The following is a 112,465-nucleotide window of genomic DNA, read 5'->3' as shown; positions in this document are numbered from 1 at the left end:
GTGGACAAGCTGGGCGGCAGGACACACCCCACTTTGCAGGGCTTCCTGACCCTCCTGCTGTCAAAGCTCTCGCTGTGGCTGGTTTCTAGTTACCAAGGGAAGCCAGGAACTTGGAGCCAGGAAGGGATGCGCATAACGGGCTCTTTGGAGCTGTTCCCATCGATGCCAGCTCTCCACTCGGGGAGACGTGGTCCCACCAGGGACCCAAGAGTATAGAGGTAAAGGGCGTGGACTCTAAAGCCGGGCAGACTGGGTTCAAACCACAGCTCTGGTGTATATTCGCTGTGGAATCTTAGACAAGTAACCTATCCTCTCTGTGGTTCAGCCGATCCCTTGTAAAATGGGGATAATAATTGTAGCTACCTGGGGAGTGTTGCAAGGAGTAAGTGAATTTATAAAACACCTAGCATGTAGTAAATATTTAAATGTTTCACAAATAAAATATAGAAGAAAGAGGGCAGAGTTCATGTTTTGAATGTTTCTGCGTTCAAGGACCAGTTCACAAACAGGCACTTATGTGCCTGCAAAGAATGTTAGACAACAGGTGTGGAAGGAGACCATTTGTTGTTTGCTTTTAAAAATATATCATTAGTATTCCACAGAGTTTAGTGTCTTAACGTAGACCTCTTGCAGCCTGCAAAGAGTCAGGCACATCTCCACCCGAGGGCCTTCCCATGTGCTATTCCCTGGCTCCTCCCCGAGACACCTGTGGCTCCTCCCCCAGACCCCCATGGCTCCTCCCCCAGACACCCCATGGCTCCTCCCCGAGACACCTGTGGCTCCTCCCCCAGACCCCCATGGCTCCTCCCCCAGACCCCCCATGGCTCCTCCCCCAGACCCCCCATGGCTCCTCCCCCAGATACCCCAGAGTTCTTTCACTGTCTTTTGTCACTTTCCCAGGGAGGCTGCCTCTGACCTGCAATTTTCCATTGCCTGGTTCCCCAGACTCCACATTCCCTCCCCTTTTTTCCCCATGGATGTTGTTACCTTTTAAACCACTACTTGTTCATTTTATTTTCCATGATTCTCTGCTAGAGTGGAAGTGCCAGGACAGCAGAGGGGGTTCACTGTTCCATTCACTGATGGAACCCTAGTGCCCAGAAAGTGCCAGATGCACAGCGGGTGCTTAGGAAGCATTTGTGAATAGAGGAACACATGTGTCTCTTTGGACTCAGCTAAATTCTCGGAGTTATTAACTTCATAATAATCGTGCCGAATTGCTCTGAAGCTTCAGCTGTAAGTTCAGTAGTCTGGATGGTTTTTAAAAATTTTTATTTATGTCTGATTTCACTGGGTTTTTGTAGCTGCACTTGGACTTTTTCCATTTGCAGCAAGCGGGGGCTACTCTCTAGTTGCCTCTTGTTGTGGAGAACAGGTTTTAGGGTGCTCGGGCTTCAGTGGTTCTGGCTCTGGGGTTTGGGCTCAGGAGTTGTGGTGAACGGGCTCAGTTGCTCTGGGGCATGTGGGAGCCTCCTGGACCAGGGTTGAACTTGTGTCCCCTGCACTGGCAGGCGGATTCCCATCCACTGTACCACCAGGGAAGTCCAGTAGTCTGGGTTGTAACTCAAATATCAAGGTGGTTCAATCAGTTCAGTTCATTTCAGTCTCTCAGTCGTGTCCAGCTGTTTACGACCCCATGGACTGCAGGCTTCCCTGTCCATCAGCAACTTCCAGAACTTGCTCAAACTCATGTCCATTGAGTTGATGATCCCATCCAATCATCTCATCCTCTGTTGTCCCCCTTCTCCTCCCGCCTTCAATCTTTCCCAGCATCAGGGTCTTTTCAAATGAGTCAGCTCTTCGCATCAGGTGGCCAAAGTATTCAAGTTTCAGCTGTCAGCATCAGTCCTTCCAATGAATATTCAGGACTGATTTCCTCTAGGATGGACTGGTTTGATCTCCTTGCAGTCCAAGGGACTCACAAGAGTCTTTTCCAACACCACAGTTCAAAAGCATCAATTCTTCGGCACTCAGCTTTGTTTATGGTCCAACTCTCACATCCATACATGACTACTGGAAAAACCATAGCTTTGACTATACAGACCTTTGATTGTCTCCGTTTTTTTAATATGCTGTCTAGGTTGGTCATAACTTTCCTCCCAAGGAGCAAGTGTCTTTTAATTTCATGGCTGCACTCACCATCTGCAGTGATTTTGGAGCCCAAAAAATTAACGTCTGTCACTGTTTCCACTGTTTCCCCATCTATTTGCCATGAAATGATGGAGCCAGATGTCACGATCTTCGTTTTCTGAATGTTGAGTTTTAAGCCTTTTTCACTCTCCTCTTTCACTTTCATTAAGAGGTTTTTTAGTTCCTCTTCACTTTCTGCCATAAGGGTGGTGTCATCTGCATATCTGAGGTTATTGATATTTCTCCCAGCAATCTTGATTCCAGCTTGTGTTTCTTCCAGCCCAGCGTTTCTCATGATGTACTCTGCATATAAGTTAAATAAGCAGGGTGACAGTATACAGCCTTGATGTACTCTTTTCCCTATTTGGAACTAGTCTGTCGTTCCATGTCCAATTCTAACTGTTGCTTCTTGACCTGCATACAGACTTCTCAGGAGGCAGGTCAGGTGGTCTGGTATTCCCATCTCTTTAAGAATTTTCCAGTTTTTTGTGATCCACACAGTCAAAGGCTTTGGCATAGTCAATAAATCCTTTGTTAGTGACAGTAGTAATCAAGTGCTATCTGAGGATGGGATAAACCTGTGTGTATGTGTGAAAAGCCACTTTCACTTACAGCTAGCAGTGATTGTAATGTCGGGAGAAGGAAAACCTGAAAGGGGGAAGGAAAGGGTTAGAAGGAGGGGAGCCCAGAAGGTGGGCTTTTCCCCCAGCCCCTCTAGGGCCTGACTCATCCCAGGGCACTGGGGGTGCGTGGATCTGTACTAAATGAGTTTTGTGAAATTGCAGGGGAACAGCTCTTTCTGTGGGCATCAGTTTGTGCTGATCCGAGGTGATGGTTCTTGGTTTGGGGGCTTGGGGTGGGGAATGCTGTGGAAATGTGCAGTTGTTGTCTTTGAGGGAAACTGCAGTGGGGTTTCAGTTGGCTGGTAGCCCCTGACGCTGTTACTGAACCTCACGTGGGTCCCCTCCTCTGGTCCCAGTAAAGCCTACCTGTGACTCCTGGTTGTGGTGAAGGACAGGGCAGCCTTTACTGCAAGGCCAAGCAAGGAAAGGTTTTTGAAGACAGGGTTGGGGTGTGAGGGAGAGGGTTGGGGCGTAACGAACCAGTGGTAAAGCTCCTGCACATTCTTCTGATTGGTTGGTGGTGAGGTAATCAGGAGTTAACATCATCAACCTGGTTCCAACGTGTTTGGGTCAACTTGCTTGTGCTCAGTCAGCAGTTAACTTCTTACATCTGATGGGGGTTTCGGTATCTGCAAAACAGCTCAAGGATGGCTCAGACTGTTATCTACAGCCCCTAAGGAGGAACTAAAGTCTGACTTTGTTTAATGGCTAAACAGTTACTGTTTTGAATTGCTTAACTATTTGCCTTTGTTTCTGCATTTTCTTACTTCTCTGATTCGATTTGCTCTTTGGAACTTGGTGAAGGCCTATGAGGCTAAAGTTTTTCTACAAACAAGAGGCAGTTGGAGGACACAGGGGAGAGGGGTCTGACAAAGGAAGGGCCACAGGGTCCTCCCCCATTACAGTTCCCCCGCTTCTTTGATACTCCTCATTCTTGAAGGCGAACAGGTGCAGAACAAGAAAGGGAATAAAGTTTAGGGTACAGAGGTTAATCATAAACTTGGCAGAGGACTCAGTTCCAACTAAGCCTGGAGGCCCACCGCTGTGTAATGGGAACATGCTTCCCCTGCGTTCTCCAATCCATGACTGAGCATGGACCATTTCTTCTTTTTCACATTTCTTTTTTCATTTCGAACACTTTGAGGTGAAATTCACATATACACACACTCCTTTTGTGTGTATAATTCAATGCTTTTTAGGGTATTCACAGATTCACGCAAATATCACCACTAATTCTAGAACATTCTTATCTTCCCCAAAAGAAACCTCATACCTTCCAGCACTCACTCCCCGTTTCCTCCACACCCAGCCCTGAGTGAGTGAGCGAAGTCGCTCAGTCATGCCCGACTCTTTGCGACCCCATGGACTGTAGCCTACCTACCAGGCTCCTCCCTCCATGGGATTTTCCAGGCAAGAATACTGGAGTGGGTTGCCATTTCCTTCCCCAGGGGATCTTCCCTACCCAGGGATCGAACCCGGGTCTCCCGCATTCCAGGCAGACGCTTTAACCTTTGAGCCTCCAGGGAAGCCCTCTAGTCTCTGTATCTATAGAATTGACTATTCTGGACATTTAACAGGATTGGAATCACAGTTTGTGGCCTTTCACTTAGTATTATGTTTTTGAGGCTCATCTATGTTGCAGTATTTTGTTTTTACTGCAGAAAAATATTCCACTGTATTGATATACTGCTTATCAGTTGATGAACTGTGGGTTGGTTATACTTTTGGCTGTTATGCATACATTTTCTATGAACATTCATGTGAAAATTTTGGGGTGGACATATTTCACATATGTATATGTAAATGGGTTATATTCATAAAAGTGTCAAATATATTCGATATGCTCAATATATTCATATTTCATTTTCTTGGGTATATACCTAGGGTGATTTCTGAATCATATAATAACTCCATGATTAACTTTTTGAGTAACTACCAAGCTGTTTTCCAAAGCAGCGTTACTGTTTTCCATTCATGATACAGGTTTCCAGTCTCTCATGAACGCTTGTTAGTGCCTGCTTTATTCTAGCCATCCTGGTGGACATGAAAGTGTCACGTTATTTTAGTTTTGATTTGCATTTCCCTGGTGGTTAATGATTTTGAGTGTTTTTCAGTGCTTATTTGTATACCTGTTTGTATGGCTATTTGTATATATTCTTTGGGGAGATGTCTATTCAGATCCCTTGCCATTTTTAATTGGGTTGTCTTTTTATTACTGATTCATAGGAGTTCTTACTATATCTGCCTATAAGTCCCTTATTAGAGATAGGATTTGCAACTATTTTCTCCCACTCTGTGGACTGTCTTTTCATTTTCTTGTTGGTTTAATTTACAGCCAAATTGAACAGTTTAAAATATTGGTGCAGTCTAATTCATTTTTCCTTTTGTCTCTTGTGCTTTTGGTGTCATGTCTAAGAAACCACTGTGTAACCCAAAGTCATAAAAATTTAGAGTTGTTTCTAGTTTTAGCTCTTATATATAGGACCATCTCCATTTTGAGTACATGTTTGTATATGATGTGAAGTAAATGTACAATTTCACTCTTTTGTGTGTGGATATCCAGCCGCTCTGATTTTTTGAAAAGGGTGTTCTTTTCTCTGTTGGATTGTTTTAGCACCCTGTCAAAAGTCAGTTGGCCATAAATGCAAAGCATTATTTCTGGACTCTTAGTTTGTTCTGTCATTCTGTGTGTCTGTCCCTGTTGGCTCAATGGTTAAAAACCTGCCTCTCCATGCAGGAGACGTAGGTTCGATCCCTGAGTTGGGAAGATCTCCTGGAGAAGGAAATAGCAACCCGCTCCAGTATTCTTGCCTGGAGAATCCCATGGACAGAGGAGCCTGGTGGGCTACACAGTCCACGGGGTCGCAGAGTCAGACACGACCACTACACCAATTTCAGTACTATATTGTCTCGATTACCGTAACTTTGCGCTAAGTTTTGACATGGGAAGCGCGAGTTCTCCACCTTGGTCTTTCTCAAGCTGGTTTTGGTTGGTTGGAGTCCATTTCCCTGTGGAGGCTGGGTAATTTCCGAGGGATGCAGACCCCTCTGCTGGGAGTTCTGACGTGGGGATTCCACATTGGCCTGGGCTGCGTTGAGACGCCTCCTGCCTGAGAGTCTTCCTCCATGCCCTCCTTTCACAGGTGTCACACCCGCACCGGTGTCTACCTGCCGCCTCTGCTACCTCCCGTGTCTCCTTCAGGCGTTTCCCCCAGTGATCGCCTGGCTCAGCATCTTCTCCTTAGAGAGGCTGAACTGACTCGGTTTCCTAACTTGGAGTTTCTGACTCTCTTTCCAGGCCCTTTTGATATATGATACTTGGGAATGTGTCAGTCAACTGCAAAAGAGAAATGTCGACTTCTAGAAAACAGCCCTTCTTTTAAGAGCTGGGGCCGCGGGCCCTTTCCTAAGGAGAGTGAGCGGGTGAGGCTCTGAATGCCCTGCCAGTGGCTCTTCCACAGTGAGCGCTGAAGTGGCCAATTTCTCAGCACGTGAAGCTTTTCAGGGCTCTTTTCCCTGGGTCACCCATAACCATGTGGCATGACAGTGCTCTCCCTTGTGGTTGATTGTAGAACTATCTTACTTGAAGCCAAAGCATCCTAACTCCTGCTGACTGTCCTTGGGTGGCTGTGAGACATTCTAACAGTATTTTTGTAAGAAATTGTCCACTTTATTCAGGCTACTCTGCATCCTGTCATTTGCAATCGGGAGCATCAACAAAGTGTTCATGTTTCTAAAAATCTTGTAGGAAGAAGATAAATTGAGTTTGCATAGCAAGAGAAAACCCATCTTCATTCTAACTTTATGTGACATTTCATCTATTTCTGAAGGTGTTAAAACTAAATAAAAAGTGCTTATGTGCCTTGAAAGGGAGAGAGAAGTAAGAATTATGAGCATTAATGTGTACTAGGTACTTTTGGGAAGTTACAGTTTTGTAACAAAATGGAACTGTTTCATCATATGCAGAAACAGCCACACTTCCAATCAAACATTATGTTTTAGAGCTGGAAAAGGAGTACCTCAAGGCTGTATATTGTCACCGTGCTTATTGAACTTATATGCAGAGTACATCATGAGAAACGCTGGGCTGGAAGAAGCACAAGCTGGAATCAAGATTGCCAGGAGAAATCTCAATAACCTCAGATATGCAGATGACACCACCCTTATGGCAGAAAGTGAAGAGGAACTAAAAAGCCTCTTGATGAAAGTTAAAGTGGAGAGTGAAAAAATTGGCTTAAAGCTCAACATTCGGAAAACAAAGATCATGGCATCTGGTCCCATCATTTCATGGGAAATAGATGGGGAAACAGTGGAAACAGTGTCTGACTTTATTTTGGGGGGCTCCAAAATCACTGCAGATGGTGACTGCAGCCATGAAATTAAAAAACGCTTATTCCTTGGAAGAAAAGTTATGAGCAGCCTAGATAGCATATTCAAAAGCAGAGACATTACTTTGCCAACAACAGTCCGTCTAGTCAAGGCTATGGTTTTTCCAGTGGTCATGTATGGATGTGAGAGTTGGACTGTGAAGAAAGCTGAGCACCGAAGAATTGATGCTTTTGAACTGTGGTGTTGGAGAAGACTCTTGAGAGTCCCTTGGACTACAAAGAGATCCAACCAGTCCATTCTGAAGGAGATCAGCCCTGGGATTTCTTTGGAAGGAATGATGCTAAAGCTGAAACTCCAGTACTTTAGCCACCTCATGCAAAGAGTTGACTCATTGGAAAAGACTCTGATGCTGGGAGGGATTGGGGACAGGAGGAGAAGGGGACGACCGAGGATGAGATGGCTGGATGGCATCACTGCCTCTATGGACGTGAGTCTGAGTGAACTCTGAGAGTTGGTGATGGACAGGGAGGCCTGGCGTGCTGCGATTCATGGGGTCACAGAGTCGGACACGACTGAGCAACTGAACTGAACTGAACTGAACCGACAGAGTGAGGAAAGGAAGTAAAAATATCTACCAATTTCAGGAAGAAAACTGTTCTGTTAGGAGAATCTGTTAAGGCAGAAGACCATTTAGCAAGAATCCACTGATCGCCACTGGAACCTTGGTGACGATGCAGCCAGATGGGCCTCCATACGACGTTCTGTTATTCCCTGAATGAACATGAAAGGGTACGCATCTGGCCTCAGTCCATTCACAGCGTAGTGAGGAGATAAATACTGATAAAGTATAACTATAGATTCTCTTCTAAACAGTTTTATGTATTATTTTTGGCTGTGCTGGGTCTCCATTTCTGCACAGGCTTCCTCTAATTGTGGTGCGTGGGCTTCTCACTGTGCGGCATCTTTTGGTGTGGAGCACGGGCTTAGTTGCTGCACAGCACACGGAGCCATGGAGATCTCGAGACCAGGGGTCAAACCCCTGTCCCCTGAGTTGGCAGGTGCTTTCTTTACTAGTCACCAGGGGAGTCCTTGAGGTTTATTTCTTAAACAGCTTTATTAAGATATAATTCATATACGGTAACATTTACTCATTTAAAGTATATACTTCAGGGGTTTTTGGTATATTGCATAACTAACATTGTGATTAAGTGTTCACAACACATTTTCCATCTTAGACACTATTAAGTGTACATTCATTACATTTTTATTGTTGGGCAGCCATCACCATTCTCTGTGTGACTCCAAGCATAATTCCCCCATTACCCCACCCCAGCCTACGGAAACCTCTGTTTTAATTTTTGTCTCTATGAATTTGCCTATTTTAAGTAAAATCATCCAGTATTTGTCCTCTTGTGTCTGGCTTCTTCTACTGAGCATGACTGTTTGAGTTTCATCTGTGTTGTGGCAGGGATCAGCACTTCACTCCTCCTTACGGTGAAACACTGTTCCGTTACACGGACATATCATGTATTGTGAACCTGTTCACCTGGTGTAGGCAGTCAGGTCATTCCCACGTTTCGGCTGTTGTGAGTAACGCTGCTGTGAGTGTTGCTGCTTTCAGTAACTTCGGGTATGAAATTAGGAGTGGAGTGGCTAGGTCACGTGGTGATTGTGTGTTTAGGTCTCTGAGGGGCAGGATTCCAGGTTGCTGTCACGGTGGACCAGGCACATGGGCTAACCATATAACAGGAACCTGGTTAAGACCAGGGGGAGAGTAGGAGTGCTTCGGCACTCAGGGTGTCTTTGCTCTGGAAATGTTTGTGTGGAAAAGGCAGTGTTGAGACTGCACCACACTTCTGACAGTCCCACAGGGCCATTCCAGGAAGTGACATTTGGGTAGCTCCCCTGCTTTAGGACCGGGTGCTGACAGGAGTAAGGAGAACCAGGAAGTAGCTCTTGTAGGATTTCAGCCCACTTTTTGAGTGTTCTGAGTTGCCCAAAAAATCACTAGTGCTTTACACGAAACATAAATGAACCAAGTGATCCAGTTAGAAGACACAGAATATCAGAATGAGAAGCAATAGAGGATCATGTGTAGACATGCTCTATAATTGTAAAGACATGATCTAAACTGTAAATGCTCTACAGCATGTAAAGACACGCCAAACATGCAATGATGTAGTGAAGGAACAAAAAACACATCACGCAAATTTAAACAAAAGAAAATACGTGTAGTTATAATGAATTAGGCAAAATAAGTTTTCAGCTAAAAAGTATAACTAGAGATAAAGAGAATCTTATCATAATGATTTAAAAATTCACCAGGAAGATAAAACATTTCTAAATTTGTTTGTAATTAGCAGTGAGGCCTCAAATCTAAAAGCAAAAATAGACCAAATTACGGTGCTGTTTCTGCTGCTGCTAAATCGCTTCAGTCGTGTCCGACTCTGTGCGACCCTATAGATGGCAGCCCACCAGGCTCCCCCGTCCCTGGGATTCTCCAGGCAGGAACACTGGAGTGGGTTGCCATTTCCTTCTCCAATGCATGAAAGTGAAAAGGGAAAGTGACGTCGCTCAGTCCTGTCTGACTCTTCGCGACCCCATGGCTGCAGCCTACCAGTCTCCTCCATCCATGGGATTTTCTAGGCAAGAGTACTGGAGTGGGGTGCCATTGCCTTCTCCAAAATTATGGCAATAAATAGATAAATCCACAGTTACGGCAAGAGGGTTTTAGTACCTCTTTCCGTTGGATTACAGCAGGTTAAGCAGAAAATAGATAAAGACCTTGCACCTAACAACTATAAAAAATTTTTTTTTACTTTATTTTACTTTACAATACTGTACTGGTTTTGCCATACATCAGCATGAATCCGCCACGGAGTTATTCCCAACTGCATCTGACATGTTTACAGCAGTGCCCGTACACAGGGCTATATGGTGGGTGTCAGTAAACTGCAGAAGACAAATAGTACAGAATACGGATTCTGATCACACTGCAATGAAAATGAGAGAGTCAATTCCTAGGCAGGTTGATAAGAAGTCCAGGGTCCCTGAGGAGGAGAAAGTTTAGACTTAAACGCCCATCTTAGAAAAGAAGATAGGCTGAAAATTAATAGGCTAAGCATTCACCCAAGGCATAATGAAAGTTGGAGGAAATAACAGGTAAGCTGCCTCTGGAGGGCAGTCACCCTGGCTGCAGGGTGTCTGGAGGGCAGAAGGGCACCCAGCACCTGCTGGTCTGTATAGGTGCAGCGCAGGGACAGGCCTGGAGGGCAGCTCATCTCTGCTGCTGGTCTTACTTGAAAGGTGTGTGTTAAGCTGTTTATGAACCCAACGGACAGTCCCAGTGGCCCCCACAGGCTTGTTCCGGCGCTGCTTCCCACACGGTTTTCTAAAGTCAAGTCACAATTGAGATGAGCTCATAGGTGCCACCCACCCCGACTTGTGGACAGCAAGTTCTGTGGGTGAATTTTGCAGGTGGCCTCCTCTCTCCATCCCCAACCTCGTCCCTCCCGGTCTGATGCTGTAACGTGTCACATCTGTGGTCTGTCCATGGGCATGGGCTTCTTCAGGCAGGAAGACCACAAGCGCCCTCAGGCCGTGTGGCCCGGTGGGTCGTGTGAGCACCCAGCACTCTGTCTGAACATGCACCTGGGTGCCTGCAGGAGACTGCATCCTCTCTGAAGACCCAGGTGCAGTGACGGGCGCAGGCCAGGAGTCCCGCATCAGCGTGACCAGCCCAGAGGCCGACACGTGGCTGGCCTGCCCTACCCACAGTCACAACAGTGTCCCGATACCACCTGCCCTGTGACCTCCTGGGCAGTGGGCCACAGGCAGGAGGACCATGTGATAAAGTTCTTCATGAACTGAAAACGAATGTCATGCACTGCTATTCATACTTATCTCAACCAGTGAGAGGAAATCAGCCTGAAGCCTGGGTATCCGTGCAATTTCTGCCCATACAGATTGTGCCTGAATGTCTCAGAGACATTTTCTGAACTTGCTTACATCATCCAGGTATTAATATTTCTTTAGAACTGGAAACGTGCTTTTACATTCGGCTGTGTCATGAGTAAACTTTTTGTAAATTTTAAATTACTTTTAAATTAACACATTGCCTTATTTTTTTTTTAATTTGGAAATAGAAGGAAAATAAAAGGCCAAAATCTCAAGATTAAAGACAATCACAGTAACATTTTATCCATTATTCTTCAGTTCTTTCTCTGTATTATTATTTTTTTTTTCCTGTTTACATTTTCACAAGTAGTTTAAATTGAATTTTTGGAAGCTGGTGGTAAGCCCTAAGTACAGGAGAGAATTTTTCCCACAGAAACTGCTGTGTTATGGGTTTACTCCCATCACAAGGAAAAGCATTCATAATAAAATAATTTGCTATTATGCTCTATCCAGCTGTAGTAGAGAAGAGAGGCAGTGACCCCTAACATTCTCAGGAGCTCCTTGGGGTTTCCTCTGCTTTGACTCTTGATCTAAATTACTTATTCTTGCTCATCAATGAATATAGTAAAGTTGCAGGATATAAAATCAACACACAGAAATCCCTTGCATTCCTATACACCAATAATGAGAAAGTAGAAAAAGCAATTAAGGAAACAATTCCATTCACCATTGCAACGAAAAGAATAAAATACTTAGGAATATATCTACCCAAAGAAACTAAAGACCTATATACAGAAAACTATAAAACACTGATGAAAGCAATCAAAGAGGACACTAATAGATGGAGAAATATACCATGTTCATGGATCGGAAGAATCAATATAGTGAAAATGAGTATACTACCCAAAGCAATTTACAAATTCAATGCAATCCCTATCAAGCTACCAGCCATATTTTTCACAGAACTAGAACAAATAATTTCAAGATTTGTATGGAAATACAAAAAACCTCGAATTGCCAAAGCAATCTTGAGAAAGAATGGAACTGGAGGAATCAACTTGCCTGACTTCAGGCTCTACTACAAAGCCACAGTCATCAAAACAGTATGGTACTGGCACAAAGACAGACATATAGATCAATGGAACAAAATAGAAAGCCCAGAGATAAATCCACACACATATGGACACCTTATCTTTGACAAAGGAGGCAAGAATATACAATGGAGTAAAGACAATCTCTTTAACAAGTGGTGCTGGGAAAACTGGTCAACCACTTGTAAAAGAATGAAACTAGATCACTTTCTAACACCACACACAAAAATAAACTCAAAATGGATTAAAGATCTAAATGTAAGACCAGAAACTATAAAACTCCTAGAGGAGAACATAGGCAAAACACTCTCAGACATAAATCACAGCAGGATCCTCTATGATCCACCCCCCAGAACTCTGGAAATAAAAGCAAAAATAAACAAATGGGATCTAATTAAAATTAAAAGCTTCTGCACAACAAAGGAAAATATCAGCAAGGTGAAAAGACAGCCTTCTGAATGGGAGAAAATAATAGCAAATGAAGCAACTGACAAACAACTAATCTCAAAAATATACAAGCAACTTATGCAGCTCAATTCCAGAAAAATAAATGACCCAATCAAAAAATGGGCCAAAGAACTAAATAGACACATCTCCAAAGAAGACATACGGATGGCTAACAAACACATGAAAAGATGCTCAACATCACTCATTATTAGAGAAATGCAAATCAAAACCACAATGAGGTACCACTTCACACCAGTCAGAATGGCTGCGATCCAAAAATCTGCAAGCAATAAATGCTGGAGAGGGTGTGGAGAAAAGGGAACCCTCCTACACTGTTGGTGGGAATGCAAACTAGTACAGCCACTATGGAGAACAGTGTGGAGATTCCTTAAAAAATTGCAAATAGAACTCCCTTATGACCCAGCAATCCCACTGCTGGGCATACACACCGAGGAAACCAGAATTGAAAGAGACACATGTACCCCAATGTTCATCGCAGCACTGTTTATAATAGCCAGGACATGGAAACAACCTAGATGTCCATCAGCAGATGAATGGATAAGAAAGCTGTGGTACATATACACAATGGAGTATTACTCAGCCGTTAAAAAGAATTCATTTGAATCAGTTCTGATGAGATGGACGAAACTGGAGCCGATTATACAGAGTGAAGTAAGCCAGAAAGAAAAACACCAATACAGCATACTAACACATATATACGGAATTTAGAAAGATGGCAATGACGACCCTGTATGCAAGACAGGAAAAAGACGCAGCTGTCTATAACGGACTTTTGGACTCAGAGGGAGAGGGAGAGGGTGGGATGATATGGGAGAGTGGCATTCTATCATGTATACTATCATGTAAGAATTGAATCGCTAGTCTATGTCTGATGCAGGATACAGCATGCTTGGGGCTGGTGCATGGGGATGACCCACAGAGATGTTATGGGGAGGGAGGTGGGAGGGGGGTTCATGTTTGGGAACACATGTAAGAATTAAAGATTTTAAAATTAAAAAAAAATAAAAATTAAAAAAAAAAAAAAAAAAAAAAAAAAAAAAATAAATTACTTATTCTTCTAGTGATTTTTAAAGAAAAAGTACAAAGCTGGAAAATTTCCAGAGCCTGTGTGTATCTGAGAATGCCATTCTGCATCTTAGCCTTTGCCTCTCGAAACTTTTCACTGTCCTTTTCACGGTGATGAACCATTGACTTCTGGGAACACCATGAGTTTTCCTTTACATGTAAGCCCACTGTTTCTCGCTGGATGGTTTTTAGCACCTAGTCCCTAGTGTTCGGAAGAATAACACTGGTAGGTCCTCCAACAAAGGTGGGTGCTGTCATCACACACATTCAGGAAGCATGTTGTGGATGGGGGCCTGCCGCTGAGACGGTGAAACTCACAGCTCGCTTGTATTTCCCAAATGTATGAACAGAGGACCCTTCCAAGTTTGTGGAACACTAACAACTCCTGGGAAATGTCCCACTGGAGGTCAGTTGGCTTATAATCGCAATTATATTTAAGTTCTCAAAAGAAAAGGCAGATTTTGTCTCGTTGGGGTCTCTCTCCACTGTTTTCTTTGTTTTGATCTGGAATGCAGGATTCGCTTCTCTCTGCTTGCATGTATTTAGCTTTCAATAATTGTGACAGAACATACACAACAGAAATCTTACTGTTTAAGCCATTTCTGATCGCACAGTCCAGTGGCATTTAGCCCATTATATTGTTGGGTGGCCAGAAAGGATTCCCTCTTAAATTACATATTCTTTTTTTTTTTAAATAAGAGCTTCCTTAAATTCACGGAAGGGCACGCCTTTGGCAGAGCTCCCGCGATGTGCTGGTCACTGTCCTGAGCTCTGGGGACACAGGACACGAGAACTAGGGCTTGGTGACTGCTTCTGTCCCAGCCGTCCGGGCTCCACCTGGAACCCTGGCTGCTCCCTGGCTCCCGGCTCCCACAGCGTGTCTGCACTTAACCCACACTCAGGGCTCGTCATCTCTCCTTGGCAGTTCTGCTCCTGTCTGCTCTGATAATGTTTTACATCACTGCACCGTAATCAGTTTCTCCGCTTTTCTTTTTTCTTACTTCTCTTTTCAGCTTCTCTTATTTTTAAATTTCTGCTTGTTCTTTCTTGATGGCTTTCAGCTTCATAAAGACCATGTTTTCTCGTCTAAGAATAGCAGAGATGTTTTCTGCAATGCGCCTTAGTTCCTTTAAAAACAATGTCCAGCACTGCTATATTTAAAATGAGTAACCAACAAGGACCTACCCTAGAGCGACAGGGACCTCTGCTCAACGTCATATGGCAGCCTGGACGGCAGGGGAGTCTGGCGGGGAGCAGATACATGTATATGTATGGCTGGGTCCCTTCGCTGATCACCTGAAACTACCACAACACTGTTGGTTGGCTAAACCTCAACACAAAATATTTAAAAACAAAGTAATGTTCCAAATTGGGATCTTCCACCATCTTTCAGGTGACTTTCCCCTCCTTTCCTTGAGGCTCCCTGTGACTTCCTGTGCCGCTCGCTCACCCTCAACTGAAAAGGGAGGAGAAAGGCCCAGGGCCTCGGTGCCAGGTACACCTGGAGTTGCCGAAGCTCCTGTTCAAACTTACCTGTAACTGACAGCAGGTTGGTGTCAGTGTCTCCAGGTCCGTTTCCCAGATGAGAGTCTGCGTTTGTGTCCAGCAAGTATAGCCCTTCCCCAGCTCAGAGGCCATGGGCAGGGAGGGGGCATACCCACCTCTGCCCATGGCCTGCATCACCCCTCAGCTCCCATTGGATGAGGGGCAGGGGCATGGCTGCAGGCCTGCCCTCTTTCCTGCCCAAGGATCCTCTGGGCGTTGGGGTTTCCATGTGTTCACAGACTGAGAAATTCAACAGGGGAGGAGCCAGGAGAGGATGAAGGCAGAAGGGCCACAGGTGGTTTGCCGGGTGCTGCTCCTGGGCTGGAGTGCAGTGTGTTAGCCGTGTGAGACCTCAGGAGCCCCCTGCCCCAGCATCCAGGTGGACTCGCACGGTGGGGGGGGATCACTGACGTTTCTCCATGCGGCTCATCTATTTCTAGCCTGGAGAAGGTTGGACATGTGTCCTAGTTTTGGGGATTTTTAACCTTGCCTTTTTGCTTCGTCACTGGTCTTTCAGTGAGAAGCTGGAAGAGGCTGCTAGCAGGTGTCATTTTAAACTAAAGTCTGTAATTAAATCCTTGACTTTGAAGGCAGGAAAAAAATTAAATACTGTCAAGACTATGGTTTTACCAGTGGTCATGTAGGGATGTGAGAGTTGGATGGTGAAGAAAGCTGAGCGCCAAAGAATTGATGCTTTTGAACTGTGGTGTTGAGAAGACTCTTGAGAGTCCCTTGGACTGCAAGGAGATTCCAACAGTCCATCCTAAAGGAGACCAGCCCTGGGTGTTCATTGGAAGGACTGATGCTAAAGCTGAAACTCCAGTACTTTGGCCACCTCATGCAAAGAGTTGACTCATTGGAAAAGACCCTGATGCTGGGAGGGATTGGGGACAGGAGGAGAGGGGGACGACAGAGGATGAGATGGCTGGATGGCATTACCGACTCGATGGACATGAGTTTGGGTGAACTCCGGGCGTTGGTGATGGACAGGGAGGCCTGGCATGCTGTGATTCATGGGGTCGCAAAGAGTCAGACACGACTGAGAGACTGAGCTGAACTGTCCTATAGCCCCTTCAGCCGGAACCCCGGCTCCAAATCCTTGGGTCTCTGCTTCTAGACTGGGTCGGGCTGTCAGACCTGTTTCTTGGCTTAGGTCTCCAGAAGCCGTCAGCACACATACCTCCGTGTGCTGTAGCTGCCGTGTTCCTCCCTTTGCTTGGGACTTTGTGGAACGTGCCTCACTGACTGTAACTGTTACCACAGCCAGTGTATTTTGACAGATGCCTATCCTTTAAAAAATCCTCGTGGTTTCCTTCAATCGGTTCAGTTTCTTACTGCTGGCCGCCTCTGAAATCCCCAGCGTCCACGGGGCAGCTGGATCTCTCTCATTATGTTCATTACCCTTGTAGCAGGCACCTCCGCTCGCTTACTCTCCTAGCTCTCGTCTTGGACTTTATTATAGTTTCTTTGCTTTAAAACAAGTGTGACACAACAGCGAGTCGATGTTCCTCTCACCGTGTGCTCTGTAAGAGGTGTGGGTATGTGTGTGGTGGGCGTGCGAGCCAGTGCTGAAGTGGCACAGTCAGCACCCACGGAAAGCTTCTAGGAAGCTCAAGAGACAGTGCCGTCCTGCCTCAGATGGTGGTGTGGTACAGCCAAGCTGCCTTTTCAGAGGGCCTATCTTTTCAGTGTGAAGTGATTTTTTGAAATAATAACCTGTTTTTTGTGTGTGTGACTAGCTTAAATTAGGTGGACTTGAAAATGGTTCTGCATGCAATTAGATTATGCTGTTTGGACAATACACTCACCTTGACCTAAAAAAACCAGTCCTTCCCGTAATTAACACATGGCGATACGGTATGCAGTAATGCTTAGGACAGAGACAGTGTCTGCATCTCGGTTCCAGATTTGCCAGAGGCTGAACTTGACACACGACTCCCTTGTTGCGCTGCAGCTCCGTGTATTCGTCGTCAGGTCAGAGGTGCGCCTGTGCGGTCCATCCAGGACCTCACGGGAGGAGCCAGGGCACTGTCGAGGCCACCTCTACAGTCGTCTTAAGAAATCATGCAGACTCTGCCAAACAGGCTAAAAGCCAGCATAATTTAAAAAAAAAATTATTTATTCCAAGATCCACGGGTTTGAGGCTTTCCACAAGTTATCACAGAAGTGAATACGGAACTCAGAAACAAGTGTTTGTAGTTGCAGCACTTAACAACAGAATCAGCGTCACCATGACCCTGACCTAAAGGACTCAGGTGCCTCCCTTACGTAGAATCCATGAGGAAGGTCTCGAAGTCTAGGTCCAGGTCAGAAACCAGGGTGTTTACGAAGTCGTCGATAGAAGGACACTTCTGAAGCATACCTGCCAACAGAGAGACAGACGGTCAGCCGCTCGCTCAGGAACAGCACAGAGTGACAGATGGACAGCACGTCCACACGGTCAGGGACGCTCGGCTTCGGCAGCTGTGAGCTAGGAACTAGGCTGTGCCAGAGTGTCCAGGCAGTGCCTGGGCTCTGAGCAGTTTCTTGTTTTAGTGCCTTTTTTATACTATCTCACCAACACTTAGCTTAGAGATTTAGACCCAAATGTATTCTGGAGATATTACTACACCCTTAGAGCCCACTTGACCAGGAGTGCAAGGAACCACGCTCCAAGTTTGGGGGCCAGGGGTGCTCCCATCCAGGCCACCATCTGCAGTGGAATGTAGAGAGCTTCAGGCAGGCCTAGGGCTGGACACACAGACACGGTCACCCCCACTGGGGAACATGGCCACAGGGACTGGCCAAGGCCTGGCTTGTACAGTGGACACAAAGCAGCAGTGCCAACACGGCCTTGGCAGCCCCTCACTGGACCCAGTGTGCTCGGGAACAATACGGATGCCGTCATATTCTCACCAGAGCCCAAAATACTTTCATCTGCATTCAAACCCAGGTCCTCACATGTCCGTCACAGGGGCCATCTGAGGAATAAGGACTGGCTATTGGAAGAGAATTCCGTTGCTGTGTCTTTAATTGCAAAACTAAAGTTCAAAGCAATTTTCTCTTTACAGTAAAATAGTTCCTAGGGATGAGAAAGGGCCCCTAGTCCTCCTGTGTCTCTGGCAGTGGGATGTGATGGCTCTGACGATGGCCAGGCAGCGCCTTCCACTCTGCGTCTTGGAGACGCAGGCTTTCACGTACCCAGAGCAGTAAACCCTGTCTGCGCACTTCCTACGGGCCAGGGTTCTTAATGCAGAGAACAGCTGTGGGGCAAACACCATAACATGACTTTCGGTCAGATGTGTTAGCCTGTTTCACCATTCCCTTCCTTGTAACATTTGAAACATCCTGTAATTACAAACTGCTTCTAATTAAATGGTTAGAACTGTCAGAAGGTGGGGCTGACCTGTGCAGTGAAGTGCGGCTGCCTGTCCCATTAAGTGTTCCTGTCACCTCCACCAGCTGTCCACAAACATGGGACCCACCACCTCAGGGCCACACCCTCTCCAGGGCCACCTGCAGCCACTTCTGCATCTCAGAGGACGGCCGCCGTGGGGCAAGCAGAGAAACGCACACATGCTCGGGGGAGTTTTAAATAAAACCTGGCCCAAGAAGAGTGGCTGGACCGTGGTATGTGTGCTGCGACCGGTGAAGATGAAGGTTCAGAGAGGACGCACTAATTTCCCAGGGCGGGAATTCTCCTGCCACACGGCTGCAGTGTCCTCGCTTTAGTTAGATCTAAGTGTTTGCAAGTGTCAACATGAACTAACAACTTCTACACAGGGAATTAAAAACAAAATGTTTTCAGGCAGTTCCACAAATAAGAAAAGCTGAATTTAGCGTTTACATATGTAGATGGTAAAGATTTCAGCAACACCTGGATTTTTTTCATAAAGCTGGTGAAGATGTTCTCTGTGTCAAGTTTTAAGTCTTAAAAGGGTGGTGATGAGATGAGCAGTTTCATAGGCGCCCCCAGAACCTGCTGGAGGGCCAAGTCCAGAGCAGGTAGAGTTGACACAGATTATCTGGAGGGCAGGGGTTGGGGCCGCGGGGAGCTGAGACTGTAAAACAAAACCGAGGGTAACTTTCCCCTCAGAGGGGCATGTAGGCGGCAGTGTAAGACAGGCCGGCTGCAGGGAGCCCTCAGGGAAGCAGAGTCCCGCCTGCCCGCCCTCCGCAGGCCCACCGGGAACAGCCCGTCAAGCAGTTACGATGACGATTCCATTTATTTTCCTCCTCCTTTTCCCCGAGAGGCAAATGGGCTGATAAAACCTGGGGCAAGCCCGAACATTCCTGTCTCGTCTGCTCTGCTAAAAACCACTGTGTTCACGACCTTGGAGGACCAGGAGGCTGTTCCAGGCCTGATGGCAGTGAACTAGGGTCTCCAGGGGTTCTGGGGCAGGCTCTGGGGGCCCCGCCCGAGCTGGGTGCTGGCCTGTGTGCAGCACCGTAGCCTGCCGCTCAGGGCCTGCCAGCTGCAGGTTATGTGTGTGCCCGCAGGGGACGCCATCCTGGCCACCACACTAGGGCGTCTGGGGGGCAGCTGGGCCCGAGGTATGGGCCCCCCTGCCTTCCTAACCCAGCTTGGTGCCAGCCCTGTGCCCTCCAGGGACCCACTCCCAGTCACAATGACGGGAGGCCTGTGGACACCAGGGCAGTGAGTTGGTACGGGCAACCGAGCGGCTCGTCTACCCCAACACGGAGCCCAGAAGCTGCTTTCTCAGCTGGCTTTTGCTTCGCCCCTTGACTCTGCGGCCGCCTCTGTACCGTTCCCCCAAATTCTTTTCTGCTTTGGTCAGCCTGAGTTGGTGGTTTCTTACAAGAAGATTCCCACCTGATAAAGAGATTAGTTCACAAGTTATTAAAGAGAACTTAATGATACCCAGGGGACACTGATATTTTTGTTTGAGGACCAACTTTCTAGACCCAGGGTTTGGAGTAAAAGCAAGCGCTTTCTGCTTTTTCTTTTCTCATTTAAATAACCACATCTTTCCACAGATATTGGAAACAGGTGACATACAGGCAGGCAGTGAGAGCTGTCTTGGCCTGAGACAGGGGAAAGTCTGTCTCTACCCCCAGCCCCACCTCCTGTGGTGGGGGTGTGCTGGGGGTAGGGTAAGAAGACGGAGATGCTCTCTCCAGAGCGCGTGGTTCCTGCTGAAATTGCTTCTTTCCTGGTGCAACTGGAAGGACCTGCCCTTCTGTCTATGGGCCTCATGGTGTGGCAGGCGCTCAAGGGCTGCATGTGCGTCCCAGAGCCCAGGAGAGGGGCGGGTGTGGCCCCCACACCCGCGAGGCCAGGCCCTCAACACCTGAGGTGCCCGGGGTGGGTCACCCCCCAGTTCTTTCTAAATCAGAGATAAAAGCCCAGCATACTCCTACATTTCAGGCACAGTGCCGGTACTTGGCTCAAATGAAGGTACGTCAGCCAGGTTTCTATGAGAGTTAAGGCCAACAGGCATCATCTGTTTAGGGATCACAGCCCAGCTCTGAACACCCCAGGGGAGCTGCCGTGGGGGCCAGTGCCGGGCACGTTGGGCTTTCAGGCTGAAGGGAACATTCCCTGGCTCAGCCCAGCATCTTGCAACCTCAAATTTCTGGCTGTTCTCTCTGCTGACTGTCCCAAAGTCTCCCTCTGAAGGGTTAGCGATGTGGAATACAGCAGAAAGAGAAATTCCTCCTTTTCTGAACAAGACTGAAGGTGCCCCTAAAGAGGGCACTGGGGGTTAGAGCCAGAGCTTGGGGAGTCACCCTGGTCAGCTACCTGGTTCGGGGCCTTCGGCCCGGACTGGACTTCCAAGACTCACTCCTGCAGGCAGCAGCCTGAGCGGAGGCTGACTGGTGAGCGAAGTGCGTGTCTAAGGACCAGAACACCAGCAGGGCACAGTCTACACAGCTTGGCTGCTGTAAGAATTGAGCGTCGTGCACTGAACACGTGGGAAAGGCCCTGTAACTGGTAACAAGAACCATCAGAGTGAAAGTTCAAGGGCTGAACGATGAGGTTGCTCATTTTCTGCACAAGCTGAATTTCAAAATGCTGTCTGTGATCAAGCATTTAGGGTTTTATCATCGGACACAATCCCAAGCTGATTATCTAGCTAATGAACCACGGCTTGCTTTGTATTCTCTGGCTTTTCCATCTGCTTTTGATGACATAACTTTATTTACGGAAAAAAGGAAACAGACATGGTAATTAAAATCAACCCCTTTTCTACCTGTTAGCAGCTGTGATACAAGGTTTACCAAAGAGAACACGGGGATGGTGGACGAGTCCCGGGGATGAACAGCAGCGATGGCCACACGGGGCTGAGGGGCACTGAACTGCACACTCACAGTGGTGAGAAAGGGACATTTTGTGTCATACACACTTTCCCACAGCTTAAACAAGAAGGGACCAGAAGCACTGAGACAGCCTGTGACCGGCCCACATACTCAGCTGCCATGGCTCCGGCAACATGGGACGGCCTGGACCGCGGGTCATCCATGTGAGCCGCCCTTGGGCCTGAGCACCCATCCCAACAGTTCACAGGATGCGTCAGACCACAAGTCATCCACACAGACCGTGGACCACCCTTGGGCCTAAACACTCATCGCAACGGTTCACGGGGTGTGCCGGACCACAGGTCATCCACGCAGACCATGGACTGCCCTCGGGTTTGAACACCCATCCCAACAGTTCACAGGATGCGCTGGACCACGGGTCATCCACGCAGACCGCGGACTGCCCTCAGGTCTAAACACCCGTCCCAACAGTTTACGGGACGTGCCAAACTGAAGGTCATCCACGCAGACCGCGGACTGCCCTTGGGTCTGAACACCCGTCCCAACAGTTCACGGCCACTTTTCATGCTGAGATAACTTTACGTGCCAAACTCGGCCAGATCGATGGGAACTGCAGCCCAAGCTGGCCTGGCCGTGTGAAGTGAGCTTTCTGAGGTCAGAGCTCACCCCAGGACCAGCTCTCCTGGGCCTCAACGTCTGGCTCCTCTCTCTCTCTTGTTCCGAAGTTTCCTGGGTTCCACACTGGGCTGCCCACGCTCTTCTCTAAAGGTGGTTCCACTATCTACTGTCGGTCCTGGGAAAATGAGGCCATCAGACAGAACGAAAACTCCGTTCCTCCTTTGAATTGAAAACCTTCCCAGCCCCTCGGCCGGGCAGTACTTGTGCTGTTCGGAACTGGGCTCTGCCCCACGCCCTGCCTGTGGGCGGCCGGGCCCAGCATGTCCGGCCAGGTGAGAGCAGGATGTGGGAAGTGGAGCTGCAGACGTGCCCTGTTCCTCATTAGTTTATCCCAGTTTCATCGTTGGATTTAACAATTCCGTTTACTGAGTACCTTTCTGGGTTAAAAAACATTTTGCCTTTTGAAGCTCTACATCTTCCTTAAACAAACACACCCACACATCAAACATGTCCACGCCCTCTGAAAAACCAGTGCTGTTAGGAACGGGAGGCCGCAGCCTGGAGCACCCAGGTGCGCCTTCTGGGGAACTGGGGCTCTGTTCCCATGGCCGTGACTCTGGCTGCCGCTCACCTTTTCCTGACACTGTGGTTGCCCCGAGCCGCTGCACCCTGTGCCGGCCTCCCCAACACGCTTCCCTCCCTCACTCCCGCTCTCCGCGGGAGAAGAGGAGGTTCTGCCGGCCAGTGTGTGGTCAGGACCGCGGCTTGCCTGTGAGTGCGCACGCGTGCGTCCTCACTGAGTGAGGTCTCACTCTGCCGTGAAACCACTGCCGTGTGGAAGACAGAGACACCATCATCTGCTGTGGTGACAGAGAGGCCGGCAGGTGCAGCGCCGACACGCACAGAGCCGTGCCCAACGTGAGCGCGCCCTGGTCTACCCGAGAAGAAGTCAGAGACACCAGCAGTCCACACACCACGGGGGTGGGGAGCACCTGAGCTTCAGCTCTTCCAGTCCTGTCTCCACGGGGTGACCTCGGGCAGGTGACCCGAGCACCCTGGGACCACAGACACGAGGGGACAGACGCAGCGTGCTCGGCACGGGCAGCCCCCGGCCCCAGGGTCAGTGTGGCTCTCACTGTGCTTCTCCTGCCGGCACCCTGCCGCCTCCTGTCCGTTCAACTCTAGATACAAAAGCAGCAGCAGTCAGTCTTAAAGGCTAATATCCAATGTCAAGCATCTCAGGAAAACTGGGGCACAGGGCTACTGCAAAATTTTAATAAAATGCTCATCCTCAAGGGAAAAGAAAGTGCAGGAAGAAGAGAAAAATGTAGGACTGAAATTATAGAGTTAATTTGAGGGTGTGATTTAAGCTTTCAAGAATTTTTAAAATTAAAGCTCCATTTTGTTTAAACTGATTGAAGGGACGATGTGAGTGGAGTTCAGCTGCTGTCCCGAGCCTGCTGCTGAACACACTCAGTGCCGAGAGGAGAGGGGCTTACTTGACATACCCCAACTTATGTGATGGGGTCAAGTATTTGAGGCATGCAGACTTGGACGTTAAGGGAGGGTTGTCCTGTCTGACAGACTTTAATGTAAAGAAGAACTATTAAATGGGAAAATCAGGTTTAGGTACAGTCATTCTTAATCTAGTTTCGTTATTAGTGACGTTATGTACAGAGTCGCGAGGAGAGGGTTTCTTTAGAGACGGCCAGAAAGACTCAGTCACTAGGAGATATCTTGCAAATGACTTTTCAGGAGCTAACCTGGTTAAACCAAGAGAAACGTCCCTTCTCTGTGCTCTTTGGACATCTCAAGAGCTGGGTAGCAAACGTGTTTCCATCCCTCCACTGAAGCTGCTCACGGGCTCTGCAGTGAGAGCAGAGCAGGGCTCCGCCCTGGGATGCCTGAGGTTGAGGCTCACGGCCCTCGGCCCTGCAGGTCGTTGAGGGCTCTGTGTCCTGGGGGGCGAGGGGAAGGGCCTTGGCCTTGCTTCTATGAAGGGGGTCATACCTCCCAGAGCAAAAGCTGGCCTGTTAAGGGGCCACTGTTGCCCTGTCACCGTCCCCAGACTGGTCCTGAAAGCGACTCTTTGTGCTGTGCTGACATGCTGCGACCGTGACCAAGCAGGTCACCCGGAGCTGTGGGGGCAGGAGCCTGGGCGGCCCGGGGGAGAGGAGGGGCTGGACCTGTAGCCGCAGGGAGCGTGCAGTGGACACAGCCACCCGCCAGGGCCCGAACACATGCGGTGTGCGATGCAAAGTACGGTGAACACAGCACAAATTAAATTCTGCTTACAAGTTACCTTCCCCAGAGGCTTTTCCTCGTTGCTAGCAAAACATATGTTGGTTGAATTTATTCACTGGAACACCGACAATATCAACAGCAGGAAAATGCAAGGACCATGAAGGCTCCAGGGCCACATTTACAGACAGAAAAACCTGTCCTTTCCTGGCAGAGCGACTCCTCCTACCCGGGCGAAGCTGTCACCCACACCCCAGGTCTAGGAAACACCCATCCGTTTCTGGCCTGTGTCTGCGGTTATCTGACTGCTCTGTCAACAATTCCTGGGATCCCACAACCCGTTTGTTTAGAAAAATGAAAAGCTGCACTGTTTCCGGGAGGACACCTTCTCTTCTTGGTTTATCCTGTGTTGGAAACACTGACCTTGTCTTCACTTTTAGCTCTTTGCATCTCTGTTCACTGAAGGTTTGACCCAAGCTGTTTATAAGCAGAGAATGTAATGAGCTCTTGGAAGGGGGGCTGTAGAGGCTGCTGCCTGCCTCCAAGACAGATGATGGACTGGACACACTGGGGGACGGGGGCGTGGGGGACGCGGCTGCAGACTTGGGTCTGATACCCGCTAACGGGAGGGGCACGTCCAGAGCCTCCTCACCCCTTGCCAGGAGGCCCGTCCCGCGGGCTCAGGTCTCTCTAACTCTGCGTAACCTGTGTCTGTTGTGCTGGCGCGGGATGCCCGCCGTCTTCTCCCCCAGACCCCTCTGTGCTCCTCCGTATCACTCCGTCTGCTTCTCGCTCCTTCCAGTGTCTTTTAATTTCAGCTACTCAATTTCTTCATTTCTGATCGGGTCTTTTTCATGTTTTCTAGTTCCTTATTAAAATTCTCACTGTGCTCATGTCTTCTTTTCTCTATTTCAGTTAACATTTTTATTACCAACGCTTTCAACTCTTTATCTGACACATTTTTAATTTGTTGTTTATTTTTCAGGGTTTTTTCTTGCTTTTTAACTGAGAGCACGTCCTCTGCCTCTGTGAATTCAGGTGAAACAGGACCTGTTGAAGCGCTGTTGTCACGAGGGTGTGTTCCTGTACAGACTGTGTGAGTCTGATGCCTTTGTGGGGAGAGCTGGCTCTGACCTGGACACACGTTGTGTGTTTGCTCAGGGTGAGCTGGAAGCTGTTGTGGTGGGGCTGGAGGCAGGCGTGAAGTAAGGCTTCCTTTCTGCTCGGTGGCCATCACTGCCCTACTGGGGGGTGGGGTCTGACCCCAGGATGCTGGAGGAGGAGCCCCAAGATCAGGCCTGGGCCCTCTCTGCTCTGGGGTGCTTCCCCTTCTCCTTGCACGGGACCCGTCGCAGAGGCCGGGGCTGGAGCCAGGGTGCCCGCAGGCGCTGCCCTCGGCTGACATGGCCTCGGGTGCAGGCCCCTCTGTCCCTCACAGCCTGTCCCTGCGCTGTCGTGGGGCTGTGCCGTGTGGCCTCCTTGCGCATGGATGACGGGGCCCACTCCCCAAGGCATGGTCTCTGCCTCCCCGAGTCCCCTCCCAGGGCGCAGGCCTGAGCTCCGTGCCCACTCCCTCAGCTGCCCGCGCACAAGTCCTGCCGCCAGTCTCTGGGTTCCGGTGGGAATCGCTGCACGCGTGCGTGGATTTCTGATGCATTCTTGGGGAAGGTGAGCCGCACGCCCTCCTCTACTTCACCATCTTGTTGGACCTCCCATAATCAAGTTTTTAATGGCCCGAGAAACATCTGGCCTTCTAGGTAAACACGTAAGTGCATTCGCGTAACAGAGCCTGCAGGCGGGCCCTCTGCGGGGTCGGCACGGTGGGGCCCAGCCGCCACCTCCTCTGAGAGTCGAGACTCCGCTCGGGGCCCTGACTGTGACCACCTGGGAACGAGGACCCGGGAGCAGCGTCCATTACGTCACGTCGCCCCAGGGGTCGGGATCAACGTGACTCGCTGGTGCTGACCGTGAACACCAGGCAGGCAGTGCTTCTCCCTTCCTTCCAGAGCACAGGATGGAAAGGGCTGTCGCCGTGTGGCCCACACTCGGGGGACACGGTGCCCAGTGCCTCAAGGGGGGCACACCTGCCGCACGCACCTGCGTTTCCCGCACGAGAGGCCCGTCCCGTTTGTTGCTCGGTCGCTCCTGCCAGGATGCGCTCGAGCCGCCTACCCTGTGTGTGTCATGCCCCAGTGCTGCCTTTTTTACTTTCTTGCTCCAACTGTTGACGCTCCGGCCACTGTGCGTTCATCTGTCGTGAGCCGGGCTCCCCTGACACACACACACACAAGACCACGCGTGTTCCTGAGCACATGGTCCTCTCCCAGGCGGGGACCCCGGGCCAGCCCTGCCCCGGGGAGCCCCTGGCCCTCCAGCAGGGAGGGCGTCAGACCTTCTCCCCTAGAGGAAGGTGTCGGAACAAGCTCGAGTGCTCCCGGACCAAGGAGGCTTCTATGGGAAAGCGAAGTTTTCTTTACACACAGGGACAAGGGTCGCCCTGTGGAATATACAAACCACAAATTCTGACTTGTTTCTTGAGTAAAAATAATATGCAACAAGTTAGAAGAGATGATATAGGATAATTAGGGCAAAAACGAATGTGTTTGGAAAACCACAGAGCTGGGCAGAAACGTAAGGCATTATGATTTTAATCAGCTTACGGAGAGGCCCTGTGGGCTTCTAGACTTGGGTTCCGTGAGTCAGTCTGGCAACACAGAAAAACTGAAGGGAGTTTCACTGAGGACTGACTCATTTATCTACATTTCTTTTCATCTTATCTGATGTTTGGTGCTTTTTGAAACTCTGTCAAGTTAGAACATTCTCTGTCTATAGGCACACTGCTTTTGGCCAGAAGTCATAAAGCTACGAGTTTCTTTTCTGGAAAGGGGAACAGGAATAAAGCTGTTTAACTTTTAAAAATAACCACTTGAAAGACTAAACTCTTGGGCTTTGCCCTTTCCTGTCCCCACAGAACTCTCTGTGAAAAGGCTGCAGGGGGCACGGGGACCCACAACCAGCGGTGGAAATGTGAGACCCAGCGGGCAGGGTGCATACGTGGCTGTGGTCAGCCTCGTCCAGGGCCCAGCATGCCAGAGCGTGCCCGCACATGAGGGGGATGGATCCGTCAAGGAGCTCATGGGGACACACAGGACAGAGAAGTCCACTGCTGGTCAATGGGTGTCAGGCAGGGCTTGCCAACGGGAATAGTTAGGATGTGGCATTAAACACACACAGACTTTGGGGAATCACTGAGGCCTCCAGGCACAGGCCACTGACATCCTCACAAGTCTAAGACCCACCCAGACTCAAGTCAGACATTACAGATGAGCTGAGGAAGACGTGTGAGCCTCGGGGTCCGTGGGGACGGGGGGCAGGACCGAGGTCACAGGGTTCAGAGAGCAGCAGGGCAGGAGGCATGGGAAGGGAAGGTTTTTCACCATGTTGGGTTTTTCTAGTCTTTTAAAGACAAAATCTGAACTTAGGAACAAAACAAGGGCCACTTACTCAAGACCTTTGGGTAACATGGAAGAAAGATAGAGCGGTCTGCGAGGGAGGACAGACCCTCCTGGGAGGAATTCACCTCTCTTCTGAGTGTGAGGCAGCGCCGCTCCGACCCCACCAGCCTCCTCGGGGGCACCAGGTACCACCTCACTTGCACGCTTATCTTCCTCCAAGAGAGCCGTTCAGTTTCTGAAGAGCTTGTGAGAGACACTGTTCACCACGGCACACCTGAAGCTTTCCAGTATGTTTTTGAAAATGACAAAATGAATATAGCATATATCATCATGGTTTTATTTTAAGCAAAAAGCAAGTTCTCTTATTACCAAGAAATGTGATGCTTAAACCAGAGAACACTGCGGGGTATGGAATATGCAAAGATTGCAACTTTCCCCAGAATTCTTGGATTTGGTCAGGTGTTGGCATCTTGTGTTTAGTGGAGGATTAAGTAACTAAATATTCTGCTTAAAACATCCTCCTTATATGTGCTATGGATGTGTTTAAAACAAGATAAGGACATGACTTGAAGATTAGAAAGAAATGTTTTTTTTTTTCCCTGCATATAGTAGCATCATTTTATTACAGCTGTACCAATGTTTTATACTGTAATTTAAAGTGAGAATCTGAGTATAAGTAAAAGGTGTAATTCATGTCATGGCAATAATATTTAGAGAGAGTTTCTTGGGACTCTAAAAGTGCTAATATGTGTCTTGCTGCTGCTGCTGCTGCTGCTAAGTTGCTTCAGTCGTGTCCGACTCTGTGCGACCCCATAGACGGCAGCCCACCAGGCTCCCCCATCCCTGGGATTCTCCAGGCAAGAACACTGGAGTGGGTTGCCATTTCCTTCTCCAATGCATGAAAGTGAAAAGTGAAAGTGAAGTCGCTCAGTCGTGTCCAACTCCTAGCAACCCCATGGACTATGGCCTACCAGGCTCCTCCGTCCATGGGATTTTCCAGGCAAGAGTATTGGAGCTGGTTGCCATTGCCTTCTCTGTCAGACAAATATCTGATAGCATCAACAAAGCATCTGATAACTATGATACTTGTCATGGGCTTCATAGACAACCAACCCTTTTTCTTTTTAATTGAAGGATAATTGCTTTACAATGTTGTGTTAGTTTCTGCTGTACAAGAATGTCAATCAGCTGTAAGTATACATATATCCCCTCCCTCTTAAGGCTCCCTCCGACCCTCCCATCCCACCCCTCTGGGTCATCACACAGCACCGAGCCGAGCTCCCCACCAGCCAGCTGTCTCATACGGGGCGTGTATGTGTGTCAATGTTACCCTCTCAATTTGTCCCCCTCGCCCTCCCCTCCTGTGTTCACAAGCCCATTCTCTGAGTGTGTGTTCGTTTCCTGCCCTGCAAATAAGCCACACTCTGCTTCCTTTAGGGAAGCTGACCATCTCGAGTAACTCAGTAAAGCACCAGAGCTGCTGCCTGCAGATCCACTTCTGTTTTACTATGTAAGGACTTTCCCCCCTTCGAGGAAGGAAATGGCTTTTTAACTACGATTTTGTTTTCTTCAAGTGGCATTTAGAGTTTTGAGAGGGATTCTGTGGATTTACCCCGGGGCTCCTGGGCAGAGTTAGGAGAGAAGCCTGTGTGTGGAGATCCGTGCAGACCCTGCCCACCGAGCGAGTAACCTTAAAGCTCACCTGTGCCGTGTTCGTCACTCAGATCCCAAGCATGACCCAGGGAGTCCTGACTGACAAGCGGCTTGAGGCTCCTCTCAATGCTCACTCTTAGGTGAGTCAGGAGGTTAATCAGTTGTTATTTGGTCACAGAGGTACACAACTTGAGAGTAAGGGCTCTGTTTCTTTACCTCCCACTAGGTAAGAGAACCCTTTACGTGTCCCTAGTAAGTAGTTAGAATAGACGAAGCACCTACGTTTTCACAGAAGAGTAAGACCAGCTAGACTGAGCTGTCCCTCCCAACTCTGACGTGTCCATCACTGCCCAAGGCTGTGAGCCACAGTACAGGACGGTCCTGAGTTGGGGCTCAGGCTGGCCACGCACACACAGAAGAGGGGGTGCCCCTGATGGTCTTGTCCTACAAATCCCACCCTGTGGGGTGACAGCAAGCGTCACACCCTCTGTTCATCTGCCAGGTAACTAAGTGTGTGGAGGAGTGGGTCTTGGGGGATGGTATCAGGAAGATGTTAGTGCCCGTGAGCAGAGCTAGCTGCAATCTGGATGCTCTATCTTCTCTAGTCTGAACCACAGGCCTGCTTTTCTCTTGTGAGTATGAGTTTCAGCGTGGAAAAATACTAAGGTTCCTGACACAAAAATGTTTCATATGAAGAACAGACTTGCTGGAGAGATGACACAGCAAGCTTAGAAGCAGAGGAGAAAAATACACCGAAAGAGGAAACTCTGAAAAGGATTTGGTATTCTCCTCTGGCTGGGGCCGTACGTGGGCTCATGTTTACATGTGCGGGCGTGCAGATGTGGGGTTGGGAGGGGCACCTGAGTGCCGCCGCTGGGAGCTCTCGCCCAGGACCCCTGTCACAGCGGGCTGCCCGTCTCCACGGCCCGCCAGCCAAGTGCGCACACGTTTACCTGAGTCCACACGAAATGTGCAGCCGGCTGTCCTGGGCTCTGAAAGCACAGGTTTGAGCCTGGCTCTGCTGTGCCCTGCCATGTGCAGGCTGGCCCTGAGCTGACCCCATCAGCGGGAGGGCAGAAGGAGCAGCCTCCTCAGGGGGCTGCTTAGGAGAGTCAGCCGTCAGCGCCTCATCACGAGGGTGCCCCGAGGTGATCCTGAGGGGAGGCCAGGGCTCACCCCGAAGCAGGGCAGGGCTGGGCTGGCTGACCCACGTTACGTGCTTGCCGCGGCGTCGGGCAGACCGAGCCTGGATGTTCGCACCTTCCCAGGAGGGCTGTGCACTCAGGGTTGCCTCCAGCCCCAGGCACGGCAGCAGCTCTCGGCTGCGGGGCCGGAATGGACACAGCCCTTCCTGTGAGGACAGCCGTGGAGACCCAGGCAGCAGCTCTCAGCCGTGGGGCTGGGATGGACACGGCCCTTCCCACGAGGACAGCAGTACAGACCCGGGCAGCAGACATCACCTCACCCCTCACTAGCAGGACTGCGGGGTTCAGCCTGAAGGCAGCACCGCCCCACTCAGGGCCTCCTCCTGCTGCGCCATCAGAGGACCCGCCGCGGTGATGCCCACACCCCAAGACACCACCACCCACCTCTCCTTGAAATACCATGACAGTCTCTCCCATTCACAATTAGATTTTCATCCAAAACACACAGGAAAACAAGCACTGTGCTATGTCACAGAACAGACTTAAGTAGGTTCTAATTTTGAAACAAGTAAAAAAAACCCACCATGATGCCATGGAATTTCCAACAATGGATATAGCCGGGCTTTCATGAGAGAGAAGAAATGAGTTCTTTAGGCTACCCACTGTAACCCATCAAAAGCTAAGACAAGTTTTCTGAGAATTTGCAACAAGTTTCCGATTAACATGTTAGTAACATTTTGAGAGCTAAAGCCTGAAATTTTTTCCTCATCTAAGTCAGTCAGTCACTGCCTTGTCATCTGGGGACACAGTGAGACACCCTCGCAGCCACGTGCAAGGCTGAAGCATCCTCTCTTTAAAAGAAAAACCAAAATATGAACAGCTTTCATCACAGATGATGCAAAACACACACACAGCTCAAAAACCTTAGAGCGCGTCTCACTTTGGCTTACCTTGCACCATAAGCATGGGCTCCCTGCCCCCACCGTGGGCCAGCATCTCCCGGCGATAGCGCTCCCCCGCTGCCCTGCAGAGATGGGGTTGTTAGCACACCTTCAGACACCCCACACACCCCCGAACCCCCAGATGAAGCCACCCTCCATCATCTTCTGGTTTCTAAACATCCGATTCCTATCTTCACCTTACTCTACAGAGACCAGCAGTGATACGTTCACTCTAAGAGGACAACTCTAGTTTTCACTTTGTTTGTAGCAAGCATGCGCTCTGTAGAAAGGATTGTGTGTTACATATCTCCTCCTCCATCATCTTTAGGATTACTTCAGTGAAGAGGAGAGATTTGAAACCATTTATGCCATTCTCTCAGCAAAGAACTGGAGATGGCACCCAGCAAACAGAAAAACAACAGTGACGCAAGAGTGAAGGCATAAAAACGTTCAGGAGAGGCCTTGGCGATGGTCAGAGACTGTGGGGACAGCAAAATAGGCAGACTGGAGGCGTTTTCACAGACAGAAATTCTCCAAGTTAGTGACACCTGAAAACAAGTTATTTAGTGCTGAAAGCGAAAGTGAAGTTGCAGTTGTGTTCGATTCTTTGCGACCCCATGGACTATAGCCTATCAGGCTCCTCCGTCCATGGAATTTTCCAGGCAAGAGTACTGGAGTGGGTTGCCATATCCTTCTCCAGGGGATCTTCCCGACCCAGGGATCGGACCCGGGTCTCCTGCATTGCAGGCAGATGCTTTTACCATCTGAACACCAGGGAAGCCTACCTTTTAAAAAAGAAAATGCAACTCCTTTAATGCAAAATAACTAAAGTTAAGTAAATAATGCTTTCTTTCCACTATTTCTGGAGGCTCTTTATGTGGGCGATTTTGTGACTGTGGTTTCTAACCTGGAATGTTGCTAGCATTTCAGCATCAAAAACACACTGACATCAGATGCTAATCCTGGCTCCATCCTGAAGGGAGCGCTGGGGTGGCGTGTGCCCCAGACAGAACCATGGGCGGAGGCCAGGGACAGGCAGCTAGAGGCCCGCCTGCCCGCGGCTGCCCCGGCCAGCCTCGGCTCTGCTGCCTGGCTTCCAGCCTGGAGACTTTTCAGAATAGGGACCAAAAAGGATCTTTTGATAGAGCTTAGACATTTTCTAGTCCAATGAGTATTTTTACTAGCTTACTTTTACATGTCCATAAAATTATAGCAACTGCATGTCTAGGCGAGAATGCGTACATAAACAAGGTACAAATGCTGGGGAACACATGTTCTTAAGGATATGTGGTTTTCTAGTAAAGTGTGATTCCTTTAAACAAGAGAGTATTTTGCCTATTTTATATAAATCTTCAGTAAAGAACTATAATCCCCAGAGTTGATTCATGGTATTCAATTTAGGCTTTAGAGCCTTTGAAAGTAATAAAATCCAAACAGCAGCCCAGGTGTCCACGGAGGTACAGAGGGTGGGAGATGAAATAGCATGTGGGCACCGGGCTGTAAAACACTTAAGAGACTCTATTACATCAGCTTCAACTGAGAATGACTATTAACTGAGAAAACTCAAGCTTTTGCCAAATGACATGAAGAGCTGAGGGGGGTGGGGTTGTGGGGAGTGAAGGACTAGGGATCAGCAGACCTCATCTTGGTCTGGTTTGTTCACTGTGATGCCTTGAACAAATCGCAGGGCCCTTCTGAGCCTCTGTCTCCCCTCTGAGAACACTCTGTGCCACGGATGTGGGACTGATGTGTACCTGCTGGGGGCATCTGAGGCCCCCGCCTTAGCCCCACCATCTGTGTGGCAAGGGAAAAGGATGCCCTGAGAGACTGCAAGCCCAGATGGGAATTTGTGCTCTGCTTTCAAAGGACGCACCTTCTCGGGACTCGTGAACTGGAACTGGCCTCTCCGGCCCCCCCCGGGAGGATGCCCAGCTCACAGTGGCCCAGTTTCCTGCAGGGTCCAGATGAGTTCTGGGCACCTGGCCTCGGATGTAGGGGTGCGGGCCGTGAAACCCCCAGGTCTGTTACCTGTTGAAAGGGTCTTGCCGGAAGCACTCTCTCCAGACCATGGACGCCACGGCCCTGGACATCAGGTAGGAGTAGTACTTGGCGCCATAACCCACCAGGTGGCTGAAGCGCAGCTGCCAGGCCTGCCGGACAGAAGAGACACAGGAAGGGTGAGCCTGCACACATGTCCCTCCGTCGCCCCCGACAGGGCGGCCCTCACGCCAGCACCCTCCACGTCGTCACACTCGAAGCCAGGGAGCAAGTCCCCACCAGCCCGCAGGCTGGGGCTCGGCCCCCAGGACCCCGGAGTGAGACCAACCGTGGAGATGGGCCTCTGAAATGAGGCTGCTGGGGCGGCCCAAGGCCAACAGGGCTGGGTTACGTGGGTCACACCAGACGGGGAGACCAGGGAGGACAGGGCAGGAAGGCTATTGCCACGAGCCCAGCACAGGCCTCGGGAGGGCCGCCCTGCCCCCGACTGCTCTATACAAGCTCACTGCCGCTGGACTCGGGTCGGACAGAAACAGAGAGAGCAGGCCCAGCCTCGTGGCAGGAGCGTTAGTCCCGAGCAGGACACGTCCACGATCCCCTCTGGGAGGCCCGCAGTGACGACAGTGACGCTGTCACCATCAGAAGAGCCTCCCCTGGTGAACTCCTGGCACGTGCTGTCTCTGGATGGGAGCTGAAAACAAGCTGCCACAGCTGCCTGGCAGGAAGCGGGCTCGCCCCGAGGGGTAGCCCCCCGGCAGAGCCGCTGCTACCAGAGCCTGTCCTCAGAAGGCGCTTCTCTGAAACAAACCTGACCTGCAGGTGTAATCCTACTGTCTCTTCATGGATGCTTCAGCTGACAGGAGAGAAAAGAAAACTGAAGCCTACGTTTCTAAACTCAGGTCATCATTGTCTAATACATCCTTTCACACCGTGGAAAATAAAGTATGAAGTTTCACCATCACAATACAAGTTTAACTAGATAAACAACTTCTCCCTAATCGACTACGCTGCAAACAACAAACAGACAGCCCCTGGGGTCAGTGGCATGGCCGACCTGAGGACACTCCAGCCCTCCCCGTGGCACGGGGCCCTGAGCGTGGCCCGCGAGTGCCATCACAGCTGGCCTGGTTTGGGTCACACGCAGAGCTGAAATTTCCCCAAGAACAAGGTCCGGGGGCACAGCAAAGAACAAGGTCCAGGGGCACAGCAGGCACTCACCGCTGTCTGTGAATGGTGGGGTGGACAGGACGCACACCTCACAGCTGCGTCACAGCGGTTCCTCACAGGCTGGACTCTGGACCGAGACCAGGAGGCCAGCGCCCAGGAACAATGCCCGCCCCACAAGCAAGAGGGCGTCGCGGCACCAAGAACACATCGGGGCCTCAGGCTGACTCTGAGGCACAGCTGGTGTTTTTCTTCCTAAAGAACTTGCCTGCACTATATGACAGTGGTTGTAAGACTGGCGGCGGGCTCTGGCACCAGAGGCCAGGTCTGGACTGTGTACAGCATCTGCATGGTGTCTCCTCGTGTGCGATTCACTCTCCGTCAAGCCTCACAGACTCAACAAGCCAGGGGCCAGCAGGACCGCGCAGGCTGGCGTGCCCCGTGCCCCCGCCGCGAGCAGGGCTGAAGGACAGCAAGACCGCGAGCGCTCGTGCGCCAGCCCCGTGCGCAGCCCTCCCCCTGGGCTGTCCGCCCCCTGCACAAGCAGCACTTTGCCCGGGTTGTGTCCCGAGAGGCCCAGCCCTGGGTGTCCAGAGCATCCACCCAACCATGTGGGGACCAGGGGACCCCCGCCACACCTGCCTTCTCAGGTGAATATTCTCTATCAATGTGTGTACCTGTTTCCATGAAGTCATACAGACAAGTATTTCTAATAAAAAGTCCCCACTGACATTTTACCAAAACCTGTGAAACAGCAGTGCCAAACACACAAGGATTCTGTCTGGAATAAGGCGATTTTAGGAGAAACCCAGCCGCCATGGTGGATGTCCCCTGCAGGCCCCGTCCTCCATGGATGTTTGCGTGGGCCTCTACCCCGTGAGTGCGGGTAGGTCTGACCATCGGGATTCGGCAGAGGAAAGGGATGTCTGGGTGGGGGATTCGGGGGCCTGAGGGCCACGGGGTCCAACAGCTGACAGCAAGCAGGAAGTCAGCCTGCAAACATGAGAATTCTGCCAAGAACCCGGGTGGAGCAGGCAAGCCCCAGGTGAGACCTCCGCCCGGCCAACACCCCGACTGCCACCCCACCCACAGGAGCCATGAGCTGGCTTAGCCACGAGTGCACGGTGATGTGTTGCACGGCAGTAGGAGACACACACCGGTATCTATTTGAGAACAGAGGGCTGGGCTTCCCTGCTGGCTCAGTGGTAAAGACTCTACCTGCCAACGTAGGGGACATAGGTTCAATCCCTGATCCGGGAAGACCCCGCGTGCCTTGGAGCAACAAAGCCCGAGCACAGACGCAGCGAGCCTGTGCTCTAGAGCGCTGGAGCCGCAACCGTGAGCCCAAGGGCCTGTGCTCCGCAGTGAGAGGCCTGAGCTTCTCAACTGCAGGAGCCCCTGCTCGCCACAGCTAGGCAAAGCCCACACACAGCAACCGCAATCGTGCGGCCGTAAATAAAGAGTATCAGGAAAAGAAAAAGAATTAGAGCTGTGCTCGGAAGTATTAACAAGAGAAGCAAACAGAAAATTAAGGATGGAGACCAATGATGCTTATTAAAGTATATCCCTGTGTCTTCATGAAAATTTTTCGAGGCAGGTATTTTTACAAATATTTTATAATTTTTAATAATTATTATTTTTAAGTTTCTACTTTATAGCAGACTCAAAAGCATAAGCGGGTCAAGGCCGTGGGCAGGCCCTGCCCAGCATCCCCGAGTCTGCCTTGACCAGCTGGCCCTGGCCTGCACCACTGCCCCCCAGGTCTCCGGTAACTCAGGGTGGCCGTGCGCCAGCAGTGGGTGTTAAGTGCAGAGCAGGTGCTTCAGAAGACAGTGGCTCACCCCCGAAACCTCTTTCCCTTCCTGCTCCCCTGGAAGAAGCAGGAGCCAGACCCACACCTGGGACTCAGGGAAGCCACAAGCGGAGGAGCCCCTGGCCCGACCTGCTTGCCTCTGCCTTCGGGCTTATCTCACTTCACACATTGTTGACCTAGCGGCTTTTGCAGAAACTAATGGCTGTGGCCCACGATCTGTTCTTTAAATGAATACTGAAAGACTCTGGTCAGTAAGTAGTTAAGTCACTGTCAGTTCAGTTCAGTTCAGTCGCTCAGTCGTGTCCGACTCTTTGCAACCCCATGAATTGCAGCACGCCAGGCCTCCCTGTCCATCACCATCTCCCGGAGTTCACTCAGACTCACGTCCATCAAGTCAGTGATGCCATCCAGCCATCTCATTCTCGGTCGTCCCCTTCTGCACCTGCCCCCAATCCCTCCCAGCATCAGAGTCTTTTCCAATGAGTCAACTCTTCACATGAGGTGGCCAAAGTACTTGAGTTTCAGCTTTAGCATCATTCCTTCCAAAGAAATCCCAGGGTTGATCTCCTTCAGAATGGACTGGTTGGATCTCCTTGCAGTCCAAGGCACTCTCAAGAGTCTTCTCCAACACCACAGTTCAAAAGCATCAATTCTTCGGCACTCAGCCCTCTTCACAGTCCAACTCTCACATCCATACATGACCACTGGAAAAACCGTAGCCTTGACTAGACAGACCTTAGTTGGCAAAGTAATGTCTCTGCTTTTGAGTATGCTATCTAGGTTGGTCATAACTTTTCTTCCAAGGAGGAAGCGTCTTTTAATTTCATGGCTGCACTCACCATCTGCAGTGATTTTGGAGCCCCCCAAAATAAAGTCTGACACTGTTTCCACTGTTTCCCCATCTATTTCCCATGAAGTGATGGGACCAGATGCCATGATCTTCGTTTTCTGAATGTTGAGCTTTAGGCCAACTTTTTCGCTCTCCTCTTTCACTTTCATCAAGAGGCTTTTAGTTCCTCTTCACTTTCTGCCATAAGGGTGGTGTCATCTGCATATCTGAGGTTATTGATATTTCTCCTGGCAATCTTAATTCCAGCTTGTGTTTCTTCCAGCACAGCGTTTCTCATGATGTGCTCTGCATATAAGTTAAATAAGCAGGGTGACAATATACAGCCTTGACGTACTCCTTTTCCTACTTGGAACCAGTCTGTTGTTCCATGTCCAGTTCTAACTGTTGCTTCCTGACCTGCATACAGATTTCTCAAGAGGCAGGTCAGGTGGTCTGGTATTCCCATCTCTTTCAGAATTTTCCACAGTTTATTGTGATCCACACAGTCAAAGGCTTTGGCATAGTCAATAAACCAGAAATAGATGTTCTGGGGGCTTTGTCGCAGCAACTTCACCTGGAATCCAACTGACAGCACACAGGATGCAAAGCCCGGGGTCCTAATCCGAACTCCCCACCCACCCCCTCGACCCCGTTCCTCTGTACTGCCCACTCCACATTTCTAACTATGGGACCTTCTGTGTTCCCAACACATGTGAAGATTACAGCCACCTGGACTTCAAATCCCATGGATCCTCAAACAGATCCCCATGCCATATTCCCGAGTTCAGACTAGACCCTACAACTCGTAAATTAATTTTTATCCTGTTGGCTTCAACACATATCAAAGGATACCACTCAGCTATTTTTACAGCTAAAAAGGAGAGCCCCTGTGCAGGCAGACGTCAGAGCATTACACTACGAGTGTGCCAGGGTGCTGACACTGCTGGCCCCCGACGGCGGGTGGTGGGGGGGCCGCCTAGAGTTGACAGCTGTGAGAAGCTGACGCACAAGGACCCTACCCCAAGTGGAGCAGCGAGCTAGAATGTTGACACTGCTCTCCGGTATATAAAAACAAACCCCTCTCCATATTACCATAGAAGTCTGAATGATTTCCACAGTACCAGTATGAGAATTTATTAAGTTCTTAATGACAACTAGAAACCATTTTCTCTGCTAATGGTACACTTATGGCTCATTTTAAGGAGACTGGACCCAGTCTTCTACGAAAAAAGTACTTCAAACTACCTAACCAAAATAATAATTCCATTGTCAATTCTATTTATACATAAATAGGGGGGGAAAGGATCTGCAACAAAAAAAAAGGTAAAACCCCACAGAAATACCAGTATGCATCTGTCAAAACCAACTCCATAAGCAGAACAAAGACGCAACCAATTCAGATGGAAATGTTCTTATCAGATGAAACATGGAAATATAATGGTGATCTAATTAATTGAGGTAACTTAGGTGAATCCCTAAAATTATGAGATGTCAACAAACAGGTAAAAATGACTAATTAATGTATGGCCTACACACACACTGTCTGTATTTCTGAAGTGAAAACACAAAATGGAAAATGTTACTGATTTTCATTAACTTTTCCTGGGATCAGGCTGAGGTGCATGGGGGACTCAGGGCAGTTAACTCTCAGTCATGTGCTGTTCCTGAAACCTGTGAAATCTGGTGTCCACACAGGAAACTCTTCACTTAACTGGCTCCTGCCTATCAGACCACTAACTTTACATGATCTGTACCCAACGGCCTTGGTGTGAATAATTGCTGCTTTGCAAACTTACTTAATTCGCACAGTGAACGATCCCTTCGGATCATATTAAAAGTGCCTGCTATAACTTCATTTGTAGACCGCAGCGGGCTGCAGTAGATATGTGTCTAACTAAGAGTGACGAGATGAGACCCGATTTCTACAGAGGTGAGAACACCCTCCCCATCCCCGTCCTGCCATGCACAACTGGGGGTCCCCGCCCCCACCCCAAGGGGGCCTGTTCCGGAAGTGCAGCACAGGGCTCACGATGCCACATCACCTGCAGCAGGCCGGTCCCTTCATTCATTCTGTACAGAGGAACTGACACGTAACACATGTGACCGAGCCCCTGAAACTGCGAGGGCTGCCTGCTTTCAATCGCCCTGTCATCAGTCTTCCCTGATGATCTCGTCTGAAGAATCTCCAACATTCCTGATGTAACAGCTTTTAGCAATTTCTTACCAAAAAAAAAAAAAAAATCCTGCTGTATTTATGCTTGAAACGTATGGAAACCCTGGGCAATGCCCAACAGTGCATATTACTGCAACTCAAAACAAGTGCTGCATAAAAAGTCAGCACCTAAGCATTATTGGAACTCTTCACATGAAAGTCCTCAGGTACCATCACTTCACAAGGTAGTAACAACAGGAGCCCTGCGAGGCGGCTTCTCAGCTCCGGGGTTTGAAGGTCAAGGTGTGATCTCCCGAAGGTTGGGTGTGAGCAGTGGCGTCTTGAAGGCTGAAAAGAACTGATGTCCTCTTATTTCTTTCTAAATCTCTTCTCTAAACTCAGCCATGGCTAGATATTATTCTCCAGAATCTTATGTATTTATTTATTCACTTTACCTTATTCTGTACAGAACTGGTTCGACTTTTTGAAAGATACACTAAGTTTAAGAAGGACAATGAGTTAGAAAAAGTGTGAGATCAATGTAAACTACCATCTGATTTATAGACCTCCACTGTGCTCATGTAAAGGACTGAGCCACATGAAGGGCTGTTTATACTACACACTGGCTTAAGTGGAAAAATGTTATTGCTGAAGTTGTGTAAATCATTTCAAATATTGTTTGATTTTATGCTTTTTAGCTTTTAAGTGTCTGAATTTTCTAAATGTTCTGAGAAAGTCTGGTTCACTTTCACTCTCCATAAATCAGCAAGCATTTCAAAGCTTCCCTGAGACTCTGAAAACACACACACACGTGAAGAGAAGGACCTGAAGGGCGAGTGTATTAAATAGAGCTTGCAGCAGGGTGCTCAATTCCACAATTACTAACTGTACACACTACAAACCGAAAGTAAGCAACTCCATGGTAAACTCCTCTCACACACGATAACCTGGTTGGGGATGCAGGTTCTCAGGGCAGACCCGCCATCACAGTGTGGAGCACGTGGCTGTGGGCACTGTCACGGGACGCGGGAGGCCCGGCCCACGGCCATCCTTCTGGTCAGGGGTCAGCCTCAGCATCCTGACCACAGGCAGGGGTGTTCATCTCCTTTAATGTGTGAACCTGACTCTCCTGCTGCAGCCGCCCCACATGCAGAGATGAAATCCCCCTTCGGTAACCACGTGAGACACTGATGAGAACACTACTGCTTAAGGCTCACTGTGCTCTCACCAGGCACTGGGCTGCATGCTTCCACACACGTGATCTCACTTGGTCCTCACGATGACCACTCGAGTCAGCGCTCACGTTACAGAGCAGTGTCCACGTCTCGAGCATCTGCTGCACCACCGCCACGTGGGGCGACCTCGCCTGCCCCGTTCCCCGAACTCCAGCTGCCCTGCCTGGGTCCACACCTCACTCCTCACTCCTGCCTTCATGTTGGAATACATGCCTCCTGACCTGGGAACAGCCTCTCAAACACACATACAGGCTCACTCTCAAATCCAGCCAGAAATATTCCACTGAAACCGTGGACACAACCAGGGTGTTCAACGTCTCCAGTGTTATTTGGCGTGATCTTATAAGTTCAAGCCACTCAATCTACAAATTCAATGCAATTCCTGTCAAATTACCAATGGCATTTTTCACAGAACCAGAACAACAACAACAACAAAAGTCAAAATTTGTTAAGGACACACAAAAGACAGTGAACAGCCAAAGCAATCTGGAAAAAGAAAAATAGACCTGGAGGAATCAGATTTCCTGACTTCAGACTATACTACAAAGCTACAGTCATCAGCTGGTACAAAAAAAGAAATACAGATCAATGGAACAGGACAGAAGGACCTGGAAATAATCCCAAGCACCAACAGTCAATTAATCCATGACCAAGGAGGCAAGACTACACAATGCTGGAAAGACAGTCTCTTCAACAAATAGTGCTGGGAAAAGTGGACAGCCACATGTAGAAAAATGAAATGAGATCATTCCTTCACTCCATACACAACAATAAGCTCGAAACAGATTAAAGACCTAAACACAAGAGTGGACACTATACAACTCCTGGAGGAAAACACAGAAAGAACACTCTGACATAAAATAACAACAACATCTTTTTTTGATCCATCTCCCAGAATAATGGAAATAAAAACAAAAATAAATGGGACCTACTCAAACTCAAAAGTTTTTGCATAGTAAAGGAAACAATAAACAAAACAAAAAATACAACCACAAATTGGCAAAAAATATTTGCCAATTTATGTGACCAATAAGGGACTATTCTCCAAAATTTACAAATAGCTCAAGACACTTAACAGCATCAAAAACAAACAAAACCCACTCAAAAAAAAAGTGAGCACAAGTCCTAAACAGACATTTCTCCTAAGAAGACATACAAACGACCAAGAGGCACATGAAAAGATGTTCGACATCAATGATTATTAGAGAAATGCAAATAAAAACTATGAGATATTGCCTCACACCAGCCAGAATGGCCATCATCAAAAACTGCGCAAACAACAAATACTGGAGAGGGCGTGGAAAGAAGGGAACACCCTACACTGCTGGCGGGAATGTAAACTGGTGCAGCCCCTGGAGAGAGCAGTAAGGAGGTTCCGTAAAAAACTACAGACCTCCCACATGCCCCTGCAGTCCCACTCCTGGGCATATATCCGGAGAAAAACACAATCCAAAAAGATATGTGCTCTCCAGTGTTCACTGCGGCACTGTTTACAACAGCCAAGACGTGGAAGCAACCTAAATGTCCATCAGCAGAGGGACGGATAAAAATGTGGTATACGTATGCAATGGAATACTACTCAGCCATAAAAGAGTGAAATAATGCCATTTGCAGCAACATGGATGGACCCAGAGATCATCATACTGAGTGAAGTCAGAGGAGAACTAGCTTGTGCCATCCCTTATATACAGAATCCAAAAAGAAATGAGACAAATGAACTTACTTACAAAACTAAAACAGACTCACAGACTTAGAGAACCAACTTATAGTTACAGGGAAGGATGGGAAGAGGAAGGGATAGTTGGGGAGTCTGGAAAGGTCACGTACAGACTGCTATATTGAAAGTGAATAATCAACAAAGACCTCCTGTACAGCACATGGAACTCTGCTAAACATTATGTGGCAGGCTGGTTGGGAGAGAGGTATGGGAGAGAATGGGTACATGTATATGTACACCTAAGTCCCTTTGCGGTCCACCTGAAACTATTGACAACACTGACTGGCTCTACCCCGATACAAAATAAAAAATTTAAAAAGTTCAAGCCATTGGACCAGTGAAGGACACAAAGGTCACAGAAATGTTGAAAAGGGGCAGCAAAAATATGACTTACATATGTTGTGAGGTTTCATACATGTGTGTAAGTATGTATTTATACATAAGAGAGTGGTATCTAGAAACCTTTACGATCCCGTGAACATGCATCAAGGACAGCAGGACCTTCATGAAGAATGTCAGCCACAACATCAACACACTGAAGTGCCGCCGGTAAAGAGCTAGAAAAGGGGGGAAGGCGCAGTAAGAGCGCCCCTCACCAGAGCAAGAAAAAAGCCCAGACAACAACAGGAGGACAGAAACAAGATGCCTGAGGCGCTTCTGAGAGGAAGACCATCAGCAAAGACGGCGTGACAGGAACAGGCGGATCCACGGAGGAAAAGTCGAGCAAGGCACCTATGTATAAAACCAGAAAAAAACAATAAAAAAACCCACAAAAGACAAAAACCCTCACAAATGATTATCCAGCCTTGCCAGGAGCCCTGAAAAGGAAACTCAGACACAAATCTTAGCATCTCACAAAGCAGACCTTTTCAAATCAGAGGAGCAAGTCGGTTTTTAAAAAACCAGTTAGAAAAAGTAAAGCTGGTTTCAAATCTGGTGACTTACACCACCGGAAACTTAAACAGACAAAGATTTAAAAGTAACAAACAAGACCGCGGAGGTGCTAGAAGGAAAATATGTGGAGGACCAAGGATGAGAAGTGCCTCTACACCTGTGGAAAGAGGTTCCACCCTCCAGCGAGAGGGGAGAACTGCGCACCACGGGGCAGGGGGTCCCGCCCCCGGACAGGCCCAGGCAGGGGAGACCGCCTGCAAACCCTCCACACCTTTTGGTTTCTGGTTACATGCACTGATGACATCCTCAAATGTAGTTAAGATGCAAGTTTGGCATCAACTAACCTAACTCAGCCAGAGGCTTCTTACAGGGCTGGTGCTGCCCCCAAGACCCCAGGGCCAGGTAAAAGGCCACCGGAACAGACCTCGGGATCCTGAGCTCCCTGCGTCCTGCCCACGCTCACCATGGAGGAGAATCCACTCGGACAATCACCAGGGCGGAAGCTTCTGGAAACATAAACATCCTCAAATCTAAAAGACACGTGTATCATTTAAACAGAGTCTATCTGGTGAAGAAGAAATGAGTATACTGGGTTTTTATTTCATTTGACCTAGCCTTTGTGAATCTGCAGTCAAAAAAAATTTTTTTCTAAAGCACAGTACTATTCATGAAAACCAAGATGAGAATGAAAGTTGGTGACTTGGCGCCAAGGACTATGTTATAAAAACAACCGGGCAAGTCATATGACTTCCTCGTGTTTTAGATCAGTGAACTCAAGAGCTGCAGCTGTCCCACAAACTGAAACCATATAAATTTTTAGCAAATGAGTCAATCTTGAGATTAAAGTTTCAATTTATAACACTTCCGTGTTTTAGTTACAAAGTCATAAATAAATCTAGCATGACAGAGAAGGTAAATATTTTCTCAGTTGTTTATGCAACAAAAGAGGAAAGGAATTTAACATGCAATTAACCACTTAGATTTTTCTAGATAGGCACCATATGGTCTTTGTATTGAAGAGAAAAAAAATAAATATTGTTCTGATTAATCTAACGTGCTTAGCAACGTCAAGTAGGCCAAACTATGCCACCTGGGCATGCCTTCACCTCCCAGGAGACTGTCCTCGTTTGTTCAAGAGCCAAGGCATAAGAATAGGAGGAAACACGACTGCTTCCCCAGGGAAGAAACTAAACAGGAGAAAGGAGGATTTCTAGAAAACGGTTGAAGCTAGATTCTCTGGAAAGGGACTGACGAATTTTTAACCACCCTGGGGTCTAGTTCTACTGTTTTAATAGACAGTATTTTTTTTTTAACACGCTGAAAGAAAGAAACCTTTATGCCATTCCCTGAGCCAACATCTGAGTGTGAGGGAAGAAGAGCCCAGGTCAGAAGCAGACCTCAGATTTATATATAAAAGCTCCCACCTAATCAAGCTCTCTCACCAGGCTTCCTTTAAAAATAACTGATCAGAAAATATCTGCCATTTTAATCTAGATGGTAGAAATCGTTTAATAGACACACTTCCTTATCTTAGTGTTTTATCAGTTAATTTAAAATTAGACGTTTTCAAATAAAACCACCAACGCTGGACGCCACATAAAGTCAGTAAGCTATGATATGATTTTATACAAAGTGAACTAAACTTGTGATATCTGTGATGAAAACCTCTGAAAGATATATTTAAAAGTAAAGCTATAAAAACCTAATTCTTCATCTGCTTGAATGCACAAATGTCAGATACCTACATGGATTTCTATACTTCAGTTCAGTTCAGATCAGTCACTCAGTCATGTCCGACTCTTTGCAACTCCATGGAATGCAATACAGCAGGACTCTCTATCCATCACCAACTCCTGGAGTTCACTCAAACTCATGTCCCTCTAGGCGGTGATGCCATCCAACCATCTCATCCTCTGACGTCCCCTTCTCCTCCTGCTTTCAATCTTTCCCAGCATCAGGGTCGTTCCAACGAGTCAGTTCTTTGCATCAGCTGGCCAAAGTATTGGAATTTCAGCTTCAGCATCAGTCCTTCCAATGACTATTCAGGACCGATCTCCTTTAGGATGGACTGGCTGGATCTCCTTGCAGTCCAAGGGACTCTCAAGAGTCTTCTCCAACAACACAGTTCAAAAGCATCAATTCTTCGGCACTCAGTTTTCCTTATAGTTCAACTCTCAAATCCATACATGACTACTGAAAAAGCTATAGCTCTGACTAGACGGACTTTTTTGGCAAAGAAATGTCTCTGCTTTTTAATATGCTGTCTAGCTTGGTCATAACTTTTCTTCCAAGGAACAAGCATCTTTTCATTTCATGGCTGCAGTCACCATCTACAGTGATTTTGGAGCTCCCCAAAATAAACTCTCTCTGTTTACACTGTTTCCCCAACTATTTGCCATAAAGTGATGGGACTGGATGCCATGATCTTAGTCTTCTGAATGTTGAGTTTTAAGCCAACTCTTTCACTCTCTTCTTTCACTTTCATCAAGAGGCTCTTTAGTTCTTCACTTTCTGCCCTAAGTGTGGTGTCATCTGCATATCTGAGGTTATTGATATTTCCCCCGCCAATCTTGATTTCAGCTTGTGCTTCATCCAGTCCAGCATTTCTCATGACGCACTCTGTATATAAGTTAAATAAGCAGGGTGACAATATACAGCCTTGTACTCCTTTCCTGATTTGGAACCAGTCTGTTGTTCCATGTTGAGTTCTAACTGTTGCTTCTTGACCTGCGTATAGATTCTCAGGACGCAGGTTGGGTGGTCCAGTATTCCCATCTCTTTAAGAATTTCCCACAGTTTGTTGTGATCCACACAGTCAAAGGCTTTGGTATAGTCAATAAAACAGAAGTAGATGTTTTTCTGGAACTCTCTTGCTTTTTCTATGATCCAATGGATGTTGGCAATTTGATCTCTGATTCCTTTGCCTTTTCTAAATCTGCTTGAACACCTGGAATTTCACAGTTCATGTACTGTGGCTTGGAGAATTTTGAGCATTAATTTGTTAGCGTGTGAGACGAGTGCAATTGTGTGGTAGTTTGAGCATTCTTTGGCATTGCCTTTCTTTGGGATTGGAATGAAAACTGACTTTTTCCAGTCCTGTGGCCACTGCTGAGTTTTCCAAATTTGCTGGCATATTGAGTGCAGCATTTTCACAGCATCATCTTTCAGGATTTGAAAGAGCTCAACTGGAATTCCCTCACCTCCACTAGCTTTGTTGGTAGTGATGCTTTCTAAGGCCCACTTGACTTCACATTCCAGGATGTCTGGCTCTAGGTGAGTGATCACACCATCGTGATTATCTGGGTCGTGAAGATCTTTTTTGTATAGTTCTTCTGTGTATTCTTGCCACCTCTTTTTAATATCTTCTGCTTCTGTTAGGTTCATCACTTCTGTCCTTTATTGAGCCCATCTTTGCATGAAAGGTTCCCTTGGTATCTCTAATTTTCTGGAAGAGATCTCTAGTCTTTCCCATTCTGTTTTTTTCTTCTATTTCTTTGCATTGATAGCTGAAGAAAGCTTTCTTATCTCTTCTTGCTATTCTTTGGAACTCTGAGTTCAAATGGATATATCTTTCCTTTTCTCCTTTGCCTTTCGATTCTCTTGTTTTCACAGCTATTTGTAAGGCCTCCTCAGACAACCATTTTGCCTTTTTACATTTCTTTTCCCTTGGGGATGGTCTTGATCCCTGTCTCCTGTACAATGTCACGAACCTCCATCCATAGTTCATCAGGCCCTCTATCTATCAGATCTAATCCCTTGAATCTATTTCTCACTTTCACTGTATAATCATATGGGATTTGTTTTAGGTCATACCTGAATGGTCTAGTGGTTTTTCCCTACTTCCTTCAATTTAAGTCTGAATTTGGCAATAAGGAGTTCATAATCTGAGCCACAGTCAGCTCCTGGTCTTGTTTTTGCTGACTGTATAGAGGTTCTCCATCTTTGGCTGCAAAGAAAACAATCAATCTGATTTCAGTACTGACCACCTGGTGATGTCCATGTGAAGAATCTTCTCTTGTGCTGTTGGAAGAGGGTGTTTACTATGCCAGTGCACCCTCTTTGCAAAACTCTATTAGCCTTTGTCCTGCTTCATTCTGTACTCCAAGGCCAAATTTGCCTGTTACTCCAGGTGCTTCTTCACTTCCTACTTTTGCACTCCAGTCCCCTATAATGAAAGGACATCTTTTTTGGGTGTTAGTTCTACAGGGTCTTGTAGGTCTTCATAGACCCGTTCAACTTCTTCAGCGTTACTGGTTGGGGCATAGACTTGAATTACTGTGATACTGAATGGTTTGCTTTGGATACGAACAGAGATAATTCTGTCGTTTTTAAGACTGCCTCCAAGTACCGCATTTCGGACTCTTTTGTTGACTATGAGGGCTACTCCATTTCTTCTAAGGGATTCTCGCCCACAGTAGTAGATATAATGGTCATATGAGTTACATTCACTCATTTCATTCCATTTTAGTTTGCAGATTCCTAAAATGTCAATGTTCACTCTTGCCATGTCCTGTTTAACCACTTCCAATTTGCCTTGATTTATGGATCTAACATTCCAGGTTCCTATATTGCTCTTCACAGCATCGGACTTTACTTCCATCACCAGTCACATCCACAACTGGGTACTGTTTTTGCTTTGGCTCCGTCTCTTCATTCTTTCTGGAGTTATTTCTCCACTGATCTCCAGGAGGCATATTGTGCACCTACTGACCTGGGGAGTTCATCTTTCAGTATCACACCTTTTTGTCTTTTCATGCTGTTCATGGGGTTCTCAAAGAATACTGAAGTGGTCTGCATTCCCTTCTCCAGTGGACCACGTTTTGTCAGAACTCTCCACCATGACCTGTCCATCTTGGGTGGCCCTACAGGGCATGGCTCATAGTTTCATTGAATTAGATAAGGCTGTGGGCCGTGTGATCAGATTGGTTAGTTTTCTGTGATTCTGGTTTTCAGTCTGTCTGCCCTCTGATGGAGAAGGATTTCTATACACACTCACATATCTATTTTGGAGAAAGAAGTTCTTCAAAAGTGGTATCAAGTGAACAAGACAGCAACCAAGCTCTAATGAAAACACAGCCACACCAACGGGAGCAGGGGCATCTTCCCCATGCAGGTGTGTCTGTGACCTACCTTCTGAGACTAGAAAACCAACCAGAGCACAACACTGCTTGCGAGCACATAAGCCCGGTGCACCCACCCTCTCCACTTGCCACCCGCTGCCGCTGGCCCCGGCTCTGTATGGTCCGGCGGCGTGAAGGAGAGCTGGCCGGGGAGAGCACACTGGATGAAGGCTGGCTCACAGCTGGCCGTATTCCACCCTGATCTGTGGATCGGCGGCCCTGCTCCTTTGCACTTAGAACCACAATGGCAGCGACACAGGTTAAGAATCTGCTCGAAACTTAAGCAGCTTCCGGACAGGAAACCCTCAGGTCCCGTGTGACTCGTCTGCTGAGAGTGTATCTACTATGAACGCAAATCTGTGGTAAATGTCCCACAAGCAATGCTTGCAGCTACCTAACCCTAAAAAGAGAGTAGGTGTCACTCTCTAGTAGTAGAAAGGGCACAGAAAACACGTTTAAAATCTCAGGTTTTGCTGGTACTTGAAAAAAGCTGTTTGAACGAGAAGACAGGCTGACAGGGTGGGCCATACCACACCTCCCCCATCTCACCCAGCAGGCTCTCCGCTCATAGCATCCTCTGTGAGGGCGCACACCTCCCTCTCCTACATGGCTCCCCGGCCCTGCCTCCTGGCCTGCAGCCCCAGGTCCCACGTCTGCTCACAGGCATCGTCCGCTCAGCCTGAACTGGCCCCCTGCACCAGTCCCCACACTGCATCCCTCCTCCCAATGGCCCCTTCCAACGCGGGGACCACCCCTCCTGGCTTACACAGCACCAGCGCCCAGTGAGGTCTGTCTGCCCAGCCCACCCCCAGGCTCACAGGCACCTTCCACACTGGTCCTCAGCCCGCCGGCTCCCTCTGCCCACTAGCAGTGTGGTCCCCACGGGGAAACAACTTCCCGGCGGGTCACCCAAGCCCATTCTTCATCTCAAACGCTGCAGGCAAAACAGCCCGTTCCCACTTCGAGGCACGGGCTGCACACAAGGAACACCCTTCTGTATTCTACTGAGTGACCCGTTTACCAACTGCATAGCTGCTTAGTTTAAATGAGAGAGCCTTCCTAAGACTTCGGTGTGCCCCTCCTTGCACCGGGGGTAAGACTATCTGAATTTGGGGCTCACTATTCACTTCTCTTTATAGTTCTACTGGTCTCGGCACATGGGACCTGAGACCACACTTTCTCTGAGGTCCATAAAGGAGCTGAGCCTCTGGATCACTTTCACAGACATCATACCACAGTCAACGCCAGGCACCGTCCTCACAGACGAGGCCACACTGCAGTCAACAAACCGGGCACCATCCTCACAGATGACGTCACACCAGGGTCAACACCGGACATCGTCCTCACAGATGAGGCCACACCCCAGTCAACACCAGACAGTGGTGAACACCAAGAAGCACAGACAACATCTGTGGTTCGTATGTGCCTGACGGGTGAGAGTGAGCCGGCTCTGGACTCACTCCGCCACTCACCTCCGGCAACCCCAAGGTCACTCTAGGGGGCACAGCACATGTCCGGCTTCTTGCACGTTCACAGCACTTTAAAAAATATTTATTTTCCAAATGGTACATTTTATGTCATCTGTTTTTTAAAACCACAATAACAATTTAGAAAGCAAAAAAATCTTTTTCCAGTTACAATGCTGAAAACCTCTGTGCCAACCTGTAGCTCCTTACCTGTTTTCACCTGGTTCTTGAACAGAAGACTCAGGCCCTCATGCAGTGGACACAGTCTTCCGTGCCGTACGCACAATACCAGAGTCCAAGCAGGAACAAAAAGGAGCGCTCAGATAGACTCTCTCTCCCAAAATTAAGCCTCCGCTCCTCACATCTGGGTCTTTAACCCACTTTACTTTAGTGTGCAGAAGCGGACAGATGCAGGTTTCATCTCTTCCCAGTGGACGATCTATCAGGACGGCACAGCTGAAACTGAGCAGTCCCTTCTCGGCCCTCACAGCTGCAGGGCTGTCGGCTGATGGTCAGGAGGCCGTAAATGCACCAAGCCTGCCTGCGGCACTGGGGTTGGCTCCACCATTCTGTGCCCCCTGTACCCCCACAGCATTGCTACCCAGTCCTAAGTTCTCCAGCTTCCTGGGTAGTGGTCCCGACTGGACAAGCCCACCCTTCTGCTGCTGTTCTTGAGCCACAGGAGATCACAGTCAGCCCATTAGGGTCAAGCCAACAAGTGAGGACATTATATTAAGTGTACAGATTGGAGAAAAATTGGCATTTTTACATCAGATCTTTCCTTCTGTAAATATGGGTCAGTCCTTCATTTACTTAGGATACTGAAATTAAACACAACATACTTTTTGAACAAGGTACTTTGGGGGCGTCCCTGGTGGGCTCAGTGATCAAGAGTACGCCTGCCAGTGCAGGAGACGAAGGTCGATGCTGGATCCGGGAGGATCCTATGTGCCACGCAGCAGCTGAGCCCACGCACCACAACGACGGAGCCTGCGCTCTAGAGCGCGGGAGCCACTACTGAGCCCACACGCCCTAGAGCCCGTGTCCACGAGAGAAGCTGCTGCAGTGAGAAGCCTGTGCACTGCAACCAGAGAAGAGCCCACAGCAACAAAGACCCAGCACCCCTCCCAAAACACTGGGCACAGTCCTCTCAGAGGAGGTGACCTTCCTTCTGTAAATATCAAAGAAGTATTTTAAAAAATTTAAAAATCAAAACTAGACAGACCAGTTTTGATAGGTACCTTCTACTTTTTCTTGCTGTAATACCATATTTACAGTTTTTTGGTTTGTTGCTGGTAAACAGAGATGGGTTAAATTTTTATATATTATTTATCCAAAAAAGGTGCTAACTTTTGTTATCCAAGTACACAACAGTACACAGCACTGGAACAATAAATTTTATATATGTACGTATTCCAGTGTTCTTCCCTGGAGAATCCCAGGGATGGCGGAGCCCGGTGGGCTGCCGTCTGTGGGGTCGCACAGAGTCGGACACGACTGAAGCGACTTAGCAGCAGCAGCAGCAGCACACACACATACACTGAAACAATAAATTATATATATGTGTGTACACACACATATGGTAGTGTGACCAGCATTGTGTACCTCAAACATGTCATGAAGCTTCCAAGACAATCAAATACACACACAGACACTGTACTGTGACCAGCACTGTGTGCCTCGGGTATGTCATGAAGCTTCTAAGCCAATCAAGTGCTGCAGATAGGAGTCTCATGAAGACGAACCCTCCGGTGACTCTGCTTGTCTGGTAAAGATGAGCACCCCCACCCCCCAGGCTGAGCGTGAGGGCCTGATCATCTAGTGGATGGTCACAGTTTCCTGACTAATGCAAACTCTCAGCACAACACATGCTGGCACTCAGCCCTGCAACAGATGAAACCACATTTATCTGGCGTTTTCCAGTTTATAAAAGCACTTTCCAATGAGCTCTCTCTCTGAGAAGACAAAGCTGGACCTTCTGGTGGTCACCACATCACCTGGACAGGGCTGCCTGCCTGAGAACAAGACAACTCCGGAGAAAAGAGATGAGACATGAAAGGAGGAGAAACCTAAAACCACCATGTAGGAACTCACTCAACTCTGCTAGCTTGCAACCAGGCTGACCGACCCCTGCACCTCGCAGTCATGGGACTCGACTTCTGCTGAAGCCACTAGGAGTCAGGCTCCCACCACTTGCCATGAGGCCCCGACTGGTACGAACACGCCAGTCTCATGCCAGAGCCCTGGGCACTCTTCTCCTACCCCAGCTTCCTAAGGAACCCAGGAGATGAGAACACATGGCTGCTGGGCTGGGTCTGCACCCCAGAAGCATCGCTCACCCCCACATGCTCTCAGACAAGATAAGTCACGTGCACGAGCCTCAGGTGCACCCCCAAAGGTGGGGAAGCCATCCCATTCACGGGGCTGCTGTCAGAGTCAGGAGCTGTGGGCCAAGCAGCTGGCCGGCACCTGGCACCCAGTCCTCAGTGAACAGGACCGATGTGCCTGCTCTCCATGCTACAGAGCATGAACCACGCCCCTCCAACTCCTGCCACCAGTGTGGATTCTCTCTGCAGTGACAATGGTTGGGGAGCAAGCATTGCCGTCATCTCACACCAGCAGTTTTCTCATCATAGGAAAATAACAGGAAAAACCACAGACAAACTCCAGCGGCCTTTCTCACCCCCACCTCCCCAGGGGGAACGCTGCCGGCAGGAGGACAGTGAGCGCATGTCAGGGATGGCTGGGGGCCGGAAGCGACCAGGCATTCCCAGCACCCGACCTGCAGGAAGCCTCCACGCCAAGCAGAGCCGTTCAGGCTCACAGCCCCCCACCTGATACCTGTGCCTGCCCAATGGCACACACAGGGCACACACCAGACTCACAGTGTTGGGGACGTAGGGCAGGCCGTAGAAGCGCTCCTGCGTGTCCCTGAGGATGTCTGTGGTTGAGCTCCGGAGCGGGTGCTTCCCGTGGTAGATCTGGTCCAGGGCGGCGTAGAAGACCTGAGGGGTGCAGGCGCTGTTCAGTCTGGGCACTGCGAGCATCCGCCATGTGGCAGCCGAGCTGTGAGGGGTGCACAGCACAACAGCCAGGGGCCGCAGTGGGGCACACGCTCATCAGTGTCGTGGGGTATTCTCCATGTCATACCACATCAGTGATGAACAGGGATGCTCTCAACCTCCTCATGATTAAGAATATCAAAAAATCCTGAACCCTGTCTATAAGGTACTTTGTGTATAGTATAGCAAATTAAATTTGTGACTGCAAAACTCTACATAGTTTTGGAAACATATTTATAGTTGGCAACATGAAAAATTCTCTTTGGCTTCTTCCTGGAATTCTGATATAATTAAGTGAGAGAAATGACAGGGTGAGGACCTATTTTGGTGACGAGAGGTGACGGGAAGGGGCAGGGCGGGTAAGGGAGGAAGAAGCGGCTGTCACGAAGGATGGAAGAGCAGCTGCAGGAGGGTCTGGGGCCAGGACCAGGCCGACCCCACCCCGGGGTCTGGGCACACAGGGCGCAGCTGTCGGGCAGGGCCCCCCTGGCTTAAGGAGGTGACCAGTAAGGAAGGCTCGCTTCCCGCCAGGAGAGGACAGAGGCCACTGAAACCCGATAGGAGAACAAAGCCAAACTGCTGCTTGTTTACCAAGTTCTGAAAACTGAATTTTGTACAAAAAATCTAAAGTGCTTTTGCTCAGCAACATTTAACTTGAATATTAAATACTGATGGACGTCTACCTGAAGCAAACAAGTAGAAAATGTTTTATTTTCAAAGGAAAAAAATCCTGTCATGCAATTATGCTTCTGATAAGTATCTTTCTGATTCAAAATTGGAATCTGCAGAGAATGTGCAGCTGTTGACCTAAAAGCAGTGAGGATCAGTCTGGATAAAAGAAAAAAGTTAAATGACCTCTAACTTCTGGCTTCATCTAGATATAGAATTATGGCTCTAAATTATAAAGTCAAGTTTAAACCTTCCCTGGAAAAACACAGACATTTCTTAAAGATAAATATTGCTTTGCTCTAACTGGCAACTTAAATATATACTAAATACAGCTCTTTTAATTCCATCTTCTATGAAGAGTAACAATGCACAGAAAGACTCAGAGGGGCCCACATTACTGATCCACATCCATATTCCAACAGAATAAACCATTAGAAATTGAGATTCTTAAATTCTAACTTCAACTGCAGTGGGTTTTTCTGACCCAATCTATAAACAAATTGGAATTCAAAAGTTTTGTTTCTTCAATTATGCCTTTCACAAACGAAAGACATAAACATGGAATGACATTTTTCAAAAACTATAAAAACAGCAAAATAAATTGAGTGTGCATACTCATTTGCTGATGAAGCAAACAAGGCCGACCTATGAGCCCACCAGGGGATCCCGTGTGCCTGGGACCAAGAACCTCGGGAGCCCCCCAGAAACAGGGGCTGTTGTTAAAGTAATGCACAGAAAGAAAAGCACAACTTAAAAAGCACTATAAGCTACTCGCTTAGAGCCCCGAGACAGTTCACGTCCTCCTCCCTGCGCTGTCCTGCTGCTCAGGGTTGGCGGGGGCCTGTCCCCGCTGCTCAGGGACAGACAGGGGACAGGAAAGCAGCGGGAGGCCCTCAGGGCAGGGACTTCCTCCCCTCCTCCTCCGACAGCCCTCAGCACCCCTCCTCTTCCTCTCTCTTCTTGTTCTTTCTGGAGGATGGGAGATTGTACAAAATGTTGGTTTTCTCTTTTAAAAAGAAAATCACTAGAACAAGTGTTGCAAAGGAGGCCAGGACACTGCCTTTTAAAAGGTTGGATGCCCACGTCAGACACGTGTAAATCAGAAGACTGTTGCTAAGTAATGTTAACCTTTCAAATAATTTAGAAATCTTTTTCCAAATAGATACGATACAATAGACACTGAATAATGTAAATCTATGGTTTCGTATACAGCAACAGCATCTTCACTGAAATGTGTATTTTAAGGTCTAAAAAAACAGAGTTCCCTCATTACTTTCTAGGGACGGGATCTGACACACTATAAAGCAATTCATAGTGATGACACTTTTAAGTAGGTACTGGATCATTATACAGTGAATACTGCTTGAGATGAAAGAAGGGCGTTTTGGTTGTGTTCACATAACTCTCAAGATCTGATGAAGAGGGAGAATTCTATAAACAATCTCAAAAATTACAAACACCCAAGGCATCTGGGATCACGCAGACCTGACATCCAGACGATTTACAGAGTGTCTCTAGTCTTTATGCGGAAACTTGCAACACTGGCTTCAAATTTTATAAAAAAAACTAACAGCTCTTACTGTTGAAACTTCTCATCTAAAAATACACATTTTTAAGAAAAACACAAAGTGAGGGCATTTATGGCAGTCCAGTAGGGCTCTGCACTTTCAGAGTCATGGGCTTGGGTTCAATTCCTAGTCAGGGAACCTAGATCCTGCCAGCTGCATGGTGTAGCCAACAAAAATTAATAAATCACAGTAAGAAGAGAGAGAGTGAACAAAGAGATCTAACTTGGTTTGCTGACATGCATCATTCAGGAGAAGTCACGTAACTTTTCCATGCTTTGATTTTCCACTGAAATTGGGAAATAACCTTATTTGACTACCACTTCCTAAGGACGGTTGGAGGACCAAATGAGTCAAGGTCAATCAAGTTCTTTGAACTCAGATGAAAGATCTTTTGGAAGCATAATTATTATAATAAATGGGTAGGACTGGCAAGAATTTCAAGTTGTACGTTTATTCTGAATAATGACCCTGGAAAACTTCAGAACAAAGGCACACACCCACCTGAAGCTGCATGTCCGCTGCGGCACAGACCTTTTTAGATTCACAAAGACGAGACACCATATTTCTGGGCAGTGACTGAAAAAACAAAAGAATATATGCAGATGAGTAAATTGTGTAATAAGTCATTATACTATGAACTTTTGAAGCAGGAAAGTTAAAAATAACATTAAATTTAAAAAAACAGAACTTCATTATGGTTTAAAAATAACAACTTTGAAATATTTTTGTGGACAAGATAAAGGATGAATACACGCCAGTGAATTTCAAAAAATCGTAATTGTCAAATAGACATTTGTACATGAAAATATAGGATTGTAGGGAAATAAGACATTGGCACTGATCTTTAAAAATCTAGTTAAAACCTTAGGAAAAGTTACTGCCTTTTCTGTTTCTGTGTTAGCAATAAAAGCCCGCTCAAGTGCTCCGCTGACCTTTAAGAGCATATGGAGAAGACTCTTGAGAGTCCCTTGGACTGCAAGGAGATCCAACCAGTCCATGCTAAAGGAAATCAGTCCTGAATATTCACTGGAAGGACTGATGCTGAAGCTGAAGCTCCAGTACTTTGGTCACCTGATGCGAAGAACTGATTCATCTGAAAAAACCTGATGCTGGGAAAGACTGACGGCAGGAGGAGAAGGGGACGACAGAGGATGAGATGGTTGGATGGCATCACCGACTCAATGGACATGGGTTTGGGTGGACTCCAGGAGCTGGTGATGGACAGGGAGGCCTGGCGTGCTGCAGGGTTGCAAAGAGTCAGACACGACTGAGTGACTGAACTGAACTGAATGACTGACAACAGGAATCAAAGACGACAGAGCCAAGGGATAAGTCCAGGCCTGTGGAGCTTGCCAGTACTGGAGCTGAACTGACAGCCCAACAACCAACCACAATAATGAACTGCGTCTTTTTTTATTTTCTAAACTGCAAGAACTGCAGGGCCTGGAAACTCAGTATAATTAACGTCCCTACACAATTTAGGGCATCCTCTTGAGGCCTAGTTAGGCCTAATCGTAGAACATTGCATATTCTCTTAGAAATAAAAAGTAATAGTTGAAGAAGTAGTTTGATCAACTAGTCTACTTTAAAATCACCAATACTGGTGCTTATTGAAGACAGCTGCCATTTTATACAACTCTATTTATTATCTAAATTAAATTAAAAGCCCTTCTAAAGAGAAACAAATTATGTAAGAGACTTGTGGCAGGTGACTCTGCACTGTGGCTGTAGAGAAGAACCACCCACGAGTGGTAATGTGATCTGTCTGCTGGCAGGGGAGCAGGCCCCGCCCTGCATGTGTGCATGTGTGTGCACACTGTATCTCTATATCCATATAGGTTTCTCTCCAGGGCCCAGGGCAGGACTGGCCCACAGCAGACACTCAAGACACACCTCAGAACAGGTGAACACACACGAGTACGGCCGTGACTGCTGCAGTGCGGGGTGAAGGCTCAGCCAGCCAGGCCGCTCTCTTCTCTTTCCACTTGGCCACAAGAACAGCAAACCAGTCGAAAAAGGCAATTTTCAGGAGTGAAGACGAAGCCTAGGGGAAGCTTCAGAGTGTAACTTCGGTGCAAGGAAAAATCCTGGGTTTTCCGAACCTAAGCCAAGACTTTTTTCCAACAGCATCTTAAGATTTAGTGACGTCAGACACGGTAGCGGCTTGCACTGGGAAGCTCCAGTCCCTTGACCCTTCCTTTATATCACATGGACGGGACTGCTGCTGTACTTGGGTTTCTCCAGATTCACAAAGCTTTAATGGTCTTATTTTCATGTTAAAAAAACAGTCCGTAAGGAAGGACGGCATTTTCTCAAACAATGGAAACTCCTGCAGGCAAGCGTGGCTTCCAGCCTGAGGGACAGAAAGTGTGTATGTGGGGCGGGGGCGATGGCGGGGGTGGCATCCCAGCAGACCACCTCTGTGGGTGGACCAGAAACAGCTGGAGCCAAGCGCAGGGCTCACGGCCCCCATGTGGAGCAGCCTGAAGGGACACAGGGCAGAGTGGGACCTGCGACACAAACAGGCAAGAGGCGGACGAGAGGGCTGGGGTTGGGGCAACCCTCATTTGTTTCAATAATTCAATATGAATCCCTGCACAATTATCTTTGTCCTTTGTTATTTAAAAATAATTGTGCTGAGATCCGGAAGAACTGAGATCCGGCTTTGCGTGACTACGGCAGTGTCAATGCAGCCTGCTGGCAGTCAGCGCCAAGGCTGGGGTGTTCACCGAGACCCCAGGGCCCACAGGGGCTGAGTTCCGTTCAGGTAACAGCTTCCTCCAAACGCCTGGATCAGACGTACGTTCCGGACCCCAGGGTGACCACAGTGCACTCAGCCATCTCAGAAGAGTGATGGGTCGCTTCTTGGAAACACATCCACACCCAGGTCAGAACCTGTATTCCAACCAGATCGCAGGTATTTCATGCATATTGCAGTGTGAGATGCCCTGACTCAGAAAACGATCATCATGATGATCTTACAAACCAAAGTGAAGGTGAGCGAAATGAAACCGTCTGGACCTTAGGAGCTGAACCACCGTGGGAAGGCAGAGCCTGGGGTGAGGCAGGGGCGGCCGCGCTGGGCCGGTGTCTTCCGTGGCTGCGTGTTTCTTTCTGACGGCAGGCACGGCTCTGGGTGTCCTGCTTTCTCACTTGTAAGATGAGGATTAAAAAAAAAGAAAACTACTGCAAAAAATGACTAAAGATTCAGTCAGTGAAAAGTGAAAGTGAAAGTTGCTCAGTCGTGTCCGACTCTCTGCGACCTCATGGACCAGTCCATGGGATTCTCCAGGCCAGAATACTGAAGCGGGTAGCCTTTCCCTTCTCCAGGGGATCTTCCCAACCCAGGGATCGAACCCAGGTCTCCCTCACTGCAGGCGGATTCTCTACCAAATGAGCTATCAGGGAAGCCCAATGATTCAGCGAGGTAACAGCTATTCAACTGATGAAAAGTATAGACTAACTGGAAGAAACTCACTCTCTCCAGGCAGCTCGGGTGTCTTCTAAACACTGCCAAAGGGGACCAGACAGGCGGGCCTGGCGGCCTCAGGGGGATGGCCCCCTCTTCCCTGTTCAGTGTCCAGGCCTGGACGACAGCATCCCAGCTGCAGAGAGCCTGTGGGCCCCGGCAAGGGAAGAGGCCGCTCACTTGCACTCTGGGAATGAACAGAGCTGCACCATCTGTGCCCGCACACAGGAACAGAAATATGAAAATAATACTAGATTTCCCATTACATTCAGAAAGCACATTTTGGGGTAAGATTCCAAAATATTGTCAGAAGTGCAAGCGTGCTGGCAGACTCGGACTGACTTGTGTCCTCTGGATGGTCCCCTGTGAGCCTGCCTTGTAAGCACGAAGCCTCATAAATCTGCCAGGTATCTTCGCTCACTCGACAGCTCACTGGTCCATCACATTACAAGTTCTGGCATCAAATTCTTACAGAGCCAAGTCACTGCAATTAAGTATCTGGCTTATTTATGAGCATTTAGAAAACATATTATGATAGAAGCTGCATAATATTCAAAGTGAAGACATCCTCTGCACAAACTCTTGTTTTCCTACCACTGACAACCCCTGGGAACACGCTGGGTCTAAAAAGGCAGGCGTGTTGAGGTGCGGGCACTCCCAACAGCAACAGGCCTTCAGGCAGCCAGCCGGACACTGACGGTGCTGCCCAGAGTCAGCAGCCTCCACGTGCAGCTGGGTCCCAGCTCTGCACCCGGACCTCGGCATGTGTCTACGGCCGGGAAACAAGCCGATGCAGCGTCTCAAGCTGCCCGCTTTGCTACACTGCTGGGGCCCAAAGAGGCCAAGCCTCAGCTCCAAACCCAGAGCAAAGGGCATCACCTCTTACTTGAATTCACTGGTGTTTTCTGACAAACCGAGATGATACACGAGGAGAGGACCTTTAGAAATGCTTACACGGTGCCAGCGACGGCACAGAGAAACACCCACTGCAGCCACGTGGCTCTCACAAAGTCTGCGAGACAACATGAAACACTGCGACGTGCCAGAGTCTAGCTTCCATTTTTTCTAAAAAAAATTCCAATTATACCTTGTTTTCAGTTTGCATATATTACTAAATTTGACTAAAATTTCTGATGTGAGTAGGGAGCTATTAGTTTTTAGTTTCTGTTATTTTATATAAAAGAGCAGACAAGTCTCAGATGAGCGCTGACTGACCTAGGCCACCTGTGCAGGGCAGTGGGGCTGGGGTGAGACCCGTCCCTGCCCTCCGGTTCAATGGTCTTGTCTAGACATACCTGAGAAGCATTAAAGCTGAAAAGACGAAACGTTTCAAAACAACTTAACCTGCCAAAAGGAATCCAGTTCTGACTGCTCTATAATTTTTGCCTTCAGTCCGTGTTCATTTCTCCTGGGAGGATGACAGGAGAAGATTTATTGCAAGGCGGTGTGACTCCCTGGAAACAGATCTGAGGCACTTTTAGCCTCGGGCTGACTCACAAACGAAGGCAACGGGCTCAGGCTCGTGGTGCCGCAACACACGACAGGCCACAAGGACAGCAGCGACCTGCACTCTGTGTAACACAGCGCAAGGGCCCGGCACCTGTGAGACGCGCTGTGCAGGAAGCGCAAGCCGTGTCCTATGGCATGGGCAGACTTTCAGCTAGGGAAAGCGGGACGAAGAAAAGACCACAATGTTAGCATCCTGGCTTGAGTATTACTGGGTGACCTCTGACAAATTCCTTAACCTCAGTTTCTACAAAGCATGGATAAACTATGTGCCACCTACCACACCCATTGCTGGACAAATTAAATAAAAAAACCCCACAAAATCATGTTAATTTCTATTATTTACTGCTTGATAAATAGAGAAAGATAACTAGAGCAAGAAGCGTTTCAGTGGGGCTAACAAGACAAAATTATGGAAAAAGTGTAGCTTCTCTTGAATTGACAACATCTCTGGTGATCGGTAATATGGCTGGGGGTTACAAAGCCACCAGAAAAGAAAGAAGACACTCTAAGACAAGAAGCAGTATGAAGATCAAGAGGCTAACACCTGAGGAAGAAAGGGATGGCTCAACTCTGTGCATCCAACAAAACATTCCCAAACAGAGGAAAAGTCAATGAAATTACTTGTAGGGCACTGACTTTACTCTGTGTACCACAATGCCGGACACACATCATTATACAATTGTCCAGACCCACAGAACAGACACCGTGGACTCGGGGAGACAGTGACATGTCTGGGTAAGTTCATCCCGCCTCTCCACACCCCTTACCCCATGGGGATGCTGACCACGATGGGGAGGCTGTGCGTGAGTGGGGACAGGGGTGGCAAGTCTGTACACTTTCCCCTCAATTTTGCCGTGAACCTAAAATTGCTTTAAATAAAGTTTCAACAGTTAAAAATAAAAGAGACAAAACTAAGAGGAGAAAGGATATAACCTGCATCCTAGTGGAAGCCTTCCTTCCATCTCTCAGTCTTTTTTGCTAGGTCATAAAAGTTAGCTGTCAAAAATTTAAACACCACAACTGAGAGGATAACTTAACAGAAGGGCACGAAACCCCAAGATCAACAATCAGAAAACATACAGTGTCCTCAAGCACAAACAAAACATTTCAGAAACTGATGACACATTGGGCCATAAAGTAAGTATCAATAAGATGCAAAAATCAATACCAGTTGCACTAATCAGATATCAATAATAAAAAGACTGGGCTTCCCAGGTAGCTCAGTGGTGAGGAACTTGTCTGCCAATGCAGAAGACACAAAGATGTGGGTTTGATCCTTGGGTCGGGAAGATCCCCTAGAGAAGGAAATGCCAGCCCACTCCAGTATTCCTGCCTGGAGAACCCCATAGACAGAGGAGCCTGGTGGGTTGCAGTCTGTGGGGTCACAAAGAGTCGGACAAAACTGAGCACAGACACAGCAATTAAAAAAAAAAAAAAAAAACTCTTCAAGGATTAAAAAAATTTAAACTACACTTTGAAACAACCCAAAGAGGAAATTACAGTGGAAATAAGCAACATTAGAAATATTCTGTATGAAAATCATGGCATGCAGCTAAAACACTGCATCACATAGCTAAAATTTACAGCATTAAAGTGTAAATGCATGTCAGATAAAATCGAAACCTAGTCAGCTAAGTGTTCACCTTCAGAAACTGGGGGAAGAAGGGAGAGAATAATCATAAAAACAGAAATAGTAACTGAAATAAACAAGACAGGAGCGTAAACAAGGTGACTGTGAGCTCTCAGTAAAGACTCCTGACACTAACAATGACGCCAACCTTCTGCAAGATTAACAGAGAAGAAAATGAGAGGAGAGTATTAGGAATGAGGCAGACAGAAGCACAGGACCTGAAGCATCAAAGAGGCTGTAAATAACTTTATCCCAATAAACTCAAAAACTTGGGTTGACAGATACATTTCTAGAAAATTACAAGTTAGCAAAGTTTACTTCAGAATTAAAGAAGACCAAAGAGTCCTGTGACTATGAAGGAAATCAGTCATTTAAGAAATCTTCCCACAGAGAAAATGACAGACCCTGAACGGTTTTATAGATGAATTCTGACCAACTTTCACGAAACAGATTATTACTATTTCATAAAAGTGCCCGTAAGGAGGAGGAGCTCAGCAGCCCATCTTATGAAACGGGATCTACTTAATGCCCACACCACGGGAGTGAGAGGACCCAGAAAACCACAAGCCAATCTCTCACCAGCCCAGAGGCAGAAGATCCTCCAGACACAAAATATGAGCAAACCAAAGCCAGTGCTGTTACAAGAAACAAGTAACAGTAAGTTAGGACCAATGTCGCCCAGTCCTGGCATGTGAAGGGGGCCTAGCATTAATACCAACATTCATGACATAACTACATAAACAGAAAAGAACCACCCAATTACCTCAAAAGATGCAGAAAAATGCAGTAACTGTTGGGCTTCCCTCGTGGCTCGGTGGTAGAGAACCCGCCTGCCAAGGCAGGAGATGCGGGTTCGAGCCCTGATCCAGGAAGATCCCAGCATGCCATGGAGCAAATAAGCCTGTGGGCCACAACTACTGAGCCTGTGCTCCAGAGCCCGGGAACCGCAACTCCTGAGCCCACGCGCCCGGAGCCCATGCTCCACAGCAAGAGAAGCCACCCCAGTGAGAAGCCCCAGCACCGCAACTAGAGAGGAGTGGAGCCCCCCTCGCCACAGCCAAAGAAAAGCCCGCACAGCAACGAAAACCCAGCACAGCCAAAAATAAGCAAACACTCACCTCCAGCCCCAGTGCACCTTTCCAATCTTCGGATTACACAAGGCCTCCCCTAACCCGCTGCTTCTTTCCTTAAAGAAGGGGAAATGATGAACAAGGAATAGACAGACAACTAGATCACCTCCCCTTCAGGAGCCTCGCAAGCAAAGACCGTGTGAACAGAGTCTAAAGAAAGACCAAGAGGAGCCCACCAGTCCCCACACAGGGGCGGGAGCAGGGCTGGCTATGACTCTGACCCCTACCTCACAGATTAACTGAGATCACTCCCCTCCCTCCCTTTAGAAACCCTCACGGCTGAGCAGACTCTCCAGAGGGGGTTCTGGGACAGGAGTCCGCCTCCCTCCAGGCTGCTGCCTCCTGATTAAAGCAACCTTCCATTCCCACCAGCACTTGTCCCTGAGCAGCGAGCAGCCGAACCAACCGCAGCCAAAAGATGGAAGCAACACAGGTGTCCATCAGCAGAAGAGAAAGGCTGAACATCTTGGTGTGGTCCACCCACACAAAGATGGCAACCCAGCCTTAAAAAGGAAAGCCGTTCTGACACAGGCCACTGCTGGGATGAACCCTGCAGACACTGTGCTAAATGAGGTAAACTGCAAGAGACAGATGCTGCACGATCCACTTCGGTGAGGTCCCCAGAAGAGTCGGACTCATGCAGACAGAGCAGACTGGCGGCTGACAGGGCTGGGGAAGGGAGAAGAGACTCAGTATCTGATGCACAGAGCCCCAGCTCCGCAGGATGGATAGCGTCAGGCAGGGGTGGTGAGAGGAGAGCATGGTGCCTGGGTGCACTGGCCCCAGAACATCGCCGACACGCGGTTACCCTGGCATGTTTTGCCTCCTGTGCATTCTGCCAGGATGGAAAGGAGCTGTGTGTGGAGACGTCTAAGGGAGGACAGAGCCGTGCTTCCAGACAAGCAGGCCGTTCACAGATAACCTTGCGCTCAATGGCAGCACATGGAAGGGGTCAGGCTGCAGGCCACAGCCCACAAGCAGACAGAGGAAAGACACACCCCAGCTCCTCCGACACCATGGGCCCTGCAACACAGCCTACGAGCACCGAGCTTGAAGGAGCTTCCCCCAGATCGCCAAGCCGCACTGGGTTCATCATGTCTAAAAACTTGGACACTTTCACATGAGCTGCTACCAAATCTGTATTTCTGCGCTATTGGTTTTAATATTAATTTGCAACAAGCCCTACTGCAGCCCTGACACTGTCAAGACAGTCTGAACCTTGAATGAGCACCCGTGGGTTAGCTTCCTCCGGCAGCTGTGAGGTACCTGCAGACCTGAGAAGCATACTTCTAATTCCTCGACCGCAGGAACCTGCTGGCTCTGGGATGCTGAGTTCAGATAAAAGACTGGTAGGGGTTAATAAGTCACGGAGACGTTACTCCGACTCTGAGAGCCTCTGGATGCACCAGGCGGCCAGCGGGGAGACCAGCACGGCAGGAAATGAAGCATAAAGATGTGCCCACAAGTGCTCTTCCGGGCCTTCATGTTATTTATCTACAGAGGCCTAGATTTGGGGGGATGAACTCTTGCCCTTGGGCGAGAACTGCCCTCAGGATGAAAACATCCAGCCCCTTGGCGTTTAATCAGCGACAGGAAGAGCAAGCCCCCTGTGCACCTCTGCCCCATGCCTTTGGCAGGCTCTCCCGTCTCCATGGAATCACAGGATGGTTTCCTGCCATGAACGCTATGTCTGTGACCCCTCAGCCCGCTGGGTGTCCCTCCTGAGTCTGAGCCTGGAATTAATCCAGAGCAGCTTGCTGCTTTCCTCCGGTCTCATCTCTGAAGAGGAGTTGTGGACTTCATACTCTTTTCTTGAAGCGATCTTGTTCGAAAACGGTTCTTCTGACTGAAGAAGAATTCAGGATTAAAATAGGAACTTTTCAGAGATGGTACACCACCCTCTAAACAGGGGTTCTAGCCCTTGTTTTCTTGACTGCTCTGGAAAGGGACAACAGTAATTGTAAACTCAGTATCTGTGGTGAATTTCAGCCTTACTCTGAAGGGTCGACACTGCTCGGCTACAGTCACCCTTCACGCGTGTGTCCAGGCCTCTTACAAGCCTAAGCTCCTCAGACAGCTCCTTTCCTGCTGCCCTTGATTTCTTAGACACCTCTGCACGGCTCTCAGGGGCCACCTCTAGTCTTCCCACCCTTCACAGGCCACCCCCACACCACTGTCCTTCAGTGTCCACCGATTTGGGCTTCGAGGAGAAGCGCAGTCAGGTCTCCTCCCCATTCCCAGCCCCCAGTGTGGAGCCGGGGTGGACGCGCTGCCATGCGAGGGGCTATGTGCATCTGTGTTCTTGGCTGAGTTTACATAATCCCCAGTGCAACTCTTTGCAGGCTGACGAACAGGTAGCTGACTGGATTACTAATCCTTCTGTTTTGTCCTTTTAACAAACTCAAATAGATTATAATAGAGAGTAACTCAGAACAGCTCTCCAGAACTCAGCCATTACCCTACACTGATAATAACAGACACAATCAAGTCCAAAGAATAGAAACGGCCAACTCACATCATGCATCCAGAGATACAACTGGAAAGAGGAGTCACAAAGGTGGCTTGGACCCTTTTACTGATTCTGCGCAGTCATTCAATTTCTTTTGTGTTTGGCACAATTCTAAATGCTGAGGATTCTACAAATAAAGACCTATAGTAAATTTTAAATGAAAAAAAAAAAAATTAGGATTTGAGAGGCTCTCCTGTGAGCACAGATGCTTAGTTTTGCTATGTAAAGATTTCCTACCTGGGTCTTACATCTGTTTGTCAAACAACTGAGTTCCAAATCCAATGGACTTATCATCTTTTTTCCTAATTCACTTCATTGCTTTAACTGTATTGCCTGTTATATAATATATAAAGTACAATGGATATATTTTTAAAGTTAAATAAATAAATAAATGCTGAGGCTTCAAAGATGAACGCGACTATACCCGGGCACTGAAGGGACACGCCGCCTAATGAAACAGCACACCATCAGAGCCCTGAGAGGACAGGGGCAGGCGGACAGGAAACGCGATGCAGTCAGTCAGCTCAGCGCTAACTCACCGCAGAGCACGGCTCCCTCAGCCCTCCTCTACAGAAGTAAAATCTCTAACACGACGAGGTGCTAGTCAAACCTATCCCTGGTAGCTCGGTGGGAAGCAATCCAATCGCCAACGCAGGAGATGCAGGAAAGGCAAGTTCAATCCCTGGGTAGGGAAGATCCCCTGGAGAAGGAAACGGCAACCCACTCCAGTATTCTTGCCTGGAGAACCCCATGGACAGAGGAGCCTGGTGGGCTACAGTCCAGGGGCGTCGCACAAGGTGGACATGACTGAGCGACTAGACGACGACAACCCGAACTTGAGGGATTTTCAGGCTTGGCCTCATACAGACGCTAACTAAACGTATTAGGGAAATATGCCATCACAGTTTATGGAACAACAGATTCAGACCGAGAAACAAGTGCTCAGAAGCAGAAAGGGCCGGAAGAGCAGAAGTTCTCCGAGGTAGCACTGAGGCTCCATGGACAGCCTGTCCCCTCTGGAGACAGGACGCAGCACCTTCCAAGGGGGATGGTGTGTGGACCAGACACAACACTGCGGTGCACAGCAAGGGCAGCTGCCTGTCCCCTTCATGGCACAACAGCGACAAATGAAGGGAGTGAGTCAGGAAGCAGGAGGAGGAGTCTGGTTTGCATTAGATTCTGAAGAGGCAGCAAGCGTTCAGTGCCGGCTGGCGGGTCCCAGGAGCCGCCCTACCAAGCCCAAGGACATGCACGCGTCAGCCCTACCTGGCCGGTCTGATAGTGTCGGGCAAACTGGTGAACCACCCGGTAATCATTGGCAAAATACTCCATCAGGATAGACGGGACCTCAGCGAAGTCCGTGGGGCACCTGGTCCCTGGAAGGGGCGAGAGGAGAGGTCGGCAGGAATCGTGGCAGCATGTCAGTGTCACCACAAGCACTCATTTACATTTTTATTTGTACTTCTGATGAACTACGATAGTCTTTAATTCATTAAATCAATATTTTACTGCTATAAAATTATTGCACATATTTGCAGGAAAGTTTGTACTCATCTCATACATTTTCCCATGTATCAGAAGCAAAACAAAATATTTGCACAGCTGGGTAAAGCACTTGTAAAGCAACGGCTCACACCCTCTACAAACAAAACTGTCTTCAGCTCCGCCAGGCTACACCTGACACACAAGTTACAACATTCTTACAATGAAGGCATTCTAATTTAATGCACTGGATTCCATCACCAAAAGCCAGTATCCTTCATTCCTTTTAAAAGTATTTTATCTACTATTTCTGGAACAAAGTCAACCCTCAATATAGAAAGGCAACATTTCAAACTCAAAATTACTTAAAGTAACAAATCCTATAAAAACATGTTGGTGGCACTTCATGATTCTGTCCAGACCATCTGCAGTCTTTTCAAAATATCTCCTCCTCCCCCAAATACTGTGTGTGTAAAGTTAGCTGCTGAATACTAAAAACCACACCTGCCCCGGCGGTGCAGGGCTGACCTGTCTGATGGCAAGCTTAGAGAGGATGATGAGGAAAGGGGCTAACATCAGCAGGAAAACCATGGCTTTATGCAGGGGATGCAGAAGAGAGACAGTAAGGGCCTGGCCATAACTTTCAACATGCCCTGAAGTTTTCTGACTGGTTTTGGATAAAAAGAGGCCGTGTACATCCACCTGTTCACTTGCTAAGCCTGTGCTGGAGCTGAGAAGGCATGCTTGTTGACACACACAGCCACTGACGTAAATTCCACATAAAACACAGCAGAATGTAAAATGATACAAACAGGCACTCAGACAGCCTTGTTGAGAACTGTCGTCACGGACGGAAAAAATGTATGAGGGTTGGGTCGAATCACAGGTGGAAGGACACGATGAAGCCACCTGATCAATGACCACAGATTTTCTAAACAAAAGGCTTTTTTCCAACTAAGATGAAAAGCATGTATTTAAAGAACTGCAATAAACGAAGTCCTACTGAGCGAGCTCCTGCTCACCAGTGACGTGCTGGTATCGAGTCCGTCCCAGCATCGAGTGCATGGCATGTCCCATCTCATGGAAAAGGTTCTCCATCATCCCAGGAGTCAATAGTGTAGGCAGGTTTCTTGAGGAATGGGGCAGGTTCAGCATAAGGACCACCACGGGGAGCTGGTAGTCCCCGTCTTCCTTTAAACGACCTCCTCGGATGGTGAAGTGGCAATCCTTTAAGAAAACGAGACCAGTGAAGAAATGATCAGAAGCAAAAAGGTAAGCAAGTCTTAATGAATACAAAGTTCTATCAAAATGAGTGAGTACAAATATTACCTTAATTCTATTCTTTTATTTATACTTTTTTCCCAACACTTTCTCCTTTGCTGAAATGTTACTTTCTTAAAAACACCGATAATACTCTGAGCTCATGTTGACAGAGTCATTCATTCACTCCAAAGACGTGCTGAGCTGACGTTCCAGGAGCTGAAGACATGGTCACCACTGAGCTCAGACGCTCAAGATGCTCAAGGCAGGGAGAAAAGCAGCCACGGCGGGAGGGACGCTGGTGTTAGTGAGCCCCTTCTGTGGCCGGCGATGAGACAGGCCACACACCCCACCACTGTCTCCATTGCCTGAAGTGATGAGCTCTCAACTGTCACAAAGCACGGACCCCGAGTCACTTTCTCAGTCCACATACAAAAGTGGATCATTTCTTCTCACATGAGCCTATGAGGCAGGTATTTCATTTCTCAGATGAGAAGACAAACTGAGTCTTGGAAATACTAGTCGCGAGTCCAGGGACACACAGCTAGGGCCGTGGCACCGCAAACCTGAACCCAGGTCACGAACCTGGACTCTCCAGCCTTCCAAGCACAGTGAAAGAGCAGAGGATGCAGCGGCCAACGGCCCGTACTCTGGTCCCGCCGTGCAGACCTGCCGGCCACGTCTCCTGAGAACTGGTTACCTCCACCAGCCTCCCCTCCACCGCGTCAAGCGCCAGAGCATTAACTAGTGTCTGTTATAACCACTGCGGAAGCTGTGGATCCCTATCAAATACAAGGTACCATTATTTTTGTTTTAACTTTATAATCTGAATTCTTGACAGTTCCAATCCAACTGCCCAAAACTGCTGAAGCTGACTGATCTGGAAACCTGGCCTGAGGTTTCACACAAGGAGCGAACTGGCGGTTGACAAGGTTCTTCAGAGACACACCTTGTGCAGTGTTAGGGCAGGCCCATGCCACGTACGGACAGCTCCAATCCCCCCACCTCTAACTGTGTGACTCTAGGCAAGTAACCTCAGCTCTCTGGCCTCAGTGTCCTCACCTCATCAGGACTGAGTTCAAAGCCGTGCATGAGAAGGGCTCAGGGCACTGGCAGGCACACAGACAGGCTCCTAAAACAGCACTCCTCACTACAATCATTGCTACCGCGACCCAGATGAAAACAGCAGATACACATTTCTGTAACTACCTCGTAACTTCTGCCGTCTTTAAATTCTATCAATTTCAAACATAAACACATTTAGTCACCACTGTTAATGTCTTTTAAATATTAGTAACTAAAAAAATGAGAGCTAAAGTTACCATTAATACACACTAGCTACTGATCACTCTAGAGAGACTGGTTGGTAAATAAAGCATCACCTGGTGTGGTTTGTCTGCTCGCTGAAAAAAGTCACAGTAAATGTACCCCAGCAGTCCTTCTGATTCATGAACCACGGCCTAGGAAAAAAAGGTTGATTTACTGGTGAATGAAGCCACCAGAACTTCCAAAAGTAGAAACACATTAGAACACCAGAACCTGCACATAAAACACCAACAGCCACCAATGCAGACATTTTATGACTTTCTGCTTCCAAGGTCACCTCAAGGTGGGTCCACCATGCCTTCAGCCCCTTCTGCTGTGTCTCTGGGGTGACTGGCGACCTCTGATGGGAGAGGAACCCTCCCAACAAGCCCTGAGTCCTGACCACAGTGCCCATGCCCTGGCTCTTCCCTGGGCCTGAGCCAGCCCAGGACGGCAGCACAGCGACCCCGCCCGCAGCCCAGGAGGTGAGGACGACCGTGTACCAACCACGGCGGCATGGGCTTCGGCCGAAGAGCAGGGAGCGATGCCTCCTCCTGGGTCAGCCCCGCGAGGCACAGCTCAAGGAGAGTGGGTCTCCATCCACCTCTGCATAAGCAGGGCCTCTACCGGACAGCACCTCAACTATTCGGGACTCCAGCAAGCCTCCATGAAGCATCCACGTGGTGCCAGGAACTGCTCAAGGCATTGGGGAAAGCTGCCCAGTGAAGGGAGCTCCCTCCTGAAGGGGCTCCTCCATTGCCTGCCTGCACTGGGTCCTGGCACTCTCCTGTTAAACTTTCTCCCTTCGTGGCATCGCTGCAGGTTATTCATCTGTGTGACGCACAGCAGACTGCTGGCTGTTTAGTAACTAAGTTTAATCTACAATCACCAAACACAGCCAGGCAACAAGGAAGACAGTCCACACTTCTTAGAAAACGGTGATGAGGGTACGGGTACGGTGCGCTAAGCCAGAGCACTAAGCCTGAGGGCCACAAACCCTCAAACCCCACCAGGAAAAGCAACACCGGCAGCTCACACGAAGTGGGTCCTGATGGGAGGGCCCCGGGCTCGGAATGACTGTCCAGGACTCACACCAGCACACAGGCCACAGCCCAGCCGCCAGTGCACACGTGGGCTCAACCTTCTAGCCAACTCCTCAGAAAAGCATTTTCTCAGAGAAAGAACTCTGCTGCTACATGCTTACCTACTCTCTTGCAACAGCGGATTCTAGAGAACAGTGTTCTTTCACAGTGTCCTGAACCAGAGCAGCAGCCTGGATTAAAGCGCTGTGGACAGGGCACCAGGCCCCGCAGACGGGAGCGTGCTCTGCCCCGGGCACTCACCAGTTTGCGGACGTCCTCACTCCACACCTCGCCCTTCGCGGGCTGCTCCCCATACAGCGAGACCCCCAGCAGCCTGCTGAACAGGAGGCTCAGGCCCTCCATGCAGGCGCCCAGGGAGAAGAACGGGCAGTAGAGACTGGGCTCAATGTTGAACCTGCCGAGGAGAAGCAGCCGCGTTTCTGTGTGCTTCAGCTTCTAGAGGGGAGTGCAGCTCACTCTTCATTTGTAAACCAGGAGTCAAGGAAGGATTGAATCATGAAGTGGGTCTCTACTCTGGAGGGGTTTTCAGGCCTGTTTTTCTTCAGAAGAGCAGCAGCCTGATTTACTACGGTAGTGAGGGAGACACCAGGGATAGAGGCAGGCGGGGAGACGCTCACGGGGTCTACAGAGGGAAACCACAGAAGCCCGGGGACAGGCTGCAGGGGATAGGCCCAACAGCGCAGCTTCCGGACCGGGGAGTGGCCGCCGGGCAGGCGCTGGCCGCGTGGGCGCCAAGTGAAAGCACAGCTGCCCAGTTAGTGGACAGATGCTCAAGACACATCGATCCTGCCTTCTCACACAGGAGCACTTCTCCAGACACACACCTCTCAGCCCGAATCAGTCCGCTGTAGTATGGGGGATCCCAGGGCATCAATTCCTACAGCAGAGAAGCTTACCGTTAGGAAAGCTGGGATGATTTCACAGTTTTCATCAATAATGCAGCCAGTTTATAAAATATAACCTGTTACTGTAACAGGAAAGTTTTCTAAAAACCCTAGGAACTCATCATCTGGCAAGAGTTTCATTCCTTACTCTCTACTCTGCCTTTCCTGTAATCAGTGAGCTGAGAGGCAGAAATCAGCTCTACTTGCAGAATTGGGGGAAAAGGCAGACAAATGTCATTCTAAAATGTCAATTACCAGAAGTCAACATTAATAGATGAAATTAGCCACGTTGAGACCTACCCCAGATGTGGCCCATATGTTAATCCACAAGACAGTGCAGGTGGGTTGGGGAACTAAAGGCACGACTAGGGTCTTTTCTGGACCTAAGCAGGAAGCTTAGGGTGGATCCCAGGAATGAAAGCAGCAGTTTAGACTGAGCCGTGGCAGAATTACCCCTGAACTTGGCAAAGAAAACATGTCATAAAGAAGCACTTGAACAGTCGTTCCTGACGCCGGCTGCAGAGTGGAGACAGAACTGGGAACCCTGCAGGGGCCACCCTCCCCCGGGGGGCGGGCTGGCAGGTGACAGAGGGCAGCAGCCGGGCCAGACGCGGTCAGCCTGGCTCAGGTGCGCAGCCCACGTGTGCTGGCCCCCAGTGCGTCCCCACCTTCCATCTGCCCCTCACACACCCGAGTCCACCCTCTGTGAGCCAGGCCTGACCTGCGCCGGACTCCCGTGCTCCTCTCTGCCTGGGCTTCATCCCTGGCTGTCGTGGGCCTCTCACTTCTCCCAGGGCTGCTCTGTGTCATCTCCCTGGAGGGGTCATCACTGCCCAGGCCTTATGAGACAGCCCCTCCACCCGCCTGCCTGCACTATTCCCTCTCAAGCCCCTACCCGGCAGGACCGTGCAGGCTGACTCTTCCTGTCTTCACTCTCACTCCGCCCCAGGTGTAAGCGTCGGGAGGGCAGGCTGTGTTTCCCTTTTCCTACTGTGTCCCGGCACCGAGCTCTGCCTGCTGTGCAGCAGTCCCTCATGAGCTGTTCTCTGAGTCACTCAACAGCACCTCCTGGAGAGTATACTGCTTAGAAACACAACTCCAGGCTCTGAGCAGAGCTCTATGAACAGGGAGTCCATTCTTACGAACAGGGTTTGAAAGGTTAAGTTTAGACACCATCTCTTCTCAAGATGCATAGCATCTGCTGGCCCACAGATGTCAGTCAGTCAGTTCAGTCACTCAGTCGTGTCCGACTCTTTGTGACCCCATGGAATGCAGCACGCCAAGCCTCCCTGGCCATCACCAACTCCCGGAGCTACTCAAACCCATGTCCATCGAGTCAGTGATGCCATCCAACCATCTCATCCTCTGTCATCTCATTCCCTTCTCCTCCTACCCTCAATCTTTCCCAGCATCAGGGTCTTTTCAAATAAGTCAGCTCTTCGGATCAGGTGGCCAAAGTATTAGAGCCACAGATGTCAGCCACAGTTTAAAAGTAAAGAACAACATTGTAAATCAGCTACACTTCAGTAAAAAATAAAAATAAAATAAATGAAGGGAAAGCAAAGCAGCAAGTGAGTGAGAGGAGCACAAGGGCACTGCAGGCCTCGGTGGGGGCAGAAGACAATGGCTGAGGCCCCAGGGCAACAGAAGAGAAAGGGCCTGCAGGTCAAGGAGAGTGTGACGGGAAAGCTAGGAAATAGGAAGGCAGTCTGAGAACTCTCTGAAAATGTTAAACAAAAGGGGGGAAGGCCCATCAGAAAACTCCCTCCGGAGGAGCCCCGAGGGCCTTCCGGCATCTAACTCAGAGCCATGGCACCAGGAAGGCAGTTGAGTCGCAAGAAGGGAGCAGGACACCGGCCAGAAAACCAGCTCCTCAGGCACACGCGTCACCCGGGAGAAGAGAGACTACTGCGGCCAGGGCCGTGGTGACAGCGCGGAGCGGGGAATGGTTCCCAGCGCCAAAAGACAGAGCCCTCAGCCAACAGACTGTATATAATAAAAATACCTCTGGACTTCCCTGGTGATCCAGTGGTGGAGAATCTGCCTGCCAACGTAGGGGAAGTGGGTTCGATCCCTGGCTGGGTAACGAAGATCCCACACGGCACAGAGCAACTAAGCTCGCGAGCCGCAACTGCAGAGCCCGCCCCAAGGGCCCCCCACGCCGCGACTAACACCCAGGGAGACAAACAAATAGAAAAAGGAAAAGAAACTCAGCATGGTCACTTACAGAATTTTGAGGATTTAGTTTCATTTTCATCCCTCGAATCATCTCAAAATCTTTCATAGTTCTGTAAAACAGGTTTATCATTAGTTGCGAGGACAAAATTTTCACAAGTAGATTATAAAAGACAAGTTTGCTTCTGCAACTTTCCAGTAATCATGATAAATTTGTAGGAAAAATGTAAACTAGTATTAATCCAAATTTTACATGTGTTAGAAGCGACAGTGATACATTCATCAGTAAACTACTGTAATTTTTACCTTAAAAAGCTGATATTTGTCTTAAAATGGAAAAAATTTGGAAAATTTAAGTGTTACAGAATATGCAAAGTATTCATCAGTAAGCTTCAAATCACTACTTTTTGCTATACTTTAAAAAGGAGACTAACAATTTAGTTTCTCTAAAAGAAGATTTTACTTAAGATTACCATTTATCATTTTCCCCTATCAAAAAACTAGCTGGGCTGTAATCACACATGCACTTCATATTTGCAGAATATCAACTTTCTGTTGGAATTAACTTCTATAATTAAAAAATATAGTTCACTAAATATAATTTTAAAATCTTCACTAAAAAAGTCTGAAGATAAAGTTTGCTTAAAATATCTATAGCTACATACAAGTGAAAAAAGAACAAATAAAGCTTAACTAGCTGAGCAAAGTAGAATAAATTCTCAAATAACTGCATAACTGACACTACTTCATTCTATCAAAGCCACAAAAGCTCACTGCATTAAGAATAAGAAAGATCATTTCAGAACTAATAAATACAATGCAAATTAGAGAGGACTGGGTTCTAAGGCAGTAGTTTATAACGGAAACTGAAAATTGGACCTAAAATTTCATATGCGGGTACAGTCAAGGAGCGAACAGGGGTCAGACAGCTCCACAGGAGAGAGAAGACGGTGGTTCTCCACGACCCCGCCGAGCCTCGTGCTGGAGGCCTCGTGCTGGCGGTCTGAAGACTCCTGGGGGCTCAGCCCCCAGAGAAGCATGACCAGAGTGGCGAGGACCAGGCCAGGGGGGCTGGGCAGGCAGAAGGCCGGCACTGTGGCAGAGGGACCACCAAGAGCAGAGAGCCTTGAGTTACAAACACTGGGCACTCTTATCACACAACACAGCAGATGAGAGCCACCCATTATTTACGCCCAAAGAAGAGCAAGACTAGGTGACCAACTCATTACAGGCTAAAATACATAGTTTCAAAAAAGGTTTGGGAGATTTTACACAGTCCACCTCAGTAATGAGTTCCTAAAGACGACTGGTTAGTTACAGAGGACAGCCCAAGCGTTCGGGACAGTCACCCCCAGAGGACAGTTGTGAGCTTTCAAAGTACAGCTCACTGTCAGTGTCTGACCCGATATTCCAACACCTATATTCTTCATGGGTCACTTCCTAATTCTTTCAATAAATCTTTAAAAGTCTTTTTTAAAAAAAAAAAGAAAAGCTAAATCATGTATACTCTAAAAAGCAGAATAAAAAAAAAACAAACCTTTCAGAGAGTTTGTCAGACAGTTTCTCAAGGAACTCCATGACAGTCTCTAAAACAAAAATCCCAAAGAAAGTATCTTTAACTACATGAAATAAAATGAACAAACATGTTAAAATTACAATGTTGTGACTATAAATCCATTCAATACAGTGTCTTTAAAGTGATGATTCTCAAAGGAAAGCAGGGCTCCTAATACTCGACACTTTTAGATGAAAGTTCATCAAAGCTGACACCATGAACTCCAGAGCCTTAGATGATACTCCCCCCAAAAAAGAGCTAACAGGAAGCAAAAGAAAAGCATCCAAAATCTCAATCTATTTCTATATCTATTTATATGTTTTCTATATCTATTTATATGTATAAAGGAAAAAAAGTTTCTGTTTTTTTGATAACTAGACTGATTTGTTCATAAAAGTCTGCACAATTTAGAAACATCAGATTTTAAAAATCAATGTTTTTCTGAGTAAGTGTTTTTCTTTTTAAATACACAGCCGAATAATCTATTCAGGATCTCTATTGGAAGAAAATGTAGCAAAATTAGAACACTAAAACTTCAGATTCTCCTCCCTACAACAATGCAGGTGGGAATGTAAACTGGTGAAGCCACTGTGGTGAGCGGTATGGAGGTTCCTTAAAAAACTAAAAACAGAGCTCCCCATGCCCCTGCAGTCCCACTCCTGGGCATATATCTGGAGAAAAACATGATCTGAAAGGATACACGCACTCCAGTGTTCACTGCGGCACTGTTTACAACAGGCAAGACGTGGAAGCAACCTAAGTGTCCAAGCAAAGGGATGGACAAAGGTGTGGTGTATGTATGCAACGGAACATTACTCGGCCATTAAAAAGAATGAAATAATGCCATATTCAGCAGCATGGATGGACCCAGAGAGTGTCATACTGAGTGAAGTAAGACAGACAAGGAGAGATATTGTATGGCATCCCTTAATGTGGAATCTAGAAAGAAATGATACAAATGAACTTAGAAAACAGAGAGACAAGCTTATAGAACTAACTACTGCCCCAGATGGAGGGGTGGGGGTGATAGTTAGGGAGTTTGGAATGGACATGGACACACTGCTATAGTTAGAATGTATAATCAACAAGTATCTACTGTAAAACATGCAGAACTCTGCTCCATGTCATGTGGCAGCCCTAGATGGGAGCAGAGTTTGGGAGGCAATGGATACATGTATATATGTGGCTGAGTCTCTTCACTGTTCATCTGAAACTATCACAACATTGTTAACTGACTGTACTCCAGTATTAAAAAATTTAGGCTGTTACAATTTTTATTAACTACTTAAAATACTTCAGCCATAAGTCATTATACTGCAGAAACCCATAGAAGCAATGCAGTGGAATTACGATTATTTCCCATAACAGGAAATTTTTCATGAGAATTTTTGAATTTAGCACTTCTAGGCACTGATTCATGTGTATAGAGTTTTTCATACATATTTTAGAGTAAGCTACAAATGCTGTTTTTATGTTTTCAGATTATCTTTTCTATGGTTTTAATTTCTTGCCCTCTTCAGTCTACCTCGTTTCTGAGTAAATAAAAGGCTGGGGAAGGAATGGGCCTGCTATAGGAAGACATGGTCTCTCGTCACCATCAACAGAGATCCCACCCGCAAACACGGCTTGGAGTATCGTGTTAGATGGTGCTAACACTTTTAGGAAAAAACTGTTATTTAGCTCAAAATAAAACCTTATTTCAGGATGTCAAACCAGTGGGCACAGGGTACTGTTTTCAAATATTTATCTGTGCGTGCTTTTCATCTCAAAATAATTTTGTACTGACGTTCACCCGTTTTCTTTCTCTAGCTCTCCTGAACAGGAAACATCCACCTCGACTGCCTACCTGGGACACTGTCCTGTGAAGAGCAGTGAGTCTGAGCCGCCTGAAGGCAGTCGCACGGCTCCTGGCAGACAGCTCCTGACGCGCCGGTCCCGGGGGGCCCACCATTGCCTGCCAGCCCTCGCCCCGCCTCCCTGCCTTCTGCCCACTGGCCCCCACTGCCCACCTCCATCCAGTTTCACTTTCCGCATGGAACTTTCCACAGCCACCCAAGCGTCTGTAAACCTCCTGAGCTCCTAAAACCCTAGGGCCCTGTGGTGCCTAGTCAGTGCGTTCAGCACTGAAAGGACACTGACCAGGATTAAGATTTATCTTCACGTGGCCCTGTCCAAGCTCCCCAACTAAACACTGCAGGCCCCAAGCACACAGGTCACACCATACATGACTGTGTGTGCAGAGTCCAGCTCCAAGACACCTTCCCACGGACCACCCCGTGAGCTGCGGACTTGCTGGCCGCTGCTTGGGCATCTGTGTCAGCCCCAGCTGCCCCCAGCACTCGTCTCAGCATGTCCCATCCATCGCCCACCCTGGTCGCCATCTGCACACCGACCGGCATCTCACTGAACTCGGACCACCGTGCTCCTGGCCCCACCCCCATCGGCAGGACTCCGTCTTCCCAGTGGCTCGGTCGCAGGCCTGGCTCTCCTTCAAGTGCCCGAACGTGATGTCTCAGCACGTGTGCAGCCGCCAGCAGCCTGGAGCCCTGCAGGCTCCTGACGGCAAACATGCCCTCCCGCCCCCCTCCTGCAGCTGCTCTCTGCACCCCTCATGATGACCCCTGCCACCAACCACGGACAGCCCTGTTCAAACCACCTCCCTAAGCACAAACCTTCTCCACTTGTGCCCACTCCTTCCCACTCTCCTCCGTGCTCCTCCTCAAATGTGGGAACCCCGTCTGGATCCCAAAGACACACACGAGAGAGAAAGAAACAAGGCAAGGTGGCTTCAAGAAAATCTGGGAGAAGCTATGGGCCCCACAGAGAAAGAAGGGCTGGACACCGGATGGACAGAGATAGCATGGAGCCTGCAGGAAAGGTGACCCACCCCCTGCAGGGCCGTTCCCAGTGACCCCACAATTCCATCCAGACGCATGGATGGAAACCCATGGTGTCCACTGCCGTCTCCTCCTGCTCAGCCCAACACCAAGTCATGTGAATTCAACCCTGAATATACAGCGAGTCTGAACAACCCCCAGCACGGCCACCCTACTGAGGACTTGGGTCTAAAGTGTAACTGTAATTTAATTGATGCCTTTGAAAATTACACCATTTTCATTGTGATACATTTTCTCTTATATGTGATGAATCATAAAGAACTCAACGAAAGACAAGGTAAGTTTTTCACAAACTCCCAGAGAGACGCTCCTCACCCCCAACCTTGCCAAGCAGCCCTCTTCTCTCTCAAAAGAGGGGTCTTACATGACCTAGGCTACACTCAACCCAGCCTCCAGCAGAAACACTGATCACCCATCCCCTCCCACACTAATTCTAACCAGTGTGGTTAGGCTGAGCACAGAAATGAGCTGAGTTAAAAGAAAAATAATGCAAATCATCAATGATTCATCAATGAAATAAAAAGTATGACTTAGTTCAGTTCAGTTCAGTCACTCAGTCATATCTGACACTTTGCAATCCCGTGAACTGCAGCACACGAAGCCTCCCTGTCCATCACCAACTCCCGGAGTTTACCCAAACTCATGTCCATCGAGTCAGTGATGCCATCCAACCATCTCATCCTCTGTCGTCTCATCCCCTTCTCCTCCTGCCTTCAATCTTTCCCAGCATCAGGGTCTTTTCAAATGAGTCAGTTCTTCGCATCAGGTGGCCAAAGTATTGGAGTTTCAGCTTCAACATCAGTCCTTCCACCCAGGACTGATCTCCTTTAGGATGGACTGGTTGGATCTCCTTGCAGTCCAAGGGACTCTCAAGAGTCTTCTCCAACACCACAGTTCAAAAGCATCGTTTCTTCGGTGCTCAGCTTTCTTTATAGTCCAACTCTCACATCCATACACGATCACTGGAAAAACCATAGCCTTGACTGCTGCTGCTGCTGTCAGACCTTTGTTGACAAAGTAATGTTTCTGCTTTTTAATATGCTATCTAGTTTGGTCATAACTTTCCTTCCAAGGAGTAAGCATCTTTTAATTTCATGGCTGCAATCACCATCTGCAGTGATTTTGGAGCCCCCCAAAATAAAGTCTGACACTGTTTCCACTGTTTCCCCATCTACTTCCCATGAAGTGATGGGACCAGATGACATGATCTTCGTTTTCTGAGTATCGAGCTTTAAGCCAACTTTTTCACTCTCCTCTTTCACTTTCATCAAGAGGCTCTTTAGTTCTTCTTCACTTTATGCCGTGAGGGTGGTGTCATCTGCATATCTGAGGTTATTGATATTTCTCCTGCCAATCTTGATTCCAGTTTGTGCTTCATCCAGCCCAGCATTTCTCACGATGTACTTTGCATATAAGTTAAATAAGCAGGGTGACAATATACAGCCTTGACGTAATGCTTTTCCTATTTGGAACCAGTCTGTTGTTCCGTGTCCAGTTCTAACTATTGTTTCCTGATCTGCATACAGATTTCTCAAGAGGCAGGTCAGGTGGTCTGGTATTCCCATCTCTTTCAGAATTTTCCACAGTTTATTGTGATCCACGCAGTCAAAGGCTTTGACATAGTCAATAAAGCAGAAATAGATGTTTTTCTGGAACTCTCTTGCTGTTTCGATGATGCGGCAGATGTTGGCAATTTGATCTCCGGTTCCTCTGCCTTTTCTAAATCCAGCTTGAACATCTGGAAGTTCACAGTTCACGTATTGCTGAAGCCTGGCTTGGAGAATTTTGAGCATTACTTTACTAGCATGTGAGATGAGTGCAATTGTGTGGTAGTTTGAGCATTCTTTGGCATTGCCTTTCTTTGGGATTGGAATGAAAACTGACTTTTCTAGTCCTGTGGCCACTGCTGAGTTTTCCAAATTTGCTGGCATATTGAGTGCAGCACTTTCACAGCATCATCTTTTAGGATTTGAAAGAGCTCAACTGGAATTCCATCACCTCCACTATCTCTGATGCTTCCTAAGGCCCGCTTGACTTCACATTCCAGGATGTCTGGCTCTAGGTGAGTGATCACACCATCGTGATTATCTGGGTCGTGAAGATCTTTTTTGTATAGTTCTTCTGTGTATTCTTGCCATCTCTTTTTAATATCTTCTGTTTCTGTTAGGTCTATACCATTTCTGTCCTTTACTGAGCCCATCTTTGCATGAAATGTTCTTTTGGTACCTGTAGTTTTTTTGAAGAGATCTCTAGTCTTTCCCATTCTATTGTTTTCCTCTATTTCTTTGCACTGATCACTGAGGAAGGCTTTCTTACCTCTCCTTGCTATTCTTTGGAACTCTGCATTCAGATGGGTACATCTTTCCTTTTCTCCTTTGCTTTTCACTTCTCTTCTTTGCACAGCTATTTGTAAGGCCTATTCAGACAGCCATTTTTCTTTTTTGGATTTCTTTTTCTTGGGGGTTGTCTTGATCCCTGTCTCCTGTACAATATCACAAACCTCTGTCCATAGTTCATCAGGCACTCTGTCTATCAGATCTAGTCCCTGAAATCTATTTCTCACTTCTAGTGTATAATCATAAGCGATTTGATTTAGGTCATATCTGAACGGTCTAGTGTTTTTCCCCACTTTTTGCAATTTAAGTCTGAATTTGGCGATAAGGAGTTCATGATCTGAGCTACAGTCAGCTCCTGATCTTGTTTTTCTGACTATAGAGCTTCTCCATCTTTGGCTGCAAAGAATATAATCAATCTGATTTCAGTACTGACCACTTGGTGATGTCCACATGAAGAATCTTCTCTTGTGCTGTTGGAAGAGGGTGTTTGCTATGACCAGTGCACTCTCTCAGAAAAACTCTATTAGCCTTTGCCCTGCTTCATTCTGTACCCCAAGGCCAAATTCGCCTGTTACTCCAGGTATTTCTTCACTTCCTACTTACAATGAAAAGGACATCTTTTTGGGGGGTTAGTACTAGAAGGTCTTGTAGGTCTTCACAGAACTGTTCACCTTCAGCTTCTTCAGCGTTACTGGTCAGGGCATAGACTTGGATTACTGTGATATTGAAAGGTTTGCCTTAGATACGAACAGAGATCATTCTGTCATTTTTGAGACTGCCTCCAAGTACTGCATTTCAGACTCTTTTGTTGACCATGATGGCTACTCCATTTATTCTAACGGATTCCTGCCCACAGTAGTAGATATAATGGTCATCTGAGTTAAATTCACCCATTCCAGTCCATTTTAGTTCGCTGATTCCTAAAATGTCATTGTTCACTCTTGCCATCTCCTGTTGACCACTTCCAATTTGCCTTGATTCATGGACCTTACATTCCAGGTTCTTATGCAATATTGCTCTTTACAGCATCGAACCTTGCTTCCATCACCAGTCACATCTACAACTGGGTACTGTTTTTGCTTTGGCTCCATCCCTTCATTCTTTCTGGAGTTATTTCTCCACTGATCTCCAGTAGCATATTGGGAACCTACCGACCTGGGGAGTTCATCTTTCAGTGTCCTATCTTTTTGCCTTTTCATACTGTTCATGGGGTTCTCAAGGTAAGAATACTGCAGTGGTTTGCCATTCCCTTCTCCAGTGGACCACATTCTGTCAGACCTCTCCACCATGACCTCGCCGTCTTGGGTGGCCCCACAGGGCATGGCTTAGTTTCACTGAGTTAGACAAGGAGCAGCGGCTGCGCAGCGCAGGAGCTACCCCACGTCCAAGGTCAGGAGCGGCGACTGAGAGGAGCTAACCCACATCCAAGGTCAGGAGCGCTGGCTGTGAGGAGACACCCCACGTCCAAGGTCAGGAGTGGTGGCCGTGAGGAGATACCCCACATCCAAGGTAAGCAGAAGTGGTTGCGCTTTGCTGGAGTAGCCGTGAAGAGATACCCCACGTCCAAGGTACCAGAAACCCAAGTAAGATGGTAGGCACTGAGAGAGGGCATTAGAGGGCAGACAGACTTAAACCACAATCACAGAAAACTAGCCAATCTGATCACACGGACCACAGCCTTGTCTAAATCAATGACTTAGTCAAAGTGCACATAAAGTACACTAGTTGTGCAAATATATTCCAAATGATTAGCTCTGTTTAAAAATCATTCCTAATAAAGAAGCAAAGTGTCTCACTAACTAGTCTCCAAGTATATTAAAAATAGCACAGTAACTTAGCTATTTAAAGTCAGAAGTTCAGCTTCATAAAAACCCTGTTTTGTCCTTAAGAGTTGGGTAAACAGGCTCACCTGGACTTTGGGCGATTGTTCCCTGGAGGGCCCTGTGGGAGTAGGTAGGATATCCTACCAACTTTGCCAGGAGGTCTCTGCTGCTGAGCAACTCTTCTAGACGTTTCAATTGACCAGCATTGGGATAAAGAAAAATTTTATAAGCAGCTTCTCGCACCTATGTTTAAAAAGTGGATGGTAAAAGACACACGTACCAAGATACAAAGTCCTATATGATAATAACACACGCTACCTCCCACCACTTTACTCTGCAGGTGAGCAATGCTTAAACACAAGGCCTCGCACAGGCTGGATGAAGCTTCTAGGCTCATCACCGAGTGTGGGAGACACATCGCACTTGGCCCGAGTTCTCCGCTATGGGCAGAGGGGCAGGGGGCTGAGGTTCTACCTGGCACATGTGAGACACCACCAACCAGGTGATGTGAGACTGCGTGCATTAGACTATGAGTCCCCAGAATGGCCAGGGCTGCTGTCGCTCACCATACTTTGAGGAACTCTTGACAACAGGAATAATCAACCATTTTCATTATTCAAAGCATTTCCCTGATAGCTCAGTTGGTGAAGAATCTGACTGCAATGCAAGAGACCCCAGTTGGATCCCTGGGTTGGGAAGATCCCCTGGAGAAGGGAAAGGCTACCCACTCCAGTATTCTGGCCTGGAGAATTCCATGGACTACAGTCCATGGGGTCGCAGAGAGTTGGACACAACTGAGCAACTTTCACTTTCAGTTTGTCACAGAATTAATCATCCCTGGTCAATTTTTAGTATTTAGTAAACATTAATATATTTTTAAAGGTGTGATCATGTGACCCCTGAATTTCGGGCTCACAAGCCACGGCCCCAGACGAGGCCAGAACTACACAGAGGATGGAGCCCACGCACCAAGTCATCGGGCGCTTCTGCACGCAGACTGTCCACCACCGCGTGGTCCCCAGCCAGCTCGAAGTGATGCCGGATGCGTTCCGGCAGGACACGCTTCTCAATCGTGTTGGGTAAGTGGGTTCCCATGAGAAATGCGCTGCTCAGATCCAAGATTTTAACGTTCAGGTCCACAGCTCTTTTACGCTGTATGTGGGGGCAGTCAAGTTATTTAAAGTAACATTTCACAACAAATTGGTAATCTATAAAGACACCAGTCAACATTTAAAGTTGAATTATAATTTAATAAGGTATTAAGTGATAAAATGAATAACAAATACTGCATCATAAATGTTTAATACACAATAATTGTCTACAAATGCTGACTCTATACTTTTGGTAGGTATTTAATATCCTCACCAAAAAGTTATCCTAATGGTTCTACGGTGCTTCTATACTTTCAGATGTACCTAACTCCCGGAGTTCTATTTTATGTCTAGGTTATACAACACGTCTGTGAAATGAACAATGGGAGGTACAGTCCTTCCCTGGCTCCGAAAACACCCTAGTTAAGAGAGGCAGGGAGCGGTGGGCTGGATGAATCTGTCTGATATGACAGTATCTGAGGCACAGATTAGAAACCAGACTCAGTAAGAGATGAGATACAAGGGCAAGGGAAGGAAGGTGCAATTAACGCAGCTTTTCAGTGAAGTGCGGTGAAGGGCACTTGCAAAGCTCGGCCAGGCTTGCTGGAGCGGCCACAGGAGGGCAGCAGCCCAGAGGCGAGGGGGGCTGGGCTGGACCCGCTTCGGGGGTCGGGTGGGAGACCACAGCCCCCAGGCATGCATCTGGCAGTTTCCAGTCTCTGCCAGTCACGATGGACAGAGCGGGGTGGACCTTCTCCTCAGTCACCCCTAGGACACAGCCTCCTGAGAGAACCTGTGCCATCACCAGGGCACCCCATGTTTGGGATCAAACTTAAAAACCGTCGCCCACATAACTGGTTAGGCCTCCTGGGGACAAGGAGGAATCTTCAGTTACTCGTCACGGGACGGCCAGATAGGCCCTGGACTCACGACAGGCTTCAGGTGACACCACAGGCAAGCCTTCCAGGGGAAGGGGCAACGGCTATGGACAGATTCTAAACTGTACTGTGACCCTAAAGGATGACCAAGTATATTTCTTAAAAGATAAATATAAATATGAACAGAGCAGGTGCACCCTTGATAAGACACTGGAAAAAATGAACTGTAACTTAGTAACAAAACATTTCAGTATAGAAAAATCAAACTTCACGGGAAAAATGACTTTTCAGATGATTACTCTTTGCTTGTTTTGTTTCTGACATGGCCATCTGTCACCACCTACTGGTGACCAGGAGAAAAACAAGACAATGAAAATTGGAAATCATACGCTAGTTTCAAAATTTTTCCTCAAAGCCTTTACTATTTAAAACAAAAAAGTGATACAATTAGTTATTCCAAAGAAGTGATCACCTGTTACAACCCCTGGAAAAATAAAAACTGTTTCCTGACTGTTGCCAACAGTCTGCTAAGCATGTCATTTCATCCTTTCAGGAGAATTAAACATGCAAACACACAGTACTTGGAGCTCTGCGAATGCTTTGAAACTGTTATATTTATTATATGACTGCTTAACGACACACTTCCTCTAATTTAAACTTTTAAACTATATTCACAAGACCTTAAAATGTAAGTAAGGAATAACCTGGAAAGAATACAGCAAGAACACAGGCCTTCGTGGCTTACAAGTCATGCTGGCAGCTTTATGTCGAGTTCTCTTAGAAAGTGTGCCATGTCTCCCGCGCCCTGTCCGAGTGGAGCCCCCAGAGAAGAGACACAGAAGCGACCAGACAGGATCTCGCAGGTGTGTCCAGGGCAGGGATCACGTGACGACACACCCGCACTGCGTCTCAACGACGCTTCTGTGCGTCCGCATGGAGACACTCATCTGCAGGTTTCCTCCTCACTCGCAGTCCTTCCTGACACGGCCTATCTCACCCCACCTCCAAGACATCCGAAACACCCCGCTGTCTGGAATCATGCCTTGATTCTGAATTATCGAGGTGACAGGCCAACTTTCAGAGAGCACTCAACATTCAGGAACGGTATCAACAACACACCAACCAAGTACCAGCAAAACAACAGGAGCTGAAACACGAAGTTACCTTTTCTCGGTCTAGATGGATTCCGCTGATTTCAAAATCGAACATAAACAGTTCGGCCACTCGCCTGTAAATACAATAAGTGCCAAGTTAGAACAGGTAATAATAATTAAACAAAAATAAGTATTTTGCAAAATGAATCCGTCCTTTTCAACCTTACTGCCAAAATGCCAGATGTTTCAACACACACACACATGATTTTTCTGAAACCAGGAGCTTAACGTCTCAGGAGTCAGGAAAAACAGCTGGCCAGCCACGGGTTACGCCCCCTGGGGGACTACACGGTATCACACACATCATGCAGACTGTACAGGCCTTAGACTGAGTGAAACGAGTCAGTACTCCAAGGAGGCCATTTTTTCTGCATTTTTTTCCCTAGAGGAAACGGACATCTTTTTAACTGTCTATCCTCTACAGTATCTGTTGCACACTACACTCGAGCACCAAACAAGCACTGTGGACCACACACACACGCACGCCTGCTGGCATGAACGTGTGCACGCGGACCTGTGCCACGCCTCCTACTCTACTCCACGCTGCTCCTGGGCAAAGACTGCTATGCTGAAATGAGTCCATCATGTGATGTGTTCTGCAGAACATGAAAAACAGCTATGATTAGCTTTTCATGTAGGAGCTTACTCCTTTATTCAGAGCACAGACCTGTGAACGCCACTGTGATAATTACTTATCTCAACTCCATCTAAATCCCAATCATTAAAAAGATAAAATGGTTTATGCTTGGACAGTTTTTCAAAGGCTTTCTGCACCAGTCTCAGTTTCTCATCCAGCCAGCAGCAGCTACTCAGAGCATCACTCTTTGATGCCGTGGTGGAAGCGGAGTCCGTGGGCTCAGGAGGATGGTTTGCTTCCTTCTTAATCCTGCTACACGGTAGGAGCCCAGCTCAACTGGAACACGTCTTTCTGTCAGTAGCATTTTTTTTTTAAACTACTTTTTTCTGGAACTAAGTTATCCAAGTATTTGATTTACTCTGCTGTCTTCCTTGACTTTTCACAATAGGGACATTCATCTTGCTGATGACCGTGCCGATACGCTGAATGAACAGAACTATTACCAGTATACACTTACTGCACACTGCTCCACGTTTAACAGCCACCTGTTGCTTTTCCCTATTTTGTGGATAAGGGTTTCAGGAAAAGAACACCCATTTTTCTGTAAGACAGTTCACTTTTTTCTTTTTAGGTAATGTGTAAGGCATCAAAACATAGTAACTATATTAATCCTTCAGCATATAAGTGACACCTGTCCTGAGCTTCCCAGGTGGCTCAGTGGTAAAGAATTCACCTGCCAATGCAGGAGACCTGGGTTCGATCCCTAGGTTGGGATGATCCCCTGGAGAAGGAAATGGCAACCCACTCCAGTATTCTTGCCTGGAGAATTCCATGGAGAAAGGAGCCTGGTGGGCTACAGTCCACGGCGTCACAAAGAGTCAGACACAGCTGAGCGACTAAGCAACAGAAACAGCAAACACCGGCCCTATCATTTATCCTGACTCTTAACTTTGGAAGGGCTTTGCTAGAGCAAAGCTTGCAACTTTCATACAATCAAATCAATCTTCCCTTTTGTGGTCTGGTTTTGATCTCATGTGAAGAAAGATCTTCCACACTCCAAGTTATCAACAGTTTGGGATTTCTCTTTTTTTTAACATTTAAATCTTAATTTACTTTTCCATTGGCCTAACATCACTTACTGAAAACCAAGCTTTTCCTTCCAGATGTGTTCTATCATGCATTAAATACAATCCTATGCATTTGTGTCTGGTCAGACTTTTCTCTCGTCTCTCACTGAACTAGCGGACTCTTCAGGTGTAAGTATAACGCTATTTTAAATATAGTATTTTTATGCGTCTTAGTACCAGTGCAAGTTCTCTCTGTAGCATTTTTCTCTACTAGATTTGTCCTGCTTGTCCTGGCATATTTTTTGTTTATGACTTCAAAATCATTTTAAATAACAACAAAAACCTTCTTTAGATGTAAGTTGGATACTATCAAACTTACAGACCAGAAAAGAACACTGACATTTCTTCTCCTTATCAAGAATACAGCATGTTTCTCCATTTAAACATCTTTCACGCCTCCCAGGATGGATGGGTACGTGTGCGTGTGCAGGCTTGCAGCCTGCCCTCCAGAGTGTACTCCATGCTGCCTCACAGCTTTTGCGGCTCTCATGACTCTGCGACTTGCCCTCCATTCTGTTTTCTGGAGACTCTGCTTATTATATTCTCTGCAAACAAGGAAGCTCTTGATGGTTCTAGACAACCCCAAGTGAAACAGGTTTTTTTATGGACGGGCTTCTCTGAGACTGATTACTGAGATTTTCCATAAGAGGAAAATGTATTAATATGCGTGATTTCCAAACTTACTGATCAATGGGTCCCTTCTGGCAATACTCTGATACCTCACAGAACTAGCGTTTCAAGGAAGGCACTAATGTTAAGATGGTGCCATTTCTCCTGCACAGGACCTTGTCATGATGGATACTGAGTCTCTAGTGCTCTGTCTCAGCCACTGTAGGCTCCTCCGTCTCTCTCGAGGTGCCTCTGGGGTGCTGGCCAATGCTCCCAGTGATGGACAAGCGCCGTGACAGCCCAGTAATCATGACTTCCAAGTCTTGTTTCCGCTCACTCACACGTCATCCTTCTTTTCTAGAATACGGGTCTTCTACCCAGCTTATTTTTCTCAATGTGTTTATCATTCTGTTATTTTTAAAATCCTATTGGCATTTATGAGAAACGTGTGCTTCCCAGATGGCTCAGTGGTGAAGAATCCGCCTGCGAATGCAGGAGACATGGGTTCAATCCCTGATCTGGAAGGATCCCACGTGCCAGGGGCAACCAAGCCCGTGCACAACAACTACTGAGCCCGTGTTCTGGAGCCCGGGAGCTGCAACCACTGAGCCCACGAGTCCCAGAACCTGTGCTCCACAGGAGAAGCCACTGCAATGCAAAGCCCACGCACAACCAGAGAGTAGCTCCCGCTCGCCACAACTGGAGAAAGCCCACGAGCAGCAGTGCAGACCCAGGGCGGCCAAAAATAAATACGAAAGAAATGTAATAGAAATGTGGTCCATGTCCAATTAGCACAAGTCCTCTGTACCTCAAATGGTCCGCCAGTCCACTTCCATTTTTATACATTAAATACAAGAAAGCAAACCTCAGTAAAGTCAGATCATGAATAACCCGTCGTTACTCAAAGCCAGTAGCAGCTGAGTAAAACTGGCACAAACAGCAGGCATTCAACTTCAAACCACCTCGCTAACAAAAGTAGTAACAGTAAAGTCACGATCAAGACAGGTTACTGTGCTGGTGCGGCCCGCTTCACTTGTACCATGAGCGTCAGGATCGCTAAAGTGAGTCAGGACTGCAGATACCTGTCCACAGGCAGACAGGTGAAAAGCCCCTCCCTGCCCCTCGGCCAGCACGTCACCCACACACCACATCAACACAAGACGCCAGGGGACAGGGTTCACTCGGGGTCACGGGCACGGTGGAGGCAGGAGAACAGAAAGCAGGAAGAACCAAGCAAGGGTCTCATAGATAAAGAATATACAAGTACAAATAGCCTCACACAAAAAATTAATCTCTGTGCCTTGATACAAATAATGCACAGATGAGTTAATGACAAACTATGATATTTTATAATACATCTGAGCAAAGAAATATAATATCCAAAATCCTATATCAAGTGTGTTTGTATATTGAGCTACAAAAGAGGTCTTCTCAACTAATGAAGGGTATGAATCAAAGCTGACCATCTCAAGGATCTGGACATTCACCAGTAAATGAATCCAATTTGCTTCTATCTTCTGCTGTATCCATGACAGAACTTTAGGAACGCAGCTGAATGGAATGGTCAGCCTTGCAGCGCCTCCGCGGCTGGGGGAGATGCTGAGATGTGCAGGGAGCAGGTCAGACCTGGCCCTGCCCTCGTGGAGCCTCCCATCCAGCGGCTGGGAGATGCTGACTGGACCCACTGGCAGAGGAGAGGCTGCTGGAGCGATAGGACCAAGAGAAGCAGGAGGACAGGGTGAGACGCCATCTGAGCAGTGTCCGTCACCTGGAAGAAACCGCCTGGACACATGGGCTCTGAGGGCAGAGACACCAAAGTCACAAGCACAGTGAACACAAACGAGCAGTACCTGGTTTCCGGATCAAGGGACTCCACAAGTTTCTTATCAGCTAGTAACCTCTGCAAACTTTGATATAATTCCACATTTGTGTTCAACCTAGAAAAATTACAAATGAAAAAAATTAAATTATTTTCTAGTACCTTCTGGTTTGTCTTTCCATGAAGAGAACAGTGTCAAGCTCTAGCGCACACCTGGCCAGCGGCCAAAAGCTTGGGCCATTGTTTCATTTCTTCTTCCGATCAGGAATAGCATAACCACTGTTAGTTCAGGGAAGGCAGCGTGCGAGAACAACGTGTCCCAGGTGGTAGAAGTGTAAACCTAAAGCCACAGGAAACAGCTGCAGCCAGAAGAGCAGATAGGGCCTGAGCCCACCTCCATCGAGAGCCAGCCTCATGGGGTCAAGCGAAGACACTGGGCCGACACTCCCGACAGCACCTCTCGACAGGCCGCGGCTCCTGCCGTCCGCCCTGGAGCCAGGAGCGCAGGGCCCGTAGGGCAGGTTGCACCCGGAGCCCGGCAGACAAGAGTTCAGGCCGGCGCCCGGGGCTCCCGCTCATCTCCGGGGAGCCCCTGCTCCTGTCCCGTCACCATGCCGGGGTTCCAACTTGCAGCGACCAGTTCACCCATCGAGGAGCCAGTTTTCACAGCCACCGTCCCCAAGAGCGTGAGAGCTGCTGGTGGGGACAGCAAGGCAGCCCTCAGGCCCCGCCAGGAGCCCCCGGGGGGAGAGGAGCCCCCTTTCCCAGCCGCCTCTGGTCTCAGAGACGCAGGCCCTGATGGGAGCCTGACACCCTTCCCGGGGGCGTCCTGCCCCTCCCTGTTACCCTAACAAGCACACTTAGTTTACCTCAGAATCACTTTAAAACGATCAACTCCCCCCGAGCCCGGCCTGCTGCAGCACCCACGTCACCTTTATGGCCTCCCCAGGGCCAGCCCCGGGGGCTGCAAGGCCACCACATGGAGGAAAGCCGCTGGCCTCACCCTGCAGACCCGGCATCGGGGTGACAGTGCTTTAGCCACCACCTGCCCAAGATGCTAAAGGGCCCGTAACCGAGGGGGAGGAGGATCCCGGGCGTCCGCTGTGCCCAACCCCCACCTCCACCACAGGCATTTTAGTCACCGTCTCCCCTTCCCACAGCAACCCCGAGAGCAGATCACCGTGCCAGCCGTCGACAGGATGAGGACCGAGTGACGGGACAGGCAGGGAAGCAGCCCAGAATTCTGTGGTGGGCACCCCCTCCCCGGCCAGCACCCCCGGGGAGCCCACACCCACTTCTCCACCATGGTGCCGATGCTCCGACAAGCCTCCTCTGCAGCCTCCCTGAACGCCGCCTCGGGGTGAGCAATCTTCACAAAATCGGCCTAAAGGAGACACAAAACCAGAAGGACATTTATGGGAAGCCCACTCCCAGGGTCTGAGGACGAAAATGAAAATGTGCCGTCTGGCTTCATCCGGGCATTTCCATTTCTGGAATTCTCCTTCTCACTGCTCATTCATGAATCCCGTTATTCCCAGGAACCGAGTCGGTTTCATCCAAACAAAACCTTTACCAACTTTTAAACATGAAGTAGATTCTTCCTCATTGTATTGTTCAAAACAGCACACACTGTTTTCAAATAATCCAGAACTTTCTAGCGTTCACACCATGGTTCTCACACAAGGACACTGACCTGGCTCCAGGGAGCCTCTCTGGGAGGCTCTGCCTGTTTGAACAGACGCCTGGTGCGGTTTCCAGGCTGAGTGAACTGCACTCCGGCCTTTGCGCAGAAGACAAAGGTATGTTCTCGGCTGCCTTTAAATCAACATGAATTCCCAGGGGCAGCCTGGTGGGCACAAGACTAGGGCCGCTATTGTGACTTTAGAATTTAACTAGGCCAGAATCCTCTTTTTTAAATGTGCAAAACTAGATTTCAGACTTCATGTTAATTACAGGGGAAAATGCGGGGAAGCTGCAAAATACTACATGTATTCTTCATTCTCATGAAAACACCATGCGCATAACAGGAAATAAATCACCACGAAGTAAAATTTCCTGATTTTATTATCAAATAGTTTTCAACGTAGAAACATTTAAATCCATAGCCTGAGACGACATCTGACACGACAGGAGGACAGCATTAGTAGAATGGCACCTGAGAAGCGAGCTGCGTAAAGTTTACAGCAAGTTATATAAACCACTTGTCTCCATGCCGCAGGATTTACAAACAACATTAACATTCAAAACACCATTTTAAGGTAAGCAATACTGTTACACAGGACGGTGTCAAGAAAAAGAAAACAAAGGACCAGCTGGTGGGAAATGTAGTTTATAAAGTCTATGCCTTATGTTACTGATCTTACTAGCAGACAAAACCTTAAAAATTCAAATATGAATAATGTTCTCTAAATTTTTTTTACCCAAAGATGAAGATTCTTGAGAGTCCCTTGGACTGCAAGGAGATCCAACCAGTCCATCCTAAAGGAAATCAGTCCTGGATATTCACTGGAAGGACTGATGCTGAAGCTGAAACTCCCATACTTTGGCCACCTGATGTGAAGAGCAGACTCACCGGAAAAGACTCATTGGAAAAGGCGCTGGGAAAGACTGAAGGCAGGAGGGGGAGAGGGTGACAGGATGAGATGGTTGGATGGCATCACCGACTCAATGGATATGAGTTTGGTTAAGCTCCGGGAGTTGGTGATGGACCGGGAAGCCTGGCATGCTGCAGTCCATTGGGTCGCAAAGAGCCAGACACGACTGAGTGATTGAACTGAACTGTACATATGTAAGTCACATCCTAGCCTTTTTGAATGAAATATCAAACTTCATAAACACAAAAACTTTAAAAATAGAGCAAGTTACAGAGCAGAGAAGCTAAAATCTTCTAGGGAAAAGCAGGAGTGAAAATGTGTAACAAATGATGGAACACTGGAATTAAAGTGGAGCAGGATGACAAACACAGCAAGTTCTGGGATTTCTGAGCACAAAGCCGACACCTGCTCTCAGGTAAGTGAGACCTACTGACAGCATCTACCTTTCAGGTTCCAGTGACACGACCAAGCAGAGGAGGTTCTGACAGCACGTCTGTCACACTCCCTTGGGACAACCGCATGCTGGAGGGACAGAACCCAAACCCAGAGCAGCCAGGAAGCAACTGAAGGAGCCAGAAGTATAGCTCACCTGACTCCCAGGAAAAGCCTTCAGGAGGAATATCCTGTCCATTTCCTTACGAGTGGGACACCTGCACTGGGGACTGTATGCTGATCAATAATCAGGAGTATGACTGCCCAGAGCAGGAAGAAGGAAACTCCCCAGAAAAGGAAAAAGCAGAGATGGGGACTGCTATGCTGGGGAAAAAGTCAACCTCAAAAGGTAAATACGATTCCATTTACCTGACACTTTAGAAACGACAAACTATAGGAATGGAGAACAGGTCAGAGGTCGCCAGGAGAGAGGTGAGGTGGGTGTGACCCTCAAGGAGTGTTTTGGAGTGATGGAAGAGGCACGTGTCCTAATCACGGGGGTGGCTGCGTGCACACAGGGTCAACACAGAATGGCGCCGGACCCTGCACAAAGCTGATCTTACTATACGACGTCTCACAAGATGGGCAGGCGACCTTCCTGTCACCTTCCAGTGAAGGTTCTGTCCGGCCAAGGTGGCAGCCAGCCCCTGGAACAGTGAGAGCACGGCCTCTGTGGTCAGACTGTCTGGACTCAGGCCCAGATCCATGGCTCACAGGCCGGGGGACTCACCCTCCGAGTGCCTCTTTCCTTGTTGGAAGGCAGATGTGCAAGGAGGTTAAATCAGCCCATCCAGGTACAGCCCTCGCCAGGGTCAGGTGTAAGAGCTACGGGCAGTCCACACCAGAGCACAACCACCACACGCTTGGAGTCTGTGTCTGCCTCACGGGGCTGTGCTCCTGGTGCCTGGCTCTGGCTGGGGGCCCCATAGAGAATGAACACGGAGGCACAGCTGCACAGACAGGAAGGGTTGCGGCCTGCAGCCCCCTACACCCAACAATGTCTTCACCCCTGGCCGAGAGGAGTCCAGCTCCCAACTCAGCTGGCAGAGACCTGCGTGCACTTCCATCTCAACTCCAAGTGTGGGGGAAAGACGCTTTTATACATCGTTTGATGTAAACACCTTATTTTGAACTAGAAGATATTCCTGAACGGGTTTATAAAATCTATTTTATAAGAATTTTATTATAAATGCACAGATAAGCATTCTACTAGAATTCCAGTAGAAGTTCTCATAAATGAAGATCCTTTGTCACATGAAGACTCTTCCCCACATGAGTAACCCCTTTCATTGCATGTTGCACAGCTGTTTGATTACATACACATACTCAAGTTTAAGTTCTAACTGTGACCTTTCCCTGTACATTCTTTCCATTCAATGGCTCACTTCACAATAACAAACGATGGCCAACAGCTCTCAAACACTTCAGACGTTCTCCACCTTGCAGTCCACTACTGAACCTCATAACCTGGACTGAAACTGTAACAGTGGGAGAGGCAGCCTTCAGCCCCGGCCCCGCCCCTCACTCACCAGGTCGGCCACCCTGCACAAGGAGTCCGAGAGCTCGTCGAAGATGAGCACGGTCCGTGGCCCGGGCGGCGTGGCGCACACACGCCGCACCAGCTGCTCCGTCTTCCTCAGGGCCTTCTCCTGGGCCACGCGGAATCCTTCTGGGGCACTGAGCTCAGGAACGCCAAAGAGACCCTGGAACCCAAAGAACAGCTCCCACTGAGAACAGAGCACGTGAACTGGGGGTATTATAGACAAACACTTTTCTCATACACAAAATCTCAGCTTTCATTGGTATTTCTTATCATCACAACAACTGTCATCACAGGTATCCCTCTCACATTACCCTAGATGGTCCACGTACACGACACTGGAAAGGAATTTTTCTTCAATTCTTATTTTATAGAAAAAAAAAAAAAAACCAGAATGATACACATTCAAAATCCAGCTCTGTCACTACCACAGAACAGCCAGGATTACATGACACACATTTTTAAAAAACATTCTAGCAGTGCCTGGCACGCAGAAAGCATTTAACAGGTGGCAGCTGTGACCACCATCTGCTGTGTGACCCTCGTCAAGTTCTCACCCCTCCATTGCCTAATGTCTTCACGGGACCCAGGGGGTTAATAGATGCTCGGACCCAGGAACCAGGGGACTCCGTTCTCAGGACCCTGCTGGGCACTGAGTGAGGTCCAGGACATGGCACCCAGCACTCCACAAACAACGCAACAGGGACCACAAGTGGACGACTGAGCACATACATATCTTTAAAAGAGTGAATAAACATGCCAAACCAAGTCACAGGCTGAAACTGGCAGCAAATGCTACACTTTGCACAAGCATCTCAACACCCTGACAAAGATAAAAAAATCACTAATCTTAATGGGAGGGACTGTCTTCTTGCACTGGTTCAATCACACTTGCTGCAACACTCGGGAAGGCAGTGTTCTATCACTCAGAACCCACAAGCACTTCTTACACGTGCAGTGCGTGCCGAACGTGCACCATGGACTTCCAGGGGCTCTCGTAGGGCACAAACTAGCACCCTCCTTTTACAGATAAGGAAACACACTCTCAGAGCTTGAACAGGTCTGCGGTCACTAGGTCACAAGTGCAAGAGACGGGACTTGAACGTGCTCCAAGCACCCCTAAAGCCTACACTTTCTCTGCACGTGGACTGCAGCTTGCATTGGTAAGTCTCTTTGCAGAAGGCCAGCACCAGGACTAGGAACCCTGCTCTTCCATCAGTTTAACCAGCAACCCAACACAGGGCCTGACATAGGCGGGAACTCAGGAATGAGGCAAACTAACAAGCCAAACGCTTAGCTGTGCAGATCAGATGTGTAGATGCTTGCCAACTGCAGGGAATACGAAGAGGTCAAACTGAGGCCTGTCAGGCCCACAGTTTCTGCAGGACTGGAGGCAAGAGACTGCTAACTTCTGTTCAAAATACATTGAGTTGGAGAAAATAAAGACAAGGGCAGAGTAGAATCAGGGCCAAAGCCTTTTCTGGTCTTTACAGTGATCTAATCTGATTTAATCACAGACTGTTTGTTGTCACCTCTCAGTACACTGCCCCACACTCCTCTCAGGAATTCTGAACCTCAGCCTACCAGCTATGGCCATGTTGAAAACCTACATACGCCTTAAGGTTTCTTTTTTGAAATAAAAGCCAACTCACATATTTGAAAATCTATCACCACCTAAAATAACGATGTATAAAAGAAAAATGAATAAAACTAAAAAGAGTTCTATTTCATCCACCTTTCATGTGGATGAAGTTCTATTTCATAACCCTTCATGCCTTTCTGCTCAGTACCCACATGCCCTGCTGATTCTCACACTGATTACATCAATACCAGCGTTATTTACCCCCAAAGAAGCTTGTGCAGCAAATTTCATTCAAAGGTAGTTTTAAAACAAAAAAAAAAACAACTGGGGGTGGGGGGGGTGGGGTGGGGGTAAATATGAAAAACTCAATTTGTGAGGCCCACTGTAACCACATCCCCGATTCATCTTTCCAAGAGAAGCAACAGTAAATAATCATGAAAAAAACAAGAGTAACAATGTAAACTGAGCAAAATCCCTAAATGCAAAGTAAAGCAGGCACAGGTGAGTCCCTTCCAAGATTCCCTTCCTTCCGCCCTCAATCCAGTCATTAACTCAATGAGTGTCAGGAGCGGGTTGTTGGGCGGGGAGGGAGGTTGGTTGTTTGGGACCAGCAGCCGTTGCAGACTGTTACAGAAGTGATGGACAAGCAGCAAGTCCTACTGTAGAGCCCAGGGTGCCACATTCAACATCCTGCGACAAGCACAATGGAAGAGAACGTGAAAAAGGAGCTGAGCTACTGTGGTGCGCAGCGGAGACTAACACCGCACTGTGCATCAACCAGACTGCGACAAAGTGAGCTTGGAGAGAGGAGGACCCAATCACGAGTGTCTGCGACACGCCAGACCCCGCGCGCGTGCGGACGGACAGACCGCCGGGACAACCAAGAGGCGGCGACCGGCGACGGGGAGAGTCTCCGCGGTGGGCAGCGCCGCCTCGGAGGCCAGTCCCGCGTTTTACAGGAAAAAAAAGGCCAGAGCTTTGAACAGAACTGACGAGGGCGTCTCGGGCATCAGGGGGAGACTAGCGACACTGACCACCGAGGCCCGTCCCGGAGTAGTGACACCACAGGCGGGCCCGCCTCACCCGGGCGGGCCGGGTGGGCAGGGGTCCGCGCGGGCAGGAGCCGGACCCGCACGCGGGGCCGCCCCCGGCACCAGCCCCTCAGAGCGGGGACCCCAAGGTCACCGCGGACCGGCGACTCCCGCCCCCCGCGCCCCCAGACCCCGCTCACCCCGCGCTCGCCGGACCAGTCCAGGCGGCGGCCCTGGGGCTGCACGGTGAAGGCGGCGCCCACCGGGGACCAGCGGGTGCTGACCCGCCGCACGCGGAGCCCGGCCCGCAGGCCGCCCAGCCTCCGGGCGCACAGCATCGCGCCGCGTTTCCTGGGCAGCGCCCGCGCTCCACGTGACCTCGCGCTTCCGGGAGGGCCGGGGCTGCGCGGCCAGAGCGTCGCCCGCCGACGTGCGCCGCGTGGAGCGCCACCGCGCGCCGGGAGTGGGCACCGCAGGACGCCCCGCCCTGCCACGAGGCCGGGCGGCGGCCGGGGACCCGCGAGAGCGGCCGGCACGGCGCGGGCCCTTAAAGTGGACCGAGACCCGTCGCCCTCTGTCGGCTTCCGCTCCAGGAAGGAGCGCTGCACTGCACGTGCGAGCCTTGCGGCCAGAGCTGTCGGCCGACCTCGGTCCACTGACCATGAACTCACGGAGATCGACGACAAACCGACGGACGGAGATCTGGGCCGGGAGGCCAGCGGCAGAGAGGGCGAGGGCTGGGGACAGAAGGGTCCCTCCCGGTGTCCGCGGGGGGCGGAGGCCATGGAAGGATGGGAGCCTCACCTGGACAGCCCACAAGGATGACCCTGCCCAAGGGCAGCCCCAAGCCTGCTGCTGCGGCCTCGCCTGGGCTATGCGCAGAACTGGACGCCCAGACCAGCTCCACTCAGGCCCGAAGGATGCCTCGTGCCGAGGACCAGGCTGAGGGGCATCGTGTCTCACCTGAGTGCAGTGGCAGTAGAGTCCGCCTCTGCCAACACCTGTGGGCTGTGAGCAGCCCCAGAACATCCTCTGAAGTTCCAGAATCTAGGGCCAAATTCCATCCTAACAACGCCTTATTGTTTAAGGGAGTTTGGTTTTAACCCTGGTCGGGAGAAAAAGCCCTAGTAATCAAAATGACAAGATATTTTAAATTGACTTAAGGCAAGTGCCTGGGAGGGCCTGCACATTTCTCTACAACTTAACTACAGATTCTGCATTTGTGTATATGTGGCAAAGCGTGATTTCATTTTCTGCAGGCTTTTTAATGAAAGATTTCAAGTTATTTAAAATCCCCCATGCAGGTCAGGAAGCAACAGTTTGAACTGGATATAGAACAACAGACTGGTTCCAAATAGGAAAAGGAGTATGTCAAAGCTGTATATTGTCACCCCGCTTATTTAACTTATATACAGAGTACATCATAAGAAACGCTGGGCTGGAGGAAGCGCAAGCTGAAATCAAGATTGCTGGGAGAAATATCAGTAACCTCAGATATGCAGATAACACCACCCTTATGGCAGAAACTGAAGAAGAACTAAAGAGCCTCTTGAAGAAAGTGAAAGAGGAGAGTGAAAAAGTTGGCTTAAAGCTCAGTTCTGTTCAGTTCAGTTGCTCAGTCATGTCAGACTCTTTGCGACCCCATGAATGGCAGCACGCCAGGCCTCCCTGTCCATCACCATCTCCTGGAGTTCAGTATTCAGAAAACTAAGATCATGGCATCCGGTCCCATCACTTCATGGCAAATAGATGGGGAAACAGTGTCAGACTTTATTTTGGAGGGCTCCAAAATCACTGCAGATGGTGACTGCAGCCATGAAATTAAAAGACGCTTACTCCTTGAAAGGAAAGTTATGACCAACCTGTGGTGGTGGTGGTGGTTTAGTCACTAAGTTGTGTCCGACTTGTGACCCCATGGACTGTAGCCTGCCAGGCTCCTCTGTCCATGGGATTCTCCAGGCAAGAATACTGGAGTGGGTTGCCATTTCCTTCTCCAGGGGAGCATCCCAACCCAGGGATCAAACCTGGGTCTCCTGCATTGCAGGCAGACGCTTTAACCTCAACCTAGACAGCATATTAAAAAGCAGAGACATTACTTTGCCAACAAAGATCCGTCTAGTCAAGGCTATGGTTTTTCCAGTGGTCATGTATGGATGTGAGAGTGGGACTGTGAAGAAAGCTGAGTGCCAAAGAATTGATGCTTTTGAACTGTGGTGTTGGAGAAGACTCTTGAGAGTCCCTTAGACTGCAAGAAGATCCAATCAGTCCATCCTAAAGGAGATCAGTCCTGGGTGTTCATTGGAAGGACTGATGTTGAAGCTGAAACTCCAATACTCTGGCCACCTGATGTGAAGAGCTGACTCATTTGAAAAGACCTTGATGCTGGGAAAGATTGAAGGCAGGAGGAGAAGGGGACAACAGAGGATGAGATGGTTGGATGGCATCACCGACTCGATGGACATGGGTTTGGGTGGACTCCAGGAGTTGGTGATAGACAAGGAGGCCTGGCGTGCTGTGGTTCATGGGGTCGCAAAGAGTCAGACATGACTGAGGGACTGAACTGAACTGAAAGTCCTTACTCCATGGTGATTAATACTGCGCTGTCTGTGACTGGTTGGTCCTTGGGGCGGCCACATCTCAGGTCTGCATGGCAGGACCTTACACACACGTCAAATGTGTCATGTAAAAAAATTTATCTATATTTTGACAGAAGTACTTATTTTATCATAATTTTTAAAAGGAGTTTCAAGTCTGAGAACCTTTTTTGAGTCCAGAATGGTTTTTATACAAAGGTAACAAATCATTTTAAATGCAAACACTGAAGCCTGCAAACACCCTCAGAGGATGATGACTTGTGCTGCATTTACAAAGTGTGTTGTGTCTCAGAGAACCTGGCATAGTTAGACTTGTAAAAACTACAGAGATCCCCAGCTGAAGCCCCAATACTTTGGCCGTCTGATTTGAAGAGCTGACTCATTGGAAAAGATCCTGATGCTGGGAAGACTGAGGGCAGGATTAGAAAGGGACGACAGGATGACATGGTTGGACAGCATCATCAACTTAATGGACATGAATCTGAGCAAACTCTGGGAGATAATGAAGGACAAGGAAGCCTGGTGTGATGTAGTCCATGGGGTTATAACAACAAAATGGAAATGATTTCTGTATACTTCCAAAGTTTTCCAAAACCACCAAGTAATTTTTCAATAATTCATCTATAGCAGTGCTGCCTGCTTGTAATGATAATTCAGAAAATTCCCATTTTCCCAAGGAATGAAAACACTGTCACAACCATACTGGCTTGGTTGGCGTGTGGCGGGAGTGGCTGTAAGTTCCTCAAGAGAACTAACGATGCCCTAGGCTGCAGTTTGGAAGGTGCTGTTGCTCAAATATGCACCAGGCTTATGCCCTCTTGCTTGTTGTGTGTGCTAAGTTGTTTTGGTCTTGTCTGACTCTTTGCGACTGTAGCCCACTAGGCGCCTCCATCCATGGGATTCTCCAGGCACAAATACTGGAGTGGGTTGCCATGACGCACTCCAGGGGATCCTCCAGGGGTCAAACCTGCCTCTCTTATGTCTCCTGCATTGGCAGGCGGGTTCTTTACCACTAATGCCACCTGGGAAGCCCATCTCTTGCTTATTAGTTGCTCTCATCTAATAGCAGTAAATGCCTGGATTTAATGTAGGTATATTTAAACCTTTTAGAAGGGTCCTGGGACCATGCACAATTATTCAGTTTGACCACTATTGCACGATCAGAGACAGGATCACAAGAGGGCTGAAAACTCACCCAAGTCCAACTCCATTGTTGTGGCTGAAACAACACCTCGACTCTTGGTCTTGGGTTGTTTCCACTATAATCCTGCTGCCCCCTCTGCTTGGACCAGAGACCACTTGAGATTCTTTCAGACAACAGCAGTAGTAACATTGCTGCTGCTGCTAAGTCACTTCAGTCGTGTCCGACTCTGTGCCACCCCATAGACAGCAGCCCACCAGGCTCCCCCGCTCCTGGGATTCTCCAGGTAAGAACACCGGAGTGGGTTGCCATTTCCTTCTCCAATGCACGAAAGTGAAAAGTGAAAGGGAAGTCGCTCAGTCGTGTCTGACTCTTCGCGACCCCATGGACCGCAGCCTACCAGGCTCCTCTGTCCATGGGATTTTCCAGGCAAGAGTACTGGAGTGGCATGCCATCGCCTTCTCCGAGTAGCAACACAACCTGCTTCAAATTGGTTTAAGCAAACAGAGTTTGTTGACTCACATACTGAGACCATCCGGGGGTACCTCTGCTTTCAGGACAGCTGGGCTTACAGGCCTAAACCTTATCGTCAGGACAGGGTTACCTCCAGCTCTGGCTTTGTTCCCAGGCTCTAAGCATTAGAAGACAGCTGCCACCTAAAGCTCAGGCTTCAGCTGGAAGAGACCTCTTCTGTTTTTCCACAAGTCTTTTGGTGTGGCAGATTGTGTCTTGTTGGCTCTAGCTGGGTTGAGCGCCATCTTGGGTTGGTCCACCATGGACCGAGGAAGACTGAGCTGCCAGGCCTGTACCTCGTGTTCACCCCAGACCCCAGCGTCTACACTGCTGGAAAGAAGGGCCTGAGCATAGATATCAGGATACGTTTACCAGCAGGAAGGGAAGTGGACAGTACCTGTCTGAACAGGAAATGTCCATTATGGCCTGGAGGGCTGGTTTCCCTTTCACCCATCATGCACTAACTAGAATATACATCACCACCCTCCACTTCCAACTCTCTGCCTGGTCTCCCTGTTCAGTAACTTTTCCTTCTGTTCCCTTCTTTCAAAGATTTTAGAAGGTAAACAGTGAAGAAACTAATGGAATTTGCCCTGCTGGGTTTGGCTTGGCTGGGTCCTGGGACCCTTCTTGTCTTTCCTGTTTTCCCCTGGTGGATGGGACCCGCTGTCCCAGGCCCTGCCCACTGCTGTATAAGATAACTGCTTATCTGCTTCCTCAAGTTCACAGGTGAGAAGAATTTTGCCCCAGGGTGATTCACACCTGAATCTTGAAGGAGTCTTGTGGCTCCTTCGAGCACTAAAATGATATCAAAACACTTCCCACAAGGAACACACAAGCAGAGGATTCTCCGGACCGTGGGAATGAGGAAAAATATTAAATAAACTGTAATAAACATGGCAGGTATTTTTAGATTTACTCTTGAAGGGATGCTGAGTTTTGTAGAATCAGTTTTAGGGAGAACTTTCCTCTTTTTACCTTTTTATGGTTATGACAGTGATGACATAGTTAATAGAGTAAAATCATCAGATAACATCTCCCTCCTCCAACCCCAGTGGATGGGGGAAGATTGCCCTCCCCACACCCGTCAGGAGCTGCTGAAGAGCAGGAAGCCCGTGAATGTCGTGTCGTCGTCCTCGTCAGCAAACAAGCCGTTGAACCTCTCCCCTCCAGTCACCTGCAGCCACACCTCATCCCCCAGCTTCAGGGGCAGGACGATGCCGCCCGAGGCCTGGTCCTCAGAGCCTGTGTAACCGTCCTTGGTGTGCAGGACTTTGGCCCCGTTTTTGACCAGAGACACCTGGATGTTCCTGGAGAAGACGGTGATGTGGTAGGTGAAGTAATAGACGCCGGCCACGTGGCAGGTGAACTTGCCCGTGGCCACGTCGTAGTGGCCAAACTCGTTGTACAGGATCCTGTCAAACTTGATGGGAGTGTCTGATGGAGGGAACTTGCTCAGCACCGTGAGCCCCATCGTGAAGGCGCTTTTGGGCAAGGCGGGTGTCTCGCCAATTTTCCCCTTTTCTCCTCGCTCCCCTTTCCAGCCTCTCGGGCCGCGGACTCCAGGCTCGCCCTGGGGCCCCAGGGGGCCAGCGTCTCCCTTGGGACCTGGCTTTCCGATGGGGCCTATGGGCCCAAGCAGTCCAGTTGGGCCTGAAGGTCCGGTGCTGCCCTCGGGCCCTTCTGGCCCCATGGGCCCCACGTCGCCCTTCTCCCCCTTCTGCCCCTGGGGGCCCGTCTCTCCCGTGAGGCCTTTCTCCCCCGGGGGGCCCACCAGTCCCTTTGGCCCATGCTTCCCTGGGGGTCCTCTCGAGCCCTGGTCACCTTTGATGCCCTTCGCTTCCACATGTCCATCTGCCCCTGAGAAGGAAGAGAAAGAACAGAGGAAGAGATGATTCGTGAAGCTCTGTCTTGTGAAGACATTATTGAGAACACGAATGAAGTAAAGCAGCACCTAGGCTTAGTATGAGGTCAGGGTGCGAAAGTTAACTCACTCCTCAATTGTGAAGATACACACACACGCGCGCACATGCACGCGCACGTTCAAGTGCGCCCAGAACACTAACTCAGGTAATATCGACTAAATCAGCGTTGGGGCTCATGTTAAAATGACAGCTCTTCTTTGGGGGTCTTCCCTGGAGGCCCAGTGGTTAAGACTCCCCACTTTCACGGCAGGGGGCGAGGGTTCAATCCCTGGTCCCCCTGGTCGGGAGAACCAAGATCCCACATGCCCCAGGATATGGCCAGCCCAAAAAAGAAATGACAGCTTTCTGCCCGTCCCCCAGGGACTCCTTTGGAAGCGGGAGGAACCCAGACAGCAGGTTCACCAGGCCACCAGCAGAGGTGACTCGCAGTACTGATGACCTGACACCCGAGAAGCTCCTCACTCAACCTCTGCTCTGCCGGGTGCATTGCGCTGTCCTGGTTCCCCTGTCCCCGCCCCCAGCCTGGCTTCCCCCTCTTCCCGAACCCGAGCCCAACTGGGCTCGGTGTGCAGCAAGCACGGCTCTGGAGTCAGACGCCAAGATCTAGCCGGCCTCCACCACTTCCACACAAGCTGACGCCCACCTGCACCCGGTTCCTCACCTGTAACCTGGGATAATAAACTGCCTCCTGTATAGGCTGTTGAGTCAGCACATGGAAGGCTCTAGTGTGGCAAGGACGCTGTGATCACCACCCTCCCGCCCCCAGTCAGCACCCTCCCACCTCCAGGGCCGCCGAGTCAGAATCCTGCGGCCTCCTCAGGCCCTAGCGCAGAATCAGGCTTCAGCAAACCACGGACCAAGGTCCACTTCCACCCTCCAGACTGTTTTTGAACAGCCCGCAAGCTAGGAATGCTGGGCGTTTTTAAATGGTCACCAGTCATGTTCCGAGATTCGTGGCAATCATGTACAATTCAAGTTTCACGGGACAAAGCCCTGCGTGCTGAGGCCTCTTCTCTGCTTTCCCCTACAACGGAAGAGCTGAGCGGTCGTGACTGGGATGCTGTGGCCCTTTATAGAAAGTCCGCCCATCACCGCACTGAACTGCGAGCTTCTGGAGAGAGGAACTGTGTAGCCTTTCCTGTGGGTCACTCTCAGAGCCCCGTAAGTGACTTGTCCTTGGTTAGCACTTAATACTTCTCGCCACATCACTGACCGCTTGGGACGAGGGCGGCCAAGAGGGAAGCCGTGTCTGACCTGGTTCTCCTTTCTCCCCGGTCATCCCATCCTTCCCAGGGCCACCGGGATGTCCTGGTTCTCCTGGTGAAAAGTGAGAAAACAGGCAGGAGTTAAAATTCCAGCTCGTTCCTGAGTGTGGGTCAGTGATAGAGGGTCCCAGGGAGCCCCAGCCTGGACCCCTCACACATGACACATGGTAGGGGGAGGGGCGGTGAGTGAGGGCATTTGGGGCAAGCGGCAAGGATGCTGAATGGGCAGAGCAGCGGGCTGGAAGTAGACGGGTGGGCTTCCCAGGCACGCAGCTGACGATGACGGCCGTGTGTTTCTCACGTGACAAGGACTTGGGTGGGGGTGAGGGGGCTTTCTCACCTGTGCCCCTTTTCCATCACTCCATGGGGAGTGGACTGGAAGGTCTACTAGCCTCCTATGAAAGCACAGAGGACCATGCTCACACCACACTACTGGGGATGGAAGGGCGGGTTCTGGAAGGACCTCTCCAATGCCTTAGAGTGGTGGTCAACGTGCTGTGCAGACCACTGGGACAGGAGGCCATGAGGTTAGCACCATGCTGGGTGCTCCCTGCCAGAGACCCAGCCATCAGATCTCTCCAGGCCCTGGTGTCAAAGACCCCCCATACCTGCCACCCAAGGCAGAAAGATCCATGACGTCACTTGCTCCTAAAAACGGCCCTGCAGTACCGGAGATGCTGGCGGGCAGGCACGCAGCCCCACCCAGCGGGAAAGCCCACGAGGACAGGGTCCTGATGGCCTGTGCTGCCCTGTACCCCACACCCAGGCTGGGTCTGGCTGGGGCAGGCTCTCTGTCAGTGTCTTCTAGGTGATGGAGAGAGGTATGGATGGATGGATGGAGAGGGGTGAGCGGGTAGGTGCTGAGCGCACAGGCGATGAATGAATGGAGGAGGCGAGAGGAAGTGGGAAGGAGTGGAGGGCAGCTGAAGGTGCAGCTGGTGGGTACCTGTGTCCCCCTTGTCGCCCTTTGCTCCATCTCGTCCATCTCTCCCAGGCAGTCCGTTGTGACCAGGGTTCCCGGGGATGCCAGGGTGTCCCTGCCTGCAGGTGTCCTGTGAGCTCACTGTCCCCATGCAGACTCCAGAGGCAAGCAGGAGCCACCAGATCCTCATGGCTTGGGTGGCAGGGCTGAACGGAAAGAGGGAGAGGCTTTCATCACCGCAGCCACAGACACAGCCTCTGCTCTGCTCAGTGGTCAGGCTTGGACAGAAGGGTCAGGACAGGTCAGGGTGGGAGCTGGGAGAAGACCAGCCACCCACAATAGAAGGACACAGCCTTGAAGGGATGTGGCAGGTCGGGGCAGCTCTTACTGGTGAGCAATCAAGGAAAGAGCCACATCCCAGGTCAGGAAACCCCTGCTGACCAAGTCCCTTTGGGCAGGCACTCCAGTTGACTGTTTTGCTTTGGGCAAATCCCTTTTTGGAGCCAGAGAAGAGATGAATGCTTGCCTTTCGGGGCTGTTGCAAAAAACAAGATGTGCGTGAAACCATGTGTTGACTGGTGAAGCAAACATGGAATAAGCCTCTGCTCTGCAACCCCACTTCTGGGTGTACACAAAAGAGGCAACAGCAGAGGCTTTCCCAGATATTTCTATACCCACATTCACAGCAGCATGGTCCACAATCACCAGAAGTGCAAACATCCCAAGTGTCCACTGACACATGAACAAAATGCAGTCCATGCAGAGATCAGTCATGATTCAGCCTTAAGAAAGAGAGAAACTCAGGCATGTTACAACAGTGATGAACCTTGAGGACACCGTGCTCAGTGACCTTAGCCAGTCACACAGGGCAGACACTGTTTGGTTCCACTTATGGGAGGTACTGGGAGGAGTCAAGTTCAGAGACAGGAGAAAGGTTGGTTCTAGAACCATTGCAATAAACTGGATATCACAATAAAACTGAGTCACACAAATTTCTTGGCTCCCAGTACATATAAAAGTTATGTTTACACTATACTGGGGTCTATTAAGTGTACATAGGTTAATTTTCAGTGAAAGAGTGAGTCACTCAGGTATGTCTGACTGTTAGTGACCTCATGGACTACAGCCCACCAGGCTCCTCTGTCCATGGGATTCTTCAGGCAAGAATACTGGAGTGGGTTGCCATGCCCTTCTCCAGGGGATCTTCCCAACCCAGAGATCAAACCTGGGTCTCCTGCATTGCAGGCAGATTCTTTACCCTCCGAACCACCAGGGAAGCGCCCTCCCCACCAATTCCAGAAAAATGCTAACCACCACCTGAGCCTTCAGCAAGTGAAAGATCACTGATCATAGATCATCATAACAAATAGTGATGAGGACATTTGAAATATTGTGAGAATATTGTGAAATATTGTGTCCCAAAATGGGACACCAAAGGAGCTGATGCTCAATGCAGGGTTCCCCCAAAACTTTAATGAGTTACAGAATGGGGTATCTGTAAAGCACAATGAAACAGTGTGTGCCTGTGAGTGTAGTAACACAGATTAGAAGCAGATATATCCAAATGCACACGGCTGCTTTGGAGTGGGGGCGGGGGGAGGGGCGGTGTTCTGAGAGCTTCTTTTTTTAAAAAAGGCTTTTTTACAGTGTCTATAAAACTGTTAGTAGAGATACATTTTCTAAAACCAGCCAGACTGTGACACAAAGGATTACATCGCCACCTGTTGGAAGCCACTACGTGTCTCAGGGCCCGATCTGATGCAAAGAAAAGTATTTTTGGAAAAGGAAAGGCAGATGTTTCCCTCTGAAGTCACAAACTTACTCCCTTTCAGGAAATCCAGATGAGTTTTCTCAGAGCCAATTTCCATAAATAATCTACACCTTCCTCTTCTGTTTAACTCAAAAGTGGCTGGTTGCAGTCAAATCTAAACTGCACACACCAGCCTCTGTAAGGGTCTGTATTTCTCCCTTTAAGTTTTTTTCAAAATGTGCATGACAATTATTCCAATAATAAAACAGATCGTGAGCTCATAAAGTGTCAAGCTGGGGTAAACTGCACACTGCTCTCCGGCCAGAGAGGAGCTGAGATGTAAGCAAATGTGCACCCTTCCGGGAGTCTCTTCTGGGCTCTTGCACACCTGACATGGGCAGAAGTGCCAGTTGTGAATAAAGGAACACCTTTGCCCCCAGACGGGCAACAAGATAAGGGGCGGCACAGTTTATAAAGAAAAACTGTTTAGAAGATGGACAGGAGGGTTTGCACAAGGCATAGAGGAGAAATCATATTCGTGGGTTATTTTTTCAAAATAAAAAGTTACATGGGTGTTTCTCACAAAGCCTCGGGCTGGCTCCTCAGTTGCAAGGTTTAACACCTGAGTCCCGTGTTTGGGTAGAAGGTGCTGGAGCTAGGACCCCCGGTGGCTGCCCTCCTCCACTCCTCCACCCCCTCTTGTCTTCTCTAGCTCTCCCCCCTCCCCCACCCATTCTCCACACAGCCCCTGGCCCAGCAGCACTTGCAGGTAAAGGCATACTGAAGACAGCAGCTGCGTCTTCACGCTTTCTTATTTCTAGCATATCATAGTCCAGTATTTGTGGTGTGGTTGAATGAATGGATATTATCCTGGTTCTAACTATGTGCGAATCTTCACAGGTAGGCAGCTGGATGTTGAAACGAATCCTTGTGGATGCTTTCAGTGGAGGCTCTAGTCTCTCTAACATCCCTGCTCCCCGTCGCCAATGGTGACAGAAATTCTAGCTAGCATGTGGCAGCCCACGACAGACTCATGACCCAGCTTCCTCGCAGCCTAGGTCCACCGTGAAACTAGACCGTGGCTTCTGGGAAGTGGGTGAAACCAATACAGGCACCGTGTGGACCACAACGTTCCCGGGAAGGGGTGCCCCCTCCCTCGTGCACCATCGTGGACCCGTTGAAGGAGGGCAGTGCCCTGGGGACAAGAAATCCTAGTCTCTAATGACAGCGCAGGCCATCCTGCCCTCCCGGCCTGTTGGTGACACGGGCGAGACCTGCGTGTTCTGCTCACTCACCGAAGCCTGTTATGTGGGGTCTCTTACCCGCACCCAAGCCTACGTCATGCTAGGCTTCCACTGTCAAAGGTATGGGCGCCCATCCAAAGCGAGTAGGGCTCGACGCCTGTAGTCACTGAGCCCACAGAGCTGCTAAGGATACACTGGTTTGGAAACCCTTCAGGTGATACAATAAACCTCTGACAGCGGGGACGGCAGTGTATCAATACTGCCAGTGTGGACGCCCAGGGAGTGGACACAGTCCTCCTGCTGAATGTCAAGTCCATGGGGGGGAGGAGGGCCCCTGGGAAGCCCCTGTGAGCCCCTAACCCTAATATACAGAAACAGCTAGGGACAAAGGGTTACAGACTGCAAACGCTTTCGGAGTTACTGTCTTTTAGAACCAAGTAAAATTTGTTCTTGTTTCTGGGTAGTTTCTCCTATGTTTGATCTATATTCTCCTTCACTACTGAACTGCTTTACAAAAGGTCACTCAGGGCACACCCTGATTACTATTCTCCAAGGACATGATGTCCCTGGTCCACGGCCAAGGTTAAGGGTTTCCACTTCTCAAGGTTCCTACTTCTCCAAATAGGAAGATTTAATGAAGATCAGCCAGAACCCAGCAGAGCAATCTTCCCTGGGTCTCTAAACCTCCAGCCTCTGAAGGCTGCACAGAACACAAGGGGTCCGTGAGCCCAGTCACCCCAGACATAACTGCCCAAGAACCTAAACCTCCAACTTGCCATCACTGAAGACATTATCCTCACTTTCTCTCTACTTTGTACATATGTATTTCTTCTTCAGTACATGTCGAGGACCTTGTTTCAAACTACCCTGGGTAAGTTAGTACTGCCAGGAATCGAAGAATGTCCACATTGACATTTGTGTAAAGTAATCCAAGCTTCTCTGGAAAGCTCCCTAGATAGGTCTCGCGATTTATTCTAGGGTTTCACCCTCCTCCCAGACAGCCTGCAGAGTTCTCGCAGAAAGATGTCAAAATCTGCTTCTACCTCCTATGTATCCTCTTCAGGGTGTATTTGGAACTGGCTCACTCCTTTCTCACCCCAAACTCTGTACACATCTACCTACTCTGCAAAAAGTGGGCTTCCCTGATGGCTCAGTGGGTAAAGAATCCACCTTCAGTGCAGGAGACGTGGGTTCAATCCCTTGGTTGAGAAGATCCCCTGGAGAAGGAAATGGCAACCCACTCCAGTATTCTTGCCTGGACAACTCCACGGACAGAGGAGCCTGGCGGGCTGCAGTCCATGGGGTCGCAAGAGTCGGACATGACTGAGCAACTAAGCACACCCATCACACACCAGTGATACAAGAGCTGCTTTCTGACGCCTTAAATTTAATGCAAAGAAGTTGTGTCTTAAGGCACTTACCTGCACCCAGGGCTGCAGGAGGCACCCAGGGGCTCTGCTAACCAGGAATCAGAAGCAAACTAAATAAAATCACGCCTTCCTGCCAGGCAATCCCCTGGCGGATAGATCTGCAAAACAGCAGGAAGGGGAGGGAACTCATGAGCACAAGACCTCTTGGAAGAACTTCAAAAACTGAGGCAATGCTCGAGTCCGCCATCGTCCAACAACACCACTTACTTCAGCCGAAAGAGCTCCTTCTTTCCTCCTCTTTCACTGAGAGAAGGCGAGGCGGCTTCTGGGTGGATCTGGAGGGAGGCATCCCTGGCAGCCTCCTCCCCTTAGAGACCTTTGTGCCTCTGCTTTCTTTGTGCAGCTCTGAGCTGACCTTGGGTCAATTATGAGCCATCAGAACAGAACTGAAGATGGTACCGTTAGGCCTCGTTCAGACCCCGGACACTTCGATGTGACATCGCTTATCTAGGTCTCCCCCACTCCATGTAGTTCTTGTCAGTGTGGGCACTTGAGTGCCTAAGACTTAAATGCCTGTCCTCTTCACAAGACACGGGCTTCCCTGGTGGCTCAGCGGTAAAGACTCAGCCTGCAATGCGGGAGACCTGGGTTTGATCCCTGGGTCAGGAAGATCCCCTGGAGGAGGTCATGACAACTCACTCCAGTATTCTTGCCTGGAGAATCCCATGGACAGAGGAGCCTGGGTGGCTACAGTCCATGGGGTCACAAAGAGTCACACATGACTGAGCAATTAACACTTCTTCACCACACCCACGCACACACACACACTCGTCACTAAGAACATGCATGTGTGCATGCTAAGTTGCTTCATGGGCTGTAGCCCACCAGACTCCTCTGTCTATGGGAAGCCCCAAGAACAACATGGTGAAACATTTTTTTCCAATCCCATATAATCACTGATTCCTCTTTTCCTGTCAGTCTATTAATGTTGATTTCTGACTTAAAAATAACATCAAGAGAACAAATGCCCTGATGCTCTTTCTCAGACAACAGCTCTCAGGGCTCCCCTTTGGGGTCTGCTGGGGCCCTGCCTCCTGCCCCAACCTCCCAGGAAAGGGGTGGTCCCTGAAATTCTCCCAGAACTCAGACATTTGCTCCCATGTCACAGGACACGTGCTGCATTCTAGTGATGCTCCGGACCACACGCCCCACTGGACAAGCACCCGTCTCGCTGCCCCTCTGGTGTCCAGTGGGTGGGTGGGTGACTCACCTGCTGGGCGACTCCCCAGGGCCCCTCTGAGGACAGCCCTGCCCCTCAGCCTACTCCTCCCTCCATGGGTGCCCTCTTGTGTCGTTGGCACCACCCTCTGAATCCACACCCCCAGCCCATGAGCATAAGCCCCTCTTTCAGTCCAGCCAAATTCTGAAAGAGATGGGAATACCGGACCACCTGACCTGCCTCTTGAGAAATCTGTATGCAGGTCAGGAAGCAACAGTTAGAAGTGGACATGGAACAACAGACTGGTTCCAAATAGGAAAAGGAGTACGTCAAGGCTGTATATTGTCATCCTGCTTATTTAACTTATATGCAGAGTACATCATGAGAAACGCTGGACTGGAAGAAACACAAGCTGGAATCAAGACTGCCGGGAGAAATATTAATAACCTCAGATATGCAGATGACACCTTATGGCAGAAAGTGAAGAGGAGCTAAAAAGCCTCTTGATGAAAGTGAAAGAGGAGAGTGAAAAAGTTGGCTTAAAGCTCAACATTCAGAAAACGAAGATCATGGCATCCAGTCCCAACACTTCACGGCAAATAGATGGGGAAACAGTGGAAACAGTGTCACACTTTATTTTTCTGGGCTCCAAAATCACTGCAGATGGTGATTGCAGCCATGAAATTAAAAGACGCTTACTCCTTGGAAGAAAAGTTATGACCAACCTAGATAGCATATTCAAAAGCAGAGACATTACTTTGCCGACTAAGGTCTGTCTGTCTAGTCAAGGCTATGGTTTTTCCTGTGGTCATGTATGGATGTGAGAGTTGGACTGTGAAGAAAGCTGAGCACCAAAGAATTGATGCTTTTGAACTATGGTGTTGGAGAAGACTCTTGAGAGTCCCTTGGACTGCAAGGAGATCCAACCAGTCCATTCTGAAGGAGATCAACCCCAGGGTTTCTTTGGAAGGAATGATGCTAAAGCTGAAGCTCCAGTACTTTGTCCACCTCATGCGAAGACTTGACTCATTGGATAAGACTCTGATGCTGGGAGGGATTGGGGGCAGGAGGAGAAGGGGACGACCGAGGATGAGATGGCTGGATGGCATCATGGACTCGATGGACATGAGTCTGAGTGAAGATGGACAGGGAGGCCTGGCGTGCTGCGATTCATGGGGTTGCAAAGTGTCGGACACGACTGAGCGACTGAACTGAACTGAAAGGAGGTGGGGGCAGGTGGCTGTTCAGATATAGAGTCAGTGGCAACCTCTGTGGGGACCTCTTCCTGGTGACAGCCACAGCAACAGTGAGCCTTTGCTGACTTTCCCGAGCTGTTAGTTAGGGAGGGAAATTCCCTAATTTCCCCACTGGCCTGGCTCAGTGCACATGGCTGGCCGAGCCTCTCTGGGGAAGGGCCAGCAGCTGCCTCCTGCCCCTGGGAACCAGAACGGGCCTTCTCACTCAGGTTTAGCTTCTCCAGTCTCTTTTCAATGTTTGGGGCTTTTCCCCAAGCCGAGGGGCTCCTCTGTTCCCTCGGAGACCTCTCTTCCACACTTACCCAGCAGTCTGACCAGGTCATTAATGGTGACATTTTGCTGAAAAGAAATCTACGGCATCCAGGCAGGGAATGAGTTGTAAATCCCAGAAAGCTTCCTAGACACTTACTCTCCACTTAAAATATGATACACACACACACACACACACACACGCATACACATACACACACACATATACATTCACACATGCATACACACAAACACACAACCACCCACACCCACCTCATATACTATACACACCCAAACACAACACACCCACTCATACACTCACACTACATACCCACTCACACTACACACCCCTACCACCCACACCCAC

General features: G+C 48.7%; 2 protein-coding genes across 2 annotated transcripts; both read right to left on the bottom strand.

Annotated features, from left to right (window-relative positions):
* Positions 1 to 17,277: 17,277 nt before the first annotated feature.
* On the bottom strand, positions 17,278 to 96,988 carry MIPEP (mitochondrial intermediate peptidase). Its single transcript, XM_052649983.1, has 19 exons — positions 96,851 to 96,988; positions 94,027 to 94,200; positions 90,767 to 90,855; positions 89,503 to 89,589; positions 85,350 to 85,413; positions 83,186 to 83,368; positions 82,303 to 82,459; positions 75,143 to 75,191; positions 73,658 to 73,718; positions 71,371 to 71,423; positions 70,787 to 70,940; positions 69,521 to 69,598; positions 67,901 to 68,105; positions 66,663 to 66,772; positions 55,651 to 55,725; positions 52,736 to 52,855; positions 33,491 to 33,612; positions 31,472 to 31,545; positions 17,278 to 17,510 (listed from the first exon to the last, which is right to left on the bottom strand). The coding sequence occupies exons 1-19, from the start codon at positions 96,986 to 96,988 to the stop codon at positions 17,413 to 17,415; spliced, it is 2,091 nt and encodes a 696-aa protein (XP_052505943.1). The 3' UTR covers positions 17,278 to 17,412.
* Positions 96,989 to 101,795: 4,807 nt separating this feature from the next.
* Positions 101,796 to 109,532, bottom strand: LOC128057708 (complement C1q and tumor necrosis factor-related protein 9). The gene is made up of 4 exons (XM_052650194.1): positions 109,426 to 109,532; positions 105,035 to 105,216; positions 104,078 to 104,140; positions 101,796 to 102,758 (listed from the first exon to the last, which is right to left on the bottom strand). Exons 2-4 carry the CDS (start codon positions 105,198 to 105,200, stop codon positions 101,986 to 101,988), a joined length of 1,002 nt encoding a protein of 333 aa, XP_052506154.1. The 5' UTR covers positions 105,201 to 105,216; positions 109,426 to 109,532; the 3' UTR covers positions 101,796 to 101,985.
* Positions 109,533 to 112,465: the final 2,933 nt, after the last annotated feature.

This window comes from Budorcas taxicolor, chromosome 12, assembly GCF_023091745.1.
Source record: "Budorcas taxicolor isolate Tak-1 chromosome 12, Takin1.1, whole genome shotgun sequence".
NCBI lineage: Eukaryota > Metazoa > Chordata > Mammalia > Artiodactyla > Bovidae > Budorcas > Budorcas taxicolor.
Note: the sequence above shows the minus strand (reverse complement) of the source record. Positions and strands in the feature narration are given on the sequence as shown.

Bases quoted from the DNA above. Each gene is read 5' to 3' on its own strand.
- MIPEP (XM_052649983.1), bottom strand. From the start codon at position 96,988: ATGCTGTGCGCCCGGAGGCTGGGCGGCCTGCGGGCCGGGCTCCGCGTG. The intron at 94,201-96,850 runs GTGAGCGGGGTC...TTTGGGTTCCAG, and splicing joins ACTGGTCCGGCGAGCGCGGG to GGTCTCTTTGGCGTTCCTGA. The intron at 85,414-89,502 runs GTACTGCTCGTT...TTGTATTTACAG, and splicing joins TCCCTTGATCCGGAAACCAG to GCGAGTGGCCGAACTGTTTA.
- LOC128057708 (XM_052650194.1), bottom strand. From the start codon at position 105,200: ATGAGGATCTGGTGGCTCCTGCTTGCCTCTGGAGTCTGCATGGGGACA. The intron at 104,141-105,034 runs GTACCCACCAGC...ACTTTTCACCAG, and splicing joins GGGCGACAAGGGGGACACAG to GAGAACCAGGACATCCCGGT. The intron at 102,759-104,077 runs GTCAGACACGGC...CTTCCTTCTCAG, and splicing joins CGGGGAGAAAGGAGAACCAG to GGGCAGATGGACATGTGGAA.